The following is a 137,463-nucleotide window of genomic DNA, read 5'->3' as shown; positions in this document are numbered from 1 at the left end:
GCTCTTTTTCCCCCTTATGGGGTATCCAAGAGCCCGTACAGAGTCCTAAAGTGGGTTCCTTATCAATAGGAGAAAGTAACAAAGGCCAACCAGAGAATATTGAGAAGCAAAGCAGCTAGTAAGCCTGATCTTTATTAAACTGTTGCAATAGGGTCCTCACCACATGCGGGAGGGAGGAGGAACCCAGAACAATGGTGCGCAAGCCCTTATATAGACTTTTGAAATTGCCACCCTGTAAGCTTAAGGCCAGAGACATCACCTTGCCAACAAAGGTCCGTATAGTAAATGCTATGGTTTTCCCAGTAGTGATGTATGGAAGTGAGAGCTGGACCATAAAGAAGGCTGATCGTCGAAGAATTGATGCTTTTGAATTATGGTGCTCTTGAGAGTCCCACAGACTGCAAGAAGAACAAACCTATCCATTCTGAAGGAAATCAGCCCTGAGTGCTCACTGGAAGGACAGATCATGAAGCTGAGGCTCCAATACTTTGGCCACCTCATGAGAAGAGAAGACTCCCTGGAAAAGACCCTGATGTTGAGAAAGATTGAGGGCACAAGGAGAAGGGGACGACAGAGGACAAGATGGTTGGACAGTGTTTTCGAAGCTACCAACATGAGTCTGACCAAACTGCGGGAGGCAGTGGTAGACAGAAGTGCCTGGCGTGCTCTGGTCCATGGGGTCACGAAGAGTCCAACACGACTAAACGACTAAACAACAACAAGCTTATGGCCACCTCCCCAATACATCATACATACATCACAGAAGGGGCGGTCTACAGCAGAATCCTAAGGCCAGGATACCTGATAATGGTCATTGATTGCTTGATTGCATTACCTGGGCAGTCTGACTACTCTTTTGTGATGGTTGATACTTTAGTTCCTGAATCCAGGTCACAGGCTTACTCTATTCACACACAGATACAGGATTTGTGAGCAAAAAGACAATGGGGAGGTTTTCCCCATTGGCCTCCCTTACTGCAGACTTGAGGTCATTGGGAAAGTCAAAACGGCTTCAGGACTGCTTTCCTGTACTGTTTCAGACATGTGGTATATATACTTATGTATGTGTTTCCCTTGTAAATTTATGAACATTTAATTTATATATTTGAGACTTTAAATTCTTATAACATAACCAGGTCAAAACATTGCCCTCCTGGACAGCTGCAGGACACTGGGAGATGGAATATCTGCTGCTGTTTTCTCTACATTTTGCAAAATGATCAGCATTTATATCACAGTACCCTCAGAAACCAGAGGCAGTAGGTGGTCTAGGAGTAACTGAAGCTGCAACACTGATAAAGCTAAGGAAGATACAGTATTAGGTTGTTAAATGCAGAGTTAAAAAAGAAAAAAGGAGGAGAGTGTTGAAGAGGACACTCTGTGCATGATCAGGGATACTGTACCCAAGATTTGGAAGAACCATTATGGATTTGCTAAGCAAAACGAAGCTGATGACAAGACTCCACATGGCACGTAGGCCAGTGACCTGAACCTATCTTGAGCTTCTAATCCATGCACGTTGCATTTTTTCTGGATTAACATGGATCAGGGAAGCCGTGCTGAAGACTAGGTCTGGAAGCTGCTATCTTGTTTAAATATACATAAGATATTGTTTGGTTTAAGCCTGCTTCAGTGGGTTTTCCTAAGTCAGGGGTGAGTCGTAGGATGGCATGTAGCTCACATGCTCTTCCAAAGTCACTGTGGATTTCAGCCGGCTTTAAATGTCAAGCTTGCAGTCCTCATTGCAACAATTAAGTTGAAAAAGAGCTGAGGAAAGTGACACAGATCAGAAATAAGATGCTCCAGCCAAAACCCTGCACAACAGGGGATAAAAACCTGTGAGATGCAGTGGAATCTATGTCCAAGGAATTGAGCGTTAATGAAAGGAAACCTTGGAGACAGAGCTGCATTTGAGCTCAGCTTTTTATAAGTCTGGACTCAGCCGTGGAATGTAAGAAGAGTGGGTGGTCTCCAGCTAAGTTCTACTTAGAGTAGATCCCCTGAAATAAATGGACTGAAGTTAATCGTAGGCATTGATTTAAATGGGTCTGCTCTAAATATGACTAACATTGGATACAACCCTGGCTTTCTTGGTGGCTGTAGAATACATTTTCCTCTTCTTCAAGTAATCAGGTGAGAAGGACTTGTGGAAGACAACACTTCCAGGCAAATGCCAACCCTGGAAACGCTTTTTAGGAACTTTAACAGGAAAGTTCCTTTTATTGGGCCAGAAAGGTTAGACCTTGTACTTTGACTGGCAGCTGCTCCCCAGGATTTTGGGCATATGTCCTGCTAGCTGAGCCTTTCACTAAAGATGCTGGGACCTTCTACATGCAAAGCATCTTCTCTGCGACTGGTACATCAGTCTTCCTCATATTTCCGGGCTCCTTCCGTACTTTGTTGGAGGCAAGGAGATTCCAGCCTCTCCTGAACACAATCCCATTTTTATAGAAGCAGAACTGGAAAATGGCTGAGGTGTTAAACTTGGATGCCTAGCTTCAACGATTGTGGCATGTAGCCGCAGCAGAGAAATTGACTTTTAATAGAAGGTGAGCCAAGGGGAAATGAGCTGGTGGACTTTCTAGCAACTTGGGATATGTCTGTGATGTATATGAAGGAAACGCAACCTGCTGTAAAGATATCAGCTGCATTCCTTAAGCTCTGGGAGAGAACATAACCTATGAGAAGAGAGATGTGGAGAGGCAGAAGGCACAATGTTACATATGTGGTGGAAGTGTAGAAAAGTAAAGAAATTTTGGGAGATAATACATAATGAACTTTAAAAGATATTTAAGATCTCCTTTGCAAAAAAACCAACAACCTGGAAGGCTTCCTATTGGGGATAATGGGCAAAGACATCCCAAAAAACGTGAGGAAAATATTTTTATATGCCACAGTTGCAGCAAGAATGTTAATAGCCAGGGGGCTTCCGGGTTGGCGCCATCGCCGAATGGCGGGCTCCCTCCGTGCTCTGGAGGGAGCCGGCTCGGCAGGGGTTGGGTTCTACCGCGCCGGCGACGCGGGGACCCTCAAAAGCCATGGGCACGGAGCCCCATGGACATGGTGACTCGGCTGGCTCCTTTGCGCCCCTCCCCGGCCCGCGAAAGAGCCTTTTTAAAGGCTAAGGAACGGGCGCCTGGGGGGGGTGCTTTGAGTCCGCCGCTTCCCCTGCCGAGCGAAGCCGCATGCCATTCGGTGGAGAGCGCTAGCTTCTTCTATTGAAAATTTGGATCCAAAAGAAAAACCCGTGAGTAATTGGACTATGGACTAAAAAGAGGGATAAATTTTTAAAATTTGATGCGAACGGGGGAGGTGGAAAAAGGAAGTCAGCCCCCCCTTTATTGTAGAAAAGACAAATCAAAGGACTTGACAACTAAGATCGAGTGTAACCCTATCTTGATGAACTAACAACTTCGTGAGGGAAAATTATAAGTTTGAGCTGGAGGAGAAAAGGAGAATTTGCATTAAAAAGTAACCCCCCCCCCCCCGGAATCCCTGGAGCGATCTGCGAGAATACCTGGAGAAGAGTAATGGAGGTTTTGACAGCTGTCAAAGAGCTGTCAAAACGGAAGAACAAAATAGAGACGGTGTTCTGAGGACTTTGCCAGTTACATTTGGATATAAATTGGATACAAATTGTTTCAAATAAGGATTAACAAGCTATTTGGACTGGTGGATGTGATCTGGAAGGGAACTCAGTTACTGTAATCCATCTAGAGGAGCTGAGGGATATTGCATGTGTTTTTGCTAGGAAACTTGAACAGTTGAACAGAATTTTCAACCTCCTGGGAAACTGCAGAAATGGAACATTATTTTGTCTACAGAGGTCTACATACTACAAGAAACAATGGATTTATCTGTTGGTAAATGAAAGGGACATGACGTAATGTTTTGCTCCTGAATAACAAGCCTCTGCAGAGGAATTAGAAGCTTTTGGAAAAAGAACCTTTCTGCGGGAGAACAGGGAAACAAAAAGGAGGAGAGTGACCGACAAGAATAAGGAAACAACAAGAACTGGACAGAACTGGAAGTGGGGACATTTGGGATATCCAGATTTGACAAGCTTATGGAAATAAAATTGGAGTTTTTACTCCAGGATACAAAAATCTGGATAGAAGAAATGAGCCCCTTTTTGAGATAGACTCCTTCTAAGATTGGACACTTGTGATTAAAAATGACTGGTAAAGGATCAGAGAGATATGGGTTTAGTGAAATGTGGGAACACCAGGAAGATATTAGAATTGGAGGGATATAAGGAACGCAACAGGGAAAGAGGGGAGGGAAATTTGGAATCCAAAGGCTGTAAAATTATTCTTTCTTTCTTTTTGTATTTTTTTTTTCATCTGCACTATATCTGAAAGGGGGGAACTCATGGAAGGGAAGACAGATCTTAGGGGATGGGAATTTGAAGAAATTGGGTTATTGACAATGAGTGTAATTTGGGGATAAGAACTTGTTGAATTTAATTGTTTATTTAGAAGATTTGGAACACAAGAGGGGGGGAGGGGGAAGTCCTGGTTATTGGAAGAAGTGTATAAATTGGATTTAATTTGTTTTAATTTGGAAAATCTTAATAAAAATTATTTTAAAAAAAAAAAAAGAATGTTAATAGCCAGAAACTGGAAGGGAGACTCAATTCCAACCAAACTGGAGCGGCAAGCGAAACTGCTGAGTATGCAGAGTTGGCACAAATGAAGGGGAAACTTAGAGACCACACAGAACAAATATTTAGGAGAGAATGGGACATGTATAGAAAATATCTCATGGAGCATTGTGAAAATATGAATTCATTGGCATGTCTGGAATGGCTTCTGCAGAAATGTAGAGAATCCTAGGAAAATAAGATAATGGAGATTGATTTGGACTGATAAAGAAAAGTGTGACATGTTAAAAGTACTTAGGACCCATGATGGGGTAACGGGAAGTCGTTATAGAAACTATTTATAACGAAAAGAAGCTAATTTTGTGGAAATGTGTATTATTATTTTATTGACTGTTCGCTTTCCTTTGGAATTCAATAAAGCATTAAAAAAAAAGATAGATGTACATGATCAGATCCAAGCTAGAGGACTGTATCCAGTTTTGGGCAGGTCACCACAGTTTAGAAAGTATATTGACCAATCTGGGAGATGGGCAGAAGTGGGCGACCAGGATGAAAAAGGTCCTGGAAACCAAACTGGATGAGGAACAGTTGAAGGAGCTAGGGATGTTTACCCTGGGGAAGAGGAGAATGAGAGGGCATCCTCAGATTTCTTGCATTAATGCCTAGCGGAGCAGCTGAGCTCTTGCAAAGTGCTCCACTTTTTGTTCAGCAGCTCAGCTCTTGCAAAGCTCATCTTGCTCACCCTCCCTTGAAAACTCAATAGAAGGAATGGAAGACTCTTCTCTCTCCTGGAAAGGTAGAATCCGGAACGGCAACTGAAAATCATGATCATGCTTTTGGACTGCCTGTTTTCATTGCTTATTATTTTTGCAAGTGCTCGAGTGTGTGTCTGTGTGTGAAACTCGGCAAGTGCTGGGAAACTTGGCTCAGCTTCTGTTTTCCTTCTGCCCGCCTGTGCCTCTGATTCCATCACAACCAGCCAGTCGCCTCTGTTTCTCCTGCCAGGAAGTTTGATTTCCTTCCACCAGCAGCTGTTGACTTGCCAGCTCTGCCCATTTCACTGCGGTTTGCTAAGAGGAGGGCCCTGCCTATGTATCTCTCGTTTGGGCATTTCCTCAAATCCTTCCACAAACATTATCCGAGGGAACAGGCCGTGGTTCTTAACTACTTGTTGCATGCTATCTTCATTCTCTCCTGCTAATGGCAAACTTGCATTGCAGAGTCTCTTAGGCTTGCAGTTTACAATTGCTACTTCTTTACACGTGTGTGTGTGTGTGTGTGTGTGTGTGTGTGTGTGTGTGTGTTTGCTAGCACACACCAAGTGAGGATGAGGTGAGCTGTGGTCATGTGGCTCAATAAATCCTTATTGTAGTGCAAGATCCAACTTGTATTTGTAACCATGAACCTGGTTAGGGCCAGCTCCAGGGGCTGGCATCGCTGGACCACTGCTAAGGTCCAGGCCTCATCAAGGGGCCCACCACTGACCCCCAGAGACCCCCCTGGACCTGCTCCTCTTCCACCTGCTTTTGCTGTTGCTGTAAGCTCCCCTGCTCTGCCCCTGTGGAGAGGACCAGCAAGGAGAAAGGCTGTTGGAAGAAAAAAATATCTACAACTGTTTTCAGAAAGTGCAGGTAGCAGGTGCCTAATAAAAATGCACTGGTCCTCAGCTGGCTGAAATGCATTCTTTGGCATTCCATTACAGATGCAAACCAGCATGCAATGAAGTGTGAGCATTGAAACTGCCTCATTCTGACTTCCTTTGCATTGATCTGTAACAAGCAACAGTCAGACTTTGAAAGGCTCATTATCACCTCATTCCATTGCCTGAACAAGGACGATCAGTTAAATATACAGTACAGTGGTACTCAGGTTACATACACTTCAGGTTACATATGCTTCAGGTTACAGACTCCAATAACCCAGAAATAGTACCTTGGGTTAAGAACTTTGCCTCAGGATGAGAACAGAAATCATGCTCCGGCAGCTTAGCAACAGCAGGAAGCCCCATTAGCTAAAGTGGTGCTTCAGGTTAAGAACAGTTTCACGTTAAGAACAGACCTCCAGAACGAATTAAGTTCTTAACCTGAGGTACCACAGTACTGGCACTAATTATGTCATCAGTGCAGCCTGAAAAAAGTAAAAGTCCCAGAGCTCTGGTTCCCCACCCTGATTTAATGCTCCACCCTTTGGCACCAGCTAAATAGCATTTTTTAAAGACTTAAGGGGGGGGAGCAGACTTTAAAGCATTGCTGATGTTATCCTTTCGTTTCACACAAAGTTGCACACTCACTCTTTCCCATAAGAAAATAGCTACGTGCTTGTAGCACCTCTCATACAATGCAAGCCACCAATTGCACTTTATTTTGTGGATTTTCAGCTGCATCCATTCACTTTGCAACAGCCAGTCTCCCAGTGATTGACAGCACAACCCAATGCATGTTTACCCTAGAAGTAAGTGTTGCTGCAGAGCTACAAAGCCTGCAAACTCTCACCATCCCTGACCATTGACCGTGCCAGCTGGGGCTGATGGGAATTGGAGTCCAACAACCTCCAGAGGCTCCCAGCTTTCTCACCCTCGGTATATAATGCATCTGGCTTTCCAGGGGTTGGCTAGGCTGGTCCCTGCTGAGAGAGCAGTTCCAAGGATGGGTGCAAAAAACGCACCTCTCCGCTCTGGCTCAGCTCCTCTGGCAAGGGGGCAAGGGACAGGGGGAAACCAATATGTCTCCCTGCCAAGGGGACAAGGGAGCCTAGGTACGCCTCTGCTGGCCTCCCCTCAAAAAGCATATTGCAGTGCTGGAAAAGGTTCAGGAAAAGAGCAACCAAAATGACTCCAGCATGAGGGATGTTTTAATCTAGAGGAAAGGCAAGTAAGAGAGGCGACATAATAGACATGCATGCAGCCTGGAGACGGTGGATAGAGAAATGTTGCTCTCCCTCTCTCCTAACACGAGAACTTGTGGACACGCTAGGAAGCTGAATATTAGAAGATTCAGGACGAAAGAAAGTCCTTCTTCATGCAGTGTATAGCTAAGCTGAATGCTAGAAGATTCAGGATGGGAGGGAGTCATTCCTGCTTCAGCACCTAGTTAAACTATGGAACTCCCTAATGAAGGAGGCAGAGGTGACCACAAACCCAACTGGCTTTAAAAGAGACATTAGACAAATTCATTGAGAAGAGGCTACTAGCCACAATGGCTGTGCTCTGCCTGCACAGTTGAAGGCAGCAGAGCTTCTGAATACCAGTTGCTGGAAACCACAAGAGGGGAGAGGGCTCTTGAGCTTGAATCCGGCTGGTGAGTTTCCCAAAGGGGGCGTCTAGTTACCCACTGTGAGAACAGGATTCTGGACTAGTTGAGCCCTTCGCCTCATCCAGCAGGCTCGTCTTAAATTGGAGAGGGCTCCAGAGACAGCCAACCAAATACAACAGTCATCCTTGAGTGATCGTCTCCACCCATAAAAGAAAGATCATGTGCTCAGGCCGCAGGAGAAGTGGTTCCCCCCCCCCCCTTCGCTTGCTCTCTCATCTTGGCCTGGTAACATGCATTTCCGCTTCCTCGCCCTCTTCACGAGGTGCCTCCTGGTACGGAACATTGTCTCTTATTCTGCTGCTACCTACACCATGCAGAGAGTGTCAGGGATTTGACGGGGCCCCACCCCACCTTTTAATCATAGTCCCCTAGAAAACCCCACATTGTTTCCCAAACGTCTGACAGCTGACAGATGGCACTATTTAAAAAGAATAAAATTGGGAGGTTTTTCTCCACGCCTAGGGCAAAACCACACCATGTATAGAAGTGCATTCAACATACATTTAAAAAGAATGTAGTTTCCCTCTTACAGACCTACAATTCCCAGCACCAGTCGCAAACTACAATTGCCAGATTTCTTTGATGAAAATCATGTGCTTTAAATGAGCATTGGATGGGCTTCAAATGTACTGCCCTTTGGCTGTGTATACATTACTGGCTGCAAATGCAGCTGGCTCATTTTCCCTCCATTTGAATCAAAGCTGATTTGAGAGAAAATGCTTCAGACCGTTGTCTTTAATTAAAAACAAACAAGAAATATGTGGTTTGGGACTAATGTATTTGTAAAAACATTTGCAAGAACTTGATTTTTTAATATACGGTTCTCCTTCCCTCCTCACTTAATTCCCACAGTATCCCTATGAGGTAGGTTAGGCTTAGAGGCAATGACTGAGCTCAAGGTTAGACCCAGGGAGCTTCATGGTCAAGTGGGGATTAGAACCCTTGTCTCCCAGGTGCTAGTCCAGCAACCTAACCACTACACTACATGGGCTTCTCAGTTTTACTGATGTGAAGAAGTGTGACAAACACTGCTAGGAAGAAGAAGCAGTCCTGATATGACTGTACGTAACAATCTGTTGTGTGGTGTTTTACTGTTGTTGTGAAAGTGAGCACTGGAGAAACACTGCAAGCAAGAGAGCCTTGATGCAATCTTAGGCACTATCTCCCTGTGGTTGCCTTTGGTTGGAGTGGGGGGGAGAGCTGTAAATGTATGCTGATCCAACAGTCACGCAGTGGTTGGGGAGATGACACAAAGAAACTGACGGTGATGGCAAACTGCTCACTTTGTACAGCACTCTGCATGAAGCTGGGATTTCTTTGTTTTTTTCCCAATTTATTATTAAACAGGAACAGTGTGTATTCCCAGTGCATCAATCGCATTTGGCAATACAAGATTCAGAACTCCCAAAATCCAGCAAGGAATTTGGAGCATCCATAGCTCAGGGCATGAATCATGATTTTTAAACAAGGGACAGGCTGTGACTCAGTGGTAGAACCAGTGGTGGCTGATGCCCATTGGGAGTTGGTAGAACAGGAGGCGGAAAAACCCACAATGGGCAGAGGCAGAGTCAATGACAGGTGGAGCCAACTCATTCTGAAGGAGGAGGAAGCTGATAGACAGACACCAGGTTTACCTGGCCCTCTCCAGGTGTCAGGGGGAGGGCTTGAGTACCTTTAAAAATATCGTATTTTTCGCTCTATAAGGCGCACCAGACCACAAGACGCACCTAGTTTTTGGAGGAGGAAAACAAGAAAAAAAATATTCTGAATCTCAGAAGCCAGAACAGCAAGAGGGATCGCTGTGCATTGAAAGCAGCAATCCCTCTTGTTGTTCTGGCTTCTGGGATAGCTGCGCAGCCTACATTCGCTTCATAAGACACACACACATTTCCCCTTCCATTGTAGGAGGGGAAAAGTAAGTCTTATAGAGCAAAAAATACGGTAAATATTAAGAAGGCTGTGCATGCAGCTTGGAAGCTTCAGCCCAGCAGGTTATGGGTGACATGATTTCATCGATTCTTCAGTGGGGCTGGGGGTCCAGCCCTCTCCCTTTCTCCCAATAAGCCCCCTCTGCAAATCATTGCATAGACTGTTGGGGAGGGGGATATCTGCCTCTCTCCCCTCCCTCTCCCAATTAACCTCCATTTCTGCAAATTGTTGTGTAGGCTCTTGGTGTGAGGGGGATGCCAGCCCTCCTTCTCTCCCTCTTCCCCTCTCCCAATTAACCCGTGTCTCAGCAAATTATTGTAAAACTCTCCAGGCCCACCCCCTATGACATCGCCAAGGGCTACCCTTAGATCTCAGGTTTGGGCCCTGAAATCTTGAGCCTGGGATGCTCCTGGCCTGGCAACCCTAAAAAGAGGAGGCAGATTGGAAGGAGACATGCCCCAGGCTAGAGCAGAGCTATGACTCCTGCAAAGACGCAGTCAGGAGCCTTGTAACAAAGCCATGGTTTATTTCTTGAGCGCATTCCAACTCAGGGCTTGGAGATGGCCGATCTCCCTGTGCATACCAGACACTGCTAAGACCCCATGCACACTTAACTGAGGTCGCTCTGCTCTCCAAATTCTGCACAGATTCAGAGGCAACACAGGCAGTCAGAAAGCCAGAATAGCACCCTCTTGGCCAACTACTAGAGCAGGAGGGTGCTAAGCTGAGGAAGTGGCAGGGGGTGAGATTTGGTGTGGGTGGGTGCGCATGCGCTCTTGATGTTGGCACGGAATTGCTAAAGCTTTCATAAGGCATAATTCAGAGTACCATGACTCACACCAGCATATGCTAATTTCAAAAAAAATGTGCATAATTCCATCACACCAACTAGTCCTCATTGTTTTAGACACCCACACTGTTCTTCTTTTAGTCATTCATTTGCGGCTTGGAAAAGACAGAACAGTGGAGCAGTTTTTAGATTTATCTCCAACCAAAACAGTTACACCCCTGTTCTAAAGGTGGCACAGCAGGCTGTGCTTCATTTTTTCTTACAGCTTGGAGCCCCCACCCCCAAATCCCTCATGCTGGCTGGGGCTGATGGGAATTGTAGTCCAAAACATGAGGTTGGGAAAGGCTGCCCAGCAGTCTCTCTCTCTCTCTCTTTCTTTCTTTCTTTCTTTCTTTCTTTCTTTCTCTCTCTCTCTCTTTATCTTCTCTGCTTGCTCTGCCATTTCTTGGCCTCGGTCATACTAAAGCCTGCTCTGAGATGGCATATGAAACAAGTGGCCATTAAGAAATGGAACAATTTCATTTAAAACATAAAAAACAATTTTTTAAAAAATGTCTGTCTGTGTAGATGGTACTGTTTTGGCTACAGTCAGATGGGCATTCAGAAAAAAAATCCTATTCATATACATGATGCTTGCAGTCTGTTCAGACATGTCTGTGCAGGATGAAAATGTGTGCATTATAGCAACCTGAGGTCCAGGAGAAGGGGTTGTATTGTATCCCTTCACTTAGGAATAAGTTGTCCTGGTTGCATGCTTACTCTGAAGTAAGCACCGCCGAGGATGGCGGATGTCCTTCTCCAAATATGCAGATCTGGGGAAGACGTACAGCAGTGACTGTCCCTGGTAAAATAGGGGCTGCTGGAGCGATGCAGAAGCTGATTCCCTTAACAAGAGGGGGCAGAAATCCCTCTACACATGTTCAGAGGCTTCCCAACCAGGATGCCATACTCTGATTTCTTAAAAGCAAGGCATTTTTCCCCCCAGCAGGAACTCACTGGAACTCAATTCTGGCACCTCTCAGGTGGGTGCCATTATCAGAGAACAAGGGAGGTGTTCATGGTGAGTTGTAGCACCTATTTCTCTAGAAAAAAATAGGACTGCTTAGAAGTACAGAACACGTTGATGCAACATTAATTCGAGCTGTGGAATCTGGAAGCTCTGGGTTGCTTTTAAAAAACAACTCTGTGCACACAGGGTGTGTGTGATCCGCTCAAATAATGGCTGGCCTTTGTGTGCGATGTTTTCTCTCTTTTTATTTCTTTCCTGTGAGATATTAACAGTGGCAGGGCAGAGGGGGAGGGCCTGACCTCTCCTCCTGCTCTCCACCTCTTGATCAGACAAAAACCTGTTCTACAATCTTCCCCCCTCCCCTGTCTACTCTGTGCAGGCTCCGTCTTGCCTTCTCCCTCCTCTCCCCTGAAGATCTACCTGGATTTGTTGGGTGTGGATGAGAGAAATGGGGAGGAGAAGGAGGCTGATGGTTATAATTATAGGGCAACCAGGGGCAATGTATACACAGCCCCTCCTCTGAATTATGGGGCCTCCAAATGCCAGCAACTGGACCGGAAGAGGTTGTGGGTGAGATTGAGGATGATAGCCACCCATTCTTGACCTCACTTTTAAATATATACAAATAAATACTATGCAATGATCACAGAGTAAGCTTCTACATTTTGGTACATTTTGCCCTCTTTCCCAAACAAAGCCAAACAGATAAAAGAAAGGACTTTTTTCATGCAGCACGTAGTTAATCTATGGAACTCACTTCCACAGGAGGCAGTGACGGGCACAACAGGGATGACTTTAAAAGAGGATTAGACAAATGGAAGAGAGGGCTATTGATGGCTACTAGCCATGGTGGGTTTGCTCTGCCTCCGTGGTTGGAGGCAGTAATGCTTCTGAATGCCAGTTGCTGGGAAGGGGGGAGAGTACTCTGGTGCTGGGGTCCTGCTTGCGAGTTTAACCATTGTCCACTGTGAGGATGCTGACCATTGCTTAATCCGGCAGGGCATTTTGTATGTTCTTGTGCTATGTTCTAAAACCTTGAGACATAAACCTGTCATCACAGCAACCAGCATCTCAGCTCCGAGCCAATCCATGCACACCCCAGATCAGATGGAATGCCTGGACACAGAAATTAAAAACCAGCCAAGGACTGGTAGAAAAAAGGTGTTTAAATTAATAAATGGTTATTCTCTGTCTCCTTGGGAACATAGGGGAATCTGCCTTACACCAGGACCAGTCTGATATATTTTGATGGATGAGATGATGGCTTTGCAGACACACCCATTCAAGATACAGAATCTACTGGACCGCAATTGACACTGATGATGGGACAGCATCCTCCACAGTACCTGAGGGCACCAGGCTAGTTTAGGGGGCTCAAGAGTAATTGGGGGGGGGGCTGCTGTTGCCACCTTAGGCAGCTGATTCACTCTGTCTAATGGTTCCCTGCCTTATCAGGCACTTTGGGTCTTCTTGGAGCTTTTGGGGTCTTTTGGGTATCTGCTCTGCGCTGAGCGTTGCTCTCTGCCCCCAAAGCTAATCAGGAATCCTCTCATTATTACCCCATCTTTCTTCCAAGGAGCTCAGGGTGAAATACATAGTTCTTTTCCCTATACAGTACTGTAGTTCTTTATCTTTTTCACATATGTAGGATAAGTTGAGAGAGAGAGAGTATGAGAGAGAAAGAGTAGCTTCGGTTGTCCAGTGAGCTTTGTGGCTGAATGGGATTTGAAGCTAGATCTCCCCAGTTCTAGTCCAGTGCTCTAACCACTGCACCAGATGACCACTGCATGCCTGTTGTTTAGTCATTTAGTCGTGTCCGACTCTTCGTGACCCCATGGACCAGAGCACGCCAGGCACTCCTGTCTTCCACTGCCTCCCGCAGTTTGGTCAGACTCATGTTTGTAGCTTTGAGAACACTGTCCAACCATCTCGCCCTCTGTCGTCCCATGCCTAGGCCAGGGAAATCTGGCAGTGGTGGGGAGATACACACATCAAACATACCATTAACTCCGAAGTCTGCAAAGCAACCTGTATTAAGGAAACAAGGGCACCTGAAACTGATTTCCTGTGCCAGATAAAAATCTGCAGCATCAATACAGCAGGAGAGAGGAGTACCATGTGAATTTACAATGCCCTATTATTCAACAGGTTAAGTTGGAAGAGTGCTGTGAACCAGCCCTGAACCAACTGACCCCACCCTGCATGGCTGATTTTAACACAAACAATAAGGCATTTGGTGATCCAGGGGATTGCCTACTTCAAGTCTGAACCTGAGAGAAGTGGGGGCTGGATTTCTGAGGAAGACTTACGTTGCAAAGATTTTAAAAATCGATAGAATTGTAGAGTTGTTGGAGGAGACCCAGAGGATCATCTCCTCCAACCTCCTGCAACGCAGTCTTGTTCTCTACCACCACCACATTCTACCTTGTACATAATGAGATAATTATAGAAATACCTGAAGTTTTTTTCCCCCTGGTACTTCAGATATCCCTAGAAAGGCTGCCCAACCTTTTCCATTGCACTTCATGAGAAAATATAAACACTGTGTCTGACCTTCTGACTATCAAACTCTGCTGTTTAAAGAGGTACAGTGGAAGCAGACACTTAAGGACATTTTTGGGTACAGTGGGGTTTCTCTAGACGGCATTACCTTCTGCTCACAAGTTGTGGCAAGACTGCGGCTTGGGGAGGGGTGGGGCCCTTTTGATGAGCTTGCATTCATGCTCTTCAGATCACTTGATCCACATGTCTCTGACAAAGAGCCCTTGATTCCGGTCTTTTAAAAGGATGCATCATTCTTCTGTTCTCCTCTCCTTGCCCTTTAAATGTCACTGCATCCTCGAACCTGCTGAGGTTCTCCGAGTGAGTCTGCAGCTCCATCTGAAGACACAGGTGTTGAACACCTTTAGGCTTAATAATATCCAGCATGAACCATAGAATTGTCTACAATTGTCGGGAAGGATTCTAGGGGGTCATCTAGTCCAACCCTTTGCAATGCAGGAATATGCAGCTGTTCCATATGGGGATTGAACCCACAACCTTGTCGTTATCAGCACCACGCTCTAACCAACTGAGTTATACCAGACCGAGTTAATATTCACCACTGTAAACTTTTTTTAAAAAATGCCAATGGGACAAACTTTGCTTAATGCAGGGCTGCTCTTCACTACACAAAATGGTACCTCTTTCAAGGGGGTCCTGGGCAAGGTGTGCTGGGGGACAGAATATACAGTGGACGCTTGGGTTGCGAACATGATCCATGCACGACCGCCAAAACCAGGAAGTAACGTGTTCCGGTACTTCCGGGTTTTGGCAGTCTGTAACCCAAAAAAAAACCACAACCTGAAGCATCTGTAACCTGAGGTATGACTGTAATATTTATCACGTACCAACAGCATAGATATGGAACGTAGAATGTCATGTATACTCAGCTTCAAGCACCAGTGATGGGAGCACACTGGGGCCAGAGAAAACAGAAATGTGTACATAACCCAAGCCATAGTTTGTTTAAGCTATGGTTTGTAGCAAACAATGAGTTAACCACAGGTTGTCCCACAGTCGAGTAAACCATGGTTTGTTTCTCCAAAAGTTTAGTTTGTTCTCTAGCTGTCCTTTCCTTTGTAGCTTGGCAAGCATCTGGGGTGCGGTGGTCAGAGCAGCCATGAAATTCCAAGCCTTAGTTTAAAACAAACCACAGTCCACAAGGCAAGAAAACAGTGGTTTCTTAGCAGTAGCTAAGCTACTGGGCTGCATTCACACATAACACTAAATCAGGGGTTGTCAACCCTTTTGTGCAATGGGAAGCATTTGGAATTTTTAGGAAACACTGTGGGTAACAATCACAAAATGGCTGCTGTTGGGGGGCATGGCATGGCACAAAATGGCTGTCACATTTAAAAGTGCAAAGAGGAAGGGCCACCACTGCATAATTAGACAGGCCTATGCAGTTGTTTAAGATTTTCTTGAGTAATCAGTCCTTTTAATGTTTGTTCTGTACTGCTTTTAATGTTTTTATATTGCCGTTCACTGCCCTTATATTTTATGAGAGAGTGGTATATAAACACATTTATACTGTGGTTTTTTCCCTTTTAAAAATGAGCGGCCAGTACTCAAACCATGATGAAAGTGCTGTAGGTGCAAGAACAAAATGGTTGCCATGGGCAGCAAACAAAAAACAAACAAATAAAAACAATACTTCACACCAGAGCTTGCCATCACTAAAAAGTACCACTTTTATAAATAAAGAAAATCCCAATAGCCATCTCATCCGTAAGGGGGAAAGAGCCCTACAGCAGCCACTGACATACTCAATGAAAGAAACTCTTTGCCCTTCTCCCCTGTTTCAGGGCCAGCCCACAACATTTCAGCACCTGAGGTGAACCACAAAGGTGGCTGCCTCACCTTGCCTCATGAATGCAACAGTCCTGCCCTGTTCAGAACAGGAGGGCATCTAGTCTCGGCTCCCAATAAAATGTGGGCATGTTTAAAGGCACATATTCAATACAGGGGAGGTAAAAACAGAAGCAGTCTCTCCTGTTTTGTGAAATTTTGAGGGGGCATTTACCGAGACCTTTCACCTGTGCTTTAGGAGGTACTGACTGGCACACTGCTACCCATGGGTGTCATATGGGTGATGCCTGAAATAAGCTGTGGTGCAATAAACCATAGCTTACCATTTCGTGTGAACCATGCTGAGTATTTCATGAGCGGTAAAGTTTAAATAGGCAAGATTTCATGCATCTTTTCGTTTTAGCTGTATTTTAGTTGTCAATTAATTGCATTTCCTGATGACTGAGCTTAAGTTACAGGCTGCCCAGAAAACATGACGAGGTCGGATAGTATATAAATGCCAAAAATAAACAAATCAACCTCTCCCCACCGAGTACAAACGCTGGTATCGGATGCAGAACTCAGCCTCTCATCTTATTTAAAAGAACAAGTTCCTAGTCCTTCATGCTGCAAAGATAGCCTTCAAAATGTGTGAGATGTCTAGTGTGGCTCTTCCCCTGTGACTAGCAGATCGTTGCAAAAATAAAAATAAAATGCAACTACTCTTAATTTATGTTATGTTGTAGCATCCAGCTGTTGTGTGCATAGAAAAGAGAACAGGGCTGTGGAAATGGGGCTGAGTTGTGGTTTGTGGTTCCTTGCCGGGGAGCTGGGTTAGTTGAGTCAAAAGGGGAAGTCGGTGACTCGGTATAGCCGAGAATGAAGACTGGGGTGTGGGGGACAGAAAATGCCTCAAGCCATCTTAAGCCCACCCTCCTGATAAAAACACATCCTCGGAGTGGTGGGTGGGCAAAGCGAAGCAAGAGAAGAGGAGGCTCAGCTGCGGCTTAGTGGTGCCTGAAATGAGTCCCCTCCCTGAGTGACTCAGTCTGCTTCTTATCAAACTCCTCCTCTCGCCTGCCACGAAATTGCGAGTGGGAATGTGGCGCGCCCTCTTTCAGTCTCAGATTCACCAAGGAGAAGGCGGTGAAGGAGACTCACTGTAGGGGGAAGAGCCCCTGAGAAATGTTGGCCTGCAAGAAAGGAGGCCTGGGTCAGGGGACTCTCCCTGAGGGATAGAAACTGTGTCTTTTTGGTTTTATTGCTCCAAGGCAAAAGGGGATCCCCTCCTCCTCTACCTCCTCCTGCCAGCAGCACACGGTTGCTGCGGCGACTGGTGCACAATAAAGGCAAATATTGCAATGACTGGGCTGGGTTGTCAAGGGACTCGGGCAAATGACATCACAAGGCCCACAGCGGGCAGCAAGGGAATCCCCGTCTCCATCATTGCCTTGTGGCAATGACTGTGGGCACATTGGCCACAGAGACTGGCTATCACGTGGCAGCCAGAAGCCATTATTGAGACAGTTTCAGCATGACTCGGCCCTGGGCAGCCGCAGATGGTTGAATGTCCTTCGGCAGTACTGTTACTTCAGAGGCCTACCTACTGGAAGACTAGCCACAAGGCCTCATGCCCAAAGGCACTATTTTGGAAGGAGAGAGAGAGGTTTCTGAAGGGGAGCAAATGCCTCTTTATGGCTGTCTTCAAGATTAATTTGCAAGGAAATGGTTTTTTTAAAAATCCCAAAATAATTTGAAGCAATGCTATTTCTTACAATATTTCTGATCTGCATTTCCTTCATAATAAAAAGGCAGGGGACAACCCGAGTAAAATTCTGTTGTCAGAAGTGGGATTCGAACCCACGCCTCCAGGGGAGACTGCGACCTGAACGCAGCGCCTTAGACCGCTCGGCCATCCTGACAGCTGTTAACCCAAGTAAAATTAAGAATTAAACATCAGCCACTAAGTGAAGGGCGCTTGGCATTTGGTTAAAAGAAACCTGATGGTGTTAACAGGCAGCAAAGGTCTCTTGGGTCCGGCCGTGACTCAGTGGTAGAGCATCTGCTTTGCATGCAGAAGGTCCCAGGTTCGATCCCTGTCAAGCAGCACATACCGGTAATTTTGGGGGATTTTTATCTATTATACAATAAATCCAGTGGTACCTCGGGTTAAGTACTTAATTCGTTTCAGAGGTCCGTTCTTAACCTGAAACTGTTCTTAACCTGAAGCACCACTTTAGCTAATGGGACCTCCTGCTGCCACTGCGCTGCTGGAGCATGATTTCTGTTCTCATCCTGAAGCAAAGTTCTTAACCTGAAGCACTATTTCTGGGTTAGCGGAGTCTGTAACCTGAAGCGTATGTAACCCGAGGTACCACTGTACATAAAAATTTCATTGTGTGAAATTTTGTTTTCCTTTTGGTATTACCAAACCTAATGTTAAGTCTCTCCCAGATATACTGCACTGCTTTTTTGTACTTCTATTATTTTTACTCTATTGATTTGTTTGATTTACTTCCCAGTGGCATCTCCAGGTAGGATTGGGCAAAGATGCCTGGCTGAGACCCTGGAGAGCATCTGCTAGTCAGTGTAGGCAATGTTGAGCTGGGTTGACCAATGGTATAAGGCAGCTTCCAATGCCTTCTAAAGCAAACATGTTTTTAGGAAGCAAATTGCATTAATGTAGTCTTAGTTCAGAGGGGAGGCTGGTTCCACAGAAAGGACACTGCTACTGAAAAGGTCATTCCTCTGCTTGCCGATTAGCAGCATGGCTTGGAGGCCGCATCCAGCAGTCTTAATGACTGGTTAAGTTGATATAGGGGAAGAGCAGCCCTTTGGGTAGGTGGCTTGCCCCAGCAACATATTGGCAGCTAGAACAGTTCTTTTAAAAGTGGTGTCACCCTATAGGGTTGCCATATTTCAAAAAGCAAAAATCCGGACACAAAACCTGAGCATGGTAGGATGCCCCACTCAGCATCTTAACCGCTGGGTTTTTCAGTTCCCAAGCCAGCCGTACACTGAGGACACTGAAATTGTTCAACCTTAACGTTATCAATGAATGAGTCAGACTATTGAGGCTATCCCAGGAATGGTCATCACTGGTGTACCATCTGAAGCTGGCAAAAGTTACTCCTGACCACTACAGCCACCAGGGCCTCCAGTAACAGAAGCTAGGGATGTCAATTTGGCTCATTAATGTTGGAGAAAAATAGCAAATTGCAACTGTAATTTGATTCTCAAGGTATTTACAAAGCAAATTTTGCAGTGCCCAAACATCCGTGATTTTTTTGGTGAGATCATTCCACCAGCTGTGAAGGTGGAACAAAGAAACGGGCATAAGAATCATTGTTTACATTGTGCTCCAGCTAATGAATGCCTGTGGGCAAACCCACAAGCAGGACTCCAGCGCAAGAGCTCCTGCAGCTCCCAGCAACTGGTTTTCAGAGGTTTCAGAGTGCATGATCTGCAATGGCCTATGGGTAGAAGGTTTGCTTACTTATTTTAATAACTTACACCCCACTTTTACTTATCAAATAAACCCAAAGTGTCTTACACTTTACAACAGGCATCCCCAAACTCGGCCCTCCAGATGTTTTGGGACTACAACTCCCATCATCCCTAGCTAACAGGACCAATGGTCAGGGATGATGGGAATTGTAGTCCCAAAACATCTGGAGGGCCGAGTTTGGGATTGCCTGCTTTACAATCTTGCAGGTTTCTGCCAGCCCTCAATTGCATGCTATTTTTACATGCACTGGTATTTAGTGCAGGGAAGGAGGAGAGACTGGAGCTCAGTGGTGATAGCGCAGGTGATAATAGTGCAGGTAATAATGCAGAGGAATGAGGGTTTAATCCCCATCGACTCAGGTGAAAAGGATAGTGGGAAAGGCCTTGGAGAACTGCTGCCAGTCCGAGTAGGCATTACAGAGCTGGTTAGGCAAAGTGCCTGACCTGGTATAAGGTACAGCCAGCCCTTCCATAAGGCAGCTGCTTCAGGTGGCAGATGTCAGGGGCGGAAGCAGCCTACCCACCCTGTCCCTCCTGTCTTAGACCCTGGAGAGCTTCTGCCAGTCAGAGCTGACAATGCAGCACTGGAGGAACAAAATATTCCAACTTCGTATGGGACCGTTTCCTATGTTCCATGGGAAAAAATTATAGCTCAGCTGGTAGGTATGACCTGCCTTTCATACAGAAAGTCCCAGAATTTACTGTTATTTTGTTTAACCAGATTTAGATATCGCTTGATTGTAAGAAAACCACTAATAAAGCATTAATATTCTCGGTTTAAAAATAGTTAAACATGAGTATATTAAAATACTCAAATGGCAATTGAAATCAACAGCAGCAGCTAAAAATGAATAGGTAAAGGTAAAGGTACCCCTGCCCGTACGGGCCAGTCTTGACAGACTCTAGGGTTGTGCACTCATCTCACTCTAGAGGCTGGGAGCCAGAGCTGTCCGCAGACACTTCCGGGTCACGTGGCCAGCGTGACTAAGCTGCTCCGGCGAACCGGCACCAGAGCAGCACACAGAATGCCGTTTACCTTCCCGCTAGAAAGCGGTACCTATTTATCTACTTGCACTTAATTGTGCTTTCGAACTGCTAGGTGGGCTGGAGCTGGGACTGAACAACGGGAGCTCACCACGCCGCGGGGATTCGAAAATGAATAAAACATGTTGCTAATATTTCACGTCTTTAACAACATTTAGTTAGAACGATCAGGCAGTAGGGAGGTGATGGAAAAACATTTCTCTGTCCAAGATCCTGTGAAGCCACTGCTAGTCAGAGCAGGAGTTTTGGGCAAGAGGGACTAAAGGCCCAACTTTTAAAATCAGTTTCCTGATCATGGTTCCTCTGCCCTTGCACGGAGTTCCCCTCAGTTGTGTGTGCAATACAGGCTGCCGCTGGGCCATTTGGCTTAGCTCCAAGATTGTGGGTGGGGGACGCCCATTTCAAAAAAGCAACTTGATGGCTGATGCTCTTCCTTCCTTCATGCCTCCATGGAACTCTGGTTTAAAAGATTCCTCTCCTTTCTTTTACTCTGATCTTAAATTATTTCTTCACACATCGAGCCTTCTCAGCCACCTCACAGACTTCAAGGGGCTGTGCCGGTGATGCTTGCTAATTAAGCCTACCTGCGAGCCAGGTAATAATTAGAAGAACAAGTTCCACTTTCTGGCGCCTCTCTTCTGGGATCCTGAAGTGTTTTGCAAACAGTAATTAATTGTGCTTCACAGTCACGTGCTGGCAGGGCTATTTGCAAGGATGCCTGGGCAAAGAGGCATTTATCTTATTGATTGCATTTTTATCTGGCCCTTTTTCTCCAAGGAGCTCAGTGTGGGACATACATGGCTCTCCCCCCTCTTAATCTAACCCTCACAACAACCCTGTGAAGTAGTTTAGGCTGGGAGGCAGCAGCTGGCTTCTAAGGTCACCTAGTGAGCCTCACGATGGCTGTATGGGGATTTGAACCCTGGTCTCTCCCAGGTCCTAGTAGTCTGACACTCTATCCCAGGCTTTCTTAACCTCGGCCCTCCAGATGTTTTTGGCCTACAACTCCCATGATCCCTAGCTAGCAGGACCAGAGGTCACGGATGATGGGAATTGTAGTCTCAAAACATCTGGAGGACCGAGGTTGAGGAAGCCTGCTCTAACCACTGTACCATACTGGTAAAACCAGAGGGGGGCATGTGGGGTCAGGGGAGTTGGCTGCTTGCATCCCCATGGAGTGGAGCTGTAGAGAGCAAAGCCCACCCCCAAATTGGGAACTTTGGTTATACTGCAACTCCTTTGGAGCTGCAAGATTCGATAGAAGGGGGAAAGCAGGGGCCATCATTCGTTCTGAATTATCATCCGCTCCATAGTATAGTCGTGGCACTTGCTGGGGGGGGATCATAGCCAGGAGGGCTGCTGCTTCCATTCCCAACTCTCGTGGCTTGTGGATCCATCGATCCTAAGGATAGATGCTGTTTCCACCAGTACAAGGGTGCCAACTTGAATAAAATACTGTGGGGCGAGGCGGGGGGGGGGGAGTAGGTAAGCCCTGCCCTGCATAATCAATCACAAGACATGGTGCACACACACCATTTGAATGGCAATGCCCATAAACTTTGGGCAGGCCATTTCCCTTAAATATTTTATGGGGGGCCATTTTGGCCCCTAGGAGTTGGCTGCAATGCATCAGTAGCTAACCAGATGTTTCTTGGAAGCTCAGAAACGAGGCACAAAGGCCCTGGCACTCCTTCGATATTTGTCCCTCCAGCATCTCCTATTCAGAGGTAAATACACTCCCTTTGCACATACGGCTGTCCAATCCTAGTAAATATTTCTAAATTTGCATATATTAGCACATGTAGACATTACGCATGTCTGGATTATTTTTTGACTTTGTGTATGTGTGTGATGTATATCTCACCTGTTGCTGAGGTACGCAAGGCCACACCCTACACAGAAGCTGCTTTTAGCTATCGTGGTGACTAATAGGCCTCTCCCCTCCTCCACGAATTTGTCTGAGGCCCCACCCGCAGTATACATATCACAATTCTCAGCACCTTTAACAATCTACGGTTCTTAGCAGTCTCGTGGGTAAGCCACGGTTGTTTAAAGTGTACGATGCTATGTTAAATGCATAGTGCAGATGGAGTCCGGTTCTTTTTTAGTCGGAGACCATAAGCAGCACATCTTGTGGCAGGGAGTTCCACAAGTTAATTAAACACTTGGGGCAGTCCTTTTGGCCTCCAGCTACCTCCACTGCTCCTTGCAAATCAGTTTCTCCGAATTCTCAGCGCTGCATGTGGCTTCAGTTTGCCTCTTTGTAACTTATGAGAAGGAATCCCTTCCGCAAACATAATGATTAACATTATCTCCTCGACAGCTATTTTCTTCCTCCTCAGGCCGTAGTCTGCCTGCCTTAGCTATGTGTGAGGTGATGTCTGCCCAGCATTCCCACTCAGCATAAGCCTGGACTTTAATCCGCCTTTCTGTTATGACTACAGAGCAAGGTCCCGGCTGTAATTAGAGACTCTTGTCAGTGATGCTTCCCAGGCAACTTGGGAAGAGAAAAGTGATTACTGGGTGCATGGAGGGCAAGAGACAGAGAGATGTTTCTTCTCCTCCCATAATTCTAGGACCTCCACCCCACCCATTGATAAAATATGTCAGGTGGGCAGCACACCGGTGGTGGGCAGGGTAGGAAACAGCTGTGGATGAGAGCCAAGCCAGAAGTAGATGGGGCTAGAGTAAGGTTACCAGATTTTTTTTCAATGAATCGAGGGACACTTTTCAACTTCAATGGATTTTGTCAGGGGTCTGGTTTGAAATCTGGGGACTGTCCCCAGAAAACGGGGACGTCTGGTAACCTTAGGCTAGAGGCAACAGTTTTCTCTTTCCCTCTCCCCCCCCCACTCCTTTTTTCTCTTCCTCTCTCTATCTCTGCCACCCCTTCTCTCTCTTGTCTATTCCTGCTACCCCCTTTTGTCTCTCTCTGCTACCTCTTATTTCCCTCTCTTCAAACAGCTCAGTTGGTTAGAGCACGGTGCTGATAAAAACAAAGTCGCAGGTTTGATCCCCATAAGCTGCATATTCCTGCATTACAAGGGGGTCGGACTAGATGATCCTCAGGGTCCTTTTCAACTCTGATCTATACGGTACTTCTATTATTCTCTCTCCCTGTTTTCCCCAAGCTACCCAAATGAAATTAGGCTGAGGGCAGCAGTTTGCCCACCCTGTCCTAGGGGTGTAAGTGTCTGTGTTGTCCAGTAAAGTCCTTTGTTGGAGTCAAAATAGGTTTTAACTTGCTGTGCAAAATAAACTTGTGGGACTCATTGCCACAAGGTGCAATCATGTGTGTTTGTGTGTGTTTTTAAAGTGTCGGACGGATTTGCAGATAGACTTTTCAATTACTCTCCATCAGTCATGAAAGTTGAACTGGGTGGAAGGTTACAGTGCATAAGAAGCAGCTCTTCTGAACAAGGGTGGGTGGATGATGTGCCCCTGATTGACAGCTGTGAGGAGTCCAGTGTTCAATTGGAGAGGTTTTCATGGTGTCTATAACATATAAACAAGCTGCACTCTATATGGTGTATTTATAGCCTGTAAACAGAGCAGGTGTCGGGGGAAGGAGGGCTTGTTGCTCTGGGCCACGGAAGATGGTGAGTTTCCATCATACACGGGCAACCAACAGGAAGTTTGTGGCCCAGCCACCACCCCCATCTCCCTCAAGATCTACACTTCTGACTATTTAGTTTTGCCCCTAATCTCCTTTCTACAGCAGTGGCAGTGCCTTCTCTCATCCACGTGAGTAGTGGACCCTTTCCATAGGAGTTGAGGCAGCTGTGGAGGGTCACTTCAACTCTTCAATAAGTTCTTTTCATTCTAACTTCCTGGCTTCATTCTGTCCCCCCCCCAAAAAAAAACAATGTTTAAACTAGTAGTCATCACACATCTTCCGGCAGTGAGTCCCACCAGTTAATTTGGGCAATGTACGGTGGTACCTTGGGTTACAGATGCTTCAGGCTACAGACGCTTCAGGTTACAGACTCCAATAACCCAGAAATAGTACCTCAGGTTAAGAACTTTGCTTCAGGATGAGAACAGAAATCGCGCGGTGGCAGCAGGAGGCCTCATTAGCTAAAGTGCTGCTTCGGGTTAAGAACAGTTTCAGGTTAAGAACAGACCTCCAGAATGAATTAAGTTCTTAATCCGAGGTACCACTGTATGAGGAATGTTTACATCAGGGGTCAGCAAACTTTTTCAGCAGGGGGCTGGTCCACTGTTCCTCAGACCTTGTGGGGGGCCGGACTATATTTTGAAGGGGGGAAATGAACGAAATCCTATGCCCCACAAATAACCCAGAGATGCATTTTAAATAAAAACACACATTCTACTCATGTAAAAACACGCAAATTCCCGGACCGTCTGCAGGCCGGATTTAGAAGGCAATTGGGCCGTATCCGGCCCCCGGGCCTTAGTTTGCCTACCCAAGCGGGACAACTGCTCCAAAATGTTGAAGTGCTGAGTGCTCCTTTTTCCTGGCTCCAGCCAGTCAGTCAGTCAGTCAGCCAGCCAGCCAGTCAGTCAGTCAGTCAGGATGGCCCTTTCTTTCAGCACCCTCTATTCCATATCACACACAGAGAGACTGTCTTCTCATTGGGCTGGTCTGGGGCATTTTTTTAAGGTTTTTTTTTTTTGTGTGTGTGTGTGTGTTCCTGCAAATGTTGTGGTGTATTAGTCAGTCCTGTTTTGACCTTCTTTCCACTGTTGTTTAATATGTTTCAGTCTGTCTGAATGTCTCGTTTGTATTTTACCTAGGTATTTGCCTAAATCGGAAATATAAAATGTTGTTATAGTAGTTTTGCTTGCTTACCTCATGGTAGAATCCCAAAGTTGTTGCTTATTGGACCTGTGGGCTTCCAGTTATACTTGCTTGCCACAATGGCTATGCTCTTTGCATACCAGATGCTGGGAAACATCGCAGGTAGGGAGAGTGCTGTTGCTTGTGCTCTCCTCCCAAGAAGCATCTGGTTAGTCACTTAGGAGCAGGGGGCTCCTAGACTGTGGTCCCTGGACCACCAGCGGTCTGTGAGCTTAATTCAGGTGGTCTGCGGCATGTCTGCAGATTTGTGGTTGAAGATGGGAGTTGGCACATCCTTCACATGAAATATAACGATTTTCAATCACTTCTCTCTTACTTATTACATTGTATTTTACTGCATTACCATTTGAATTCCTTGGTATAAAATATAGAAGAAATAGAAGCAGCAGCAAAAACACACAGCGTCCAGCACAGTACATGTAGTTGCTACAAAAGGCAGATCAAATAATCAAGTGGTATGGATTGGGTCCAAGTTATCTGAAAGACCGTATTCCCTGGTACAAACATGCCCTGGTTTTGAGATCTGGGCGGGGGGGGGGGGGGCGCTGCTCTTGGTCTCGCCACCCTTGCAGACAAACTTGGTAGGGCTGTGTGTGGGAAGGGCCTTCTCGGGGACTGCTCCCAGACTTCCCTAGAGAATTTGGACTGGCTCCCTGCTTGTTTTCCTTCCACCGGCAGGTGAAAACTTTCTGGTTCCAACAGGCTTTTCGGAACTGACTACTTTCAATAGGGCTGGTGCTCTGCTGTTTTTATTGTAATTATCTTTGTGTTTTTAATTGAATGATAGACATAGTTTTAACTCTATCAATGTTTAAATTTTTTAATGATTTCACCCCTGTTTTAAGCCGTTATTATTTTTATCTGCAAGCTGCATTGAGTCGCTGTCAGGGGAAAAGGCAGTGTGTTAATTAATAATAAGCACCCACAGTAATATTCAAGAAGTATATGGAGGGATGTCTGTGAACTGCTGTCCTAGGGAACAGGATGTTGAACTAGATGGGTCATTGGCCTTATCCAGCAGGCTCTTGTGTTCTTATGGGGTGCTGAGGGTTTGCAGTGGGCCCTCCTGCTGGGTGTGGGGCTTGGAGCGCAAAGCTGCTCACCAGGTTTGGTGCCAGCCTGGTCTGGAATGTACCTAAACTCACTGCTGTTGAAGTGCTAAGCTAGATGTCTCCAGTGAAGCTTGCACTGCTTTACTTATATTCCCACTGAGAATACTCTGATGCTAAGGGATCCTAGGATTTGCCCCCCCCCCCCAACCCAGTGTGAAAAACATTGCTGTATGACCCATTCTTTTGAAAGGTTCATCTGGATGGATGGAAAGGTGGGGAGTTGGCTCCTTACAGTATATATATATAAAAAATACAGTATCATATATAAAAAATATTATTATAAAATATATAGGGACGCAGGTGGCACTGTGGTCTAAACCACTGAGCCTAGGGCTTGCCGATCGAAAGGTCAGCGGTTCGAATCCCCGTGATGGGGTGAGCTCCCGTTGCTCGGTCCCAGCTCCTGCAGTCCCAGAACCTAGCAGTTCGAAAGCACCCCAAAAGTGTAAGTAGATAAACAGGTACCGCTCTGACGGGAAGGTAAACAGCGTTTCCATGCGCTGCTCTGGTTTTGCCAGAAGCGGCTTAGTCATGCTGGCCACATGACCCGGAAAAACTGTCTGCGGACAAACTTCAGCTCTCTTGGCCAGTAAAGCGTGATGAGCGCCGCAACCCCAGAGTTGTTCACGACTGGACTTAACGGTCAGGGGTCCTTTACCTATATATTATAATAATAAATATTATATATAATAGCAATACACACACACACACACACACACACACACTTTACAGAATTTAGGAAGAGGCAACCTGAATATGGCAAGGTGGTCAGAGACAAATTTATGGAATAGATGGAGAAGAGCCATCAACGCTGGCTGCTAGTTGTCATATAGCTAAATGGAGCTTCCAGATTCAGAAGCAGTCTACCTTTGAACACCAGTTGCTGAGGGACATGAAGGGGAGATCTACTGCTTTGGGAGGTATCTGACTAACCTCTCTGGGAGGATGTGGGATGCTGACCTAGGTGCCTTTTTGTCCTCCTGATCCAGTAGGGCTCCCTTTTACAGAGGGGTTGGGGGTTGTTGCCTTTGCCACTCCCCTCATCCCTGACCATTTGGCATGCTGGTTGCTGGAAGTCCATCAAGACCTGGAGGCTGCCCCCACAGGTTGCCCCCACCTTCCGTCCTGGCACTGTCCTTTTGGAAAAGAATTGGATATTGCATCGTTGCAAAAGGCTGAGGAAAAAGGCAACCAAAATTATCTAGGGGTGGAGTGCTCCCCCATGAAGAAAGGTTGCAACGTTGGGGACTTTTTAGTAAAGAGGCGACATGATAGAAGTTTTCAAAATCTTGCATGGCAGGGAGAAAGCAGATAGAGGGGGAAAATTCTCCCTCCCTCCTAACACCAAAATTTGTGCACATCCCATGAAAGCTGAATGCTGGAAGAATCAGGACGGAGGGGCAGGGGAAGTAATTCACGCAGCACATAGTTAAACTATGGAACTCACTGCCACAGGAGGGCCACCAACTTGGACTGCTTTAAAAGAAGACTGGACAAATTAACGAAGGAGAGGGCTATCAATGGCTGCTAGCTGGGAACAACTGGGGCTCTTGCGCTCGGATCCTGCTTGGTTTCCCCCAGGCAGATCTGGTTGGCCACTGTGAGAACAGGATGCTGGACTAGGTGGGCCACTGGTCTGATCCAGTAGGCTCCTCTTCTGAGAGTGAGTGGGGTGGGGGGCAGAGCTTGCTCCGCTGCCTCTCTCTCTCTCTCTCTCTCTCTCTCTCTCTCTCCTCTGAGCCTGGCTTGGTCCCTCCCTCCCCAGCTCCGGGAAGGGGAGCGAGCGAGCGGAGAGAGAGAGTCACACCCATCCCGGGCTGAGAGTTACAAGAGCCCAGCCCTAGACTGGGTGCTGCCCACTCGGTGCGCTCCTGCGGCAGGGATACCACACGAGAGAGCCTGCTCGCCGGGGCTCAGCTACCGCCTCCAGGAATCCAGGACAGGATCGGGGTCTGGGCAGAAGCAGCCACCGGGACAAAGCCGGGCATGGCCGTGCCGGGCAGCTGAAGACCACGGACCCGCAGGTACCACCCGGGCGGGCAGGCAGTGGGGGGGGGAGGTGGTCAGCTTGGGCCGGGAAAGGGGGGGAGGTCTGGTAGCCCCATCGCACGGCCACAGCCTCACCAGGGCTGAAGGGACTCTATTTAATTTCTCCCCCCCCCCGCAATCCTCCTGCATACTTGAAAATAAACCTGGGCACATTTTTTCAGAGCACAAGTTAGTCTCCCTCAAGCGCCCCCCCCCCTCCTCAAAAAGTTTGTATGTTTTAAAAGCTGTGCTTTGTCGAAAAGGGTTCCCCTCTCTGTTTGCTTAGCCCCCCCCCCGTCCAGCCTTGGCACCTCTGGGCAACGCCCTTGGCACACGAGGCGGGAGGGTGGCGGAGCTTCCGCAGCACTCTTTTTTGCAGAGAAGTTGATGGAAAAGTTTGAAAGTTTTGGTGCGCGTGGAAACCGGATCGGTTTCGGGTGCGGAGAGGTGACCAAGCGAGGGGGAGATTCCGGGATCTGCGCCGATTCGTATTTATTGGAAACCGAAGTTATGGAAATGACTGGAGAAGAGCCACCCACTCACTCCCTCTCACTTCGAGAAAGTCCAGGGCTTTCCGCTGGGTGTGACCCCGCCCTATCGTACTTTGAGGGGAGGGGTGCCCATTGAGAAGTGGGGGTAGCAAGACCTGGTGTAGGAGCGGGGCTGGATCCACAACTGGGAGGCTATCCGCGTGTGGATAGGCGGTGTGTGTGTGTGTGTGTGAAAACCATCGGCTTGTTTACACGACGTTAGTTGGGCTAGTTGGCTGAGGGGGGGGGGGCTTGAAGGGCGATGCGAGGGGGTGGTGCTTTTGGAAGTATGGTTTTGTCCGGAGGCGAGTCTGATGGAGGGGAGCTCGGATGTCCCCCCTGGGTTGCTGCACGAGACGCTGGTGCGCATGCCCGTTAAGGCGTTGGCTTACTCCGGAGTGACTTCTTTTTGTGGCATCCAGTTTGCAGATCGGAAGGCGTGCAACCCTCAGGAGATCGGGCGGTTGCAATCAACGGGTGTGTGTGTTAGAGATCCCCTCCCAACCTCTTCGGACTTTTTGAATTTTGAGGGAATGACGCCGTTTTGCGTTCTTTCGGATTACGGGGGAGTAAGGTCTGCACAGTCTTTTGCAAAGCTCATCTCTGCCCCCCCCCCCGTCCCAAGGGTGTGTTTGTTTTTAGGGGCTGGATGGGCTTCGAAATTCCATTTCCCTCCCGAGAGTATTTTTTTCTCTTGGCTTAATTCGGAGTGGCTCCCTTTCGCATTGCTTGTCGAGAAAAGTCTGGCGATCTGTAGAATGGGGAATGTGCTGCACTTACGAATCCGCGTGCAAAAAAAGGGGGGGACGCTTTGCGTCTTGCGCTGGATGTCACTTCGGATCCAGCCTGCAACAGGCGCGGCGACTCTTCCTGGGCTCAAACTTTTGCGCGTCGTTTCGCCGGAGAGGGAGCGGCCGTCCGTCCCCGCGGCCGCCTCGCCTGGCTCAGTCCGGGGCTGGCCCTCTAGTAGGTGGGGAAGCTCCTCCCTGCCGCTCCCCCCCCCACTTGGCCCCCCTCCAGCTGCCTCTGGAATGCGGTGGTTGGAAAGACTGACTAATGCGAAGCAGGCTTTTTAGCTGGCAGAGGGAGGGAGGGGCTGAGCCCCGCTCCAAAACTTGGGATTGAGGGGGGGGGCGGGTGAGTCCAGGAAGGGATCTCTCTCAAGCAGGAGAGAGGGGCAAAAGAGCCAACACGTTGCATGCAAAGTGGGGGGGGGGGGTCTCGTCTGTGGAGGCGCCTTGAAGGAGGGGTAGTGAAGTTCCACAGAAACTGGCTGTGTGCATACTTTTCTGTGGGGTGAGGCTGGGGGAATCTGGGAGCTCTATGAGTCTGAGGGAAAGCACTTTGCACGTGGCTTCTTAGCAGGAGCTGTGTAGGTGTGGAGTAGGGCGAGATTTGAGGAGGTTTTCAATAAAGAAGACTATTTTCTGTCAGTGTATGGGGCATTCTGGAGGAGCCAGGAGCCTTTGCACAGCTATTGGTAAGCTATTCCATGATGCTTTGAAGAAGTGTCTACAAATCCATGGGACAGACTTGAAGACATGTGTTTCTTCTTGGGGGTAGAGTTACGAAAGTTTCTCTTCCCTCTGCAGCCAACTCTCCTCTTTAGGAACACAGATATTTTAATGGGACCATGTGGGGTGTCTGATCCAGTGGGCTGCAAATAATTTTGTGGGAGTTTATATAGCTGAGGGGAGTGCTTGTTCCATAAAACTGGTGAGTTTAATTTTTAGGGGCCCACTGGGGAGATTTATAGAAATGTGCATTTCTGAGGCTGTGCCCTCTGGGCTATGCGGTTGAGCAGCTCTGTGCCCCACCCTATAGGAATCCACAGTGGCAATAAGTTCCCCCACCTTTGTTCTGTGCACCCCACATCCTTGTCCTGTAGCACAGTGTTCCCCAACCTTGGGCCTCCATCTGTTTTTGGACTACAATTCCCATCATCCTTGACCACTGGTCTTGCTAGCGAAGGATGATGGGAGTTGTAGTCCAAAAACAGCTGGAGGCCCAAGGTTGGGGAACACTGCTGTAGCAGACATTGTTCCCCTAGCAGATTGTAGGGGCCAGTACAGAGCTCCATCTTGCTATAGAGTCCACTCTTGTCGGGTTGTTCCTCCACCTCTTCTCATCTAGGATTGTTGTTTTCCTCCTGGCTGGATCTCCAGAGCCACAGATGGGTCCACAATGACACCCAGCTTTGCTCTCAGTTCTGCTCTGTATCTCTGGGCAAGGCCGAGATTTGGTTAGGTGAAAAGGGTGTTGGCCTCTGCCCTGGCAGGTAGGGCAGGCCGGAGCATACTGGTTCTGTCGCTTCTGCCTCCTCCACCACCGTGGTTGCTGGATCATGGGTTTCCTTTGGGCGTGGCACCTCTGCAGCAAGCAAACTCTGGCCCGGTGCAGCACTAACCCCCAGACACTTTCTGGAGCAGTTCCTGGCCCCATGGCAGCTCGCTTGGAGCTCCCACGACAACCACAAAAGTTTATTTGAATTTAGTTGACACTGAACATTAACTCCCACCCCACTCCCTTTTTTTGTCCTGCGTGGCAGGCGTCCCAAAAGTTTTCCTAGCACAAAAGTTGCTGGGTTTCCCCTATAAGTCTCCACTGGAATGGACGTCTCTGAAAAGGCGCTTTGATGGGTCGGGAGTGGAGACACTTTCTCCACCCACCCCACTTTTCAAAGTGTTTTCGAGGAGAGGCCAAATGTGCCAAGTGAACCAAGTTGGGGGGGGGGAGGAAAAGTGACCCATACACAAAGCAAGGCCAAGGGCTGTCTTGGCCAGGCTAGCAGGCCGGACAAAGTTTTGTGTGTGTTGTCTCTTTTGAAATGGCAAGATTCATGGTTGGCGCCACAGGCACAGTCGGTCAGCTAGGGCTTTGGCCTGAGGACTTTGGGGGCTGTGGAGGGGGCCGCTCGCTTGGTTGGTAAGGGAGGGAGAGAACTTCAAGTTCAAAAACTCCCAACTCCTGACATGACGCTTTGTTGGGGTTGGCAGCCAGTGGGGGCCGTCCAGATATTGCTGGCATCTAACTCCCATCTGAACATTGGTCATCCTCGTTGGGAGTCCACCTGCATCAGGAGTGCCCCATGTTCCCCACTCTTGCCCTATTCTGAGGCCTAGTAGTCCTCAAGTAGCCAACCCTGTGCCTTTATTACTAGACTGCAAGTGAGGGCTCAGCTGACTGAATGCTCCCTGATCACTGGGTTTTATTTGTTGGCATGGGCGCATATTCAGTCACATAAATTGCAACCTGTAGCTGTATAGCCCTGACAGAAGTTTACCACCTCAGTGAGAAGCAGGACCTTGAAGCGCCCATTGAAAGACAGCAGATTTAAGAGATGGCTAGGACAGGACAAGAAGGCTTAAAAAGCAACCTGAAGACAGCCCTGGCTGAGTCCCCCGCAAACGTTTCCTTTTCCCCTCACTGGCATTTTCTTCCCCTCAGCTCTTGAAAGGGACTCTGTGTTTTCCAGCTTCCCTGCCTTGTCCACCTTGCACCTTCCTGGCTGGTAAGGCCTGTGTTGCATTCCTTCTTCCAGTTTGTTCATGAGGTGGTTCCTGGCCTGGTCTTCAAGGCACGGAGTCTTAATTTGCCTTTCACCATGTGTCCCTTTGCTGCAAGGGTTTGTTGAGGGCACAATTAAGCAATGGGAGAAGAGAGAGAGAGAGAGAGAGAGAGAGAGAAACCGCTTTGAAGGTTAACATTAGTTTAGGGTCCGAAAAAAGGTATTTTCCACTGGAGTCTTTAAAAAATAAATAAATGGGGTGTTTGCAGTTATTTCAGGTTGCTAGTGTACGTTTTGGGACGTGGTCTTCTCAATACCAAATTTAGCTGTTTGGGGACAAATCGACAACCAGAGGGAGGGTGGTTTTTGACCACCTGAAGTGAAGCTTTGCATTTTGAGGGTTGCATGCCTGCCAGCTGCTAGGTAATACAGTGATACCTCAGGTTACAAACACTTTGGGTTACAGACTCTGCTAAGCCGGAAGTAGTACCTCAGGTTAAGAACTTTACCTCAGGATGAGAACAGAAATCGCGCAGCAGCATCAGCAGGAGGCCCCATTAGCTAAAGTGGTACCTCAGGTTAAGAATGGTTTCAGGTTAAGAACAGACCTCCAGAACGAATTAAGTTCGTAACCAGAGGTACCACTGTACTACATAACTTGGCTTTGGTCGACTCTTTTAGCTAGTGCACCACCCAAAATTAATCTCTGGCTTTCCTAATGTAAAGGCTATTATGTTGCTCTCTTTTTCTACTTCTGCCTAACCAGGAACTTGGGCATTTCGTATATGGTGTGAGGCAGATCTGGGTAATAGCCTGGCTTTGCATTTTTGAAACAAAGAGAATCCTAGGTGTGTAACCTGATCCCTCCAAGCACCTAGCAGAAGGCTAAATCAGTCTGCAATCTCCATCTTCAGACTGAGTTCAAATGCAGATCTCAAAGTTTAAACCTCATCTGGACAACTCAAAAGTTTGCACACTGTTTTGTAACAGTTTGGCTGATTTTAATAGAGATGTGTTGCCCAGCTGTGGATTTTGGAGTGGGGTGCCTTCTCAGTTCTGGGAGAGAGTTGTAGGTGACTTTAAAAAACAAAGAAACCCAACCAAAAACCTCTTTTTGCGGGGGGGGGGGGGGAGAGAGAGAATTGAGTTCCTTTGGACATCCCTGCTCTGCAAGGGCGGCGGCAGCGTTTCTGCTCACGAGGTTGGCGCACGTGAGACGTGGAGTTAATTCATATGTTCCTAAAGGAAACGTAGCTCAGAATGTGCTGCAAAGGCCTGGTCCTACCAGGATTCCTGTCCAAGATTTTTTGCGGATGCTGCTTTGGAGAAAATCTGTTTCCTTGCCAGTTTGGTATTGTCTTTGAAAAGGGTGGAATAATCCTGAACGAGAAGGACAAATGGAAAGCAAAAGGCGCCTGGGATTTCAGCTTCAGAAATGGAGGAGAACATTGCCTTGGTGGGGCTAAGATATGGGGCGTGGAAGAGAGAAAGAGAGAGAGGGAGGTTGTACGTCGCTCTTGGGAAATCCAGAAAGCACAGGCTGGTCCCTGTTAGTAATTTCAGAAGCATGGTGGAGCCTTTAGCCGAGGCGGTGAGTAACCCATTAAAAATCATCTGAATTCAATCCATTTTCATAATTGCTTTGCATAACTTCGACTCTTGCATCATTCTGGTTTTGCTGGTACTAGGTGAGCGGGCAAGGGCACTGGCGTTTCAGAAAAAGTTTCAGTTAGCAGCCCCTCCGGCTTCTGGAGATTTCATCAGCTCGCACACTTTCAAGCATACGTTTCACAACTATAAGGACTAGAAACATGATTTTTTAAAAAAGAAAAAAAAAGAAAAAGCCAGGACTGTCAGGTGGTTGAATGCTGTTCTTAACAGTCCCCATTCTGTCCTCCATCCACAGTGCCCCTGTCGTCCTCCAACATCTCAGCATTCACACAAAGTCCTGCCTTTGAAAATGGCTCTGTACAATTTAGCCTCCCATACACCCATCCCTTCGTCCTCTTAATTAAAGTCAGTAACCTGTTTTTTGCAGTTCTGGGACACTTCGCATGTTTGTTGAGGGTGTGTAAGAGACCTGTGACCCTCATGTCCTTGCTCCTCTTTTGGTACACGAGAACGAAGGTGAAAAGGGGAGGGGAGGAAGCTTCCCTTGCCTAGTTAGAAAACCAACAGCTGCAAGACCAATTTGGCTTTTCGTTGACAGTGTGATAATTGACAAAGGGACGGACAAACTTAAGCCTAGTTCTTACTGAGGCGGTCTGCTTGTGTCTGGAGTGGCTTCTTCCAATTGCAAGTTGCAGCTGTATGGGGACAGGGGGTTGAGTCCTATGGTTCAAGGTGATCTCTCTCTCCCCCCCCCCCCAAAGTCTGGAGCGATACTGCCCAGACACATGTCATCCACCTTAATGGGAATTAAACTTTGAACTATCCATGAGGGCTGTTGTGGCTTTGCTCCACACTTTGGAGAGCAGCAAAATTAAGCCAGAGTGTGTTAGGCCACAATTCCATGAAATATTAGAGGACAAAAACCCCAAAAGTATTGGGTGCGGAATTAAGTTCCAGAAGAATCTTAGCTTTCCTTTAAAAAAAAGAAAAGAAAAAGAAACTCACCAAATTCCTAGCTTAATGGTTGCGCGTATCTGTGCTTGAAGATATCTGGGCTACGCCCACTGAAATATCAGAGGGGTTTTTGGGCAAAGATTTTGTGTGGTTAGGACATCCACATTACATGCATCCATATGTATTCATGGAAAAGGAAAGAGCATGCAAAATTATGCATGTTGCACAATCCTGCTTCTCTCAGTACAGAGTGCAGAGCGCAGACGGCCCTGGGCATAACTGGCTGGCAGAGCAAGAGCCTCCACCATGTTCTTTGAAGACTTGTGAGGTTCCAAGCTTCCTGACTGACAGCTGCCAACTCTCCTTTGTGCTATCTCCAAGCGCATCAGCGTCCCATAGAATGATCTCCTCCCGCCACCCCTGGCTCTTGTGCTTTTTTATGCTATCAGTTAAAACTTCCCCTTTCCTGGTTATTGGTACCCATATCTTTTCTATTACTGCTCTAATAGCTTGTGGGGCAGGGGGCAGAAATGGAAATTTAGAACAGGGAACTGGTGTAGGTGTAGGAATAAAACCGCCACTCCCCATTGCTGCCCTGCTCCAGTAACTTTTGGAGTCCCTGTCTCAGCCAGCTACTTTTAGATAAATATGATACATGCACATGCTAGTCTTCCAAGCTTCATCCGTTTAGGCCTTGAGCAGGCTCTTTTAAAATGCGAACCCTGTGGACAAGTCTCTGGTGTGTTGTGTGTGAGCATCATATACAGAAGAAATTGACACACTGGACTCGCGCATTCAGCATCCTTCAGGTCCTTAAAACACTAGCAACCAACTTTGAAGCCCTCATGGTTACAAAGGAGGAAAGTGCAGGGAGAGTTTTCAGAGGGTCAAGTGCTGGACCCAATCCCATGGCTTTCTGTGAGAACACAAATAAATTCTGTCAAATATATGTGGTTTTAAATTCCAGCAGATCGTAATTTTGGATTTATTCAGTATGGCGCCTAAGCAGCCTCGTGTTCGGAAGCGGATCATGCTCTTTATGCATTCTGGCTTGGACCAGGCTGCTATTGGGACAAAAAAAAAAGCAAGAGAAGCCAAAAGTGTGCCATTGTTTCCCACAGCTGTGAGTCATGCAGAGATGCAACGGGAAGCCTTGGCTGGGGTTGGGTAATTCGGCTAAATCTCTGGGTTGGAAGTGATTGTGTGAGATGTAATTATCTGGTTGTACCTGATGTGGAAATGTGTCTGCCGCTGGCAGGAGCCGATTGGATGGAGTTAAAAGTCCTGATCAGGCAGAGAAGCAGTGGGCAACCTCCTTTGTGGCTGGGTGGGTGTCATTATTTATGTGAGCATGCTCACAGCCCTCTCCTGGCACACGGTGTGGGGGCTACTGATTCTGTCAGGGCTTCTTTAGCCGTGATTCCTGCATTGCAGGGGGTTAGACACGATGACCCCTGGGAGTCCCTTCCAACTCTATGATTCTGTGATTCTGCTGCTCTGTGCAACTTCACCCCTTCTGCCTTCTGGAGTGGGAGAATGTCTTCTCATCTGCCTGAGGATGGGCAGCCTTTGGGGCTGTTTCCCTGGCGTCTCTATCGTTCTTTTCTTCTTTCCCTCCTCTGCACCCCATTTCTCCTGGGCTCCTTTGGAAGGAAGGGCGAGGTTTAAATCTAACATAAATAAATAAAAATTCATGGGCAGGGGATATCGTTTAAACAGGAAGGCAGACAGTACAGATCCTCTTCCGTGAACGTAGGTGATTGAGGGGCAGTTAGACTTTGGCAGGGGAAAGGCAAACACCACCCTCCTCCTCCTCCTCTTGAGATAAAAGATCTGCGCCTCTTTGCCCTAACCGGTGACTCTGGAATGAGACGCAGGGACCAGCCCATGCACTGTGGGAGCCTTGTGGGTGTGTTGCTCAGTCCTCCAAAGGCATCTTTCTCTTTGACATGTGGCAGGCTGGGTCGGTGGAACCTGCTGGAGTTTGACTGAACTTGGGAGGATAAAGGCAGCTAGCTGCTTTATTCCTGCTGCAAGTGCATATTGTTGAGAGCTGGACTGAAGACTCTGACTTCAGCAGAAGATAATGGCACTGTTCTCAACCTACATGGTCCTGAACAGAAGGATACTGGCAATCTGTAAGAAGAGCCTTGCTAGATGTGGCCAAAGGGCCATATATCCCAGCGACCTGTTTCAGGTAGTGGGAAGCTTTCAAAAGCTGGGGGGGGGGGGATCCAGAGGCACTCACCCACCTACTCCGCTTTGAGCTATTGTTGACTCCCAGCAACTGGCATTCAGTAGCTTTGCTGGAGCTTACAATAAAATAATGCAAAGTCAAAACAACAAATTGTTTTTGAAAGCAAAATCACAATAAAACAAGGCACCGAAGTGATCTATAATAAGATAAATTGGAGGAACGAAAACGTTTTTGTGTGGACCTTTCGGGGAAGGGACTTCTCCCTCCAAGATGGAGTGCCACAATCTAAAAGCCCCCATCTCTCTTTACCCATCTCTCCTGATCGTAGTAACTAGGTTGGTTTAGGCAGGAACAGTTAAGCACTGCAAAGTAGTGCTTCCTCTTATCTGTCCTGAATCTTAAGCCCGTCAGTTTTGTTGGATGACCTGAAGTTTAGTTTTGCATGTGGGAAACACCCCCCCCACACACACACAATACTTTCTCTGTACTGTGCAAAAAGAAGAAAACTATGGAACTCACTTCCACAGGAGGCAGTGATGACCACTGGTCTAGATGGCTTTAAAAGAGGATTAGACAAATTCACGGAGGAGGAAAGAGTTATTGATGGCTACTAGCCACGATGGCTATGCCATATAGCCAGAGGTGATAATGCAGGAGGGGAGAGGGCTCTTGTGCTTAGGTCCTGCTTGGGGTTTCTCCCCCCCCCCCCCAGGCATCTGGTTGGCCACTGTGAAAACAGGAGGCCGGTCTAGATGGGCCATGGGCCTCATCCTACGGGGATCTTCTTAGGTTCATAAAGAGATGTCCCTGCCTTACAATTAAATTTCAACACAAGACAAAAGGAGTTATTTGCTGCTTCCTTTGCCCAAGTGAGCTTAGAATTGGCTTAGGGAGGGTCTGGAATAGGACACAAGGAATCTGGAGGCCAGTCTGACCCAATTTCACAAAGACTGGAGCACACAGCACCATGTTTGCTTCATGTGAAGGTGATGCAAGGAGGAGACACAACCACAAGAATTCTAGGATTGGAGTGTCACAGGGTTGGGGCAGAGGCAGAATGCCAGATCCCAGCCTGCTGCAGCCCCCGGGGGCAACAGGAGTGGCAAAAGCTGCTCACTTCTCTTGCTCTGGCCTCCCCCCTCTTGTTTTTTAAATATCATTATCAGCCTGATCTCCCTTGCTTCTTTGGGGCTTGCCCTAACACAGTAGGTGTGAAGAGCTGGGTGGTGAGGAAGGTGCCAGTGGTTGGGCTTGTTCCCCCAGTACCTGAAAACAAGACAAAGGGGAACCAGCAAAAGGGCCTGTTCATGCCCTGGAGATCGCTCAGCAGCTTCAATAGGGGACAAGCCAGGGCAAGTCGGTGGAACCAAGGAGCCTGGGATGTGTCTGGCCAGGTTATTGTACAGTCAGCTATCGCAGAGGAGCTTGTGCGCACGGAAGGGCTGGGTATGTGTTCTTGGTCTCCACGATACCAATGGGATGTGTGGGTGTGTGAATTGATTGTGGGGTGTGTGTCTGTGTACTCTAGGCCTGCCAAGGTGGAACCCATGAGTGCAGCAGAGGATTCCAGGGGACACTTCTTTAAGGCGCACACTCAAATCTCAAACAAGTTGTTGGCCAGGGTCTTTATACCTTGCTGTTCTTGCCCCCCCCCCCCCAGGTCATTCCACTTTGCTGCTTCCCACACAATCCACATGTATGCAGGGTTTTGTTTCTCATTTCTTAAAGCCTGGCTAAAAAGGTCTTGCAGGGCTGTTTTCCCCCCCACATTGCATCCAAAACCTACTGAACCTGTTTGACTGCAGCGATTGAAGGAGGTGTGCCTGTACCAGAAGAAGTGAAAGCCTTTCTCAGACCCCTTTCAGTTTCCCTGAAAAATAATCCCCTGCCCACATAAGTCTTACAGTTGTAAGGTAGTTTAGGTTTTCAGGACTTGTTGTTGTTTAGTCATTCAGTTGTGTCCAACTCTTCGTGACCCTCTGGACCAGGGCACGCCAGGCACTCCTATCTTCCACTGCCTCCTGCAAGTTTGGTCAAACTCATGCTGGTAGTTTGGAGAACACTAGCCAACTATCTTGTCCTCTGTCGTCCCCTTCTCCTTGTGCCCTCCATCTTTCCCAACATGGAAAGGGTCTTTTCCAGGGAGTCTTCTCTTCTCATGAGGTGGCCAAAGTATTGGAGCCTCAGCTTCAGGATCTGTCCTTCCAGTGAGCACTCAGGGCTGATTTCCTTAACAATGGAGAGGTTTGATCTTCTTGCAGTCTGTGGGACTCTCAAGAGTCTCCTCCAGCACCATAATTCAAAAGCATCAGTTCTTTGGCGATCACTAGCCGTTTGCTAGTGACATGCATTTTATATTTGGGAAGCTGCTACACCCAAGTACAAAAATGGCAGCACAACCACAGCCCCAAGAGGATGGCAGGAAACATGGGCTTCTGAACACACTGTGCCTCCACCTCCCCGCTTTGAACAACATTTCTGCTTTCCTTTCCCGTCCATGCCCGTGTCCCAGCTTTGTGCAACTAGGACGGTCAGTGAGCCTTTCCTTTGTGCTACAAATGCTTTTTCTCTCACATGCATGCACACCCACTCCCTTTTGTCTCCTTTCTGGGTGCCCCCAAGCCAATGTATCTGGCAAGTTCTTTGCCTTCCTAATTGAATTTTCAATGCCGCTCATATGACTTTATGGTTTGGTGTTGCTCTGGATCACCAGTGGAACAAAGGCAGGATTTTCTTCCTCTTCTACACAATCCAACCCTTTCAATCCCTGCGTTGATTGGAGCAGAAGGGGCATGAAATTGAAAGGGGAAGAGAACAGGATCCTGCTTGTCCTAGGGAAGGTGGCACCCCAGGACAAGAGATTGTCCTTGCTTCAGAAGCAGCTCCCCCCCCCCCTGGCATTCTTGGAGCACTCCTAATACACCAGTGCAGATGCATGGAAAGCTTAAGTCTATGTGAGCTTTGTTTGCAGTGCTGGAGAACAGAGAAACTCTGATCTTGTGCAGTTTTCTGGAATCTAGAGAATCTAATCAGAACAGCCCTTGCATGAGACCAAAGATCCATCTAGTCTTGATGGTGTGTGTCCCTTCCTTCCTTCCTTCCTTCCTTCCTTCCTTCCTTCCTTCCTTCCAGAATGACTGACCCCAGCAAAACTATCCACTGAGCTTCATAGGTGAGTGAAATCTGAAAATAGATGAGGGATGGGGAGTCCATGGTCCTTCACATGGTGTTGGGATTCTCAGTTTACCAACATGGCCTGTGGGCAGGGACAACGGGAGTTCTAGATTAGCAACAACTTGAGAGCCAGAGGTTCTCCATCCCTGCTCAGGTAGAAGCAGATGATGTACCTAAGCAACTCAATATATGTGCATTGACTGAATTGTGCCTAATTTCGCTGGCAGAACTGGCCAGGTGTGCAAGTTCTCTCCCTCTCACCACTGTGTACAAAACTCTACCTGTGGAGTTCAGACTTTACATCAGCCTAACAAAGACCAACGTCCTGGATCAGGTTGTCACCAACACTCCACACATCAAGCGTTGATGACCACATGTTTTGGGTGGTAGATGGTTTTGTCTCCCTGGGCTCCATCGTAACCAGCAATCTCTCCATTGATGCTGAGCTGGATAAGCATATTGGCAAGGCAGCTATGGCAATGGCTTTCCTCTCTGAAAGGGTATGGAAGAATGTGATGCTAATGACCAACGCAAAGATGAAAAACCAGCTCTGCATTACAAAGATGTCTGCAATTGCAACATGAAGGCTGGCGACGATAACTCAGCTTGTGTGGGAATCCCTTGCAGACAAACCACAGTTCCTGGAGACAGTCATTCGGGTCATACATCCACAGCAGTGACCAGAGGAGGAATGACTGCTGGGAGGGCCACATGGTCCACCTGCATGAGCAGAACTGGATGCTTTCATCTGCCACAGCTGCAAAACATGTCTCTACAGTGACAGCAGGTGCTGTAACTCTCCAGTGGTTGACTTCACCCCCAAAGGCACACTCCTCCATTGTCTCCCAAGACAGACAGATGCCAATCAGCCTCTGATTACAGTGTTTGACCTTTTGGTCCTAGGTCAGAAGAGTCTGTCCTTGCTGACTGATTCTTCCCCCCCCCACTCATCTGTTTTATATGTCAAATAGCCATCACAACATATACATAAAACTCGTAAAACGGGCGTTATGCAACTTATTAAATCTCAGCCGCGAATAATAGTGAGACAAGAAGATTGCAGAGGAAACATACCAGGGCATAGTCACACCCTCTTAATGTTTGACATGTGAAAATTGGTACATGCCTATGTAAGCCTCCTGTTCTCAGTTCCGTGACCAGCACCTGACTCTTTCTCATCCTCCGTTTGTTACTCAGGGCTGATGTGCCTTCTCTGCCTCTTCTGTTCTTCTTGTAGTAGTTTAAAAGCAAAAGGGGCTTTATTGTCATGTTCCAGTATACACTGGAAATACATGATTGCCTATAATATTGTTAATGGCAGCTGGTTTGATTAGGCAGTTCGCTAGTGAATCATGCATGCTTTCACCAGTGAGAGCTAAGGGTTAGGAAATGGTCTCTTGACAGCTAGGAATCTCCCTGTGCTTTGGAATATGACACCGATCAGAGCTTGGAGATGGCCACATCCCTCCTGCTAAGGGTTTGTGGGGGTGTGTATCTGAAGTTAGCAGCTGGGAAGACTGGTTGGAGGGAAAGACAGGACATAAATCCTCAGTGAAAGGCAAGCAGTGTGTTACCAGCAGTTCAAAAGGAGCAGGGATGGGGAGAAGACTGTAGCCTTCCAGAAGTTGTTGGGCTACAACTCCCATCATCCCTGACCACTGGCCATGCTGGCTTCTGGAACCAATGGGATTTGGAGTCCAACAACATATGGAGGGTCACAGGTTCCTCACCACGGTGCTGGAGGCAAGGTATATGCACCCATCCTTCCCTCCCTCAGGGGTGGAATATGTGTGGAGCCAGGGGGATGGGGGGGCTGATGTTTCTCAGAGGCATCCTCAAGAGGTGAACTAGAGACAACTGCGACGTATCAGAAAATAAAGAGCTGTCCCTGATACACAGGGATCATTAGGCTGTAGGCATATCAGTCTCAGCCACCAACCTGCTGCCCCAGATATGCAGCTAGAAGCCAAGGGTTTCTCTTCGCTCCTAGTAGGTTTCGGATCAGGAGGTCAGTTTACAATGGGCCAGCATGACCACCAAAGGATGTAGCCCATTTGAGGGTTTCCTTTGGGAGACACTAAGGGCCAAGGCAGGAATTTCTGAATAATACACCTCAAGTTAAGTGGCATATGGATTTTAAGCTGCACTCGCTTAGTCCTATTCCGAACCCCAAAGTGCTTCTGAAAAGGGATGTTGATTACTTTTGGGGGGAGCATTTAACAACCAGACAGGATGGAGGCAGGGTGTGTGTGTGGTGGCTTCCTGCAGACTCTGCTTTATATCTGCAACCCAGAGAAGGGTACCTCTCTCTCCCCTCCAGCAATAGTAACATTTGGTCTGTGTTGCTGCCACTTACAATTAGTCCAACACAAAACAGCAGTGGTTGACATACCATACAGACCGGCACCCACTGCACCCAGAAGGTCAGGTCAGATTGTGCCTTGGAGAAAATGCTTTGAAAGGAACACTGTGTGTGTTGGGGATGCAAAATCTTGTTTACATGCAGATGAAAGGAGGATAGTCACCCTAACTATTGAGAAACCACACCCAAGCATAGTCTGATTTGGAGGCAGGTGGGAGGGAAACAGGCAAAACTTAATGACTGTGAAGATACCATGCCTGCCTTTCATCCACAGACATAAGGGACTAGATGCTTGTTTGTGTTTCAGCTAAGGATTCTCTGCGCATTCTCTTCAACCTCCTGATTTTGCAAATCTGTACAGATAAGTGCGGTGGCAGTTCCGAGTTCAGAATTCAGTTCCTGTTGCAAATCTGGCTCGGTGGTTTGTCCTAGACGTTGTTATAGGAATTTTAATTTGTTGCTCTCAGCCTCCATTATGCAATATCGATATTGATACTGATCTCCTTCGCAGGATTGGTGCAAAGGTTGCAACAAGGATAAATGTGTGTGAACCTCTTTGAACACTTGGCTTTATAAATATGTTAACATTAGGCTGGGAGATTCCTGCAGTGACTGGAGCTGGGATTGTTGTTAAGTTTCTAGCATGAGAGTGACCCTGGCGTAGAAGACATGTGAATGTAAGAAGGGTCTGCTGGATGAGACCAGTGGCCCATCTTGGCCAGCATCCTGTTCTCACAGTAGCCAAACAGATGCCCATTATGGGAAACCCCAAACACAAGAGCAGTTTCCAGTGAAGTGGTCCTCAGAAGCATATCTGTCTCCAACTTTGGAGACAGAGAACAGCTATCCTGGCTAGTAGCCATCAGTAGTCTTCTCCTGTTCCCTGAATTTGTCCAGTCCTCTTCTAAAGCCATTGCTGCCTCTCCTGATGGAAGGTAGGGTCTGCAGCTCAGTGGTCACTCCCAGATTCAGTCCCTGGCATCTCCAGCTAAAGAATATCAGGCAGCAGTGGGCGGGAAAAGCACCTTGCTTTCTGCCAGAGACCTGCCTCCAGCCAGACTTAACAATACTCTGATACGCCCCGAATAAGTTAACTTCACATGAACCAGGCCTGTGAAACCTCACTCTCAGCACCCTCTTATCTTTTCCATCTCCCGGTCCCGAGGAGATGCAAGGGCTGAGACTGAGGAGAAGGAATCTGCCTCTGCAAGTTTTGCAGCCTCAATTTGGAAGGCAGAAAGGGGCAGGCAGGCAGAACTTCGCCCATGCCCAGAAGTCTCTGTGGAGTGGATCCAGGGTGTTGAGACACAGCATAAAGGACTCCTTGTACAATGCCAAGGCGAGCTGTAGGGTGGCAGGACTGAGGGCTGAATGCAAGCGTATCTCAGCCCGAGGCTTTTTGCGACATGAATTGGGTCAAAGGGAAGAATTTGGGGCAATCAGGAGGAGACTGTGAGATAGCAAAGCTTTTGTGCCTGGAATTAAGTGGATAACTGGAGGGTCGCCATTCTCCTTCAAAAGGGAAGGTGTGCATTAGAGCAGGCGCGTCCAGCTCCCAAGAGACTGCGATCTACTCACACTATAAAACAACTGCCAGTAGTGATCTACTCAAAGTTGTTGAGCTTTTTTTTTTTAGGGAACCAAAGTTGTTGGGCTCTTCTTACGGAGCCAGAGTTCTTGAGCGTTTTGGGCAGTGGCGTAGCGTGGGTTGTCAGCACCCGGGGCAAGGCAAGTAATTTGCACACCCTAACCCATGGATTTGCGCCCCCTAACCCTAACCCCCAGACGTTGCGCCCAGTGCGGCCGGCCCCCCCTGCACCCCCCACGCTACGCCACTGACAGGGGGTCCAGGATCAACCAAGACTATCGCTCGTTCCATGTCTCTGATACACAAAATCGTAGTATGCTCGGCTGATGAAGCCTAGCAGGGTAAAACAAGGTATTATTCCAGGAATCCTTGTCACATTTAAGTTCTTTTGCATACAACTATATTTTGCAAAGGCACAAGTTAAGATCTTTCATATCCTTTGTATGATACCTGCACACAGCAGCTGTATACAACAACCATACTTTACAAAGGCAGATGTGGAACATTACAAAGAAAGTTCATCTTTTGCAGGTACTGCTCCTTAAAGTTGTTACGTTTGGCACTTGTATTCGCTAAGACATATGAGGAACACAGAAAGCTTTTATTTGAACATTACATTTACAAAACCTGATTCATTTGTACATACGTGGAACACAATAGCTTCTATTTGGACATTACGTATATAAGAACTGAGATATTTGTATTTCCTGTTCTAAATGTTGGTCCTTAATTGCTTCTACTCAATTAGATAATGTGAAAAGTGTTACCTGTTTATATGATGTATAAAGAATTTATATAGTTAAACACAGCCAGTTACGTTGTGGGTATATTTGCATTAGAGCAACAGCTGGAAAGTTTTGCCTGGGTTTGCTAGAGCAGCAATGAGGCACCTTTTCCTCCCAAGTCTGGGCTGTGAATTGGGGGACCCACCGAGGCAAAGGAGGCCGTGCGATAAGACCCAGACTTGTCATAGGGTCCCATTTTCTGAGGTCTGCCCTGATTCTGGCCAGGCCACCTCCCATAAATTTCGGCCATTCCCTGGCTTGGATTCCTGGCTTTCCATGTTTTGTTTCTTTTCGAAAGCACCAAGCTGACCACTAGTCCTTATAGAGCCAGAGATACTAAAGCAGATGTTCAGGTATTCCTCCTCCTAGCCATTTGGCCTTGCTAGATTTTAACCGCATTCTAAAACCTAATAGCTTCAGAGAAAAAGTTAATTGGGGTGTAGAAGCCACGCTTGCAGAAATGCCCTCTTCCGCCCAGAGCAGCCATTGTTTTCCATCTGGGCACCCTCTGTTTAACTTCCCCACCCACTTCATTTGCATAATTAGCAAATAATTTGCAGGTCCGCCTTGCTGAGCTCCTGTTCCAGGCTGCACTGTGGAGGGAGAGGCCATGGTGAGCAGAGGCTGCCCCTCTTCCTCTCCTCCCCCCCTCTCTTTCTCATCTCCTCACTAGTTTAGAGGCAGGAATGGCAAGGAGGGCTAGCAGAGGCCAGAGGCCAGAGGCTGGGATGTGACCCTAGGCAGGTGCCCTGTGATGCTGGCACCAGGCAGAGCTCCATGTCCCATGACAAGTTACGTGCCCTTCCTCCCTCACCCGCCCTTGCCGAAAATGTGGACGTTTCCTTAAGCTCCCGGTGTTGCAATTAAAATACGGTAAACGCAGCCCTGTTGATACCTTGCTTGCATTCTTCTCTAGGCAGAAATTGGATAGAAATATAACATAACCCCCTAGCTGTTATTGAAATGCAGAGCCAGTTGCATTTTAGCAGATGAGGTTCTCTTTTGCTTTGAAAGGAAGGGAGTTAAGAGCTGGGGGGTGGGGTGTCATCAGAAAGGCCTTGTTAGACCAGGTGAAAAGGCCCTTATTTTCCAGAGTGGCTTGTGAGATGTCTCTGGGGGAAGCCCAGAGAGAAGCTGTCTCCCCAACGTTACCCTCTCAGCCTCATTGGGAACACTCTGTCCCAAGGATGGGGAATCTCTGGGGCCCCTCCAGATGTTCCCATCAGCCCCAGTAGCCAGCCTGGCCAGTGGTTAAGAACAGTTAAGAGCCAGCAGCATCTGGAAGGTGTCAGGTTCTCCATCCCCAGTTTGGGACAAGATGGGTGCATTCTTGAGGAGCGCCATCTTGGTGACTCCCGACCCAATCCTCTCAGGCTAACCTGCAGGGGCGGAGAAGCAATATTTGAAGGCTAGGGAGTCACAGGGACAGAGAGGCCTATCCCCAGGGCACGATCTGGGGACTGCATCCACCAGTTGCCCTCCTTCTGCTCTCGTGTGGCCCCGAAAGGAGGAGATATTTTCCACTGCTTTTTCACCAGCGTTAATTATTTTTGCTGCCTTCACTCTCAGAAACAACCTTGCGTCTCCATGGGACTCTTTGAGCACATGGCAACCACGGAAGAAGCAACCACGGAAGAAGTCCCTTGTAAAGGGACTCTTGCCTAATTGGGAAGGAGAAATCCCCTCCAAATGAACAGACACCATGAAGGGTATATTTCCCTCGTCCAGGAGAAGCAAAAAGCATATGTACGACCTGCAGTGCTAGTGGTAGCTCCCCACCCTCCATGTGGCGCACTTGCTGACCCATAGTATGATCTTTGCTGCTGGTGCTTTTGAGTGTGTTGCCTCGCCTGGTGGTGGTGGCAGTGGTGTGGGGATTAGCTGGGGTGGGGGTGGGGAACAGCAGCCTTCATTTTGCACATCTCGTCTCCCCTTTTCATGTTCTGGAGCGTCAAGTCAGCCATTGCATCAGTCTGCCATCCCGGCAAACACAACAGCAACAATTAAAAAAATGCCCAGCCAGGATAAAGGGATTAGTGCTTCTGCCTAGAATGGTACCCACAGAGTGCAGCATGGACAATGTGCACACACACAAACACACACTTTGACATCCCAAATAGGAAGCTTTTTTACTCCTCCCAGGGAGTTTTGTAGGATGCACTAAATCGCCTTTTAAGCTTAATAGAATTATATTTAGGGTGTTTTTTTCCCCCCCTATTGCACTGACCTGCACAAGACTTCATCTTATATTACATTGACTTTTGTTCCATTGCATCTCCCCACCCCCACTCCATAACATCTCAGTCTCCACCCACGTAGCATTCCAGAGTCTGGGTGTGTTTATCGGTCGGGCCTCTCTCTTTTTTGAATAATCCTGTTGTGTGATATTGAGGGACACTTAAGACCAAAAGGCAACGAAAGATTGATTGGGGGCCAGAAGCAGCATGCAGATGTGGTGGAGTGGGGCAGGCAAAGAAGGTGGGGACCCCATTTGGGATCCTCCTGTGCCACCCAAAAGAGAATCAGGGAACTCTTGAAAGGGCATCTGTGTTGACCAGTTGCAACAAAAACAGCATAGAGACAGAAGCACAGTTGGAATCTGGAATTAATGGTCTTATTAGGGGAGGGGGAGCTTTTCAGATTGCAGTTATATGTATTATTATTCCACTTACTTACCACAGCTCATTCTGCTGTGTTGGGGGCCCTGGACTTAACCACGACGGACAGTCTTGTAGCAACTGCCAGGTATGCCATTGCACGTTGATTTCTTGGACCTAGAGTCCATGACAGCTTGTGCCATTTTAAATAAGGTGGTCTTTTAAGGTAGCAGGAGCAGGTTATCGTTTGGCAAACTAGGGTAATGCATTCGCCTGAGTGCAGAATCTTGGGGCGGAATCTGAAATCTGAGATTACTCCATGTGCTTCTGCTGGGCAGATAGCTGCTTTCCTGGCTCTGCTTCTTCCCCCATGTTGAATGGCACTCCCTTCCCCTCTCCTTTCAGAAAAGAATGAAAGCTGAAAATTCAGGGACCTGAAATACCGCTGAGGGATGTGTGAGTATCCCCCACCGATGGCCCTGCAGCTATCACCTTATTAAAGGGTTAGGGTTATCTCCATAGACTGATGAACAGTGAGCAAGGGCTTGGGCTGAGCTGCGAGCCTGAGTGGAAAAGCCTCCTCCCTGGGGTCTGAAGACATGCCTTTGTAAAGAATTGTTGAACTATGCGATATTGCAAAACACCCAGATCCTGCCAAGCCGTGGCCTTAGGAATCATTTTCATGGCCAAGGCTCAGCTTCTGCTGCGCGTGAAGTGAGGATAAAGAATCAAGGGCTGCCGAGCATGTGCAGAGTGCTTTTTGTAAGAGCTTGGTCTTTTAGTGTGGCAGCACTTGCACTTCGGAACTCCCTGCCTAATCTGTTCTTAGTCTATTGTTCTTTTTTGTTTTTCAAAAGTCTTAAATTATTGCTGATTCTTCTTATTGATAATTTTACTCTTTTATCTTTTTTATAAACCCCCTTTTGATAGTTCCCTCACCCCCCCAATCAAGCAATGTATAAATAAGCCTGGCAAATCTGGAACTATACTTGATAATCTGATCACGTTGATAGACTTTACTTGGATGTTGTTATTTTAAGCCATGTGTGCAGTTGTACTTCTTTTGCGTGACTTTTATAATTTTGTTTTTCATCTTTTAATTTTCATCTGTTTTAATTGCTCTCTCTGTTTTATATACATTATAAAACGGGGGGTTGGGGGGGTTACATTTTAATAAATAAACAATTTCAATGGGGTTTCTCGTGCCGGTCAGATCCATTCATCTCCTCCCTTGCCACCCTTAAAATCTAAGGCATTGGGTATTTGGGGCGAGCAGGTGCATTTATTTCGTACATCTTCAGCCCCACCTTTCTTTGAAGTTGCTCAGGGCGGCAGCATGCAATATTTCTCGCCTTGCCTTATCCTCACACAACAACCCTGTGAGGTAGGTCAGGCTGAGTGTCACATGGTGAGCTTTGTAGGATTTGAACACAGTCCTGGCCCAACATTCTAGCCACTGCCCATACCTCAGAGGTGCTAGGGCTCTGGGGAGCCCCTGGGTACGAGAGCACGGCTGACCGCTTGAAGACCACCACTCTCGGATTACCAGAGTGTCTCCCTTGCCTCCTGGAAGGGCTGCCTCTGGGCTTTCCCCGCAGAAACGCGGCCCCTGTTTTGACGACTTCCTATCTCGGGCCCAGTGAGATATTCTGCCGCAGAATACCCTCTCTCGTGACATTGTGGGAATGTCGTGCTGTGTTTTGCAACCTCCCCTTTTCCAGTAATAACCCCGGCGATCCCAAGAAAGCCTGACCGGCTCATAGCTCTCGAGGCCAAGCAGTTGGTTCTAAAAATACGGAGAATTCAAGCACGTGGCCCCCCTCCGAATAGAAGCAACTGGCGGGGCCCTCGTGGTTGGCATAGCTCCCTTGCGATGGCTGGTTTCTTCTTTCAAAGCTGGGGACAGGCAGGCATGATGAGCCAGGATCCTGCCTCACTCAATGGCCCTCCCTGCTGCCAAGGCCACGGAGCAGCTGGCACTGAACTCTGCGGGGGGGGGCAATAGAAGAAGGGAGGGCGGGGGCGTTCCTTGGGGCGTTATGGGGGTGGGACCCCTTGGCTTGCATAGCCAGTAGTTGTGTTTGTTGAGAGTTTCAGTCATAAAACATAGGAGTCCCTCTAGAAGGACTATTTCCTGTACTCCTGAAAAGGTGCGCAGTACATTTTCGTCTGAAAATGTGTGCGGTACTTTTTAAATCTGAAAACACGTGCCTTAATATTTGTATCTGAAAACGTGTCTGTTGCATTTTTATCTTGTTCTCCACTCAAGTGCAACATGTAGCCCTCTTAGGGATGTGTGGGTTTGGTTTGTTTTGTTTTTTTACAGTCAAGCAGTTATATAAATTTTATTACATGAAAGTAAGTGTTTCATCTCAGTTCGATCACTCAAGCAATCTCCCCCCTGCTCCCCAAGCCAAATTTTATCTGCAGAACAACCTTGTGTGGTAGGTTAGGCTGAGAGAGAGCAATTTTGCCCAGCATCACCCAATGAGCTTCATTGCCCAGATCTCTGTGATCAGAATCTTTTTTAGCATCCTACACCATACTGATTTTTAACAGTGTGCATTATCTAGATACACGTACAAAGGAGCTGGGACTGGATGCAGCCAGCCAGCAGGTGTGTGAAGCTAGGAGTGGTTCACAGTGATGTGGCAGTTTCAAGACTGGGGTCTGGTGGACAAGGTGTCTTGTGTGTGTACCCTGGATCAGTAGACACAGGAACCCCCCCCCCCCCCATGCCAGATGAAACTCTTTGTGCTTCCAGCCCAATTTTTTCTGCTCTGGCCTTGCTCTTGAGGGTGGTCTGGAAGCTGATGCAAAATGTGGCGACTCAACTGCTCACCGGTGCAGGATATCACTGAAACGTTACCCCACTGTTGGAAGAATGGCACTGGCTCTCAATTAGCAACTAGGATAAGTTCAAGGTGTTGGTTTTGGTGTATATGCAGCTTGAGACTACGACACCTGCAAGATCGTCTTACCCCTTATATATCCAGTTGATCACTGCTCTCTGCAGCTGATGGCCCCCTTCTGTCTTATCAGGAGATCCGTTCCATACGATGTATGAATTGGGCCTTTTGTGTGGTGGCACCCCTGCCCTCGGGAATCCCTTCCCCTGGAATATTAGACATGTGCTGTCTCTGCTGCTTTTCGATGCCGACCAAAGACTTTCCACTTCCAACAAGCCTTTTAACTGGAGAGCTTCATCCTAGTCTGCACCTGCATTCAGATTTGTTTTTGAGTTGCTGAGGAATACTTTGTCTGGGACTTCTCAGCAGAAAAAAGGCTTCTTTATTGTTGCTGCATACCTGAACGTTCGACCGCACACATCAACAGCAGCGATGGAACTTTTGCACACAGCGCGTGCTGTCCCACACAGCCTAGGGTCCTTCTCAGAGCCAAATAACCCCACGCAAGTATAAAGTCACCCACACCCTGAGATTTGCTCAATATTTCATGAGCATGATGTTCACTTGCTAGCATCTTGTTCTAATGTCTGTGATTCTTTCATTAGTTTGGCTGCTGTGTTCTAATGATTATAAATTATTGCAATTTATTGGTGTGTGTTTTCGTATTACAAACCTTGAAGCTAGTCAGTGTATAAATACCATGCAGCTCGGATTGCATTAGATATCTGGAAAACCCAGACTGATAGGAGGAAATGAATAGTGGCTTAGCTTCTGAGAGTCTTGTAATTATTTCTGATAATATCAGATGTGAAACATTCCACAAACCACCTTCTGAGCTGCAAGAAATATCTCCCAATGTTGGACGCAGTGGGTTATTTTTAAAAAGAAGGTTATACCTGTTAGCTGAAACTAATACTCTAGGCATTGCTATATTACAATTGTGTTTGTTTATTGATTAAAAATACTTGCATACTGCTGTATTATAAAATATATTGAGTGGTTTACAGCACTAAAAAACAAGAAACCATACAGCAGAATAATTAAAAAGATATTTTTTTAATTGGGGAAAAAACGTGTTAATTCATCACTAGGAATCTTGGCAATGGTGGTTTGCTGAAGGATGCTGTGAATCCTCTACTGAAATTCCATGCCCACTTTACAGAACTACAGTTCCCAGGATTCTGTAGGGGAAAGGAATAGTTCTTAGAGTAGACAGTTGTGGGCATTGTACCCAGAGATGCCACCTGAAATTTGTGAAGCCGTTTTGCTGATGTTCTTCGGGCAGCGAAAACCACTGCTGTGTTTGGAGGAAGGCAATCTACTTTGACCAGGACTGCTGGGTCATCTTCTTACTTCTTACTTTATTTTGCTGCTGTCTGTGGTGATGACTTCTGGCTATTGTTTTCATGACCTCAAAATTCCACACGCATAGCATTTTTTCTGAAAAGTGGTGGGCGCAAAAAACATGGTGCCTTCTGCCCAGATTTTATCCTCCACTCATTTCGGAGCAAGATTTCATCCCCGCCCCCCCGGTGAAAAACAGCAACATTTCAAATTTTGACTATCGCCATCCCTGCCTAGTAGAGGCCGTGTGCCAGACTTGCAGAATGCCTGTTTCAGTTGAAATTTTATGTGTGAATTCTTCTTCTCAGAAATCTATCCGGACGGATACTTTCCCCAAGCACTGTTGGGTGGAATCTAAACACATATTACAAAACGCTGTGAAAATGCTTCTTTAAAAACGTTTTGAAAAAATACATTGAATTGTCATAGTTCCCTGTCGCCATCTAGTGTCGCACATGCATATTGCACTTTACAACACACTTAAAATGTTTTATTTGCAGCTGTATAGCTGAGTCCCTGGTCACTTGTTTGAGGAACATAAACTATGAGACCAAAAACAACACCAGATGAGTGAAATATACTATTATTTATTTATTGTGACTAGGTTGATACTGAACTGTCTCGTTTTCCGTGTGATACCAAAGTTTGTTGGCAGTCCTTGTTTTCCTTAATGGAATTCAATTATTGCTGCTTGTTTGAAATTTTTTATGTATGCTTTGCAGGAAAATACAGATTTTTTAATAAAAAAATAAAATTAAAAGAAAAGAATTCTATGTGTGAGAGAAAAGATATTGGCAGCAAGATGCCCACAGCCCTGTGTGGGTGAGTTAAAACTGCAACAGACTCCGGACATCCTTCATTAGTCACTTACCGACTGACATGGCTGAGGGTTGTATCATTTGGCTTTGTAAGGTGTGGTTTGTTGACCATGGGCCGTGCATTTGGCAGGTGGGAGGCAAAACTTGAGTTTCTGCTCTTTAGATTTTTAACAGATATAAAACTGGAAACACAGTAACTTTTGTTGGCCCAAAGATCTGTTGCCACCCAGGAGGCAGGTAATTCTGCTCCTACACCAGTATAAATTACCTGCTCTTAAAGGAGGGTGCCCTGTTGCATCTCTGGATGAGTCCAGTCAGGAGGTTCGAGGGGCTCCTCTCGCTATGTGGCTAATCCTTGTGCAGCCTTCCAAAACAGGTCTTTTGGGGGGGGGTGCAAGTTGTGCTAACGGAAATCCAGAAAGGGCTTCTTTTACCCTATGGGTCAAAAGGCAGCAAGTTGTAGTGGTTTGGAATGCTGGACCAGGACTTGGAGAGACCCAGGTCTGAATCTTCATTCAGCCAGAAAGCTAACTTGGTGCAGATTTTTGTGAGGATAACGCAGAGGGCTTGGTACTGCTTGCACTTCACAAAGTGGAATATGCATGTAAGGTAAAGGGGACCCCTGACCATTAGGTCCAGGCGTGGCCGACTCTGGGGTTGCGGTGCTCATCTCGCTTTATTGGCCGAGGGAGCCGGCGTACAGCTTCCAGGTCATGTAGCCAGCATGACTTAGCCGCTTCTGGCGAACCAGAGCAGCACACGGAAACGCCGTTTACCTTCCCACCGGAGCAGTACCTATTTATCTACTTGCACTTTGACGTGCTTTCGAACTGCTAGGTTGGGAGGAGCTGGGACCAGGCAACGGGAGCTCACCCCGTCATGGAGATTCGAACCGCCGACCTTCTGATCGGCAAGTCCTAGGCTCTGTGGTTTAACCCACAGCGCCACCAGCGTCCCTGGAATATGCAAGTAGAAGCTTTAAAAAACGAGTTCCATTTTCAGTCGTTGGTTCTCTTAACTCCAGGCCTGCACGTCGCTAAAATGTCTGGGCTGGCTGGCTTGACTGCAAGACTCCACAAAGGTTGCCGAAGCCTCTCCCTTTGCTCTGATCCAGCCTGTTTGTGTGCATGAGTGTGCTGTGAGTCATCTCTGTGAGGCAATCACACCCAGCCTGCAGGCTTATGTCCAGAGGAACAAAGCTGGGTGTGGTCCTTTTGTCTCTGCTTTCCCCAAGAGATCAGTAACTGAACAATCTTGGCTCAGGGGGTCCTGTGTCTATGCCCCTCCCCAAAAACAGGGTTGTCGGTCAGTTGCAGGACGATGTGTGCCACTGGGTGAAAAGTGGCGGGGCGAAACCACTCTCTCAGCTGTGCCGTAAAGTCCTTGCCTGTGCAAAAGCAGACTTACCTGCTTGCCTGCATTTGATAGGAGCGTAGAAAGCCGTCAGGCTCTCCAGCTCAGCATTTTCTTCCCTGGGGGCTGCAGGTCTCCAGGGTTTCGGGTAGGGCCTGGAAATGTGCTCCTTCTGCATCCAAAGCAGATCCTCTCCGCTGAGTTGTTTCCTGCCCCTGAGAAGGATGCTGTGTCTGATTCTGTGAAGGACTAACGGGAAAAGATATTGGCAGCTGTAATGTGAGGATGGGGCAGGGAAAGTTGTCAGAAGGACTGTGCCAGAGGGTGCCCTTGCCAGGGCATTTCTGGTGTCTTGTGCCATAGAAGGCAGTGCAAAATAGCAGAGAAAGTTAAATTACAGCTTGTGTTTTTGGAGGCCCCACCGCTGAGTAGCAGAGCAGAAGGTTGCAGCATCTGCCCGCGTTTGGGAAAGGGATAGAGCTCACATCCGCCTTGCATGCAAAAGGGCCCAGGTTCAATCCCTGGCGTCTCCAGATAGGGCTTGGAGAGACTTTTGCCTGAAACTCTGGAAAGCCACTGCTTCCAATTGTCATACTGAGCCTAGATAGTTCAATGGACTGATTCAGTGAAAAAAAAAGACAGCTTGCTGCTCCTCTGCTCCACATCCATCTCTCATTACTGTTGTTTCCTCTTCCCCTCCCTCTGGCGTCTTCTTCATTCTTTCTCTCTCTTTACTGAAAAGCAGCAAAGAGTCCTGCCACACCTTTAAAGTCCAGCAGATTTTATTGCGACAGAAGCCTCTGTAGATTAAAGCCACAATCATCAAAGCCATAGAGCTTTGCACTTCATATTGGAAAAAGCTGGGCTCGGTTTATTGTAGCTTCTTGCATATGAAAGTTTGTGCCACAATAAATCTAGACACACACAAACACTTTTTTTTAGAAGGAAGCAGAAAAAGTCTGGGACAGAGGCTTTTTAGGAATGTAGGGAGAGCTGAGATTCCCACACAGGGAAACAGGATCCCAAGCTCGCTGGTACTAAACGAATGTTAAGCAGATTCCAGCGTCCCATCGGGGTTGCACATGCATAATAAAAATTGAGATAAATTTACTCCATAATAGGGAAGCTGCACTGTTTCAAGTTCTGCCCCTCCCAGAAAAGGAAGTTTGCTTCCTCCCCCCAGTTAAATCTGCTTAAAAAGTTTTTTTCTGCACCCAAAGGTGAACGGCTTCCTTTTTTCCATTTACCCTTCCTAATTCGCAACAACATAATTAAAAATAATAGTAAAAAACACCCTAGTTTTGCCAGAAATATCTAAATGCTTACTGATGCCACGTGTCACTTTGCAGACTTCCCTGTAGGTGCTCCTTTTGGTTGTGCATCATGCATTGCCTGGCATGCATGGAGTAAATTCCCTGAGAATCTGCTTTCATTGCAAAGGAAGTTTCTAGACCTCATGATTGTGGAGATATGTTTGAAAGCATGCAGATAGAAGCAGTGTCTGCTGCAGGGAGGTTGTGATTCATGGAGGAGATGCTAGTTACAAACCATGAGATTTAAATGGCACTTCACTATTCAGAGGAAGTCTGCTTCTGAATACTAGATGCCGGGAGACCTATAAATAGAGAGCTCTGTTGCCTTCATACCCAATCCAACAGAGGTATCTGGTCAATCACTGCTGGTAGCATGAGGCCAGACCTAGCAGTTCCCTTTTTATGAAATGTAAATTTCAATATATATTAAATAAATTGGGAATTTTCAACCAAAGAATTTGCTAGCTGGCTCAATTTTTAAAAAAACCCAATCACCCCGGATTCAACACGGCCTCCGGGTTCACTAACCCTGCTTTAGGGAACATCTTCCTGACTGCCTACCTCGCAAAGCTATCTCTGCCCCTAGGGCTAATGTGATCCATTTGCTCCCAGCCAGATTGCCAGTTCCCCTATCCCCCACAAAAGCAGAATTGCAGGCATTCCAACACCTATGTTCTCTAAGCAGCTGGAATGTCAGTGAACATTCTGTGCCATCTCAGTAGCGTCACTGCCACAAAAGGTGAGCACAGATAGCCTTAGCTGAGTCACAGAAATGCAGGAATGGTTGATTGCAAAATATTTCTGCAACCTTTGCCCTGGGGTCATCTTGGGGATAGATTAGCCAGCTGCTATTTTCCAGGGTGGGAATTAGCTGGAAATGATGAATCGGTTAAATCTGGGAGAGGCGAGCGAGCAAGAGATACATTTCAAAAAGGAAACGCTTTCTATTAAAACCAGTGAGCTTTTCTTGTCTAAACAAGCCTCTTAAATTAATTGTGTTTGCAAGCGGGAACCACAAGGAACTGGCAGTAGGGGAATACAAACGCTTTCTCGACTGCCAACATTACCTTTTGTGGTTTGCTGGGCGAGGCAGTGTGTGTGTGTGTGTGTGTGTGTTTCTGTGTGTGTAAAATAGCTGGTTCTGAGAGGCGAGAATTCATTGCAGGTGATGGGAAAACCGAACAACCGGTGTGTTCTATCCCTGGGATTTTAGGTCCTTGCTTTTGCAAAGAAGATACCGTTTAGTGTGCATCTGGCTCCTCACCCTAGGAAGCCCCAAGAACAGCTGCTACAGCAGCTGTTTACCCTGTGAGGGAAGCTTGCTGGAAGCATGGTATTTTCCCTCTATATTATTGTGCTATCTGCACCAGAGCAGCCAAAACACCTGAACAAAGCTTCAACAGTCCCCCGTCCCCCAAGCTAAGAGTAAACAGCACTTGAAACTCATCCAGGCACCTCGAAAGAGTCTGGAATCTTTGATAAAAGCATCAGCGCTTCACCTATCTGTTAGGTGGGGTCGTTTTAAATAATCCCGCCTAAAAATTGTCAAGGTCTAAGATGGCACCCAGAGAACTCATTTCATAAGTTAACGAACGCAGATATAAATAAAAGAAGGAACAAGATGTTGTGGAACCACTATTGATACAGAGAATAGGATGCCCAGATGTAGCTGAGGAACCGAGGCTAATAGCTCACTCACTGGTTTACTGGGAAGACAACCTCAGTGAAATTGAAAGGATTTACACTGTAGCAAGAGTGCATGCAAACATGCGTTAATTAATTTGAGCAGGTGAGCGCCTCTAGAAGTGTGCTCACTTCATTGTGGACAGGGTTAAATTGCAAGATTACGGATCCTGACACTGGGGGAAAGCATTTGTTAAATACCGTATTTTTTGCTCTATAAGACTCACTTTTTCCCTCCTAAAAAGTAAGGGGAAATGTGTGTGCATCTTATGGAACGAATGCAGGCTGCGCAGCTATCCCAGAAGCCAGAACAGCAAGAGGGATTGCTACTTTCACTGTGCAGCGATCCCTCTTGCTGTTCTGGCTTCTGAGATTCAGAATATTTTTTTCTCTTGTTTTCCTCCTCCAAAAACTAGGTGCGTCTTGTGGTCTAGTGCGTCTTATAGAGCGAAAAATATGGTAATTTCTGCCCTGCCTTCCAGGGAAAGTGCACAGGCAGTCTTAGAAACATACACAGCCAACAGTTTAAAATCTGCCTCATGTCCTTTTAAAAACAAGCAGCAAAACATGGTTAAGACACAGCAGTTAATAAAAAAGCAGAGGGAAATCTGTCTCAAGAGCTCTTTTAAAACTCTCCAGTGAAGGTGCGCTGTGAACCTCAAGAGGAAGCGTATTCCAGAAATAGGAGGCTGTCACTGACAGGGCCCAGCCAGCCTGACCTCTCTTATCTTTAGGGCCTCCAAAGACAGTCTTAGACTTTGGGCAGGGTCATATCACGTGTGCAGGCTGTCCTTTGGATAACCTGCTCCCAAAACTGTTTAGGGCTTGAAAATCCAAAGGGAGAAGTGTGTTTGTGGGATGATATTTCCATCCCTGACATGTGGGGTGGGGATTTTTGGCAAGTCTGCTTTCCTTGGTCTGCAGCTGGAACGTTTTCTAGAAAAACAGCACTTCTGGGGTCATCGTAATTATTTGGGAATTTCCGGATCTGAAAGGCGCACCAGCGAAGTGCATTCCTGAAGACATGACCACCCCCTAATGCCTTTAGAGATGGAGGTGAAATATCTTAAGTAGCAGCTCCGCCCCACCTCTGGCTGGCTTCTGTAGTCTGGAATCCTGCGGCGTTTCCTCCTCCATCTTGCCTGACTTCAGAGGTTGCACTCGCTGAAGATCCGTCTTCAACAACCTGATGCCCTTCAGATTTTGGGGGCCATGCTGGCTGGGACTGTGGGGAGCTGCAGTCCCAAAAATCTGGAGGGCAACATTGACTGCTGGAGATCATCACTGCATCGAATGGATAAATACATAAAGACATCCTATCTTATCTATCAGTGGTGTTGCAAAAGCATGGCAAGGAAGACATGAAATAGCATTGATTCTGGGATGGCCTAAATTGTAATGCAGGTTACCATGACCCATTGTCCATAATTTGATACCCCGCCCCCCCGGTTGATTGCCTTACAAATAATAATCCTGTAATGGGATATGGATTTTTTTTTTTTTTTACTTTGCCTTATGGAGGAACCCAACCCATAAAAGGCAAAGAGGAAAGAGCCGTGTGTACTTAGGAAACCAAGCAAGCTTGGTGCTTGACCAAGCACAGACAGCCCATTTCCACAACTTAATTGCAGTGTCTGTGCTTTTACAGAATTCCCTATGTTTTGTGGGAGGAAGGGATGGTGTACAATAAAGACCAAACATAGGCTGCTGGTGGTAGGGGGAACATTAAGGGCAGAGCATAGACAGTGTCTGCTGGGTGTCTGTTGAATTCTTCTAACCTTCTGGCTTCAGAGACATTTCCAGACATTGCAAACAGATTCCCTCTTTTAGTTATTGACTGATTGCATTCACATCCTAGCTTTTCCTCCAAGGAGCTCATGGGGGCATAGATGTTTCTGTCCCTCCCCAATTTAGCTCCATAACAACCCTGTGATCTTCATGGCTGGGGGGTGGGGTGGGGATTTTGAACCCTGGTCTCCACACTGGTTCCAGCAGCTTTCTTCAGCCTGTGTGTGGGCACACTTGGCCAGTGATGGTTGTTGTGAGAAGTTGTTTTCCTCTCTGTAGCTGGGGGCTCGTGGAGTCCACAAGACCACAGAGATTAAGGAAACAAGCCTGGATATGTCGTTTGCCGTCTTGTGAGGGGTGGGTGAGTTCTGGTGTCCTGTTCCCAGTTCAAATGCTGGCTTGTGAAGACTCTCCAGTTAGGGCCAGGAGCTGATGTCAGTGGGAGCCTCTTCTGCAGCCTCCCCTCCTCCTGTCTGGGCTGATCAGGTTTCATGCATGACCTGAGCATGCATGTCTGTAGCTGTTTGGAAGTGGAAAACTTTCCCCTCTTGTTGCTTCGCAGAAAGTTGGCACGGTCTCGGCGTGGAAGGTGGGGCGTTTGAGCTGGGATTGGGTATGGGAGTCAGAGCATTGCAAAGCATCGATCATGAAGGCATGGCCGCCCCCTGGCTGCACCCTTTAAAAACACTTATGCAACATGTCCAGTTGTGCTCTGTCCTTTCTTCTCCTTCTCCTTCATAACAAGTCCTTTCCACTCCGCTGATAAATGGTATTGCATCTTTTAAATGAAGGCCCAATTCCACCAAGGGGAAGTCTACCTGCGCAAGGAGGGACTATAGCTCATGCTTTTCATGGACAAAGTCCCAACTTCGAATCCCTGGTGGTGCGAAGGACTTGTCTCTGCCTGAGTTCTCTCTTTCAGAGTGGCTGCCAGTCAGAGCTGAGCCAGATGGACAAAGAGACAGACTTGGAATAAGGCAGCCTCCTATGCTTCAGGGGAGAGTCTGCGGAGAGTCTGCAGCATGAGAGCTCAGCATGCGGAAGGTCCCAGTGTCAGCACCCCCACCAAAAGGATTTCAGGTAGCTGGTGATGGGCAAGACCTTTCCCTGCCTGAAACCCTATAAGGCAGCAGCATATATTAATGAACCATTAAGAAAAGAGATTGTACTAGAGTAAGCAAATTGCAACTCATGAAGGATAAAAACAAAATACGTTTTAGGATTTTGACAGTGTGCAGAAATCAGGGCTACAGAAAAAACCTCAACAAACCCTTCATCTGATCTGGGAGCTTCTGGCACTCAGAGCTAGACTGTTCCTGAATGTGGAAGCCCCACTTTGATATACTGTTGAGCCGAGTATCTCCAGGGTCTTGGGCAGAGGAGAATGTTTCCACCATCTGCCACCTGGTCCTTTTGAGGAAGGATTGAACCCGGGACCTTCTGCAGGCAAGCCATGTTCTCTGCTGCTGAGCTACACCTGCTTGCCTATTAACTCCTTGGCTTCTACAGGTTTTGATGTTTCCCACTGCTTCCTTGTGTTGCAATGCCACTTATGCCCTGGAAGGTTCCTCCTTTTAGAGTCCAGGGGTAGGGAGAACACAGGCTTCGCATTCCTGCCGGCATATGTACCATGCCTTGCATGCTCAGGCTGTGGGAGGGGCTGTGGCTGGCATGTAGCATGCTCAGGCGGGGCAGAAGTGTGCACAGGCTCACAAGGAAGAAGAGCTGCCTGAGGAGAAGAGGACGGGAAGGGGGTAAGGGAAGGGAGCAGTTGTCTCTCTTCCCTTTCCAATACAGCGTTTTACACGTGCTTAAACGATGTGGTATTGCTGGCTCTGAAACAGGTCAGTGTTCTTGCGCCCAATCTCAGAGCATGGCGACTGTGCTCTGCCTCCACCAATGCTTCTGAATGCCACCTGCTGGAAACTGCAGGAGGGAAGAGTGCTCTTGCACTTGGGTCCTGCTTGTGGGGTGGGTGGCCCCTGCAAGAGGCAGGATGCTGGGTTAAGACAGGCCCTTGGCTCTTCTTACATTCTTCTTATAGTCAGCACCAGCCCTGCCATGCCCCAGGGTGAATCAAGGTGCCTCAGGCGGCAACACAAAGGGAGGCAGGGAAATAAATGAAAAGCAGGAATTAGTGTCTAAGGGTTGCAGCAAGACTTCTAAAACGGGGTGTGTGGGTGTGTGACGCCATTTGTAAGCTACTTGAGACAGTGAAATGTTTTGGTTCTGGTTATAATTTTGGAAAGGAATGAGTAAAGGGCAGCAAATGGATCAAGGGCTGGATTTTTAGTTCAGGGGGGAAATGACTTGAGTGTTTGTGGGAAAATATAGAGATAACATTGAATGATGCAGAGGGAGTACCTAAAAATATCCCCCCTCCACTGATTATATAATCATCTTAATAATTATTTTGCGTTGCTTTTATGGCACTTTATGTTTTAGCGTACTCACATATTCTGTTGTGAGCCGCCGTGATAATTTTATGCATGCTCTTATTGAGCTGGTTTTGAGGTTTTGTCCTGCTTGGGGGTTTCCATCCCTAAAGAATTCTGCAGGTTTCCCCGGAGTCTGCTGGGGTGATGCTCTTTTGCCTACATAAGCCTGAACATCACAGACAGAGGGAGTGATACATAAATGGAGCCTTCATGTTTAGAGGCAGTAGTTCTGAATGCCAGGGGGCAGGGACTCCTAGACACCTTCCCCACAGGCACCCAGATGCCACTTTCTGGACACAGATTACCGAACCAGCCAGACTGAGCAAGGCAGTTCTTAAGTGGGTATAAACATCAGCTGCGCCGAATACTCTCCGTATACCCTTCCTAGTATGTTTTATTTGGCAATTAAAGGGATATCTTTTTGTGATGGACGGCAGTTGGTGTAGAAATATGTACGCCACAGAGAACAATTTTGCCAAGTGGAACGCAAAAGCAGCATTCCTCGTTAGCTTTTGAAAATAGTTCTGATTCTTCCTCTCAACAAACCTACTTTCACCATCCTATAAACTTCGAAAGGCATTGCTGACATTCTTTGGAACCTGCTTTTGCAAACAGAGCAGGGGTGAGGGAACCTGTGGCTTTGCAGATGCCTCATGACTCCAGTTTGCACCAGCCACGAGGGATGGCAGTGATGCTGGGAATTGTGGTCTCACAATGTCTAGGAGGGTCACAGGTTCCCCAACCCTGAAATGGGGACTTCCTTAAAGGTGGGGGGGGGGATAGCTTATATTTTCAGGGACCCCAGTTCTTCTCCCAACAGAATTCAGATTCCCCATCCCCTGTGCTTGACGTGGATTCATCAAACACGACGCCTAGACATGGCAAGTTCTCTTTCACCAACAAGGCTTTGTTTTGTTTTCTCTTCTAGGTTGGGAAGTTGGAAGAAACATTACCAAAGGATTGGCAAGTGACGAGAAGGGAATTCCTGGGGCGGTTCCGGCCTGGACCAAAGTCCTAGAAAGGTGATTCAGTCTATTCTTTATTAGTAAAGCAGTGGTACTACTGTGCCATATTGATCCAGATCTCCTAGTCCTGGAGAGGAGCTATGTGCAGCACAGGGTAGACCACAGGATTTGGAACATAGCAATTAGCCCAGCAACTTGGTGGGTCATCTTGGGGCAAACGGCCATTGACGTAACCAACCTCACCAGGCTGTTGTGTGGATAATGGCATCTCAACTAAACATTTGGAGGCACCAGTGCTTCTGAATACCAATTGCTGGAAACCACAGGAGGGGAGAGGACTCTTGTGCTCGAATCCTGCTAACAGGTTTCCCACAAGACTCTGGTTGGCCACTGTGAGAGCAGGATTGTGGGCTTGATGGACCTGCAGGATCATCTTATGTCCTTATATAACTGCCCTGAGATTGTTGGAGCAAGATTGGGATGAAAATATAATAGAGCAAAATGGATTTTCTGAAATAGACTAAGCCTGTAGCATACTTTTGAGGTGCAGAATTTGAACAGGAGTTCTCCTCTTTAAGTGCAGCCTCTTGAGTTCCCCACAGCCTCCTATTTACACCCTTCCTTCCTTCCTTCCTTCCTTCCTTCCTTAAGATGGAGAAGGAGGAAGAAGAGACCCGGGAGATTCTGCTCCCTGACTGGGAAGGCATTGGCTCTCGCGGACTTACCATCGACCAGACGAACGAAGGCGTTTTCGTGAAACAGGTTCAACAGGACTCACCCGCTGCCAAAGCAGGCATTGTGAAAGAAGGTCAGTGAGGTGGTTTGTGGGGGGTGGTCTGGGCGGGGGCAGACATCATCATCAACTTTTAAAGCCACCAGAGGGCATCCTCTTTATGGTCACAAAGAGTCCCCCATGACATCTTGAAGACTCACGTGCGCCATATCCGCACCATACTTTTAAAGCACTACGATACTACTTTAAACAGTAATGGCTTCCTGCAGAGAGTCCTGGGGACTGCAGTCTGTTAATGGTGCTGAAGGGTGCTTAGAGACCCCTATTCCCCCACCCCAGAGCTACAGTTCCCAGAGTGGTTTAGCAGTCTACCCCTCTTCCCAGAAACCTCTGGGAGTTGTAGCTCTATGAAGGGAATGGGGTCTCCCAACAACTCTTGGCACCCTTAACATATTGAAGTTCCCAGGATTCCTTGACTGTTCTAAAGCAGTACGATGCTGCTTTAAAAGTGTCATGTAGATGGGACCTGTGACAAAGGACTGGCCTAATGTGCTATTTTTGGAGAGTGTGATCGAAATGGGGGAAAATAAATTAAAAACAGAAGGGTAAGGGCTGCAGAACTTTGCTCAGCCCATGTCAGCCAGCTATCCCCTCAGGACATTTTGCACTCAGCTGGGCTCTCTTAATACCAGATGTGTTAGGTTTAGGAGAGACAAAAATAATAATTAAAAAAAAATGAAGCAGCTCTACACACAGCACATCATGGACTAGTTCAATTGTCTTCTTAAAATGGGCTGGCTTTTCGCTAAATTCATGGAGGAGAATAGGTTTATCAACTGCTGCTAGCCATGACAGCTAACTGGAGCCTCCAAGTTTAGGGGCAGTTTGTCTCTGAATACCAGCTGCTGGGGGCAAACAACAGCTCCAGCCCTATGGTGCGGGATTCCCAGAGGCCTCTGGTTGGCCAGTGTGGATGCAGGGCTTTTTCTTATGTTCTTAATCCCACCCCCCACCCCCTCAGGGGATCAGATCGTGAGTGCCACAATCTACTTCGACAACCTGCAGTCCGGGGAAGTCACAGAGCTCCTGAAGAATGTGGGCCACCACACTGTTGGCCTTCGGCTGCAGAGGAAAGGCGACCGGTCTCCATTGCCAGGACAGTCTTGGTCCCATGATGTCTTTGCCTCAAGGAGTCCAGAGGTTGTTTTGGTGAGTGAGCATCGTGATGGAGAGGACCCCCTTTTGTAGATGATGGAGGAAGGATCTAAGGGTGGGCCTGGGGGAACTTGGGACCTGGCTCTTTCCATACACCTGTGGCGCCTTGGATATTCCAGGACACCAGAGGAAGACTTTTATCAAATTTACAAATGCAATCAGTTAAGGAGTTGAGGGCAGGTACCAAAAGGTGAGTTCAGGGACAGGTAACTTGTTGGACCCTCAACAGTTCCAGCCAGTATCATCAGGGATGATGGGAGTTGTAGTTCAACTGCACCCAGAGGGCCACTGATTGTTTATTTTAAAGTTATGTTTTTTATTATGACTTTTTTGGTATTGGATCAGATTGTTATTAGGTGTGTGATCTTTGCTGTCTATTTTGTTGTTTCTTCAGCTTATAAACCGCCTTGTGTATGGTAATATAAAAAAGCGGTATAAAAATTAAAAGTGAAATGAATATCCTCACATTAGTTATTTGAAGCAGAACAAATTATTTCAGAGTTGATCATACCATGTCTGGGCTGTATCACTTCAGGTTTTGTGGGTGAGGCCTTATGTTACTGGTTGGCACTACAAAATTATCTGCATGTGGAAAACAAATTATCAAGGAGAAAGGCAAGGCTACAGTGTTGTTGATTTTGCTGATATCTTGCTTTCTATGTGCAGGAATTTAAATTTTTTATTTGGGAAAAAAGCCCGGCAGAGAAGTAAGGCCTCTTCAACTGTCTACAAGCGACATCCACTCTCTGTATGTGCATCAATCCATACTGCACTTGTGGATTTAGATATGATAGAATGAGAGGTGTAGATATCGGTATTTTATGTTTAGACTACTGTTGACAGTAACAACTCATTCCTCTCTGTTCCAGAGCGGAGATGACGAAGAGTACAGACGGATTTACACCACAAAAATCAAGCCTCGCCTTAAATCGGAAGATGGCATGGAAGTTGAACACACAGGAACCCAAAGCAGAACCATCACAGTCACCAAGAGAGTTACTGCTTACACTGTCGACGTCACAGGTCATGAGGGAGCCAAAGAGATTGACATCAGCAGCCCGGAGTTTAAAATCAAGATTCCAAAACATGAACTCACCCACATTTCCAAAGCTGAGATTGAAACAGAACCTGGGAAAACTGTCATCAAGATCCCACACGTTGACTTGTCAGGGAGAACAACTACCCAGATAACAGACTCCCACGCTGGGGTGAGAGGAAGACCTGACATTACGTATACCGGACCAACTATTGAGTCACCCTCTCAGAGGTTGGAGTTTGGTGTTCCTGGCATCCACATGGAACAGCCTAAGGTTGGGAAGAGTGATATTCGAATATCTGGGCCTCATGTCACAGGTGTAGATCTGAGAACCCAGACTGACTTTATACCAGGAGGCCAGGAAGCTGGTTTCCATGTTACAACACCGGAAGTGAATGGGAAAGGAGGTCGGGGTAAAATCCAAGGTGATGTGGGAGGGCTGCAAGCTGATTTATCATTTCCCCACCTCAAGGGTCCTTCAGTTGGTATTTCGGGACCCCAAATTCAAGGTGATCTGAAAGGTCCAAAAGTGGACATCCCCAGTGCCAGCGTCGAAGGCAACATCAAATCTCCAGATATCAACACTGGAAGCACAGGAAAGGTGGCGTTTCCTGCAATGAAAATGCCCAAATTTGGTATATCAGTTTCTGATGTTGAGGTTTCTCAGCTTGATGCAGGGGCTCCATCGGCTTCAATAAAAGGCCCAGAAGTATCCTTGAAAGGCTCCAAATGGGCCATGGGACAACCTGGAATCCCACAAGCACAGATGGATGTGGGCCTGAAAGGTGTGGACTTGAAGGGTGGCCTGAAGACCACCTCTCCAACATTGGAAGGCCCCAAAGTGGATATCAAAGGGCCTTCAGTGGATCTTGGGGCTCCAGATGTCAGTCTTGAAGGGGGTGAAGGAAAACTTAAAATACCCCACATGAAACTTCCTAAATTTTCTGCACCAGATCCTACAGTGACTGTGACTGTTCCAAAAGGGGGACTTAACATCTCAGGACCTAAAGTGGATTTGCAAGCTCCTGACGTGACCCTTGAAACACACGTGAAAGGACCCAGATATGGCAAGCCTGAAATAGCTGGTCAGACACCCCAAATTTCTATGTCAGATGTTGACTTGAATCTCAGGGGCCCTAAAGGGAAAGGCGCCATGGACATTTCAGGGCCAAGGGTGGAAGGCCACTTAAAAGGGCCTGGAGTGAACATTAAGGGTCCCAAACTAGATATTGAAACTGCCAACGTTGACCTGAAAGGTCCAAAAGTCTCAATGCCGTCCATGCAAACATCACCAGTAAAAGTCACTGTGCCAGATGTGGACTTGAATGTCCAAGGGCCAAACCTAAAGGGCGATGTGGCTGTTTCTGTGCCAAAGATAGAAGGCGGCCTCAAGGGGCCCCAGATGGATCTAAAAGGCCCCAAAGTGGACATAGCTGCACCTGACATTGGTATCAAAGGCCCTGGAGGACAACTGAAGGGTCCTCATGTCAAGATGCCTGAAATGCATGTTAAGGCTCCTCAAATATCCATGCCAGACATTGACCTGAATATGAAAGGCCCCAAAGTCAAGGGAGGTGTCGATGTTTCCATTCCAAAAGTAGGAGGAGAATTAAAGGGCCCAGCTGTGGACATCACGGGCCCCAAATTGGACATTGGAACACCAGATGTCGAACTTCATGGACCTGAACTCAAAATGCCAAAGATGAAATTGCCCAAGTTTGGCGTGAAAGGTGAAGTGCCTGATGTGGACGTCAGTCTTCCAAAGGGAAGCATCGATGTTTCAGCTCCAAATGTAGACATTGAAGCTCCCAACTTCAACATCAAAGGTCCTGGAGGACAACTGAAGGGCCCCCATGTCAAGATGCCAGAAATGCATGTTAAGACCCCACAAATATCAATGCCAGACATTGACCTGAATCTGATAGGCCCCAAGGTCAAGGGGGGCCCCCAAATATCCATGCCAGACATTGACCTGAATGTGAAAGGCCCCAAAGTCAAGGGGGGTGTCGACGTTTCCATCCCAAAAGTGGAAGGAGAATTAAAGGGCCCAGCTGTGGACATCAAGGGCCCCAAATTGGACATTGGAACACCAGATGTCGAACTTCATGGACCTGAACTTAAAATGCCAAGGATGAAATTGCCCAAGTTTGGCGTGAAAGGTGAAATGCCTGATGTGGATGTCAGTCTTCCAAAGGGAAGCATCGATGTTTCAGCTCCAAATGTAGACATTGAAGCTCCCACCTTCAACATCAAAGGTCCTGGAGGACAGCTGAAGGGGCCTAATGTCAAGATGCCAGAAATGCATGTTAAGGCCCCTCAAATATCCATGCCTGACATTGACCTGAATATGAAAGGCCCCAAAGTCAAGGGAGGTGTCGACGTTTCCATCCCAAAAGTGGAAGGAGAATTAAAGGGCCCAGCTGTGGACATCACGGGCCCCAAATTGGACATTGGAACACCAGATGTCGAACTTCATGGACCTGAACTTAAAATGCCGAAGATGAAATTGCCCAAGTTTGGCGTGAAAGGTGAAATGCCTGATGTGGACGTCAGTCTTCCAAAGGGAAGCATCGATGTTTCAGCTCCAAATGTAGACATTGAAGCTCCCACCTTCAACATCAAAGGACCTGGAGGACAACTGAAGGGCCCCCATGTCAAGATGCCAGAAATGCATGTTAAGACCCCGCAAATATCCATGCCAGACATTGACCTGAATCTGAAAGGCCCCAAAGTCAAGGGGGCCCCCCAAATATCCATGCCAGACATTGACCTGAATGTGAAAGGCCCCAAAGTCAAGGGGGGTGTCGACGTTTCCATCCCAAAAGTGGAAGGAGAATTAAAGGGCCCAGCTGTGGACATCAAAGGCCCCAAATTGGACATTGGAACACCAGATGTCGAACTTCATGGACCTGAACTCAAAATGCCAAAGATGAAATTGCCCAAGTTTGGCGTGAAAGGTGAAATGCCTGATGTGGACGTCAGTCTTCCAAAGGGAAGCATCGATGTTTCAGCTCCAAATGTAGACATTGAAGCTCCCACCTTCAACATCAAAGGACCTGGAGGACAACTGAAGGGCCCCCATGTCAAGATGCCAGAAATGCATGTTAAGACCCCGCAAATATCCATGCCAGACATTGACCTGAATCTGAAAGGCCCCAAAGTCAAGGGGGCCCCCCAAATATCCATGCCAGACATTGACCTGAATGTGAAAGGCCCCAAAGTCAAGGGGGGTGTCGACGTTTCCATCCCAAAAGTGGAAGGAGAATTAAAGGGCCCAGCTGTGGACATCAAAGGCCCCAAATTGGACATTGGAACACCAGATGTCGAACTTCATGGACCTGAACTCAAAATGCCAAAGATGAAATTGCCCAAGTTTGGCGTGAAAGGTGAAATGCCTGATGTGGATGTCAGTCTTCCAAAGGGAAGCATCGATGTTTCAGCTCCAAAGGTGGACATTGAAGCTCCTGGATTAGATATTGAAGGACCAGAAGGTAGAATAAAAGGTCCTAAATTCAAGATGCCTGAAATGCATATTAAAACTCCTCAGATCTCCATGCCGGACATTGATTTGAACTTGAAAGGGCCTAAAGTGAAAGGGGACTTTGATGTTTCTGTGCCGAAATTAGAAGGTGGCTTAAAAGGTCCTGCAATTGATATCAAGGGGCCCCAAGTAGACATTGATGTGCCCGATGTTGACCTCCATGGTCCTGAAGGAAAATTGAAGATGCCCAAAATGAAGATGCCCAAATTTGGAATGCCAGGTTTCAAAGGGGAAAGCCCTGGTGTGGATGTCAGTCTTCCAAAAGGTGACATTAGTATTTCAGGTCCCAAAGTAGACGTTGAAGCTCCTGCACTGGACATCGAAGGACCCGAAGGCAAAATTAAAGGCCCCAAATTTAAGATGCCAGAGATGAACATCAAAGCACCCAAAATCTCCATGCCCGATGTGGATTTCAACCTCAAAGGCCCCAAACTGAAAGGAGATGTGGACGTTTCCCTGCCAAAGGTTGAAGGTGATTTGAATTTGAAGGGTCCAGAAATTGACATCAAAGGTCCCAAGCTGGATATTGATGCTCCAGATGTTGACCTCCATGGCCCAGAAGGAAAACTGAAAATGCCCAAATTCAAAATGCCCAAATTTGGAATGCCAAGCTTCAAAGCAGAAGGTCCAGAGGTGGATGTAAATCTTCCGAAAGCAGACGTTGACCTTTCTGCTCCCAAAGTAGACATTGAAGCACCAGGCCTGGACATTGAAGGCCCAGAAGGAAAACTGAAAGGGCCCAAGTTTAAGATGCCTGAACTGAATATCCATGCACCCAAGATATCAATGCCAGATGTAGATTTCAATCTGAAAGGGCCAAAACTGAAGGGAGATGTGGATATCTCTGGGCCAAAGATAGAAGGTGACCTGAAAGGACCCAAGGTCAACATTGAGGGTCCTACCTTGGACGTTGATGTCCCAGATGTGGAACTGGAGGGTCCTGAAGGAAAAATCAAAGGTTCCAGATTCAAGATGCCAAAACTCAATATTAAATCTCCTAAAATTTCCATGCCAGATGTCGACTTGAATCTCAAGGCCCCCAAAATGAAGGGTGAAATGGATGTGTCTGTCCCAAAGATTGAGGGTGATATGAAAGGACCCAGTATTGACATCAAAGGCCCCAAACTTGATGTGGATATCCCAGATGTTGACCTTGAAGGCCCAGATGCTAAAATTAAGATGCCCAAGATGAAGCTGCCCAAGTTTGGGGTGCCTGGCTTCAAAGGGGAAGGCCCTGATGTTGACATGAGCCTCCCTAAAGCAGACATTGATGTTTCGGGACCAAAACTGAATGCTGATATGCCGAGCATAGACATCGAAGGTCCAGAGGGAAAACTGAAAGGTCCCAAGTTCAAAATGCCTGAAATGCATTTCAAGACACCCAAAATCTCCATGCCGGATATTGACTTAAACTTGAAAGGTCCCAGAACGAGAGGGGAGATGGATGTAACTGTCCCAAATATTGAAGGCAATTTGAAAGGACCCCAAATGGATATCAAGGGCCCCAAAGTGGATATCGAAGCTCCAGATATTGACATTGAAGGCCCCGAAGGAAAATGGAAGAGTCCGAAGTTTAAGATGCCCGAAATGCACATCAAAGCTCCAAAAATCTCCATGCCAGATGTTGATTTGAATCTGAAAGGTCCCAAAATCAAGGGTGATGTGGATGTTTCAGTCCCCAAACTTGAAGGAGACTTGAAAGGCCCAGAATTTGATATCAAAGGACCCAAATTAGATATTGACATGCCAGATGTTGATCTCCATGGGCCAGAGGGAAAACTGAAGATGCCCAAATTCAAAATGCCCAAATTTGGAATGCCTGGCTTCAAAGGGGAAGGCCCAGATGTTGACGTGAGCCTCCCCAAAGCTGACATTGATGTTTCTGTTCCAAAAGTTGACATCGATGCTCCAAGCTTGGACATTGAAGGCCCAGAAGGAAAAGTGAAAGGGCCCAGATTTAAGATGCCTGACATGCACTTCAAAGCTCCGAAGATCTCTCTGCCAGATGTTGACTTGAACCTGAAAGGCCCTAAAGTGAAGGGAGAGTATGATGTTACAGTTCCAAAGCTGGAAGGTGACTTGAAAGGTCCAGACTTCAACATTAAGGGTCCTAAGCTAGACATAGATGCTCCTGATGTTGACATTGAAGGCCCTGAAGGAAAATGGAAGAGTCCGAAGTTTAAGATGCCCGAAATGCACATCAAGGCTCCAAAAATCTCCATGCCAGATGTTGATTTGAATCTGAAAGGTCCCAAAATCAAGGGCGATGTGGATGTTTCAGTCCCCAAACTTGAAGGAGACTTGAAAGGCCCAGAATTTGATATCAAAGGACCCAAATTGGACATTGACATGCCTGATGTTGATCTCCATGGACCTGAAGGCAAATTGAAGATGCCCAAATTCAAAATGCCCAAATTTGGATTCAAAGGAGAAGGCCCAGATGTTGACATGAGCCTCCCCAAAGCAGACCTTGATGTTTCTCTTCCAAAAGTTGATGTTGATGCACCAAGCCTGGACATTGAAGGCCCAGAAGGAAAAGTGAAAGGGCCCAGATTTAAGATGCCGGACATGCACTTCAAAGCACCCAAAATCTCCATGCCAGATGTTGATTTTAATTTGAAAGGCCCTAAACTGAAGGGAGATGTTGACGTTTCGGTTCCAAAGCTGGAAGGTGACCTGAAAGGCCCAGATGTGGATATCAAGGGTCCGAAACTAGATGTTGACCTTCCTGATGTTGAGCTTGAAGGTCCTGAAGGAAAACTCAGAGGTCCCAAGTTTAAGATGCCTGACATGCATTTTAAGACCCCCAAAATCTCCATGCCAGATTTTGACTTGAACTTGAAAGGTCCGAAAGTGAAGGGGGATGTGGATGTTTCAGTGCCGAAGTTGGAAAGTGATCTGAAAGGCCCCAATATTGACATTAAAGGGCCAGGATTGGACATTGATGCTCCTGATGTTAACATTGAAGGTCCAGAAGGAAAGTGGAAGAGCCCCAAATTTAGGATGCCAGAAGTGCACATTAAGGCACCTAAGATCTCCATGCCTGACATTGATTTGAACCTAAGGGGTCCCAAAGTAAAAGGCGATCTGGATGTGTCTGTGCCAAAGTTGGAAGGGGACTTGAAAGGCCCGGAGGTGGATCTCAAAGGGCCCAAATTGGACATTGACGTTCCTGATGTTGACCTAGAAGGACCTGAAGGGAAGCTAAAGGGCCCCAAATTCAAAATGCCTGAAATGCATATCAAAGCTCCCAAAATCTCCATGCCAGATTTAGACCTGGGTTTGAAGGGACCCAAAGTGAAGGGGGATGTGGATGTTTCAGTGCCAAAGTTGGAAGGTGATCTGAAAGGCCCTGATGTCAACATCAAAGGTCCTAAAGTTGGCGTAGATATTCCTGATGTTGAGATTGAAGGACCTGAAGGAAAACTGAAAGGGCCCAAATTCAAGATGCCAGAAATGCATTTTAATGTTCCTAAGATCTCCATGCCGGACATTGATTTGAACTGGAGGGGTCCCAAAATAAAAGGAGATGCTGATGTTTCTGTTCCTAAATTGGAGGGTGACTTGAAGGGCCCAAATGTTGACATCAAGGGTCCCAAACTAGATGTTGACATCCCTGATGTTGAGCTTGAAGGCCCTGAAGGAAAACTCAAAGGGCCCAAATTTAAGATGCCTGAAATGAACATCAAAGCACCCAAAATCTCCATGCCAGATTTTGACCTGAACCTGAAGGGTCCCAAACTGAAGGGGGATGTTGATGTTTCTTTGCCAAAGGTAGAGGGGGATCTGAAAGGACCAGATGTTGATATCAAAGGTCCCAAATTAGATATTGATGCTCCTGACTTCAGTATAGATGGTCCAGAGGGAAAAGTGAAAGGTCCCAAGTTTAAGATGCCTGACATGCACTTCAAAGCACCCAAAATCTCCATGCCAGATGTTGATTTCAATTTGAAAGGCCCTAAACTGAAGGGAGATGTTGACGTTTCAGTTCCAAAGCTGGAAGGTGACCTGAAAGGCCCAGATGTGGATATCAAGGGTCCGAAACTAGATGTTGACCTTCCTGATGTTGAGCTTGAAGGTCCTGAAGGAAAACTCAAAGGTCCCAAGTTTAAGATGCCTGATATGCATTTTAAGACCCCCAAAATCTCCATGCCAGATTTTGACTTGAACTTGAAAGGTCCGAAAGTGAAGGGGGATGTAGATGTTTCGGTGCCAAAGTTGGAAGGTGATCTGAAGGGCCCTGAAATTGATATCAAAGGACCCAAACTTGACGTAGATGTTCCTGATGTTGAACTCGAAGGCCCAGATGGAAAGTGGAAAAGCCCTAAATTCAAGATGCCTGAAATGAACATCAAAGCACCCAAAATCTCCATGCCTGATGTGGATTTCAACCTCAAAGGCCCCAAACTGAAAGGAGATGTGGATGTTTCCCTACCAAAGGTTGAAGGTGATTTGAAGGGTCCAGAAATTGACATCAAAGGTCCCAAGCTGGATATTGATGCTCCAGATGTTGACCTCCATGGCCCAGAAGGAAAACTGAAAATGCCCAAATTTAAAATGCCCAAATTTGGAATGCCTGGCTTCAAGGGAGAAGGCCCTGAACTGGATGTAAATCTCCCAAAGGGAGACATTGATATATCTGCTCCCAAGGTGGACATTGAAGGCCCTGAGTTAGATATTGAAGGTCCAGATGGTAAAATTAAAGGCCCCAAGTTTAAGATGCCAGAAATGCACATCAAAGCACCAAAGCTTTCCATGCCAGATGTGGATCTTAATTTGAAGGGTCCAAAACTGAAAGGAGATGTGGATGTTTCTCTGCCAAAGGTCGAAGGTGGATTGAAAGGGCCTGACATTGACATCAAAGGCCCCAAATTGGACATTGAAGCACCAGATGTTGACTTGCATGGTCCGGAGGGCAAACTCAAAATGCCCAAGTTTAAAATGCCCAAATTTGGAATGTCTGGCTTCAAGGGAGAAGGCCCTTCCATGGATGTGAGCTTACCTAAGGGAGAAGTGGATATATCTGGCCCCAGCCTAGACATTGAAACACCCGATTTGGAAATCGAAGGCCCTGAAGGAAAATTAAGGGGTCCAAAGTTTAAGAAGCCTGAAATTAATTTTAATGTTCCAAAGATCTCAATGCCAGACATTGACTTGAATTTGAAAGGTCCTAAATTAAAGGGAGACTTGGAAGGCGACATCAAAGGTCCTAATGTTGAATTGAAAGGACCTGAAGTTGACTTAGAAGCACCAAAAATAGATATTGAAGGGAAAGCAAAGAAATCAAGATTTAAGCTTCCAAAGTTCAGTTTTTCTGGTCCAAAGGTTCACACTCCAGAGGTTGACGTGAAGCTTAAGAAACCAGATGTTAATATCTCAGGGCCCAAAGTTGATGTCCAAGGCCCAGATGTTGATGTTCATGGAAAAGTGAAAGGCCCTAAATTTAAAATGCCTTCCCTGAATATTTCATCACCTAAAGTTTCAAAGCCTGATGTGGAATTGAATTTGAAAGGTCCTAAATTAAAAGGTGACCTTGATGTTTCTGCACCAAGCCTGGAAGGGGATTTGAAAGGTCCTGATATAGATATCAAAGGCCCCAAGTTGGACATTGATGTTCCAGATGTTGATCTCCATGGACCAGAAGGCAAACTCAAAATGCCCAAATTCAAAATGCCCAAATTTGGAATGCCAGGCTTCAAAGGGGAGGGTCCTGAGGTGGATATAAACCTCCCCAAAGCAGACATTGATGTATCAGGACCCAAAGTGGACATTGAAACTCCCGACTTGGATATAGAGGGCCCAGAGGGCAATATCAAAGGTCCCAAATTAAAGATGCCTGAAATGCATTTTAATGTGCCCAAGATTTCAATGCCGGACATAAATCTGAAAGGCCCTAAACTGAAGGGAGATGTTGATGTTTCGGTTCCAAAGCTGGAAGGCATAGATGTGGATATCAAGGGTCCCAAACTAGATGTTGACCTTCCTGATGTTGAGCTTGAAGGTCCTGAAGGAAAACTCAAAGGTCCCAAGTTTAAGATGCCTGATATGCATTTTAAGACCCCCAAAATCTCCATGCCAGATTTTGACTTGAACTTGAAAGGTCCCAAAGTGAAGGGGGATGTCGATGTTTCGGTGCCGAAGTTGGAAGGTGATCTGAAGGGCCCTGAAATTGATATCAAAGGACCCAAACTTGATGTAGATGTTCCTGATGTTGAACTTGAAGGCCCAGATGGAAAGTGGAAAGGCCCTAAATTCAAAATGCCTGAAATGAATATCAAAGCACCCAAAATCTCCATGCCTGATGTGGATTTCAACCTCAAAGGCCCAAAACTGAAAGGAGATGTGGATGTTTCCCTGCCAAAGGTTGAAGGTGATTTCAAAGGTCCAGAAATAGACATCAAAGGTCCCAAGCTGGATATTGATGCTCCAGATGTTGACCTCCATGGCCCAGAAGGAAAACTGAAAATGCCCAAATTCAAAATGCCCAAATTTGGAATGCCTAGCTTCAAGGCAGAGGGCCCAGATGTGGATGTGAGCCTCCCAAAAGCAGACCTTGATGTTTCTCTTCCAAAAGTGGACATTGATGCACCAGGCCTGGACATCGAAGGCCCAGAAGGAAAAGTGAAAGGTCCCAAGTTTAAGATGCCGGACATGCACTTCAAAGCACCCAAAATCTCCATGCCAGATGTTGATTTCAATTTGAAAGGCCCTAAACTGAAGGGAGATGTTGACGTTTCGGTTCCAAAGCTGGAAGGTGACCTGAAAGGCCCAGATGTGGATATCCAGGGTCCCAAACTAGAAGTTGACCTTCCTGATGTTGAGCTTGAAGGTCCTGAAGGAAAACTCAGAGGTCCCAAGTTTAAGATGCCTGACATGCACTTTAAGGCACCCAAAATCTCCATGCCAGATTTCGATCTAAATCTCAAAGGGCCGAAAGTGAAGGGTGACGTGGATGTGTCTGTACCGAAGTTGGAAGGTGATCTGAAGGGGCCTGAAATTGATATCAAAGGGCCGAAATTAGACGTAGATGTTCCTGATGTTGAACTTGAAGGCCCAGATGGAAAATGGAAAAGCCCTAAATTCAAGATGCCTGAAATGAACATCAAAGCACCCAAAATCTCCATGCCTGATGTGGATTTCAACCTCAAAGGCCCCAAACTGAAAGGAGATGTGGACGTTTCCCTGCCAAAGGTTGAAGGTGATTTCAAAGGTCCAGAAATAGACATCAAAGGTCCCAAGCTGGATATTGATGCTCCAGATGTTGACCTCCATGGCCCAGAAGGAAAACTGAAAATGCCAAAATTCAAAATGCCCAAATTTGGAATGCCTGGCTTCAAGGCAGAGGGCCCAGATGTAGACGTGAGCCTCCCAAAAGCAGACCTTGATGTTTCTCTTCCAAAAGTGGACATTGATGCACCAAGCCTGGACATTGAAGGTCCAGAAGGAAAAGTGAAAGGTCCCAAGTTTAAAATGCCTGACATGCACTTCAAAGCACCCAAAATCTCCATGCCAGATGTTGATTTCAATTTGAAAGGCCCTAAACTGAAGGGAGATGTTGACGTTTTGGTTCCAAAGCTGGAAGGTGACCTGAAAGGCCCAGATGTGGATATCCAGGGTCCCAAACTAGATGTTGACCTTCCTGATGTTGAGCTTGAAGGTCCTGAAGGAAAACTCAAAGGTCCCAAGTTTAAGATGCCTGATATGCATTTTAAGACCCCCAAAATCTCCATGCCAGATTTTGACTTGAACTTGAAAGGTCCCAAAGTGAAGGGTGACGTGGATGTGTCTGTACCGAAGTTGGAAGGTGATCTGAAGGGGCCTGAAATTGATATCAAAGGGCCGAAATTAGACGTAGATGTTCCTGATGTTGAACTTGAAGGCCCAGATGGAAAATGGAAAAGCCCTAAATTCAAGATGCCTGAAATGAACATCAAAGCACCCAAAATCTCCATGCCTGATGTGGATTTCAACCTCAAAGGCCCCAAACTGAAAGGAGATGTGGATGTTTCCCTACCAAAGGTTGAAGGTGATTTGAAGGGTCCAGAAATAGACATCAAAGGTCCCAAGCTGGATATTGATGCTCCAGATGTTGACCTCCATGGCCCAGAAGGAAAACTAAAAATGCCCAAATTCAAAATGCCCAAATTTGGAATGCCTAGCTTCAAGGCAGAGGGCCCAGATGTGGATGTGAGCCTCCCAAAAGCAGACCTTGATGTTTCTCTTCCGAAGGTGGACATTGATGCACCAAGCCTGGACATCGAAGGCCCAGAAGGAAAAGTGAAAGGTCCCAAGTTTAAAATGCCTGACATGCACTTCAAAGCACCCAAAATCTCCATGCCAGATGTTGATTTCAATTTGAAAGGCCCTAAACTGAAGGGAGATGTTGATGTTTCAGTTCCAAAGCTGGAAGGTGACCTGAAAGGCCCAGAGGTGGATATCCAGGGTCCCAAACTAGATGTTGACCTTCCTGATGTTGAGCTTGAAGGTCCTGAAGGAAAACTCAGAGGTCCCAAGTTTAAGATGCCTGACATGCACTTTAAGGCACCCAAAATCTCCATGCCAGATTTCGATCTAAATCTCAAAGGGCCGAAAGTGAAGGGTGACGTGGATGTGTCTGTACCGAAGTTGGAAGGTGATCTGAAGGGGCCTGAAATTGATATCAAAGGGCCGAAATTAGACGTAGATGTTCCTGATGTTGAACTCGAAGGCCCAGAAGGAAAATGGAAAAGTCCTAAATTCAAGATGCCGGACATGCATTTCAAGGCACCTAAAATCTCCATGCCAGACATGAATCTAAACTTGAAAGGGCCTAAACTTAAAGGTGATGTGGATGTTTCCGTTCCAGAATTTGAAGGGGATCTAAGAGGGCCTGAAATAGATATCAAAGGTCCTAAGATAGATGCTCCTGACATTGACATTGAGGGACCTGATGGAAAACTGAAAGGACCTAAATTTAAGATGCCTGAAATGAACATCAAAGCACCAAAATTATCCATGCCAGATGTTGACCTCAACTTGAAGGGCCCAAAACTGAAGGGAGATGTGGATGTATCTCTTCCCAAGATTGGAGGTGATTTGAAAGCACCAGATGTGGATATACATGGCCCTAAACTAGATGTTTCTGTTCCTGATGTTGAGCTTGAATGCCCTGAAGGAAAACTCAAAGGTCCCAAGTTTAAGATGCCTGATATGCATTTTAAGACCCCCAAAATCTCCATGCCAGATTTTGACTTGAACTTGAAAGGTCCCAAAGTGAAGGGGGATGTGGATGTTTCAGTGCCAAAGTTGGAAGGTGATCTGAAGGGCCCCGAAATTGATATCAAAGGACCCAAACTTGACGTAGATGTTCCTGATGTTGAACTTGAAGGCCCAGAAGGAAAATGGAAAAGCCCTAAATTCAAGATGCCTGAAATGAACATCAAAGGACCTAAAATCTCCATGCCTGATGTGGATTTCAACCTCAAAGGCCCCAAACTGAAAGGAGATGTGGACGTTTCCCTACCAAAGGTTGAAGGTGATTTCAAGGGTCCAGAAATTGACATCAAAGGCCCTCAATTGGACATTGATGCTCCCAATGTTGATATTCATGGTCCAGATGGAAAGGTGAAATTCCCCAAGATGAAGCTGCCGAAATTTGGCATGCCTGAGTTCAAAGGGGAAGGACCTCATATCGATGTAAATGTACCCAAGGGTGAATTGGAATTATCAGGCCCCAGCTTGAACATAGAAGGACCAGAAGGAAAACTGAAGGGTCCCAAAATCAAGACACCTCAAATATCCATGCCAGAGATTGACTTAAATCTGAAAGGACCTAAAATGAAGGGTGATGTTGATGTCGCTCTTCCCAAGGTTGAAGGCAGCTTAAAAGGTCCAGGAATTGATATTCAAGGGCCAGGAATTGAAGCTAAGGGCCCTGAGATTGACTTGGAGTGTCCAGATGTAAACCTTGAAGGGCCAGAGGGAAACGTTAAACTCCCTAAATTTAAAATGCCAAAGTTTGGATTTGGAGCAAAAAGCCCCAAGGCAGACATCTCCCTCCCAGAAGGCGAGCTGAATGTTGAATCGCCTGACATCTCCATTTCTGGAAAAGGGAAGAAAAGCAAATTCAAAATGCCTAAAATCCACATGAGCGGGCCTAAAGTCAAAGGCAAGAAGGCTGGCTTTGCCGTGAGTGGAGATATGGATGCAAGCATGAAATCGCCAGATTTGGAAGGAAGCATTTCTGTCCCTGAAGCATCCCTGAAAGGAGACATGAACATCAAGTCACCCAAAGGAAAGAAGTCTATGTTTGGGAAACTCTCTTTTCCTGACGTTGAGTTTGATATCAAATCACCTATGTTCAAGGCTGATGCTTCTTTGCCAAAGGTGGAAGGCGAAATCAAGTCACCAGGAATAGATGTCTCATCACCATCTCTGAAATCTCCAGATCTTGACATCACAGTTCCCAGCGGAAGTGCCAGCCTCCCCGATGTCAATATTGGAGGTCCTGACATCCATCTCAAGAAGCCAAAGTTCAAATTCTCAGGTGGAAATGTCGATCTGGCTGGTCCCAAACTGGAAGGAGACCTTCGAGGCCCTAGTGTTGATGCCAACCTCAGCGCGCCTGACATCAGCCTGAAAGGTCCATCAGTGAACCTGCCATCCATGGGTGTTTCTGCTCCTTCCATGTCAGCCCCTGACATTAACTTGAAAGGACCAAAGCTGAAAGGTGATATTGACCTTCCCCAGATGGAAGGACAAGGCCTAGAAGGGAAATTGAAAATGCCAAAATTTGGCTTGCCAAAGATCGGGAAGCCAGGTGTGAAAGTGGAGGGGCCCGAGGTGGACCTTCAAGGAAAACTGCCCTCAGCAAGTGTTGATGTTTCGGCCCCAAGCATCGGAGGAAGTATGAGTGCTCCTGCAGTGGATGTAAGCTTGAAAGGACCAAAATTTGGAGGAGACGTGGGCCTTTCTGGTGACATTAAAGGTCCAAAGATCGGATTTGGCACACCAGATGTTGACGTCAGTGGTTTTGAAGGAAAGCTTAAAATGCCAAAGGCCCCAGGCCTAGATGTCAATGTGAGTGCTCCAGACCTGGACGTGAAAGCGCCAACAGTAAAAATGGCCTCTGGAGGAGGCATTTCAGCGCCTGACTTTGATGTGAATCTGAAAGGACCAAAGATCAAAGGAGACTTCGGCATTTCTGGCGGCATTACATCTCCCAAGGTGGCTGTCGAGGCACCTGATGTTAACGTAGAAGGCTCTGGAGTTGGAATTAAGATTCCCTGCATGAAGCTGCCCCAGTTTGGCATCGCCAGTGAAGGAGGAAGTATTTCAGGACCACAGATCAAAGGGCCTGAAGTAGATCTCAAAGGACATAACATTTCTGCCCCAGGCTTTGACTTGAATGTGAAAGGACCAAGTTTGAAAGGTGACGTTAACGTATCTGGTGGCATGAAAGGTCAACAGATCGGCGTGGGGGCACCAGGTGTGAAGATTTCTGGCATGGGCTTGGACGCTGGCGCTCCTGATGTCAGCTTGAGAGGACCTTCGCTCAATGTGTCAGCTCCCAAAGTTTCTGGGCCAGAGCTAAACATGGGCATGCAGGGGTCTGGAGGCCTTCAGTTTTCTGGACCAAAGGCAGGGGTTGATCTCAAAGGTCCCAAATTAGAGGTCAAAGGTCCTTCTGTTGGGGTGAATGTTCCACATGGCCATTTAGAAAGCCCATCTGGACAAGTGTCGTTCCCCAAAATGAAAATGCCAAAATTTGTGGTTGCGGGGCAAGAGCTAACAGGAAGGGAGGTTGGAGTTGATGTTGAGTTCCCTCAGGCGCCAGAGGCAAGTTTCCATGTCGGGGCGGTGAATGTTGAACTGGAAGAGCCTGACATTAAGCTTAAGAAATCCAAAATCAAAATGCCAAAGTTCCCTTTCTCAAAATCTAAGGTCAAAGGCAGCGTTGGCTCCCCAGAGATCTCAGTGTCTGCCTCAGGGTGCGAAGGGGAGTTACAGGCCAGCCTGGGTTCCTTAGAGGGCGATGTGGAAGTGGAAGGGTCTGCTTCTCCGAAAGGGAAGTTCTCCTTCTTTAAGGGCAAAAAGTCCCGGCACCGGTCGTCGTCTTTCAGCGACGAGCATTCCTCGCATTCGACGCCAACAGGCACACTGGAGCATGACAAAGGCAAACAGGCCAAGCTGAAATTTGGTACGTTTGGGGGGATAGGGGCAAAAACTAAAGGTTCTTATGAGGTATCAGGAAGTGATGACGAAATGAAATGAGTGAAGTGGGGGGGTTCTCGTGTACATATTGTCTCTGTGTGTATATATCTTATCTATCTCCCTTATATGTGTGTATATACAAATTTCCTAGCTTGAAATGCTCAGCAATAAAAACAGGGTGCCCAGTGAAATGGTAAGCCTTAACTGAGAAATAACCGTGTTTTTACTGTGGTCAGGGAGTCGTCCCAACATGATTATCTTTTCCATAGATTATATGTATAAAAATCTCACAGAAACTGATACAGCGGCTTTTTTTTTTTTTTTGCAAAGTTCTTAAAGCAGTGATATGGCAGGTAAACCTGCATCCCAGAATGCATTGCCGTGCTTCCCACAATGCACTGTGGCTGTAATAACGGTTAAGTAGTGCCAATTTTTTTAAAAAAGCGGCAACACACACATAACACAGAATGCTGCTTGGTGAATCAGCTGTATCAGTTTGAATTAAACAGTATCATTTGTGCCATGGGTAATAATGCCGATTGTGTGATGGGCACTTCTTCCGGCTACCAATTTGAAAAGAGGTAGAACCTGGATTTATGTGATATTTAAAGCTGTGCCATTAGGAAGGTGGGGTGTACAGTTCCTCAGATGTATTTTGGAAGTTCTCTCTTGTGTTTTAGGGTTGGGGGTTTGCGCTTCGTACGCTGAGAGCTTTACGTTTACTTAAGCAAGCTTTTAAAAACATATAAATATATATACTTTTCGACTTGCTAAATATCTTCAGTGTTGATCTATGGCAATTGCTTTCCATTTCAATGACTCCCCTCCCCCTCCTGCTTTTATCTGTGGAAGGGGGCAGCTAAAAATGTTCTATTGTTTAAAAATTGGATGTGTTAAAAGAAAAAGAAAAAAAAACTGTAAAAATATATAGATGCAACTAAGATGTGTCAAATTTGGAGCCTCACAAACAGTCTTACATTGCTACAGAAAGGTCAGGTTTTTTGTATTCATTTGATACAGGACAGATGTAATAAAACACCCATGGTATAATTTTCCATTTTTGTCTGGTTAAAAAAGTCACGATAAAATAAATTAACCAAAGATTTTGTGTACATTCTGACACCATCTTAGTCATCTCTATATATTTGTTATTTTTGTATAATGAAATGAAAGTTTTCTGAGATATGGAGCAAAATTCTTCAAGGCCTTCTATATTCCCTCCCAACCTTACAGATGCTATTTGTTATCTATTTCATCCTTTTGTTTAACAAATGTATCTCGATTTTAAAACAAAACAGTAAAAGGAAAATCTTTTCAGCACTTTAAAAGCAAATTAATTGAGAATAACTGATATTGTAAAATGGAAATAAAGTGTTTATTAACCTTTTGACCTCCTGAACCTTTTATTCCCCAGTATCCCAGCTGCTGCACTCTTCTTTTTCAGGAGAAGCTAATAACCCCTTTCACCTCGCCACATTTCCAAGCAACACATAAGTGTGAACCCAGACTAAAAGCCACCCCAACCTTCCATCATTGTGTGGGGAGGTCTGAAGGGGGCTTTGAAGATTACTTGCCCGACTTTCATCCTAAGGTGCCAGGGCGGGTTGCAACAATTAAAAAATACTATATTAAAACCAGTGAAAAGAAACTTTGATCAAGAGAACAGGGTAGATCCTTAAATAAATTTATCAAAGCTGTCAAAGTCGAGGGGTAAAATCTGCTCCATACCAGGAATTGTAATTCTCAGCAAGAGGCAGTGGGAGGCAGGTTGTACATTTCAGGTACAACTGAGCCCTAGCAAACCTTTAGGGTGTTATATTTTTAAGGCCAGGGATTAAATAATTATGCAGAATGGGTCACAGTAATTAAAGAATTAAAGAATGCCATATACCTGCCTCACAATGTAGGCCCATCCCAGAATCCATGCTATGTCACAGTCTATTATTATGTCTTTGCATCTTACGTTTTGCAACACCACCACTGATAGATGGAATGTGCTTATGTTATGCATTCACTGGTTTCAATGCAGTCTGATCTACAGCAACCAAAGTTGGGCCTCAGTAGACTTGCCATAGCTACATAGCTGATTGTGGGGGGACTTGGAAAAGCATTCAGCCTAATGCAGTGAAAAGCCCCCTTAGGATCTTCCCACTCTGAGCAGGAGAAGTCGGACGTGCCGCAGCTTGTGCCTTCACAATTTGAGGCTGAACACCTGGAAGAGGTGAACCTGGAGGAAGAGCCAAAACTCAGCAAAGTGAAAATTACCAGAGAGAAGCGTGTGTTGATTTAGGAGAGGAGCAAAATTGGAACACTCCGTGCTCATAGTATAAAAGAACCTCATGCACATTATATACCTTCGAGTATATAAAGCTGCCATGTCCCCTTTGCCCAATAGTCTACTGACTGACCAGCAATGGTCCTTCAGGGTCTCAGGCAAAGAGGAGATTGAACATGGGAACTTCCGTATGCCAAGCAGATGACCTACTGCCAAGTTATGGCTCCTTCCAAAACTGACCCTGGTCTCTTTCTACCATGCACTGCAATCCTATGCGTGTTTATTCAGATGTATGTCTCAGTAGGGCTTGCTCCCAAGTAGGCATGCATAGAACCGCAGCAGACTTAAATACTGTACTGCAGCCACAATTTCCTGGGCCGATCTCACCAGGGCTTCTCTTACATTCAAGTCTGTTAGCGCATAATGTAAAAGGGTGGCCTGAGGGGTTAAGGCAGACACAAGTAAGGGAAAGCAATTCCACTTAACATCTCCAGATAAACTTTTTCATACAGGAGCCTCCTAAAAGAGCAAACCTCACACACACTACATAAACATTAGGAAACCCAACCACAGACTTTGACAGGTCGGAAAATCCCCGAAGGAAAGCTTAGAACAGACATAATTGTCAGGTTTTCCTGCATTTGCCTGGGCAGGAATAGGTGATCTATTGAGCATTCTTCAGGTCTACAATCCGGTGTTCTACATGGGGCCTACAAAGTCTTTTCTGATGAATGTCTGGATCAACAAGATTCTCTTTATAAAGCGACAGCATCTAAAGGAGCCGCATGTTTGTGTGTTAAGAGTGCAACGTGTTGCATGCCCAAGCAGTGGCGTAGCATGGGTTGTCAGCACCCGGGGCAAGGCAAGTAATTTGCGCCCCCTAACCCTAACCCCCATATGTTGCGGCCGGCCCCCCCTGCACCCCCCACGCTACGCCACTGTGCCCAACAGGAAAAGGGCCTGCATAAAAAGGTAAAGGTACCCCTGCCCGTACGGGCCAGTCTTGCCAGACTCTGGGGTTGTGCGCCCATCTCACTCAAGAGGCCAGGGGCCAGCGCTGTCCGGAGACACTTCCGGGTCACGTGGCCAGCGTGACATCGCTGCTCTGGCGAGCCAGAGCTGCACACGGAAACGCCGTTTACCTTCCCGCTGGTAAGCGGTCCCTATTTATCTACTTGCACCCGGAGGTGCTTTCGAACTGCTAGGTTGGCAGGCGCTGGGACCGAGCAGCGGGAGCGCACCCCGCCGCAGGGATTCGAACCGCCGACCTTTCGATCGGCAAGTCCTAGGCGCTGAGGCTTTAACCCACAGTTTTTGCAAGCACATATGATGTGAGAAGAGATTCTGCATTACTCCCACAGGCACCCACGTTTCCCCTAGGAAGTCCGGTGTTGGGGTGGGGTGTAAGGATTTAATTTTTAGGGAAGCTCCCTCACTTAAGGCAATGTCAGTTCAAGACGAGTGGCACTCTAGAGTGAAAGTGGGGGGGGGGGCGGGAAATGCCATATCTCAAATGCTGACCATTTGGGGGGGAAATGAAACATTTTAATACCATAAAGAAAATCAAAGCTCCTTCTACAGCCTTCTGGGTTTCTTGCTTCAATTGTGCACAATTCTCTTAGAGGAGCTTCTCAAGTGAAGCAAGTCCTCCCCCCCCCCCCCAGGTTCTGGCCCCTCAGGTTCATATATTTATCAGTACCTTCCCAGGAGAAGGCATTTTTGGCTCAGACTTTTTACAGTGGTTCTCTGCAACAAAAAGCAGTTTCTTGTCATCCATTCCCCAGGGTTGGCAGGTGGGGTTACACTTTAAAGTTGTCCAAGCATTGAATATTTGCAGACCCGGGTTTTTTTAGGAAACACTCTCACACTGTTCACTCACAGCTTCTCAGACGCAGCATCACTTCGGCATATAAACTTTATACAAAACAACTACCATCACCGCAATCTCTTCTGACAGCTGACATTACTGTAGTAACATTCCAGTAACATTCAGTTCAGTTTTCCAAACAATAACTAAATGCTCCACACATAAGACTAGCATTCATGAGGGTGTCCAGAGAACTCTGGGGAACGGGATGGTGGAAAGGACTGGTTTGATCCAGCAGGGCTCTTACATTAATTCAGGGAGGGTGTAAAACTTCCTTCTAAGGTAAAGGGACCCCTGACCATTAGTTCCAGTCGTGGACGACTCTGGTGTTGCGGCGCTCATCTCGCTTTATTGGCCGAGGGACTCTGGCAAACCAGAGCAGCGCACGGGAATGCTGTTTACCTTCCCGCTGGAGCAGTACCTATTTATCTACTTGCACTTTGACGTGCTTTCGAACTGCTAGGTTGGCAGGAGCAGGGACCGAGCAATGGGAGCTCACCCCGTCGCGGGGATTCAAACCGCCGACCTTCTGATCAGCAAGTCCTAGGCTCTGTGGTTTAACCCACAGCGCCACCCATGTCCTTCTAGCCTTGCATAAAGTCCTCCAAACCTGCAGGGGGCAGCACATGTCAATATGTGGACTCTATGTGCCAGCAGCAAAATGTGGTGGTAGAATGGACTCTACGACATCAAGGCCACTGGGGTGGGAGCGATAATTAAACTTTTTATTATCGTACATTAAGGGAACCAGCACAGTGGAGGTAAGGGCCTTGCTGGAACCTCTAGCCCAGATGTACTAACTTTCTAATGGCAGAGGGATGGAACCTTAAGCTGCCGTAAAAGCTTTTTTTTTTTTTTTTTTTTTTTGCATCATGGCCTATCCTTCCTGAAACAGATGTTCTCCAGGTGTTCCTGGACTCTCAGCTCCCATCACCTTGAGCCAGCATGGTAAATGAAATGGGCTGACAGAAGCTGTAGTCCAACTATTTATTCAGGGCCACAGCTTCCCTGCCCCTGATCTACAGGGAACATTTTTCTTTTTCCTGGAAGGATGCATTTAAAGGTCAGACCTGTATGGAAATTGTGCTGTCCCATTTCCCCATCTTCTGTTGCCCCCAAGGAGAGTCAGAGCCCATACTTCACTCAACTCTGCCTTCAGGAGCAATAATATGGCTATTATTTAATATTTTCTACCCCACCTTCCTCCCAAGGTGAGACTCAAGGCACATTTAAAAACAACATTGACTTATTTATTGCATTCATATCCCAACCTTTTTCCTCCAAGGAGCTCAAGGTAATGAAGGGAATGAAGACATGTATTGGGAAGTTTTTAAACATAGGATGTCTCACTGTGTTTTTATATTACGGAAGCTGCCTAGAGTGGCTGGGGCAACAAAGTCGGATGGGTGGATGACAACAACAATGCTTCATGGAGGAAAAGTGGGGTGTAAATGAAATAAAAATGCAGCAGAACGCTCTTAGAACCAGCAATTAAAATACAGTGGTACCTCGGGTTACATACGCTTCAGGTTACAGACTCCGCTAACCCAGAAATAGTTCTTCAGGTTACGAACTTTGCTTCAGAACGAGAACAGAAATTGTGCTCTGGCGGCGCGGCAGCAGCAAGAGGCCCCATTAGCTAAAGTGGTGCTTCAGGTTAAGAACAGATTCAGGTTAAGTACGGACCTCCGGAACGAATTAAGAACTTCACCCAAGGTACCACTGTACACTGTCTGCACCTGAAGCCTACTGCCAGGCAGACGACAATGAGGGAGCCTGTCTAACTTCTCTTGGGGTAAAACCCTGAGCTGCAAACCCCTTTCCAGTCTCAGCTCACGCACACAGAGTCATTCCAAAGGGGGTCAGCTGCAGACCCTCTCCGAGAACTCCAGCAGAGTAGACTCCCCCCATTTGCCATCCACAAGCAGGCGGGAAGGCTTATGCACCAAAGGCACACCGTCCTTGAAGGAGCCCTTCTGGAAGACCACGTCCCCCTCCAACACGGTCAAGCCGTGGGCCTGACACAAGTCCGCCGCCTCTTCCACACTGTCCATGGCCAGCAGCCGTGCCAGCCGTGCCAGAGGGTAGCGGGAGTTCCTGGCGCTGAAGCCGTGGCTGAAGGTCATCAAGGCCAGGCGGTGGGCCCCAGCCAGGTGGGGGTGAAGGGCGCAGCTGGGCAGATAAGGCAGCTCCCGGGCCAGGCGAAAGAAGCGGGCGAAATTCCGCTCCAGGAAGGCCCAATTGATGGTCAGTGCTGTGGAGACGTCTGGGGAGGTTCGGATGGCATCGGGGAGCTGCAGGGTCTCCCAGAGAGCAACTGGAGAGCCTGTTTGAGGTGGGAGGAGAAAGAAGCAAAAGGTCAGGATGACCAGGCTTTAAAGAAGGACCAGGGAAGAAAATTCATTTATTGCTATATTTATATCCCAAGCTTTTAGGCGTAGGAGCCAACTCCTAGGGGACGAGGGGGCTTCGGCCCCTCCATAAAATATTTGAGGGGGCTGGGGCCCCCCAAAGTTGATGGGCATTGCCATTCAAATGGTGTGCATGCACGTCATGTGATTATGTGAAACCCCCCCCCCAGTGGGCACCCCTGTTTTCAGGGATGGAATTTATTTCTTACTGCATTGATACCTTTTCATGGAAGCATATTTATTTATTTCTTACTGCTTTTATATCCCAGCTTCCCCCCCCCCCCAAGATGCTCAAGGTGGCTTGTATGGTCCTCCCCCTCCTTATTTAATCCCCACAACCATAGCTGTCAACCTTCCCTTTTTTTGTGGGAAATTCCCTTATTCCAGTGCCCGTTTCCCGCTGCTATCCTGGATTGTTAGATATCCCGTAGACTGTCCCCAGGACAGGTGAGGCTGCTGATCCCTTATTTGCAAATCTGAAAGTTGACAGCTATGCCCACAACAACCCTGCCAGGCATGCAAGGCTGAGCTAAAGCATCCAACCAAATTCCCGGGATGAATAAAGCTTTGACCACCACCCCTCTTCCAGCCCGTCCCTGGATCCCTCACCCAGGTTGTAGAGAAGGAAGAGGGCTTGGAAGCGGGGCTGGGCGGCGGGCCGGGCTCCGTCCTCGTGCTCCCGGTAGGCGCGCCGGAGGGCGGCGAAGGTCTCCTGCAGGTGGGCGCGGTGCAGATGGGCGTCGAAGCGGGCGGGCGGCTGGGTGCAAAGGCGCGTCCCGGCGCGGAGCAGCCAGATCAGGGCGCGCTCGTGGAGGGCGGCGCAGGGCGCGCCGGGGAGCCGCTGCAGTGCCGCGTCCAGGCGCACCGCGCGCAGCCGGTCGGTTATGAAGGCGCCGCGCTCCGCAGCCTCGGCGGAGTCCCCGGCGTCCGATCCCCGGTCCTCCCGCTCCAGCAGGTGCCGGACGGTGGCCAGCAGCACGTCGGGCGGGCGCAGCTCCTCGGGCCGCGGGGGCGCCTTGCCGGCGGCCGGGCGCGAGTACTCCTTGACGGCCAGCGCCGGGTCCGCCTCACTCCCCGCGCCCAGCTCCAGCCGGTGCAGGCGGCCTTCCCGGCGCCGCCGCGCGAACTCCTCGGCCGGGCACATCCCCGGGCACGTGCCCCGGAGAGGGGCGGCCTCCGAGCTCGGCATCGACGGCAGAAGCAGCAGCTGGAGGAGGAGAGGCTGGCCCGGGCGGGGAGGAGGCGCCAAAGGACCCGGCCCGGGACAAAGAGGAGGAGCTGGGGCGGGAGGCCTTCGGTTGATAGACTTGTACAGTTGGAAGGCACGCCGAGGGACATCTAGTCCAATCCGCTGCAATGCAGGAATCTTGCGGCCGCTGCTGCTGCAACTCCCTTCCGGAACTCGGCTTTTCTTTCCTGTGTAATTTGCATTGGGGATGTTACTGAGTTTTGGAGTGAGGGATAGGCCGTACACATGTTGTTTAGTTGTGTCCGACTCTTCGTGACCTCCTGGACCAGAGCACGCCAGGCACTCCTGTCTTACACTGTCTCCCGCAGTTTGGTCAAACTCATGCTGGTAGCTTCGAGAACACTGTCGAACCATCTCGTCCTCTGCCGTCCCCTTCTCCTTGTGCCCTCCATCTTTCCCAACATCAGGGTCTTTTCCAGGGAGTCTTCTCCTTCATGGATCACTGCCTTGCCGTGGTGAAGGGGCTTGAATAACTCAGAGAAGCGATGAGCTATGCCGTGCAGGGCCACGCAAGATGGACAGGTCATAGCGGAGAGTTTTGGCCAAACATGATCCACCTGGAGCAGGAACCGGCAAGCCACTCCAGTATCCCTGCCAAGAAAACTCCATGGACAAAGACAACAGGCTGTACACATGAGCCGCCTTCGAATTCCTGGATCTAGCACGGATTCAGTTCCTGGAATAGGCAGGCTAGCTTCCGTGCTGGATCCAGGAATTCGAAGAGGGCTCAAGCATACAGGCTACCCCTCAATGGGTTTAGGATTGCAGCATAATAAACTTTTTTAAAATTGCATCTTTCACACGAAGTAACACACGGGTTAGAGACAGAAAAAGGCTCATTTCTCTTTGCTGCTTCATTTTCTTTGTTGGTGACGCCCAATTATATCTGGTCTAAAATCCCGCATTTCATTTGAGCTCCAAGGGGAGATTTTTAAAATGGCTTTGTATTCTCGAAAACCCAGAGATTGAGTATACAAACTAATGAGGTGCAGCTCTATATGTTCTTATTTCCGTGGAATGGAGCTTCCCCGGAAGTGCTTCTGGCCTTGTGGCTGTTTATTGGCTAGAGGAAAGATCGGTCAAGAAGGCCACATGACATCAAGAACGGCACTTGAAAACTATGCCTTCCTTAGACATACCAGTAGATTCATACACTGCGACCAGCTTCCGGATCAACTTTTTTGCCTCAAGGGCGGAGAGTTCTCCCCAACATAGTTTTCAACATTGTTGAAAAGAAAGGAAAAAAAACTCTGCCAATTCCAACACGGATGCAGTCTCATCTTCTCCCCTTAGTGTAGGTTCAGGCGAGGGGGTAGGGGTCAGCCTGAAAGTGAGGGACTCGGTTACAACAACCATGCAATGTAGTCCTCTGCGGTGCTTCATGGATGACCGGTAGAGTTACAACAGCCCTGCAGTGCAGTCCAGGTCAGAAATGGGGTCGAGGCTGGTGTGGATTTCCAGCCAACCTCTCAACAGAAAATACCTCTCAGGTTGCAGTAAAAATTAATAAACATTTTGCCATTTCGACTCCCTCGGCCCACATCCAGCGCTCAGCCGCTGATTTGCCACGTTGCTCTTCTAAAATAGCCAGAAGCGTTTTTTTTAAAATACATCACATTGTTCATTCATTCCACTCATTCATTCATTTATTCATTCATTCATAAAATGGTGCTTATATGCCTCTTTCTGTTATCCCGTCTTTCCTTCAGAAGGACCCTTCAGTTTAGGACCTGAATTTAGGGGGTGGGGGAAACCATGACTTTTTTCTTTCCATGGCCAGCTTTCCAAAGTGGGTGGGTGGGGGGGAGAGAGAGAGAGAGAGAGAGAGAGAGAGAGAGAGAGAGAGAGAGAGAAATTATATTGAATCCGTTTTCCGGCCCTGCATGTCAGTCTTCAAGTTACGAGTCTGTTTTTTCGCCATCGACCAGGCAGCAGGTCTTCCTTTCCATTGGGCAGGATAGGGAAGGGGCGTGTCCTGGCGAATAATAAGCAATGGAGAGGGAAGTGGCGCAGCGCAGTCGGAGAATCTTCCACTATCTCGACTTCGGGTTCCCGTTTGCACGAGAAGATCAACGAATAGGGACTTTTCGCGGAATCTTAACACATGGTCTGCTCAGAAGTAACTCCTAGACCAGCAAAGTGTCCGAAGGCTGCAATGCAGTGATGCTAATATACGCACTTACCTGGGAGGACGCCCCACTGAACTCTATTGGGCTTTTCTGAGCAGACATTCATAAGTTCAAAGAAATCTCTTTCATAATCCCCGCCCAAAAGTCAAATGGGGAAGCGGACAAGTTCATTGAGCAAAAGTATTTTCTTCGGATTATTTCAAAGCGCTGTATCGAAGCGCATTGCGGGCTGGGGGTTGGATTAGATGACTCCTTGGGTTCCTCCCGACTTTACCATTCAAACCTCTAGCAGCTGTGCTTCCTTATTGCAATATTTCTTATTCCAATAGATTAAAAAAGATAGGAGATGGTTGGGAGAAGACCCCTCTAGGATGCCCCACATATGGAGGTCTTGATAGAGCGGCGGTCGGAAGCCCGAATTGCACAAAAGCCTCTTTTCTGTTTGTACCTCTTTGGTCCCAAAAGCCCCCGGCATTCCTGCGTGGGCGGGGCGGCTCCTTCCGCCGGCGCGAGAGGGAGATGGGGCTGCTCAGCATCCTGAAGAAGATGAAGCAGAAGGAACGGGAGCTGCGGCTGCTGATGCTGTATCCTTCCGCGCGGGGCAGAGGGGCGAAGGGAGAGGGGAAGGGGTGGCGGGGCTGGGCGAGGGTCCACGCGGGGCTTCGCGTTCCTCCTCCACCTCCTTTTGCTCCGAAGCGTCGAGCAGGGCCAGGGCTGGGGACCGGGCAGCATTTCTAAGCTGCATCCTCAGGGTCTTCTGAACCTAAGTGGCAAAGGGCCTCTGTGCGTGTGCAGAGTGCCTTTGCCTCTCAGAGCAACCCGTGCAAGCCGAACCCGCGCGTCCACGCATCCCGCAGGGTATATGGCGAGAGCCAGCAGTTTCCTAGCAGACTGCATAGGAACACGGGAAGCTGCGTTATACCAAGTCAGACCATTGGCACATCTATCTCAGTATTGCCTACACTGGCTGGCAGCAGCGGCTCTCTAGAGTTCCAGGCCCTACCTGGAGGTGCCAGCAAGGACTAAACCTGGGATGTTTTGCATGCAAAGCACACTCTCTCTGCCACTGAGCAGCAGGCTTTCCCCTTGCTTTGAGGTTCCCTGAAGAAACCTGCAGGAAATTGAGGGAGTGAGTGCAGCAGGCCTCCTCCTCCTCCTCCTCCTCTCTTGCAATTGTGTCCCTATAACTCACCTCCCTATGTCAGGGGCCTGGACAATGCCGGAAAGACTACGATCCTGAAGAAGTTCAATGGGGATGAGATCGACACCATCTCTCCCACGCTGGGCTTCAACATCAAGACCTTGGAGCACCGCGGGTGAGGGGCTCCATCCCGTCCCCTTTCCCCAAAGCTGCCAGGGGGCTGCTGTGACAGGAGGAAGGGGCTCCTCTCTGCATTCCTCCTTCCCTTTCTCCTTCATTGCTGCCCCCCCATTTCCTCCACCCCTTTGTCACCTGCCTGTGGGTCTCCTCTTTGCAGGTTCAAGCTGAACATCTGGGACGTTGGGGGGCAGAAATCCCTGCGCTCCTATTGGCGGAACTACTTTGAGAGCACCGATGGCCTCATTTGGGTGGTGGACAGCGCTGACCGCCAGCGCCTAGATGACTGCAAGAGGGAACTCCAGAGCCTTCTGGTGGAGGAGGTAGGAGCCCAGGGGGGCTGGGAGCGTCTACTTGCTCTGCAGCAGAGGACAGAGTGGACCTTGCGCTCTGCCTGTCCTTCGTGCTGCAAGGGTTAACCGGGCAGGGGGATTTGACACTCGGTGGTAGGACACTTGCTTGGCATGCAAGAGCTCTCCGCTTCAGTCTCCAGGTGGAAACCCCTACTTAAAAGGCCTGTTTGTTACTGGGTCTGATTCAAGGTGCCTAAGTTGTTATTAGGCCCCAAAGATCTGAAAGGTTGCCTCCTTCCCCACAGATCCTCTCGGGTGCTGATATTGGCAGAGGGGGGTCCCATTGGTAGCTCCTCAACCCCCAGAGCCTCAGTTGGGGGTGGCAGCCTGGAGGAGGGCCTTCTTTGTGGCAGCCCCTAAGCTGTGGAACTCCCTCCCCACAGAGGTGCACCTGCCACCTTCATTATACAGCTTTGGAGAATGTCAAAGACACATTTCTTTACTCTGGCCTTTGACACCTGAGGTGTATATTTTTAGGATACACCTTTTTCTTACGCTTGCAGTCTGCTTTAAATTGTATTTAAGGTTGCGTTTTAATGTTGCGACCTGCTCAGGAATTTTAAGATGAAGGGTAGGGCTGGGCGATACTTGGTTTTCAACATTGCAATATATCACCAGCTAAACATCGCGATACTACCAATATATCACAATGCCTGAAATAAGGATGGAGCTATGGAGAAGCATTGGCTGGCTTCGCGGTTTTTCCCGCATTGTGTTTTTTGCAGAACACACACACGTATCATGATTTGTGATATATTGCCAGGTCAAAAATTATGAAATCCGATATGACAATATGGACTTAAACCGGTTTTGGACAGTATTTTGCCCAGCCCTAATGAAAGGTGGTTAATAAAATAATAACAGTAAAGCTCTGGAGACCCACTTCCAGTGCTTTTTTTTTCCTTAAAAAAATGTTTAGGGGTACTCTCATTTTTCTACTCATATTGAAATACTGCCCCTCAATGAGGCCAAACTTAGATTCACAAAATGTTTAGGAGTACAGTGGTACCTCAGGTTAAGTACTTAATTCGTTCCGGAGGTCCGTTCTTAACCTGAAACTGTTCTTAACCTGAAGCACCACTTTAGCTAATGGGGCCTCCTGCTGCTGCCGCGCCGCCGGAGCACGATTTCTGTTCTCATCCTGAAGCAAAGTTCTTAACCACTATTTATGGGTTAGTGGAGTCTGTAACCTGAAGTGTATGTAACCTGAGGTACCACTGTATGCGTACCCCTGCATCCCCCCAGGAAAAAGCACTGTCCGCTTCCTGTCATGGTGGGCCAATCTTCCCCAAGCCCTCCCATCAGCCCCAGTCAGCACTGGGAGTTGTAGTTGAAAATGGCTGGCATAGTGGCTAGCTGGCCCACTGGCCTGACCTGGAGTAAGGCCCCTTCCTGTGTCCCTCTTTAAATCATCCCTTTATTCAGAATCACGAGGACCATAGCCCATGGTAGGCAATGCACACTCTGCTTGCAGAAGATCCCGGTACCATGAGGACTAGAATCTTAGTTTGTTTTTAGGGTCATAGGTCAGTGGCAGAGCACTTGCCTTGTACGCAGAAGGCCCCGAGTTTGTTTCCCACTGGCATCTCCAAGAAGGACCCTGGAGAGCCTCTGCCAGCAAGTGTGGACCATTCTGAGCTTGGTGGACCAATTGGACGACTTGGGATAAGCCTCCCTCCTTCCTAGGTCACATCTTTGTTTCTGTCTCAACAGCGCCTGGCGGGGGCCACCTTGCTCATCTTTGCCAACAAGCAGGACCTGCCTGGGGCCCTGAGCTCCAGCGCCATCCAGGAGGTGAGGATCACTGGCTTTGGGTACCAGGCAAACCAAGGACAGCAGGGTGTCTCACATGGCTTTGAGGAAGTTAATTTCAGCTCAGTTTATTTGGCCAGCAGACCATAAACATTGGATATGGCATAGCATTATCTAAACCAGGCATCCCCAACCTTCGGCCCTCCAGATGTTTTGGACTACAATTCCCATCATCCCTGACCACTGGTCCTGTTAGCTAGGGATCGTGGGAGTTGTAGGCCAAAACATCTGGAGGGCCGCAGGTTGGGGATGCCTGGTCTAGACGACCATAGCATGGACACAACACAATTTTCATCCACACAAATTGTGCCTTTTAAAATAAGAGAGTAAAAGAAGCCATGGTGAGTCAAGAATGCTTAAAATTACGGACGACTGTATTTTTTGGAGTTGGAGAAGTCGGGAAGCACATCAGCCCTAGCCAGCGCAGGGCTGATGGGATTTGTAGTCCCAAACATCTGGAAGGAGCCTGCTTTACAGAGGCTGTCCTGCCCGGCCTGTAGCCTTTCTGGGTGCTACCCACCACCTCTTCAGGTGGGCCTGGTTTCAAGGCCCACCTTCAGGCTTTCCCTTTGAGCTCGCCAGATGCGTGGCCCTCACCCCCCCCAATCTTTCTGCCTCTTTCCAGGCTCTCGACCTCGACAGCATCCACAGCCACCACTGGTGCATTCAAGGCTGCAGCGCCTACACTGGGGAGAACCTCCTTGTGGGTATCGATTGGCTGCTGGATGATATATCCAGCCGGATATTCACCGCGGACTGAGAGGAGAAGGGGGAAACAGGCGCAAACACCTCCAGCTCACCTGCTTTGCGTGGCTTTATAACCTGGAACTGTTTTCCCCTGCTGGGCGTTTTAAGGGCCTTTCCTGGGCGCGGCCCTCATCGAGAAAGCTGCTCAGCTATGTTGGGCAAGAGTGGGGCGCCCCTCTTGTTTCTGTCCTAGGCCATGAGCCAGGCCCCGCCTGCGGAAGGACAATGAAGGTGTATGTTCGGGGTCTCCCCAACACCCCAGTTCTCTGTACGGGATCGTGTCATATTAAGAACATGCCAATAAAGCTGTTGTTGTGGCTCTCAGGACTGGCACACTGGATGGGTTTCTAGGCCCTAGAGCAGCCTGGCTGGTTGTCTTCGTCCCAGCATGGATGGCTGGGGATTCCTCTGCCTTGGACTTGTTCTGGGGAAAATCTAACTGCCAAGGTTGTCTTCTCACGGGTCGCCAGTGTGGTGCCCTCCAGACGTTCAGTATTATTAATTTATTATCCAAGAAGCCCAAGGTGGCAAATGCACGGTTCTCCCCAAACTCATTTAACCTGTGCAACAACCCTGTGAGGAACCTTAAATATTTTCCCCCAAATACTAAAAAACAAATGCATAATTTTACCTCCACAAAAGGCAAAGGGCATTTCTCACAAAGATGTCAGGCAGAGCAAGAGTAGATTGGTACCAGTAGCAGTAAGCTGCCTTTTCACTCTATGGTTGCCAAAGACTGTTGTGAGTTTTCCCCCTCTACCTGAAAGCACTGCTGCACCCTGGAACATTTTCTAACAACAGCAACAGCAAAAATGATTGCAAACTATGAGACTTAGTGTGGCAGCTTACATTTTCCTGCCTACTGACATCAGGCAAGTAAGCGTCTTCACTGTCCTCCTTTTGGGTGCAGGCTGAAAACGTTTTAATTTAGGCAAGCCTATCTCAGATTCTCCCACCTTTGCCCACACCCTACTCCCTATTTTAGGGGCCAATCCAGATATCTAGATGCTGACATGTTGCTTTTGATTATTTTTAAGTGTATTAAACTACTATTATTGATAATTTTAATATTTATTGTATACTGTTTAGAGAGGTTTACTATGAGGGGTATATGACATTTTGTTAAATAGCAAGTAAATAAAAATAAGAGAGTAAATGACAGGGCAGGAACAAGGGAGATGAATGTGAGAAGAGAGGGAGGGATGGTCTGGAAATCCAGGGGAATGACAAAAAATGCAAAGGAAAGAATAGAGGGGGGGACACACACCTCTGCTAGCTCATATTTCATTGATGATACTATTTGTCTAAGAGGAAGAAAAAGTATTTTTAATATTCAAATTTTTGCAGGAAAAAAATCCCTGCTCCTCTATTTCTCATTAAAGAAGCAACTTAAGCTGGTCCTCCTTAAATCTCAGGCGCCTCAGCCTCCTGCAAACGTGGTCCCCTTGGAAAGACAGATGGAGCTTTCTTCTCGCCAGATTGACTGCCCACTCCAGGCTTACTATGCAAAAAGTGTCCAGCATAAACTCTGCAGGCCCAGTGAGCCCCACCCTATTCTGCTCCCTTAGTCTTGCAGCAGGACGCAATGCGCGTCGGGCACTTTGCAGAGGAGCCCTGACGCGTGCTGTCCGGGCTTGCACTTGGAAGACGCTCCCTCGTCCCTGGAGTATTAGGCAATGGGAGCGGCCAACAGGCCGCGCATGCGCACTACGGGGGGAGTCCGGGCGCCAGAGGAAAACGAGGGCAGGAGCCGCCCAGCCCGGCGGTCCTGGATTTAAAGGGGCCGCAGCGCCCGGAGGGGCGGCAGGATGTCCCGCCGGGTGAAGGAGGAGTACCAGCGGCACTACACGGTGACCGAGCACCGCAGCCACCCCAAGGGCTACACCGAGTACAAAGTGACTGCCAAGGTGAGGAAGGGGCTGCTGCAGGGAGGGGGAGCCGCCGTACCTGGGGAGCCGCCTAGATGCTCACCTGGAGGGATTTGAATCCGCTGCACCTGTTCGCTGGACGTCGAGCCTCTGTGCATGTGCGGAGTGCAAGCTCAGAGCAGGCTCGGGCAAAGGGGCAGTGGCTTCCAGCTTAGGGTGGGCTTGCTCTCCTTGCAGAGGGCTTCTGGTTCTCCCCTCTTGCTTTTACCTGGAAGTAAACCCAACTGAGCTCAGTGGGACTTACGTCTGAGTAGACACACAGGAAGGGCCGTAGCGCGGTGAAAAAGCGGCCGCCTTGCAAGCAGAGCATCCCAGGTTAGATCTGCAGGGGCACCTCCAGGTAGGTCTGGGAGAGAGCCCTGCCTGCTGGCCTGAAATCCCAAAGAGGAGCTGCTGCTGCTGCTGCTGCTGCTGCTGCTGCTGCTGCTGCTGCTGCCAGTCAGTGTCGGCAGTACTGAGTTGGTCTGACCTGGTATAAGGTAGCACTATTGCAGGCTACATGGCTGCAATCCTGTATGCATCCTTGTAAGTTTCATAGAACTCTTGACTACATCCCAGTAGGGTAACAGCTCCCATCCTCTCTCCTTAACCTGGAAATAATAAGGACTGCCTTCTGGCTCAGAGTGGGCCTCAGCTCTGGCATTTGTGCCCACACCCTGCTCTCTGCTCCGCCCTTGGGGGTTCAGCTGTGTCTAAGGAATGGCAGAGATCTTTTCTTTGGATACCAGGGCCCCCTAAAACAGGAGTAGGGGGAGTCTGTTGGGAGCACCTGAGAAGAGCTTTCTGGGTCAGGCCATGGTGGGCCCACCTGGTCCAGCATCCTGTTCTCACAGTGGCCAGCCAGTTGCCCCAGAGAGAAACCTGCAAGGAGGATTCGAGCCTCTTATTCCTTGACTGCTAAGCTTACTCAGGAGTCTTTGGTGAGGTACCTTATCAGAACCTTTTCGAAAGTCCCAAATACACTATGTCAAAAACAGATGAATCGAGATGCTGCTTGTCCCTCTCAAAGAACTCCCAATAGGTGTGTGAAACAGGTCTTCAGCGAGGCTTTTTCTTCCCTATATGCCTGGTTTGTTTATCTTTTAAAAATATTTCCTGCCAGTTTTCTGGAGTGCATAGAAATCGCAGTTCACACGCCACCCCAAGGAAGATGCCCCAAGGAAACCCACCTTCCTTGGTGCAGGAGGAAAAGAATGTGCCCCCTCCAACACACACACACACACACACACACACACACACACACACACACGTACCCCTTGCTGGCTGCAAATCCCTTGCTCATGCTCAAAATCTCACTTTTTGTCCCCTTTCCAGTTTGTCTCAAAGGTGAACCCAGAAGATGTCAAAGAGGTAGGTCCTTGCTGGGTGACCCAGGCGGGGTGGGAGGGTGGGACTTGCCAGCCGCTTCAGAAATGTCATCCATTTTGTTTCTGCCCTGTCATGCCTCCAAGGAGCTCAAGACAAAGTTTCACAAAGCAGGTGGTACCAGGGGGCAATGGGATTACCTAGGGTGATTCTAGGACGCCAGAGTGCTGGTGGTGCACATATCTCCCAGACTTGGGTCAGGTTCCTCGGTTCTGTTGAGTTAATTAAACAAAGTGGTGTTTAACTGGATTTCGAACAAATGTGAATTAACGGTTGCTGTTTGGGATTTTGTCCTCAGTGGTTCATGCAAAGTGCTATTCTGAGCAGTGCTTTCTGATGGATAGAGTAGCGAGCGCCAGGGAGGAATTTGTGGGACCCATAATATTTGGGAACTACTGGTGTAGGCAGTATTTAGCTGCAGTAGGTGGGCCACTGGTCGGACTCAGAGACAGCTTTGTAGATCTTCCACAGGAGAGAGGGCACTCCAAGCACGGTCCTCATGCCTCTTCCTTCCTACAGATCGTGGTCTGGAAACGGTACAGTGACTTCAAGAAGCTGCACGGGGACCTGGCGTACACGCATCGCAACCTCTTCCGTCGACTGGAGGATTTCCCCCCCTTCCCCAAGGCTCACGTCTTTGGTGAGGGTCTCCGGCTGGGTGGGAGATGGGCAGCTGCTGGGTTGAGCCAAAAGGGGGGGGCACATCTGATCTGACATCCCATCCCCATAGGGGCCAGCCAGACGCCCCTTCTGGGAAGCCCCTGAGCAGGAGCCGAGCAAAATATGGAATTGGAAACATGGAATTGGAAGGCACCCCCCCCCCCGTGTCATCTTGTCCAACTCTCTGCAATGCAGGAATCCCAGCTAAAGAATCTTTGACAAATAGTTGTCCGACCTCACTTTAAAAACCTCCATTGAAGGAGAACTCACCACCTTCTGAGGGCATCCGTTCCACTGTCAAAACAGCTCCTACCCTCGGAAAGTTCTTCCTAATGTTTAATTTAGCTGGGGTCTCCTTTTTTCTTGCCATTTTAATCCGTTGGTTCGCGTCCTCCGCTCTGGAGAAGCAGAAAACAAGCTTGCTCCATCTTCCATGTGCCAGCCTTTCAGATATTCGAAGGTGGCTAAATGGCTGTAACATGGAAGCTTTCTTCCTGCTGCTCCAGAGGCTAATATAATAATGATGAGGATAATAATAAATTACTTGTACTTTACCCTTCTGACTGGGTTGCCCCAGTCTAGGACCTGAACTTGTGATTCCCAGCAATCTGCTTTTAAAAACCATTTAAATTGGGGGGGGGGGTCACAACACCTTGTGGTAGCAAATTCCACAGCTAAACTACGTGAAGGTGTGCCTAATTTTGTCTGCCCCAAATCTCCCATCGTTCAGCCCCACCAGATTCCATTTTTGAGGGTCTGCAGCTGAAAGTTTTAGGTTCTGGTGATTTTTTGCTAGGCCAGAAAAACAGAGGCCTCTTGTGCATTGCTTCAGGGTCGTTGTCGCTGGTACATGAGAGCAGAGGGGTGTGTGTGTGTGTGTGTGTGTGTGTGTGTGTGTGTGTTTTCTGATCCCCTCACACACATGATTTGAATCTGTTCCTCTTCTTTGCAGGCCGATTTGAGCCTGAGGTGATTGAGGAGCGGCGGAAAGCGGCTGAGGTCATGCTACGCTTCACTGTGGACATTCCAGCCTTGAACAACAGCCCTCAGCTGAAGGAGTTCTTTCGGGTATTTTTGGCCGGGCAGGTTTTATTTATTTATTGCATCTATTTATTTACCGTATTTTTCGCCCTATAGGACACACCGTCCCATAAGGCGCACCTAGTTTTTTTGGGGGGAAATAAAGGGAAAAAATTATTCCCCCCCCCAGGTGCGGGGCTGGGGCGGGGGAGGCCCGAGCTTCCCCCGCCGCAGCCCCCAAACAGGTAGCTCTCTGCAAGCCATGGGAGCCCAGCACTGGCTCCCGCTGCTTGCGGAGAGGTCCGCGAAGCCTGGACGCGCTGAGCTCAGCGCGGCAGGCTTCGGCATGCAGGCAACTCTCCGCAAGCAGCGGGAGCGCTCCCACTGCTTGCGGAGAGGTCCGCGAAGCCTGCAGAGCGAGAGGGGTCGGTGCGCACCAACCCCTCTCGCTCTCCAGGCTTCAGCGAAAGCCTGCATTCGCCCCATAGGACGCACACACATTTTCCCTTCATTTTTGGAGGGGAAAAAGTGCGTCCTATAGGGCGAAAAATATGGTATATCCCACCTTTTTCTCCAAAGGTGCTTCAGGTTGGTGGCCATCCCTGCCTCCTGTGGGAGGGAGTTCCGTAGTTTAACTTTGTGCTGTGTGAATAAGGAAACACATAGTTAATGGGCCCACCAAGAAACCCCCCCACAGCAGTTTCCAAGTGGTCTCCCTGCCCACTGCCACTACCACTCCAAAAATGCTAAAGCCATCTTTGGAGTTGTTTTTCTGGGTCCCTCTTTGGTTGCAAAAGTGGCACTGGGTCCTTGCCTGAAGTTTTGCCCCGATCCTCAAATAAAGGAACCCTCGTCTCCCCCGCCCGGCCGACATTTGGACCCACTCTCTGCTGCTTCTGTCTTGCAGGGTGGGGAAGGGAGGAGACCTCTGGAGACCCGCGACCTGCCCTCTCTGCCTCCCCCTCTGATCCCAGTGCCGCCATCCTCGGAAGGAGTGGAGCCAGCGGAAGATGCTCTGGGATCTGTGGATGAGCAGGTGCTCCTGGACTCTAAACAGGGGGGCCGCCTGGATTTGGAGCAGCAGAACCCTGATGTTGCTCCGGAGGCAGCGAGCGAGGAGTGTGGTGCCCTGCAGCCCCGAACGGAGGAGGAAGGTACAGCCTTCTAGAGCTTCGGGCATAAAACGAGACAAGTTGTGGATCTGGTTTGCGTTTTGTTTTCCTCATGGAGAGAAAGGCACTCTGCACATGCTCAGGCGCGGTATTTAATTTTTTTCCTTACTTGAACAGAGACCATGATAAGGATATTTTTGGAGAGAAGAGATGGGTAGGACAACTAGGAGACATTTCTTCTTCTTTTCCTGTTCCTTCTCCCTCTCCTCACCCGTAGAGGGAGCAGTGGGAGCCCTTCCAGGGGCCACATTTCAACGGTGGCAAAAGTGGGTCTGGCTGGAGATTTGAGTAAGATTTTTAACGTAAGGAAGGCAGGGGACGTGTGGCCCTGGTGGTCCTCCTTGACCTCTCAGTGGCTTTTGACACCACTGGTTTGGATTTGATATCCCGCTTTATCACTACCCGAAGGAGTCTCAAAGCAGCTAACATTCTCCTTTCCCTTCCTGCCCCACAACAAACACGCTGTGAGGTGAGTGGGGCTGAGAGACTTCAAAGAAGTGTGACTAGCCCAAGGTCACCCAGCAGCTGCATGTGGAGGAGCGGAGACGTGAACCCGGTTCCCCAGATTACGAATCTACTGCTCTTAACCACTACACCACACCGGCTCACACTGGTGTCCTTCTGGAGTGACCTGGGCAGGTGGGAGATGGAGGGTGCTCCCTTGCATAGAGGTTCTGTCCCTACCTACAGGGCCACTGCCAGAAAGTAGGAGAGGGTGACCCAGCTCCATGGCCTGTCTCCCACACTATTTAACACCTGTATGAAACTCTTGGGAGCTGTCACCTGGGGATTGGGAGCAGGTATGCTGGTGGCAAACACCTGTATCTCTCCATACCATCAGAAGGAGGAGAGGCTGGGCAGGTGTCTGCTGGCAGTGATGGGGACCAATAAACCGAGGCTGAAACCTGTAAGGATAGAAACGTCATGGCTGGGCTGTTCCGGTGTCCAGGAATTAGGAGTATTTCCTGGGAGGGGTTGTACTCCGTCTGAAGGGCCAGGTTGGTCACCCAGGGGATACTCCTAGATTCCAAATTGTTCCTGGACTCCCAAGTGGCTTTTGCAACCAGGAGCGCCTATACCTGTCAAGGCTTCGGAAAAGCTATTCCTCCCCCTGTTGCAGCAAGAGCAGAAGGAACAAGGTAGAGTCCTTTTTAATGATTTTATTCAGTCATAATACAGTGGTACCTCGGGTTACATACGCTTCAGGTTACAGACTCCGCTAATCCAGAAATAGTACCTCGGGTTAAGAAATTTGCTTCAGGATGAGAACAGAAATTGAGCTCCGGCGGCGCGGCAGCAGCAGGAGGCCCCATTAGCTAAAGTGGTGCTTCAGGTTAAGAACAGTTTCAGATTAAGAACGGACCTCCGGAACGAATTAAGTACTTAACCCGAGGTACCACTGTAAAAAGGTAAAGGGACCCCTGACCATTAGGTCCAGTCGTGACCGACTCTGGAGTTGCGGCGCTCATCTTGCTTTATTAGCCAAGTGAGCCGGCGTACAGCTTCCGGGTCATGTGGCCAGCACGACTAAGCCACTTCTGGTGAACCAGAGCGGCGCACGGAAACGCTGTTTACCTTCCCGGCAGAGCGGTACCTATTTATCTACTTGCACTTTGATGCGCTTTCAAACTGCTAGGTTGGGAGGAGCAGGGACCGAGCAGCGGGAGCTCACCCTGTTGCGGGGATTCGAACCGCCAACCTTCTGATCGGCAAGTCCTAGGCCACCCGCATTCCATGGTACCACTGTAGTGAGAGACAAAAGAACGCAGCAAGCCTTAGCAATGGTGTTGCTCCAAACTGGGCTGCTCCTCCCTCCTCCCTAGCAACAGCATCTCCCTTTACGGTGTCCACTTGTGGTCAAACGTCTTTGATTCCTTTGTTCCTGCACTCTTAACGAACCCTGACGAGTTCTGGGAGAAGGGAAATCAGAAATACCCTCCGATGACAACGCGTCACCTGGCTGCCCTGCCACAATTCCCACCCCCCTTCTTCTAGCCCTTCCCAACTCTTCTGTTCATCTGAGCTGTGACTTTCCTCAAACCCCTGCTATAAATCAATGCTACAGCCCTCTTCTCCTGCAGCGTCATAAAGGGGGTGGGGGGGGGGGAATGATCCATCTCGCCCTCTTGAGTCCATTCCCTGACGATACCCAGCTGAGCCAGATTTGTGGCCAGTCCTAGATCAGGGCATCCTGGCCCCAGCTGTCCACACTCTAGTGACCTCCTGCCTGGACTGCTGTAATGCAGCCAATATGGGAATTATCTCAGCAGTTTCCAGATTGGATATGAGCCGCTGCAGGCTGTGCCTGTTAATGGTGTTCACCTGCCAAAGGAAGCCTCTGCTAAGGCTTAGCTTGTAAGGACTCATGAAGGTGAGTCGTTACAATGATGCGGGGGGGGGGGGGCTTGAGCCTCTTGGAACTGGATAGGAGGGGAAACAATCTGACCTCTGGCTGGCGCACTTTCTCTGTGCACCTGTGGAAGATCCTTAAGGCCCTGCGCACGTCCAGGACCACCTCTGTAGCCCATTTGAGTCCGAGTGCTGATTGGGCCATTGCAAAGCCTTGTCACTCTAGGCCAGGGGTCTGCAACCTTTAAGACAAAAAGAGCCACTTGGACCCGTTTCCGAAGGAAAAAAAAAGGGGGAGCCGCAAAACCACTGCAACATTTAAAGCATGCGCGCCGCTGCCCTCCGATCTGACAGCGGGCGGGAAGGTGACGTCGGGACGGTGCGTGACTAGCGCACACACCGCCCCCATGCGACGTCACAGCCAGTACAGCGCCCGCCACAGTGGGGAGTGTCGGGGCGCACAATGCGTCTCCTCCCCTCGCTAGTATCTGCCCCGGAGCCGCGGCAAAGGTGTGGCTCCAGAGCCGCAGGTTGCAGACCCCTGCTCTAGGCCATGGGTAGGCAAACTAAGGCCTGGGGCCTGGATCTGGCCCAATCACCTTCTAAATCAGGAATCAGTGTGTTTTTACATGAGTCCTTTTATTTAAAATGCATCTCTGGGTTATTGTGGAGCATAGGAATTGGTTCTTTTTAAAAATATATATATAATCCAGTCCCCCACAAGGTCTGAGGGACAGGGGACCGGCCCCCTGCTGAAAACTTTTGGTGACCCCTGCTCTAGGCATTTTCTGGGTTGGGACTTATCGATGTCTTGCACTGATCATGTCCCCTCCACAGGGAGGCCCTCCTCGCCCGAGAAGTGTGACGACGAGGCCTTGGATGCTCTCTTTGCCTTTGGCGGCGACGAAGAGGAGGAGGAAGGCGAGAAGGGTCTGGGGTCGCCCTCCCGCGGCCCCTTGTCACTCCAGGAGTTAGCCCTGTTTGATCCCTTCTCAAAGGAAGGTAGGTGGGCTCAAATGCCAAGTGGCGGGGAGGGGGGCCCCTGGACCATGTAGGATATAGGTAGCCAAGTTGCAGAGTCCCTCCCCACCTCTGAACACTGACCGGTTCCAGGAAGATGAACAGCAAGCTGAATTGCATTGTTGGGATTTTACTTTTAGTTTTTCTGTACTGTTGCCACAATGCTTGGCAGTGGAAAGTATTCTGGATGGAGTAAGCATATGGCTTGCAGGGTACTCCTGGTTACATCTTAGGGGCCAAATCCTCCTCCTTGGTTTGCTAGCTATGGCCGTTCCTGGTCAGAGATAGCCTGACCACTGTAGTCTGTGAAGCTGGACTACTGCAATGTGCTTTGTGTGGGGCTGCCCTTGGGCCTAGTTCAAACGCTCCAGCTGGTGCAGAATGCAGCAACTAGACTGCTGATGGGAGCATCTGACCAAGAACATGTGACAGCCTTGTTAAAACAGCTGAGCCAGGTTCAAGGCCCTTTTATTAATTTACAAAACAACTTTGGTCCAGGGTATTTCACTTTGACCACTGAGGTCATCTGCAGGAATGTCGCTGGTCATTCCCAGAGCTGCCAAGGCTTATTTGACAACAAGAAGAACCTGAAGCCTTCAGTGTTGTTGGCCTGGTCCTGTGGAACTCTCTGCCCCTACAGATTCAGCAGGCGCCTTTTGTGCCAACTTTTAAATGCCTGCTGGAGACTTTTCTATTCTGCCATATCTGTGTAGGCAATTAAAAGTGCATCGTTCTGCAATGGTTCATTGAGGTCTGTTTTTAACCTTTTAATAGTTTCATTGTACGGTTTTGTTTTTATTGCCATAAGCTGTTATAATTTTTTCTTTGTTTAAAAAACTGCAGTGGTGTGCAAATATTTTTGTACGTTAATAGATAAATAACATTTTTCTTTGTTCTGTCCAGACCCCGGTGCAGCCAGCCTCTCCCACGAGGAAGAGCTGGCCGCTCTCGCTGCCTCAGGACATGGACCAGCGCTTTCTGCCCCCAGCGCAGGAGCGGGCCAGGTAGCCCAGGAAGGAGCTGCTGCATCGGACCCAGGCAGTTACCTGCCGTTGGCCACAGAGCGCATCAGGCAGGCCTTGGAGAGTGAAGCTGCCAAGGACTACAAGGCGGCTTTCTGTGGCTACCGCAGCGGTGTTGACCTCTTGCTGCAGGGACTGCAAGGTAACGGGCGATGCCTGGTCCCCAAACTATATTCCAGCTCCCCTCCCCTGGGGAGGGCCTGGGAATTGGTCTCCGAGAGTCAGAGCCACAAGTCCATGTGGCTTCTAGGAAGTTAGCCCGTTTCAACTCGCTGAGGCTTGCTTCCAAGTAAACGTGGCTGTAAACTTTGCCTTTTCAAGGTCTCTGAGGGGACCCTGCCCCCCTCACTTTAATCTCCTTTATTTATTTATTTCAAAAGATTTAAATGCTGGTTGATTGCAAGAAGAAACCTCAAAATGTGGGGGGGGGGGGGAGAGAATGGTTTCATAATTTTTGACCTGCCAATTTATCGTGAATCACGCGTGGGCACGCGATGCAAATATCACAATGCGGTAAAAACACCCAATGCCTCTACATAGCTCCAACCTTATTTCAGACATCGTGATATATTGGTATATTGCGATGCTTAGCCAGTGATATATTGCGATGAAAACCAGATGTCGCCCAGCCCTAGCCATCACTGCTTGCTAAAGGCATGAGTTCCAGAGGTTTAACCACATACTTAATTTCATCTGTCCCGTTACTCGTCTTTGTTGGGCTTTGGGCCTTCTGCATGCAAGGCAGATTGCTCTAACTGCTAAGCCACTGCCCTGCCACCCTTTAGTTGCCAGGAGGGTAGTAGCCATCAGCCAAGACCTGCTCCTCCCTTCTTTCAGGGGACCCTGACGCAGCTCGCAGGGAGGCCGTGAAGAAGAAGACAGCAGAGTACCTACAGAGGGCCGAGGAAATCTTCCAGCTGCACCTGAAGCATCTACAGCTGTGAGTGGGGCTTCCAAACCCCACACTCCACCCGCAGTGGCCGTGCATCAGCTTGGGAGCAGAATGGCCATTTGCTTCCTCACTGACCCACAGCCTCACTCTGGCATAAGCTGCCCGGAACAGATCCAGCCCCTTGACTTCACCCGAACCCTGTCTCACTTTTGTTGGGAACTCAGGCCGCACTGTAAAAACAATACATGTTTGTAAATCTCCTTTCCACCCGTGTGTCTTGGTTTATTCCCACTGCGCCTGGACGACCGTAGAACCTGCTGGATCAGGCCGAGGGCCTCCCTTGTCCATCATTCTTTTCTCAGAGTGGCTAACCTGGTGCCTCTTCTAGGAAACCTCCATCAAACTCAGGAACTGCATGTGTCAGTTTGGGGGGAAAGAGAAAACAACCCATGCAGACAGCAGCTTATAAATTGCAGCAATAAGATTTGTTCCAACAAAATTTAATCCCTCAGGAGCTTTCCACATTGTAAAACTTGCTTCTCAATGAATAAAAGTTTTCCTTGTCATTTTCACAGGGAGAGTCCTTTAAAAGAGGCCCTGTGGATACAGAGTACACATGTTCCACAGGGCCTCTTTGAAAAGACACCCTGTACAAAACTCGCTTCTCCAATAAATTATAGAGATTTCCAGTATTTATCTGTTTCACATCGTTTGCTTTTTCAGTTATGCATCCTTTTTTTCTGTCAGCAACTGACCAAGCCTCCCCACTGATGCCCAAACAATTGGTTTTTATCGCAAACAATGTCATTGGAACAAATCTTATTGCAGTGATTTCTAAGCTATTACCTGCACGGGTGGTTTTCTTTGAGGAAACCTGCAAGCAGGACTTGAGCACCAGAGCCCTCTCTCCTCCCGGAGCCAGAACAGAGCCATCCTGGCTAGTAGCCATCAATAGCCTTTTCCTCCATAAATCTGTCTCATCTTCTTTTAAAGCCATCCAAGTTGGTAGCCATCACTGCCTCCTTTATCTCAGATATGTGCTGCATGAGTATGTTCTTTTTTTTAATCTGTCCTGAAGCCTGAATCTGCCCAGGAACTCGGTCAGCTTTTGATTCTCTTCCCACCTAGGGAACTTTAACGCAAGAGAGGAAAAAGTGCATTTTAACTATTCTGCATTTTGTAAAATGCATAGCTGAAATTGGGGGAAGGGGCCCTTGTGTTCCAGGGCCCAGCCTGCTCCTGCAATTGCCATCTGTTTTAACTGTTTTTAATTCAGAATATTCGCTTGTAACCTGCCCTGGGACTTGCTAGTGAAGAGTGGGCCATACATGTTAACATTAATCATAGTAATTAACAACAGTAACAATCTGTAGGTAAGAGGGGCAACAGAGACTGATAGGATCCGTGTTTACTTAGAAACAAGGTCCACAGAGTTCGTCAGTAGACTCCAAAGTCAAAATGTGCAGAGGGTCACATCCTTAAAATATCTTTACGGTAAGCTATTTCTTACAAATGTTCAAGAAGAGAGCAGCAATTAGCCTATCGAAAGGACGGATCTGTTTAATCCAAGCCAAGAGGTAGTTCTTCCAGTAATTTTCCCTGGCATCACATTATAAAATTCACTCTTCCAAATTTCAGACATATCGAGTGAAAAATGCTCTATAAATTATAGCTCTTTTAAAATATTAGGAGGCAGTTTTTCCCCACCTCTTCACATACCGAAGAAGGGTTATTTCGGGGGTGGGGGAGAAGTGTTGCGAGGCTTTGGGACTCCCCCTGCCCACCCAAACACACCATGCTGGGCTCTTGTCCCATGGTAGGGAACCTGGAATTTGGTAGGGTTCCTGCATTTGACAACGGGAAGGCTAGATAAGGGCGAGGGGCTGATCTTTTTGGCCTCAGGTCTGCATTCATCTTTGGGTCCAACCCTGCAGGAGCTGGCCGGGGGTGGGGGTGGGGAGGGAGGCCACAAAAACACAGACCAAACTGACATTTCCTCCTTCTCAGTTTCAAGGCAGAAGGCTTGATAGGCCTTCTGCGTCACTAGAGTGATGCTCCAGTGATTTAACTCATTCCATGCTGTACTTGGGGTGCTTCCTTTCTGGCACACCTCAAATCTGGCACACGTATGATGGTGGGGTGAGGGGCATGCGCTAGGGCAGCCTGTTATCTCCCCCCAGATGTCCTCAGACTACAATTCCCATCAGCCCCAGCCAGCAGGTACTGCCCGCCCCTGAAAACATACACACAGCTATTCCCCCCCCCCCAAAGAGCCAGTGGTGGTGGTGGTGTTGTGATTAAAGAGGGTCAGACCAGGACCTGGGAGACTAGGGTTCAAATCCGCCACTCAGCCACTCAGCTCACTGCCTCTCAGCCGAACCTCCCTCACAGGGTTGTTGTGGGGATTAAATGAGGAAAGGGAGAACCATGTATGCCATCTTGATGAGCTCCTTGGAGGAAAAGGTGAACACAATACAGTGGTACCTCAGGTTAAGTACTTAATTCATTCTGGAGGTCTGTTCTTAACCTGAAACTGTTCTTAGCCGGAAGCACCACTTTAGCTAATGGGGCCTCCTGCTGCTGCTGCTGCGCCACCAGAGCCCAATTTCTGTTCTTATCCTGAAGCAAAGTTCTTAACCTGAAGCACTATTTCTGGGTTAGCGGAGTCTGTAACCTGAAGCGTCTGTAACCTGAGGTACCACTGTAATAATAAAGAACACGATTTAGGGAAGAGTGCAGATAATTCTCAGCCGCCAGGCTTCGAAAACGGGAGAGTTGTTTCAGGCCAAAGAAGCATGGGGCACGGCAGGTGGTGGGGGTGTCCCCTCTCACGGCCAGCAGTCAACAGAAGCAGGGGATGGGGGACAGGGAAGCAAAACACACAGTCACCATTTTTAAAAGCTGTTTTAATTTCGCAGGCACTCGGGATGTTCCTTGGTGCTCCATGAGGTCTCAAGCCCCCCTCCCCAGGGCCTACAAATAGCTCAGGAGTCAAAAGTGGCCCCCCAGGCCCCAATCTAACCCTCAAGGTTATCCCTAAGCCCTGCTCCAACGTTTCATTTCTTGGCTGGAATGCATCCCTGAACTCTGGTGATGTCTGGAGGATGGAGAAGACCAGCTGTGGAAGCACCTCACTTTTCACATAGCCAGCAGGGAGCTCACTTGCTCTACCCAATCCCTGCTTACCTGCCTCCTCCGCTCTGCCCCTCCCCCTGGCAGGTTGGGTTTTCACGCTGCAGCAGCTTCCTTTTAGCAATCCCTGGGAGCTACGCATTAAAAGCATTTTCTCCTAAGGAATGGAGTAAGAGCCTGCTGAATCAGGCCGAAGAGGGCCCATCTAGTCCAGCATCCTGTTCTCACAGTGGCCAGCCAGGTGCCTCCACTGGGAAACTCTCAAGCAGGACATGAGTTCAAGAGCAATTCTCCCCTCCTGTGGTTTCCAGCAACTGATATTCAGAAGCATTGCTGCCTCCCAGGAGGCAGAGTCATGGCCATCATGGCTTATTGCAGCCTCCTCCTCCTCTATGAATTTGTCCAGTTCCCTTTTAAAGCCATCCAAGTTGGTGGTCATCACTGCCTCCTGTGGAAGGGAGTTCCACAGTTTAACTGTGTGCTACGTGAAGGACCTTGCCCTCAATCTTCCAACATCCAGCTGCTGTGGATGCCCATGACTTCCAAGGGAGGGATAAAAACTTTTCTCTATCCGCTTTATTCCCCTACGCTGCTGCTACGTGTGGGAAGACCGTGCGGCAGCAGAGGCAGCAACAACTAGGGAAAACTCCTGCTTCTTTCCCTCTCGGGTCACCCCCTTCATCCACTGCTTCCTCTTCCTTCCCTCAAAGCACCTGTGGGAGCTCTCCGTACCTGGTCAACTCCAAGGATCTCTGACCATTAGGCCGCGCTGCCGGCTGGTGTCCAACTCCAGCATGATCCTGTGCCAAGTGGCCAGAGCTGGGGAGCGAGGGCCACATGGATGAAAAGCTGTCTCTTTGGGGGTCCTTGTGCCAACCTGCTTTCATTGTCGCCCAGACAGGAGTTCATGCCAGGATGTGAAACCCACACAATCATGGCAGGTTGTGATTCTGCGTCCTACAAGCCCCAACCAAGCCAGGGTGGTGCAAACTCACCTCTTGCCGTACCACAGCTCAAAGGGTGAAGCTCACTTGGAGGATAAGGGAGAACCCAGGGAGGAGGGAAAGCAGGGGTCGGGGGCACAAGTACAGTCAGCATTGTTGAATGCTCTGGAACTCGGACGTTTTGGCTCCTGAACGCCGCAAACCCAGAAAGTGGTTGTTCTGGTTTGCGTACGTTCTTCTGGAACCTGAATGTCCGGCAGCTCCTGCAGCCAATCAGAAGCCGTGATTTGGTTTCTGAACGTTTTGGAAGTTGAATGGACCTCCCGGAACGGATTCTGTTCAACTTCCGAGAGACAACTATTGCTTTATGAGGAGGAGATGGGGATGGAGGTGTCCTCCCAAGGACTCCACAGACATCTGTCTCTTGCCTCAGCTTCTGATGATTGAGGGTCCCCAGAAGCCACACCCGGAGGGCACCGAAGAAAGGTCACGTACAAGCGAGTGGAGAGTTTGGAGCTGAAGGCTTCTCCTGCAAGAGCTTCTCCCCCCCCCCCTTGGCTCCGCAAAGGACCACCCCTCCCTCAGCCCCAGCCTGGGGGTGGGGGGGGGTGGGGAGAAAGAGCTTGCTTACCTCACAGGCTTCCCCACATCATGAGGTCCCGAGTTCAGATCTGGCTCTGCTGCCAGGGGATCCGTCAGCTGACAGAAGGACAAAGAGGGGTCTAAAACAAACGAGTGGGACCAGGCAGCAAGGGGACTATTTTCTTTACAACTCGGAGGCTCCGTCCTTCTGCTTACCTTTCAGAGAGACAAAACCAACCCTTTTGGGCAGAGCAAATGGGAACACAAGGACAGGAAGGCTCTGTCTCCTAACCCAGACAACCCCAGCTGTCCCTCCGCAGAAAGAACCAGACTGGGCACCCCAGCCCAGGGGCAGATCACGCCCGTACCCTCCTCTTGAGTGGTCTTTCCGCCTGGGGGGTGGAAGGCGAGGGGAAAGCATCTTACGGTAGTACCCTAACCCAGACAACCCCCCCCTTTCCAGGCCCCTCGCTCACCCCTGCCCAAACACCCCATTCCTTCCCAGTGCCTACGCTACGAGTGCAAGAGGCCGAAGGTTCGCTTGCAGGAGTTTCGCCTTCTTCTCGGCTGGCTGGTGGCGCTGAGTCGCTTCGGGTCAGCTCTGCCTGCCCGAGGTCGCCTTCCAGAAGCAGCTGTCCACAGAAAGAGAAAGTCAATGGAGGGAGAAAAAACAGGGTTAAAAAACCGCTAGATGCCCAGCCCAGGCTGCGTTAGTCAGCCCCACAGACGGGAGCCAGAATTTGCTGTGGATTTGACAATGGTTCCCTAACTCTCCGGGCGAGACGGACGGACGGATGGAGTTAGTGGCGGCAAAGAGAGAGGCAGAGCCCAAAGAGAGGATCACTCTGGAGGAAAAGCAGAGGGAGGGAAGGCAGGAAGTAAACTTGGGGACGGGGGGATGCGGTAGAGATCAGCAAGAATGGCAAATTCCCTCCTGCCCCATGCAGAAAGTGGGGTGGAGGAAATCGAAGGCAGAGGCGAAGTCGGGCGGCGGGGGGGATTGGGGTGGGTGTAATTTCACGACGAGACGCGAGAGGTTCTGTAAAAGCCATTTAATGATCGACATTTAAAAAAATAAGGTAAAAAAGCAAACGAGTTGCCACGACAGGAACAAGCTCCATTAACCGATTGTACAAAGGCAACAAACAGAACAGAACAGAACGGCACCCAGGAATACTGCAGAAGCAAAAGGAGGCCTCTCTCCCCGGCTCAGGAGCCCGGCAGAGACCTGGGCGACAAGGGGGTCAGAGGTTCGGCAGGCAGCAACACCACGGGGCAAGCAAAGAATTAGCCGGCAGAGAGTTCGGAAGGTTGGCAAACACCCGCTGCTCCGGGCACGAGGAGAGTTCAAAAAAGCGGGCACGTTTCTACGAGCAAAACCGTCTTCGGCTCACGGCGGGTTCGAAAGGCGGGGGTTGGCGAGGCAGGCGGCGGGTCTTCGAAGCAGGTTTTTTTTTTTAAAACAAAAAGGTAACGGCCGGATCAAAAAAAAAAAAAAATGAAGGAAAGAGGGTGAAGGAAGAAAAAGGCGAGAGGGCAGGAAGGACGGAGGGTAGGGGGTAAAAAAAATGCAGCGTCACCAACCTTGGAAGGAAGCTGGAGTAAAAAGTCAGCGTGTGATCAGCAAAGGGCCTCACAGACACTGCGGTGGCGATGCCTGCAAAGAGATCTACACAATTCAGGTGCATGCATGCATGTGTGTGTCTGTATATACACAGACGTAATAAGTGTGCATCATATATACACAGAGGTTTGCATCCTATGTACTGTATTTTGCACAGGCAAACAAAGAGATATGGGGGGTGGACACAATCTCGGACCCCGTGCACACACACACACACACCAGCTGGCCAACCAGCCTGCCAGCTAGCTTGCTGGGCTGATCCTACAACATCCCAAGCTTTCCCTTCCCTCTAACATCTGGAGGGCAACAGCTTGGCGAAGCCTGCCTTAAACAGCAGCTGCCGGCCAGGACAGACAATACTGTGCTCGTGTCAACTGTGGGCCCCCAGGGCTTGATCTGGCCCTCAATATCTTCCCCAGGCCCTGCCCCTCATTGAACCCTCCACAAATTATTTCCTTCCTGGCTAGAAGGTGTCCCTGCATACCCTCGATTGCCGGGAGAAGGCAGGGTGCAGAAATCAAATGCCCACATGCAGGGAACGCACAGTAATAATAATATAATAATAATATTATTTATACCCCACCCATCTGGCTGGGTTTCCCCAGCACTGTAGAGCTGAAGCCCCAGAAGTGGGGTGTTTCTGAGCCAATCCCTTCTCCTGCCCACGACCCCCTGCTCCCTCCCACCCCGCCGCCACCCCCACCCCAAGCAACCAAGGACCTCCAGACACTTACTGCCGGAAAAGGCACACCGTGCTCAGAAGGTCTGTGCATACTGGGCGGCGTATGCACTGGCGTACCTCTCGTAGTACTCCGCCACGTTGTAGGCGGTTCCTATGCTGTACTGGGAGTATGTGGCGGCAGCAGCAGCAGCGGCTGCATACCCTGGCTGGCTGTAGGCCGGGTTGTAGGTCTGGTTGGCGGCGGCGGTGGCGGCAGCGGCGGCAGCCGCAGCAGCTGCAGCCGCGTAGGGGTCTGCGTACTGGGCCACGACGGCGGTGGAGGCAGCTGTCCGCCTGCCCACGGGGCTCCTTTCCCTATAGGCGGCAGGGGGAGGAGGCAAGGCCCGGTCGTAGGCGGCCCGGGCCCGGTCGTAGAGCTCGTACGAGTAGCGGTCGCAGTACTCCCTGTCGTACCAGGCCCGGGGGCAGTAGGGGGTGTAGGCCGGGGGCGGGGGTGGCAGCCGCCCCCTGGAGAAGTAGTAGCTTGGGGACAGGGGAGGCGGGGTGGGCACCGCTGCTGCTGCTGCCGCCGCCCCCTTGGCAGCCCGCAGGGAGCTGTTGCTCTTGGAAAGGGTGACGAAGATTTTCTGGTCCTCCAAAGGGGTGTCGTTGAGGTTCAAGATGGCGTCCATGGCCTCCCTCTCCTTGGCCATATGGACGAAGGCGTAGTTCTTGACAATGTCGCACTCCACCACTTTGCCGAACCTCTCAAAGAGCTGGCGGATCTGGGAGGTGGTGGCCTTGGCGGAGACGTTCCCCACGTAGATCTTGGTGGCGTTTCGGATCTTGGAGGTGGCGTATTCCACCGTCAGGTGGGCCCCGTAGAACTCGCTCTTATGCAGGGCGCTGATGGCCTGGTGGGCCTCATCCTCCTTCTCCATGTGCACAAAGGCAAAGTTCTTGAGGATGTCGCACTCGTTCACCTGCCCGTACTGCTCAAAGAGCTTCCTCAGCTCCTCGGCCGTCACCACGGGAGACAGGCCCCCCACAAAGATCTTCACCATGGCGGGTGAATTGCGCTGAGGGCAAGAAGGAGGGAAAGGGGTCACAGCAGAAGGGAAAGGCGCTGCCTTCTCCCTCTCTCATGCAGAGGCATCCATTTCCCACCCTTCCCAACAGGCGTCCAACAAATAAACAACCTGAAGGCAGCCCTGTTCAGGGAAAATTTTAATGGTTGATGTTTTACTGTGTTTTTAATATTTTGTTGGAAGCTGCCCCGAGGGGCTGGGGCAACCCAGTCAGATGTGTGGCATATAAATACTATCATCATCATCATCATCTCCACATCTGCAGATATCTGGTTTTTCCTCCAAGCTCAACACCAGCCTTGCCCAACCTGGTGCCCTCCAGATGTTTTGGGCTACAACTCCCCCTCCTGATGTTCAGCCCAACTGAGCACATCTAGATGGCACCATGCTGGAAGAGGCTGGTCAACACTGGCAGGCAGCAGCTCATCAGGGCTTCAGACATTTCTAGCCCGACCTGAAGATGCTGGTGGGGATTCAACCTGATGCCTTCTACATACCAAGCAGGGGCACTGCCCACTGACTTACAGCCCCCTTCCAACTTACTGGCTGGGTTATTGAGATCGGTCATTGTTTCATAGCAGTTTTTGCATTGTTTAGAGAGTTGTTACATCTTGTTTTCGTATATTGTTGTTTTAACTCTTTGAATTTCTTACATTACTTTTTTTACTTACTGCTAATTTTATTGTTTTATTCTTTTTGTAAACTGCTTTGAAGTGCCTTTTTTAAAAGAAACAATCAAGTGGTGTATACATTTTATGAAATAAATAAATTGTTCTACTTGTTCAAAAGATTTATTCAACAGTTCTTGGATAAGGATATTGAATGTTGATAGTTGTAGGGGTTAGATTGTGCAGAGGTCAGCAAACTTTTTCAGCAGGGGGCCGGTCCACTGTCCCTCAGACCTTGTAGGGGGCCAGACTATATTGGGGGAGGATGAATAAATTCCTATGCCCCACAAATAACCCAGAGATGCATTTTAAATAAAAGCACACATTCTACTCATGTAAAAACATGCTGATTCCTGGACCGTCCGAGGGCCGGATTTGGTAGGCAATTGGGCCGGATTTGGTAGGCGATTGGGCCTGATCCGGCCCCTGGGGCCTTAGTTTGCCTACCCATGGCACTAGGACCTGGGAATCCAGGATCAAATCTGCTCAGCCATCAAACTCACTGGGTGACCTTGGGGCCAGTCACTGCCTCTCTCATCCCAACCTACCTCACAGGGTTGTTGTGAGGATAGGATGGGGAGCAGGAGAATCATGCATGCCCCCTTTAGCTTCTTTGAGCAAATGCAGTACAATAGTAGCAATAATAATAAAAATTTGCATTGTTCTGCTTATCTCTGCTAAACAGATATATTCAACAGTGATTGACTATTTTGATCTTGGTCACCGGTTCATGAGCTATTTTGCAATGTTCTATATCTGGTTCTTCCAAGAGATCTACCCTAAGCTGCTAGGACCACAATCTGGTGGAGAAGCACATGGGGTGAGATCAGTGAGGTGCCCCAATTTCCTCCCCTCGCCCCTGAGAAGCCCACTCTCCCCCACCAGCCCAGCACCCCAGGAGGTTTGCAGGGCTGGTGGAACCCAGGCAGACCCCTCCCCACCTTCTGAACAGCAGAGCAGAGATGGTGGGGAAACACCCCGCCCCCCAATGTCACCCTACAGATGTGCTGCTGCCCTCCAATGCCCTACAGCCCCAGCCGGGGTGCAAAGATGTAGGTGATGGGAGCCGCATCTGGATGAACACAACGTCCTCCATCCTCGCCTTGCCGCCTGGATGCAAGGCTCCCGCTTCTCCTCGACGGGGTGGGGTAGGTTGTCCCCGTCTCTCGGGTCCTTCTCTGGAGGGGGAGGGCACAAGAAGGCGACCCCCACCCACCCCACCCGGCACGTGGCTCCATCCCAGCCAAGGACCTGGGGGGGGGGGATAGGGGCGGGAAAGGCAGTTTGGGGAACCGTGCAAGGCGTGGGGTTTTGCACGGGGGGGAGGGACTCTGGTGCGCCCCCTCCACCAACACCCCCCACCCCCGACCTCACTTACCTGCCGGTCTCCGGGATGCTCTGCAAGGCCAGATGGCCTCCCCGCCGGGCTGGGATGGAGCGGCCTAGGAGGACTGCGCCATGTTGGGCTGCTGCTCCATCACGTGGCTGGTGTGGGTGGGGGGGGGACACACACAGACACAGAACGAGCGATCCGCCCCCGAAGCTATTCTTTGGGGAGGGAGCGCGGCTGCTCCTCCCTAAGGCAGGCTTTGCACGTGAGAATGCGCCCAGGCTTTGCACGAAGGGCGCACCAAGGTCCTGCAAACTGCAAGGCGAGGCTGCTCTCTGCAGCTGCTGGGGGGGGGGGAGCCCGGCGTCTTGAGTGGGGCTGAGGCAGTGATACGTAGTGGTTAGAGCGCTGACCTACTAGGACCTGGCAGACGCGGGTTCAAATTCCCACTCAGCCCTGCTTCTCCGCTTAACCTACCTCACAGGGTTGTGCGCATCACACCCGGAGCTCCTTGGAGAAAAAAAGGTGGTGCTAGAAATGGGATTAATAAGGTGCCTTTCCTCCCTGAATATGGCCTGCTTCTCCCACTGTTGATGTGACCTATACTCCTAAAGTGCATTCACACGTTTAAGGCCACCTTTGATTTGATGGCTAGCTTTTGATCTAGCCATCAAATCAAAGGTGGCCTTAAACGCAGGTGGCGCTGTGGGTAAAAGCCTCAGCGCCTAGGGCTTGCCGATCGAAAGGTCGGCGGTTCGAATCCCTGCGGCGGGGTGCGCTCCCGTCGTTCGGTCCCAGCGCCTGCCAACCTAGCAGTTCGAAAGCACCCCCGAGTACAAGTAGATAAATAGGAACCGCTTACTAGCGGGAAGGTAAACGGCGTTTCCTTGTGCGGCTCTGGCTCTGGCTCTGGCCAGAGCAGCGATGTCACGCTGGCCACGTGACCCGGAAGTGTCTGCGGACAGCCCCTGGCCTCTTGAGTGAGATGGGCGCACAACCCCAGAGTCTGTCAAGACTGGCCCGTACGGGCAGGGGTACCTTTACCTTTACCTTTTTGATCTGAAGGCCGCTCAGGCAAAGACCACCACACAGGACCCTTTTGTGCAAGCGAGGGGTGTGAGCGGGAGTCAGGCCCTGGGGTAGACTACTGTGGAGCATTGTTTGCAGGACTGCCCTTGAAGGTGGCCCCAAAATCGCAGCTTGGATGGGCTACAGCTTCCAGGGTACTAACTGGGTCCGGTCACTTGGAGTATGTCTCAATGCCTGCTCCTAAGAACCTAAGAAGAGCCTGTGGGATCAGGCCCATGGCCCATCTAGGCCAGCATCCTGTTCTCACAGCGGCCAACCAGGTGCCCATTTTGTGAAACCCGCAACCAGGATTTGAGCACCAGAGTTTCTCTCCCCTCCAGCCAGTATTTATTGGAATTCTAAGTAAGGGAAAAATAAAAGTAGAACATTTACATTGCTGAAATATATTCTTTATTTATTTAAAAATGCTTCTCCCGCTTTTCACCCTGAAGGCCTCAGGGCAGCTTACAGCAATGAAATATGCAATAGTAAAACATTAAATTAAAACGCAAATCGAGCCTCCGATATCTATAACCTTCAGCATTTAATATTAATATTAATAATAATAATAATAATAATAATAATAATTGGTTTTTTAAATTAAAAAAATTATATATAAAATAAGAGAGAGAAAGAGAAAGGAAAGAAAGCAAGGAACATTCAGGGTACAAAGGCTTGCTGAAATAGAACAGCTTTGACCAGGTGCCAGAAACTCTGAAGGGACAGTGCCTGTCTAACTTCTTGCGGAAGGGAGTTCCTCACAGTTGGGCCCACATCATTTATTTATTTATTTGTTGAGTATATGTGTGCCACATGTGGGAGGAAAGAAGGGGGGATTAAAAGGTAGCAAATAAATGAGCAATTGGCCAGCTGACGGAACCCTCTCCCGATGTCACCCACACGACTGGCCAATGGGGCTGGCGCATCTGTGACATCACAGACCAGGGCCTGCTTTGCCCCAGGGACTCCGCCACCATTTGTATTCACCATGCACAGCCTGCTGTGGGTGCTGTGGCTCTGCCAGGGAAGCTCTGCCGTACGCCGTGCTGCAGTGGAAGAGCAGAAGGAAGCCGTCTCCCCTGGGGCTTGGGACAGCTTGGCATTTGGCTCCATCGTGGTTCTGGTGCTGGCCCTGGGAGCGAAATGGCTGCACACAAAGCCCAAGGCAGAAGATGCACGGGTAAGAAAGGGAAGGGAGGTGGAGGGGGGGGCGTTCCAAGAGACAAACAGAAGGAGATTAGAAGAGCCAAAGGGGGCTCATCCTGCCCTCACAGTGACCAGCCAGGTGCTCCAAAGGGAAACCCGCAAGCAGGACCCGAGCACAAAGGCAACTCTCCAGTCATCGTTCCCCATCAGCTGGTATTCAGAGGTAGACAGTCCCTGAGCGTGGAGGTTCTGTTATCACAATACAGTGGTCCCTCTGGTTACATACGCTTCAGTTTACATACGCTTCAGGTTACAGACTCCACTAACCCAGAAATAGTACCCCAGGTTAAGAACTTTGCTTCAGGATGAGAACAGAAATCGCGCGGCGGCAGCAGGAGGAGGAGGCCCCATTAGCTAAAGTGGTGCTTCAGGTTAAGAACAGTTTCAGGTTAAGAACGGACCTCCGGAACGAATTAACTACTTAACCCGAGGTACCACTAGACTTCTGCAAGGAGAGGCCTGTAGCTGGGTCAGATCATAGGGGGCCTGTCTAATCCAGTGTCCTGAGATGCCGCCAGCAAGCAGGACCTGGGTGCAACAGCAATGCTCTCTTCCCCACTCGGGATTCTGAGCAACTGTTATTCAGAGGCATACTGGAAGAGATTGGCCACTTGGGGAGGTAGCTCATCTAGGAGAAAGAAAACTCAAGTCCTAAATCTCTGCTGGGAGAAGAACAGGCTAAGGCCTCGGCCCAGTATGCCTGAAGGAGCATCTCCACTCCCATCGTTCAGCCTGGACACTGAGGTCCAGCTCCGAGGGCCTTCACTGCGAGAAGCGAAGTTACAGGGAAACAGGCAGAGGGCCTTCTCAGTAGTGGCACCCGCCCTGTGGAACGCCCTCCCATCAGATGTCAAAGAAATAAACAACTATCTGACGTTTCGAAGACATCTGAAGGCAGCCCTGTTTAGGGAAGTTTTTAATGACTGATATTGTAATGTATTTTTAATCTTTTGTTGGAAGCCGCCCAGAGTGGCTGAGGAAACCCAACCAGATGGGTGGGGTATAAATAACAAATTTATTATTATTATTATTATTATTAGCAAACCCTACACAAATCTGGAGTGGAGTCCCTAAGACAGTTGGATGGTGCCTTGGACTCCTCCTTCGATAAAAAGTATTGCTCAGGTTTCCTTTCGACCCCATTAGCAATTTGGCAACCATTGCTCTGGCTGCTAGGGGCACCCTTGGCCTGTTTTATCTCAAGCATCTTCCTGTAATGTTCACAGCCCCTGGCGCTGCCTGACCAACATCCTCCTCCTCCTCCTCCGCAGGAAGAAGCCCAGCTGGCCCACGAACAGGATCTGGAGCGGCACCTTTTGCACGCCTTCTTCCAGATGGAGCTGGAGCTCGTGAAGCTGGTGACGCTTGTGCGGAACCACAAGGCCACCCTCACCCTGCGCCACCGCGGCTGCCGGGCACCCGAGTGCCAGCTGGCCAGGGAAAGCGCCAAGGCCTTCAACTTGGTGGTGTTTGACATCGAAGAGGAGGACTGAGCCTGGGGACCAGGGAGGGTTTGGAAAGCAATACTCAAAATAGTAATAATAAATCTATGGCAGAGGAGGCCGCAGGGCACCTTCATGGGGGCAGAAACTGCGCCGGTTCTGCAGCCAAAGGAATTGGGAAATGCAGGCAGAAGTGCCACAGGGAAGGCACAGGGAAGAGGGAGAAGTCGGGGTGGGGGAATAATGCTGGAGAGCAGGGCTGGGCGATATATCTCAATATATTATCCCAAACTGGTTTGAAGTCCATATCATAATTTTTGACCTGGCAGTATATTGCAAATCATGATGTGTGTGGGTTTTTGTGTGTGTGTGTGTACACGCGTGTGCGCACTAGGCAAAAATCACAATGTGGGGGGAAACGTTAAGCCAGCCTATGCTTCTCTTGATTCCTGCAGCGAATGAGAAGAGTAGGCGCCAGCAAAAATCTCAATGCGGGAAAAACCATGAAGCCAAGCAATGCATCTCTATAGCTCCATCCTCATTTCAGACATTGTGATATATCACTATATCTCAATGTTTAGTTGGTGAGCCATCACGATCTTGAAAACCACATATCGCCCAGCCCTACTAGAGAGGGGCATTGATAGCAGTATGATTGCATTTTAAGCAGGGGTTCAGTTCTAAGGGTTCTGCATGTACATGAACACTGTGTGTACCCAGACCCTTGCACCATTGTGTGTACCCTCCCCCTGTGGCTAGCTGCCAAGTGGACTTTGCCCGTCCCACCCAAGCCAAATTACCTGTTGGAGAAGGAGACGGCTTTTGGTTGGAGAGTAGACCTTACTTTTTGCAATTATACACAGAGAGATGCTTGCAGAGTAAGCAAATAATAAAGTAGTTTGTTATATGTACATAACTTGGATAGGTTTCTCGTCGTAAGCTAACTTAACTGATCTAGAGAAGGCAAAGGCAACCATACTTGCTCCTTTGTTGTCAGAGGATAGATCCAATGTTACCTCTCATCACTGCATGTGTGTGTGTGTGTGTGTGTTTGCTTTAACTCTTTGATTTCCTTGCCTGAATTCAGTCCTTTGAAGCTGCTATTTGCATGGGGAGGAAAGATCACATTCAACGCCAGCGAGGGCTGTCCCCATCATGCCAAATAGCACTTTCAGAAGCTTATTGCAGTTCTGATAATTATCAGCTTCCTCCCCACTACACAGCTGTTGCTATTTGCATTTTTTAAAAAGAATGAAACCAATCCTGCATATTCAAATAATTGGGGCCCCAAGATGGTGCAAACCACCACCTGGTTGTTATCCCCAAGCTCCAGAAGTGGCCACTTAGTACATTGCTCCCCTCCCCGCCTCCAAAAAAGAGGGCAAGATATCATTTATTTATTTCTTCCATTCATATCCTTCCCTTCCTCTTGAAGGAGCCTGGTGGGGTACCAATTTGCATATCATTTGCATATGCTAATTATCCAGTTCAGAAACCATTGGCTACGTTTTAAATAAGAGTTAAAATACATCTCACCATTGCGGGTGTGCCTGCTCAGTCTGCTGCTTCTGCCCTTGCTCTGCTCCCCTTGGATGGCTCCCCCACACCCCCCCCCCGATAGAGAGGACTGTCCTCTGAGACAAGGCCACCCATCAAAGAGGACATCTGTCCCTGCTGGGCCTCTTGGCTCAGCTCTCCCTGCCAGGAGAGGGCAAGAGGCCACCTCACCTGCCCAGGGGTTTGTGATGTCACTGCTGCTGGTGGCTCAGTGCCGTGGTAAGGCTCAGAGGAAGGCAGGAAATGGCCATGGATGTGGTCCTGGGTGGGTGGATCTGCTGCTTGCTAGGGTGGCTGGCCCCCGCCTGGGCCCTGAGCAACCAGGACAACAGCCTCTCGGAGGACCAGGAGAACTACCAGGTGCATGGGCAGATTCTGCTGTGGCTCGTCAGCCTGGCGTGTTTCTACAGCCTGGTCTGGCTCCTGGGAGGTTTCTCCATGGAGCAGTGCCCAGTGGCTCAGCGGGAAACGGAGGTGAGTGCCTGGGGGCAGCAGAGAACTGGTGCCAAACTCAGCCTCTGGCATGTGAGGCAGAGGGCAGAAGTCTACATAGGGTGGGCAGACCTCCAGGGCTCTCCAGGTTTGCCTGGCCCCTCAAAGTAGCAGGGGGAGGGCTTGAATTTCCAGGTGGGTGAGAGTGTCCTCCTCCTCCTCCTCCTCTTCTTCTTCTTCTTCTTCTTCTTCTTCTTCTTCTTCTTCTTCTTCTTCTTCTTCTTCTTCTTCTTCTTCTTCCTGTACATGCAGCTTGCAAGCTTCAGCCAGGAAGGAGTCGGCTGCAAATTATTGCACAGACACTCCTCTCCCAATTAACCTCCATCTCCAGGGCTCAGTGGTGGGAAACAGAAGGAAGAGGACGAATCACCAGGGCTGAGGAGGGTCATTAGGAAAGGAGGCGTGTTTCAGGTCTTTGGGGCCTGTGTTTGTCAGGGTTTTAAACACTATTGCAAGCACCTTGGGTTAAGCCCGGAAATGAACCGGCAGCAAATGCCAGAGGCGGGTGGGAGAAAACACACGAGGAAAAGGCAGCCTACCTGGTTGTGGCTCCCCAGACCCCTCCAAGGGAATGTGGCCTTCCCCAGCCCCTGTCTCAACAACTGCTCACTGCTGCCTTTTTCTGATCAGGTCACGGACTGCCGCATGCCCCCACCGCACACGCCTTGTGGGCCCCGGCGCGGCTGCTCTGTCCGGTCTGGCCTGAAGTCGCTGGGGTACATGGAGCAGGAGCTGGTGAGCTTGATGTACAGGCTGCGCAAGCTCAAGATGGCCCTGGCCACGGGCTGGCTCACCGCGAACAGGCAGAGCAGGAGCACCCAGGCTGATCTTCCCGACGACTTTGTGATCTACGCAGTCCAGGACGAGACATAGGCAGTGCCCCAGACAGAGCAGAGGAACCTGGGAGGATGCTGCGGGATGAGAAATAAACAGTGAATTCTGCACGATGATCTTGTTGGCACAGTGCCATGTATTTAAGCCAGGAAACAAGTTTGCCTTCCAGGTAGAAAAACTGGAGTCCTCCCTCTTGGCCATAACAGACTCCAGGCTTCTTTTCAGTGGAAGAAAAACTAAGCCTTTGCACTGCGATTAGGGTATAGGTTTACTCATCCACACTTCTGTTTGTCCTGTGCTTTTCTGCAGAAAACCTGACTGACATTTGTTACAATTCAGCGGACGCGGGTGGCACTGTGGGTTAAACCACAGAGCCTAGGACTTGCCGATCAGAAGGTCGGCGGTTCGAATCCCTGCAAGCTTCCGTTGCTCGGTCCCTGCTCCAGCCAACCTAGCAGTTCGAAAGCACAAAGTGCAAGTAGATAAATAGGTACCACTCCGGCAGGAAGGTAAATGGCGTTTCCGTGCACTGCTCTGGTTCGCCAGAAGCAGCTTAGTTATGCTGGCCACATGACCCAGAAGCTATACGCCGGCTCCCTCGGCCAGTAAAGCGAGATGAGTGCCGCAACCCCAGAGACATCCACAACTGGACCTAATGGTCAGGGGTACCTTTACCTTTACAATTACAATTCAGAGCTAAATTGCAGGTTTTTCTGAGAAAAGCAGCAGGGCAAATGAAACACCTCTTGGACTCATGTTTATAAAGCAAAGGAAATGGATGAGCCCTAAGACAAGACAACTGTGTTGGAGAAAACCCCGCTCCTTGAGTTGATCAACAGGGTGTTCTCTGCTATTATAGGGATGACAAAGCTGTTGCAAGCTGCATACTCTCCAACATTCTTGGGACCAAATTCGGGATTCTCCTTTTTTGGTCCTGAGCAAAAGACAAGCGAGAGCAAAAGATGAGCTGCTTTTGTTCCGGTGCTCAGGCACCACCCAGCTGATTTGTGCCAGAGAGCCAGACTGGAAATGAAGCATCTTCTGGTCTGACACTCTGGTGTGACCCACAGAGCATCTTTTGGTTCCAGGGCATTCCTGAAAGCATGTGAGTTGTAAGCTGAGCTCTGTTGCAATCATCCTAAACATAAAACTGGGAATGCAAAAGACTAGCCAAGCCCGCACCCTCCAGATGTTTTGAACCATTTTTTTATGCCGCAGAGTGGCAGCCTGCAGTGTCAGGTGAAATCCTTTATCTGATTGCTCTGGGAAAGCAAGATTATATACCTCCTCATATCTTAAAATCCCTCCCAGAACAGTGGGATATCTTTACTCTCATTCCTTCATATTTTATTAACAGAACTGGAAAGACTCCCAGTATATGCAGTAAAGCCAGTGCTTTTTTCAGGGGTACTCAAGGGAAAGCGTACTGGCACCTCTTTTTTGTTGTTGTTAAAAAGTGTGGGACTTAACTAACAGCCATGGGGAGTACTGGCACCTATTTTTCGGGGTGGGGGGGAGCACTGAGTAAAGCTTTCCTAGCTCATCACATTAAGAAAAGGTGATGGGACCAATCCAGATCATTATTGCCCCATTAGCCTTCTTGGAAGGCAGTTATTGGAAAACTTTATGCCAGGTTTTTAAAACATAAGCTTTAACTTTGTATGAAGGAGGATAATAGTATTATTTGGAAGGCAGAGATTAGATTTAAAGCCGGTCGCTCAACCATCCCTGTGTATTAGCTCACCTGGCAGAGAGATGTATACTTCAGTTCCTGGCACTAATCCTTCAAGGCCCTCCCACCTTTATTGATCTTAAGTCTGCTTTTGACTTGGTTCCAGGAAAATTGCTATGGTCTAAATCTGGGACGGGGAATCAGCGGCCCTGCAGATGTTGCTGGACTCCGGGCTCCCATCAGCACCAGCCAGGATGGTCTGTGGTCAGGGATGTTGGGGTTTGTGGTCCGGCAACAGCAGTGTTGCCACAGGTTCCCCCATCCCTGGCTTGAAATGCAAAGAACCTTCCTGGGTCTCTCCAGGCTGGGCGTTAAAATGGCATAAAAACCATTTCAGTGTAATCCAGTGTAAAGTGATGCATAGCGGGACAGAAACATCCTAACTCCACACATAAGCTCATGGGGGTTGATCTGGAGGTGGCTGGCCAGAAACAAGGCCTTAGGGCTGAAATGGACCGCTCAGCAAAGATGCTGTGCAAAAAGGTGAATTCACAGAACTGTAGAGTTGGAAGGGACACCAAAGGTCATCTAGTCCAACCCCCTGCAAGGCAGATGTTAGAGATTGCCAGAAAAGGGATCGAAAATAAAACTATTAAAATGGTATTATATAAATCCATAGTGCAACCAGTGGTGGGAGCAAACAGAAAGCTGGCGGGAGTACACCTAAAGAAGAGCAGATTCCCTTTGGGGATTTTCCAGGGATAGGGAAACACCAGATTTGGCAGGGACAACGTTCGGGACAGCTGCTATTTCTGGTCAACACTGTATGGACGGGGGAAATTAAAGAACACACATGGGGTACATACTCTGCTTTATTCTGTGCTGTGGATGGGCCCTCACATGCATTTTCAAATTGGATGAGAGTTGGTTTGAGGGAAAACTCATCCAACGGCAGGATTTTGTCTATAAACTGCAGGATACCTATGCACTGTGGCTAACAGAGGGAGCACATTGGAGCCAGAGCATAGAGTCATGTTCACAAAGCCTGAGTCTCAGCCCCAAACACTGCAAGGGCCACGGGCTCCTCGGACTTGATGTATGTTGTGTGATAAGCCCCGTTTGTCAGGCGAGAGCCCCAAACAGGGTGCTGAGCTCTTAACCTGGACTGAAGTCTCCATTATTATGTTTCATTATTACTCAAGGCCTTACGCAAATTAAAACCACACAGATAAAATACAACCCCCCCCTAAAAACATGTATGTTCATTGTTTAAAGGTAATTCAATTCTAACAGAATAAAAAGAATGCAAAAAACAAATCTATTAAAATACAATAGCAAAGCACTATTGACAAAGCCTTTCCTTTAAAAAACAGTCAGTTCAGAAAGGCCTGTCAAAAGAAAAGAGTTTTCACCTGCCAGCTGAAGGACAACAAGGAGGGAGCCTGTCTGACTCCTCCAGGGAGGGAGTTCCAGAGTCTGGGAGCAGCCACGGAGAAGGCCCTTTCCTTCGTCTCCTCCAAGCGTGCGTACCTGTGGAGGTAGCAGGACTGAGAGACCGGTCTTTCCTGAAGATCTCAGAGCCCAGGCAGGTTCATAGGGGAGAATGCGGTCCTTCAGATAGGCTGATGCTAAGCCATATAGGGCTTTACAGGTCATCCATGAAATTCACAGGGTAGCCCTGGAGAAAGTCTCTGCTTTCTCCTTTGGGAATGTTTCCATCTCACCATCCTGGTGGTCTCCCCCCCCCCCCCTCCTCAGTCTCTATGGTTATGGGCAGAAGAAAACACAGGATGAAAGCCACCCCACCTCTGAACAAGCCCTCCTTTCTTCTCTTTCTTTTGAATCGCACCTCATCTTTGTTTCCAAGTTAGATCATTTCTCTGAAAAGCACACAGGCAAGCTATTAGCCGGGGCAAGATCAGGCAGGAAGATTCTGCTGTCAGCAGAGAGTGCCAGGGCACTTCAGACTTCATTCAAACAGTGTCATCCACAGGGGTCTGTCTAGAGACCCGCTGTTCCCACCTCCCACTCCTCATGCTCTCTTGAGTTTTGGCATTCAACGTCCCAATTTTCCTTCAGTTTTATTTGGCAGGATGCAGAGGAATTTGTGGGGGGGATTCCCAAGCTGAGCACGGACATGGGCAGCTGCTTTCTGCAGAGCATATCTCACAATTCCTAGGGACATTGGGGGCCCAAAACAACTTGGGACTATGAGATCACCTCACTCCTACCTGGCCACTTCTGTTGGCAGAAATGGCCCTGTTACAAGTGCCACATAATACCCATTCCACATTTGTAAGAACTTGCTATTTTTGCGTGTGGCAGGACCTACACTTTGGAACTCCCTGCCTATTGATATCAGGCAGGCGCCTTCGCTGTACTTATTTCGTTCCTGCGAAAAAAAATTTTTGTTTAGGCAAGCCGACCCAGATGTTTGGAAAGTTGGTGCGAGCCTTGATCTGCTTTTAGTTTCTTGTTATATCAACTTCTTTAAAATCCAAAGCTACTGTTAATTTTTCTTATTAAGAACTGTATTGTTTCATCTTTTTTGTAATTAGCTGTGGTGGGTTTTTTTGACCACCAAGCGGTATATAAATTTTATGAAACAAATAATAAATTCAGAGTATTATATTATTGCAGCAAGTTTTGTTGTTGTTGTTTAGTCGTTTAGTCGTGTCCGACTCTGTGACCCCATGGACCAGAGCACACCAGGCACTCCTGTGTTCCACTGCCTCCCGCAGTTTGGTCAAACTCATGCTGGTAGCTTCGAGAACACTGTCCAACCATCTCGTCCTCTGTCGTCCCCTTCTCCTTGTGCCCTCCATCTTTCCCAACACCAGGGTCTTTTCCAAGGAGTCTTCTCTTCTCATGAGGTGGCCAAAGTATTGGAACTCTCAGGAGTCTCCTCCAGCACCATAATTCAAAAGCATCAATTCTTTGGCAATCAGCCTTCTTCATGGTCCAGCTCTCACTTCCATACATCACTACTGGGAAAACCATAGCTTTAACTATACGGACCTTTGTTGGCAAGGTGATGTCGCTGCTTTTTAAGATGCTGTCTAGGTTTGTCATTGCTTTTCTCCCAAGAAGCAGGTGTCTTTTAATTTTGCGGCTGCTGTCACCAGTTTTGGGGTGGGGGGCTTTTCCTATGTGAAACAACCAGTGCTTCCCCCCTGGGGGGTACTCAATGGCACACAGTACTGGCACCTTTTCCTCAACATGTTTAAAATGTGGCACTTACTGTAACAGCTTCATGGTGAATACCAGCACCTTTTTTCTTAAAAAGGGCACTGCAAACTACACATTATGTTAAATGCATTTCCTTAAAAGTCTGCTCAGGATCACCCAGCTTTCTTTCTTATGAGGAAAAAGCAGCTGTGCTGGGCCTCCAATCCAGATCAGGACCAGGGTGGAAGGAGGTGGTTTTTAAAACCTGTTGTTTCCCCACAAACACATACTGCATACCCTCCAACATTTCTCCAATGAAAATAGGGACGTCCCATTCCATAATAATAAGTTTATTATTTATACCCCACACATCTTACTGGGTTGCCCCAGCCCAGTGCTTTTTTTTCTTTAAAAAAATGTTTAGGGGTACTCTCATTTTGACTCAAGAAAATCAAAAATTTATCGTTCAAATCAGGAAAAATAAATACAGTAAATGGACAAAAGTACAAAGATTCACAAAATGTTTAGGGGTATGCGTGCCCCCAGGAAAAAAGCACTGCCCCTATCACTCTGGGCGGCTTCCAACATACAGTATATAAAAGCATAATAAAACATTACACATTTTTTAAAAAAACTTCCCTATATAGGATTGCCTTCAGACAGCTCAGGGGTTGGATAACTCCATACTCTCCAACGTTTCTCCAATGTAAATAGGGACTTCTTAAGGAAAAGCAGGACATTCTGGGATCAAATCAGAAACTGGGACGGCTTCTCTAAATCAGGGATGTCCCTGGAAAATACGGACACTTGGAGGGTCTGACACTGTACTCCCTTCCCCTCCCCACAATATTTTAGTCCAAAACATCTGGTTGACCAAGGCTGAACTTGCAGGAGGGGGGTTCCCTCTTTCAATGGGAACAGGATTTATCCCACCTGAGATTATATGCCAAGCCGCCATCCTCTGCTGCTGCACTGGGAATCCCTTCTACTCATTCCCTGGACTTCTGCCCCAAAGTCCTGTCCTGGCAGCACCGCAGATTGCTTGCAGCCCGTATTCCCCAAGGACTGCATCCAACCCCCCCCCCCACTTGCCATGAAATATTGATGGCAAGAGCTTTATCCTGCGTTATTGCTTCCAGTAACTCCTCCTGGCCCCTGCCCCTGGGCACAAGGCAGATGTACAACCCAAAGGCTAATGGGCCATTTCCTATTTTAAGCTCTGCCAGGCCAGCTCTGCCAGGGGGGAGGGGAGGGGTGCACACAGCTGAGTGGGAGAGATGAGTCTGGGTGGGACTTAAGAGCAGCTCATTGGGGCTTCACTGGACAGTATTTGTCCCTGGCGTGGCAGAATCAGAGAACTGGCAAGTTGGATGGGATCCCAAGGGTCTTTTAGTTCAACCCACCGCAATGCAGGAGTCGCAGCTGGTGGTGGTCTGCTAAACAGCTGGCATTCTCAGTTGCAGAAACATCTGCTCAGGAAAGAGGGGTGGGTGAATCTAGCCATTTCAGTTTTACTGCGTTTCTCATTTTTCAAAGCCTTAAGCTCAGCCCCACAGATTTCCACATAAATGCATTATTATTATTAATATTAATAATAATAATTTGAATTTTCTGTTTTACAATTTAGAATAATCATTTAAACATCCTTATTTAAACATCTTTTCATGGTTCATTTTGTGTTTCATAAATCCCTGCATATTTTACAAAAACGAAGCCATTCAGTCTTCCATTATTACATCCATCAAAACTTATTTACACATTTGAATTTATCTTTATGCTGCCAACATTTTCAAATGTACACAATTCCCACCCCCCATATAGTCAATAAACATTTTTCAATCTTCTCTAAACGTATGTTCTTCTTGATCTGACTTTCAGGGTTGGTGTGTTGTGTGACAAGCACACAGGGTGCAATGAGATTGAGTGTTTGTGGAGGGTTGGGAGGCTCAGTTAATTTCATGGTACACAGGTTGTACATTAACAATAAAGGTATTATTATTATTATTATTATTATTATTATTATTATTATTATTTTCTTATTCTATATGTCAAGTCTGCAAACTGTGCATATTCTGTCAGCTTAAGTTGCCATTTTTCTTTAGTTGGGACCTCACTCATTTTCCATTTTTGAGCTAACAAAACACAGGCCACAATAGTGGCATATTATTATTATTATTATTATTATTATTATTCTGATGAAAATTCATTGGCATTTTTAGTCTCCATTTCTCATATTTCCCATTTTGGTATGCAATTTTATCACATATGTACATTTGGTGCAGAACTCTCCCCTCAATATACACCCCTAATATACATAAGATATGGTTTTATTAACACACACACACATATATATGCCACCTGAGCCTAGGATAGAGATGCTCACAGAATCAACATCCCAACAGATCTTGCTTCCTTCTTAGGGTTCCAGGGGAGCCTCAAAGTCTAGCACAGAGCAGAGATGCCTCTGTGTCTCCAACTTCCAGCATCAGCCCAACATGCAGGTACAACACTTCCCTACACAGAATCATTGCTTGGCCTATTGTTCCCCACCCTAGGAGGATGGTGGCTTCCAGCCAGTTGAGGTGGGAAAAGGCCCACCCATTTGTCTCTATGGCAACAGGGCAACCTCATTTAGATGCTGTGAGAAGCACTTAACTGACCAGCAGCTATGGCCATTTTCTTACAAAGAAACATTTCTAATCATTGCCTCTCCTACTACAGACCCTCCAAGTGTCCCTATTTTCCAGGGGCAGTCCCGGATTTACAGAAGCTATTCGTGTTTCTTATTTGATCCTGAAACGTCCCGCATTTCCTTAGGACATTCCTATTTTCATTGGAGAAACGTTGGAGGGTATGGAGTTATGCAACCCCCAAGCCAAGCAGATAAGTAACTATACAACCTTTAGAAGACGTCTGAAGGCAACCCTGTACAGTGGTACCTCAGTTTAAGAACAGTCCGGTTTAAGAACAATTTGGTTTACAAACTCCTCAAAACTGGAAATAGTGTCTTGATTTGAGAACTTTACCTCAGTCTAAGAACGGAATCCGAATCGTGGAAAGGCACTGTTGGTGGGAGGCCTCATTAGAGAAAGTGCACCTCGGTTTAAGAACGGTTTCGGTTTAAGAATGGACTTCCGGAACAGATTAAGTCTGTAAACTGAGGTACCACTGTATAGTTCTTTTAATGTTTTATTGTGTGTGTGTGTGTGTGTGTGTGTGTGTGTGTGTGTGTGTGTGTTTTGAAAGCTGCCCAGAGTGGCTGGGGCAACCCAGTCAGATTGATAGGGTAATAATAATAATAATAATAATGGAATAGAACATCACCATTTTCATCTGAGAAATATTGGAGGGCATGCTACTGGATCCAATGAAGTGGAATGTCAGAAGAATCAGGACAGTTTTTCAAAGTCTGATAGTCATTTATACTTCCAGACCCCCCTCCTGCCACCCCCTTGCGCCCCCAGGTAATCCCCCCATGGGACAGTAGCACCCACTTTTAAAGTGCCGTGGTTGAGCACTCTCCTGGCCTTTGGAAGAGAGAGAGAGAGAGAGAGAGAGAGAGAGAGATGCATGCATGTAATTGAGATGTTCTGATGTTCTTGCAGCACTCTGCCCTTTCTTCCCTTCAGGCAGTTTTGGAACCAGCGGATTTGTGGATTTGACACCCTTCAGCTTTTCTGACTGAGCAATTCCATCAGAGGCGCTCAAGGAACCAAACAATGGGTGACTTATCTTTTGCTCTGGAGGCACTGTGGAAAAAGCGGGGCAAGCCTCTCTGGCACACAAAGGCCCTTCAGTCTCCCGTTCTTCAGCTGGATAGAGCAAGTCTTCTCTCGCCCAGGGCAGGTGAGTGGAAACTCCCAAGAAGAGAAGGAGGAGGAACTGCCTTGTCTGGCTGAAGAGCCCAGCCTCCACCAAGGCCGAAAAGGCAAGCCACTGGACCTAGATGGCTGGTGCGCAGCACTGATTTTCTGCCCCACCAAGGGAAGCCAGTTACTGGGCAAAGCAGAGTTGGACTTGAAATCTGGATGCATGAATGCAATTCACCGCTGCAGTGCTTGTTAAAGCATGTATAAAAAGGTAAAGGGACCCCTGACCATTAGGTCCAGTCGTGGCTGACTCTGGAGCTGTGGCGCTCATCTCGCTTTATTGGCCGAGGGAGCCGGCATACAGCTTCCAGGTCATGTGGCCAGCATGACTAAGCCGCTTCTGGCGAAGCAGAGCAGCGCACGGAAACAACGTTTACCTTCCCATCAGAGCGGTACTTATTTATCTACTTGCACTTTGACGTGCTTTCGAACTGCTAGGTTGGCAGGAGCAGGGACCGAGCAACGGGAGCTCACCCCGTCATGGCGGGGATTCGAAACGCCATCCTTCTGATCGGCAAGTCCTAGGCTCTGTGGTTTAACCCACAGCGCCACCCACGTCCCTATACATGTATACTTAGCATGTATACTTAGCAGTAAAGTCTCATGCCAATGACAGAGCACAATCTCTGCATACAGACTTTTTCCCTGCCCGAATATTAGATAAATGCTGCCAGTCAGAGCAGGCAATACAGAGGTAGGGGGACCAACATGGTCCATGAAGGCAGCTTCTCTTGGCAGTTAAAGGATTCCAGTTTGACTCCAGTTATGCTTGCGATACCCTTAACATGTCCCTGAAATGCCCCAGCAAGATACAAAAAGAAGATTGAATGGGCTACAAATTTTATTTATTTATTAAATTTATAAATGAACAAAGAGACAATTCATTTAGGGAAGGTCATAGCTCAATGGCAGAAGAACACAGACTCGGCATGCATAAGGTCACTGGTTCAAGTCCCAGTATCTCCAGTTCAAAAGATCTGGTAGGAATTGATGGGAATGGCCTCTGCCTGATCTGCTGCCTGTCAGTTCAGACAATATTGGAGTTGGCTAGACCAAGTGAAAGCTGGACCATAAAGAAGGCTGATCACCGAAGAACTGATGCTTTTGAATTCTGGTGCTGGAGGAGACTCTTGAGAGTCCCATGGACTGCAAGAAGATCAAACCTCCCCATTCTTAAGGAAATCAGCCCTGACTGCTCACTGGAAGGACAGATCGTGAAGCTGAGGCTCCAATACTTTGGCCTCCTCATGAGAAGAGAAGACTCCCTGGAAAAGACCCTGATGTTGGGAAAGATTGAGAGCACAAGGAGAAGGGGATGACAGAGGACGGGATGGTTGGACAGTGTTCTCGAAGCTACCAGCATAAGTTTGACCAAACTGCGGGAGGCAGTGGAAGACAGGAGTGCCCGGCGTGCTCTGGTCCATGGGGTCACAAAGAGTCGGACACGACTAAACGACTAAACAACAACAACAACAGACCAAGCGTCTGACCTAGTAGAAGGCGACTTCCTAGAGCAGTGGATTCCAAACTTTTTCCAGCCGCTGCCCCTCGGTTTCATAGACTCATCCCCCGTGCCCCCTTACCCTACCCTATAAAAAGCATGATTTGGAATAGTATCTTGCATGAACCACCTAGGAAGACAATAACTCAATAACATTCAAATCAGGAACAATTTAATTGCACATTTGTACAAAATCCAAGTAAATTCCACCAAACGGATTAACCTGATGCACTGATAATACCAGCTTTTCAAAGCCTTATAGTCATTCATACTTCTAGGCAGGAGTTGGAAAGGTTGACACCCCCCCCCACAAGGGCGCAGGCCCAGAACTGGGGGCGGGGGCACAAAATTGTGCCTCTCCACTCTGGCTGGGAGTAGCTAGGAGCCCACCTGCTTTGCCATGTGCTCCTTCGCTTCTCCAAATGACCAACATCTCCTTGCCAAGGGTGCAAGGGAGCCTACATATGTTCCTGCTTCTAGCACCTCTTGCTGCCCCCTTGCTTCTTAGAGAGCCCCCCACCCACCCACCCAGGGAATTTCACTGCCGCCCAGGGTGTGGTACCCTCGCTTTGGGAACTATTCACTGTCTTAGGCACCATCTTTGTCATTTTTTCCAGCACCTACTGAAGACCTTCCTCTCCCAACGAGCCTTTTAAGTGTGGATCTCGACTCTCGTCTGCACCTGTACTGGGATTGTTTTTATTAGTATTATTTCATCACTTCTTGTTTGATGCCCTCTGCCCCTTAGGAGAGAAGGAGGGCATATATATTCAATAAATAAATGTGGCTGCAGACCTGGTAGTCACAATCCAGTGGCATCTCTGCAAGGGTCCTCCTGGGTGGAGCAAGAGCCTTGTGTCCTGGAATAACCTCCGCGCCAAACTGGATAAAGCACCGCTTGAAAGGGCGATTGCATCTTTGCCGAAGCAACAGAATTACCCACTTAGCACACATAAGAGCCAGAAGACTGTCAGGCCCCTTGGCAAGGAAACGGGCTGCCTTGGCGCCTACCCGCTAGCTCAGATCACAGAGCTTGGCCCGCAGCGGTTTCCCTTTCTGGTCACTTGAACACCTTCAGCCCAATCTCCTTTCTGATTCCCAGCACAAGAACAGGAGGAAGCTGCCATGCCCTGTGCCAAACCATTGGTCCATCTAGTTCTGTATTGCCTACTCTGACTGGCAGCAGCTCTTCTCTCTCCCAGCCCTCCCTGGATATGCCAGTGAGGATTGAACCTGGTGCCTTCAAAGCACTTCCACTGAGCTATGAGCCTTTGCCTACTGTCCCCATTGGGCAGTTTCCCTAGAAGGAGGTGGGCCGGTTGGGCGACAGCCACTGATGCCCCTTGGCCCAATCTCAGCCAATCCACCCACCTATCTCCTTACGCTCACATATCCTAGAATCGTAGAATTGGAAGGGACCCTGAGGATCATCTAGTCCAACCCCCTGCAATGCAGGAATATGCAGCTGTCCCATACAGGGATTCGAACTTGCAACCTTGGCATTATCAGCACCATGCTCTAACCAAGTGAGCTATCCAGGTCAGAGCATGATGAACAAAGGGAAGATTTGCCTCTATCCAAGGCTGAGAGAATTCCAGCTTTCCAGCCCTGATCCCCTGCCTTAAAGTCCTCTACCTTCCTGGGTTCCGGGGCCACATTTGAGAGTTGTGGTGGGCATGGCAAAATGCTTATTCTGCAGCAGAAAAAAGACTGGCTGTGCTCAGAACCTCTCTGCAATACACCTAAACACACCCCAACATAAATGAAAGAAAGGAAGGAATAGGCAACACCCTCCCCGGGACAGCCACCCCCCATAAAAACTTGATTTAAATTTGAAGGGGGGGAGAACAAGGCCTTGACGAGTGCCAAGGGGGCTGTCAGAGAATGTCATATTGCCAGGAGGAGATAATACTGGAGTTAGTGGACCTCCAATGAAACTCACTCATTACATTGCTAAACTATGGAACTCACTGCCACAGGAGGCAGTGAATGGCCACCAACGTCATGGTCAGAGGCAGGAAATGCTTCTGAATACCAGTTGCTGGAAGCTGCAGGAGAGGGGAGGGCTCTTGTGCTCAAATCCTGCTGGTGGTATGTTTCCCTTGTGGGTGGGCCACTGTGAGAATAGGATGCTGGACTAAATGGGCCACACCTCAGCCAAGGCTCCCCCCACATTCTGTGCTTTTTCTTGGGCAGATATTCTATGTTGGGGGCAGATTGCAGGTGTTTGGGGAAGTCTAGCTAGCCAGCTGTGGGCTCGGTTACTGCAAGGCAGCAGGGCCCAGAACAGCACAATCATCCCAGGAACTTTGAAGGGCAGACAAGTTGTGGCGCTTGGGTTTCAGCGGGGCTTCGGTTTTGGCAGACGGGCGGGCTGCTGCGTGAGTGGCACCGCTTTACTTCTCCCTGTCAAGATGAAGTGGGTGGGGAGACAAGGGAGGTGGGAGCTTAAAAAGGAAAGAGCTCAGGTGAAGAGGAGAGGCAGCCACCTGAGATACAGACACCTCTTGGGACTAGAGACAAGTCAAAGTCTGCTTTGTTGGCCTGCTGGAATAATTCCATCAAGCTCTGCAGGTAAGTGCATGCGCACATGGGGGCTGGTTCGGACTCAGAGGACAGTTTGCAAGGATAGAAGAGATCTGGGTGATGCAAACTGACCCGCAGGCAGAAGCTGGGATTTTGGGCAAGTCACAGTCAGCCTTGGAGTGATGCTGCAAGGGATAAAGGTTGCAAAATAAAGCTTAACTTTATCCACTACAGTGGTACCTCGGGTTATATACGCTTCAGGTCACAGACACTTCAGGTTACAGACTCCACTAACCCAGAAATAGTACCTCAGGTTAAGAACTTTGTTTTTTTTTTAATAAAATATTTATTTAAAAAATTTAAAAATAAAACATAAGCAATAAACAACATTACTTGTGTCGTAACAAAGTTTCATAACTTCTTGGACTCCCTCACGTCTCCCGCTCCCACTTACATCGTTAAAGAGAAATTTTTTCAAACAAATTATCACTTTGCTTCAGGATGAGAACAGAAATTGTGTGGTGGCAGCGGGAGGCCCCATTAGCTAAAGTGGTACCTCAGGTTAAGAACAGTTTCAGGTTAAGAATGGACCTCCAGAATGAATTAAGTTCTTAGCCCCAGGTACCACTGTACTTTCAATGTAGTTTAACTATGGAACTCCCTGCCACAGGAGTCAGTGAAGGCCAGCAACCTAGACAGCTTTAAAAGAGGATTAGACAGATTCATGGGGGTATCGATGGCTACTAGCTACATTGGCTATGCTCTGCCTCCACAGCAAAAAATGCTTCTGAATACCAGTTGAGAGTTGCTGGTTTCCCACAGGCATCTGGTTGGCCACTCTAAGAACAGGATACTGGACTAGGTGGGCCACTGGCCTGATCCAGCAAACAAGTTCTTTTGTTCAAAACCACTTTGCACACTCAACACGATCTGCAAATGGCACGTCCCAATTGATTGGTGCGCAAATAGAGCTGGAGAGGGTGGGGCAGGGGACTTGATGCTGCAAATAGGTTGCTGAGACATCTCAAGCAGGTCATTGCCAGCAGCTGTTGCAGTTTTTAAAAACTTTAGTCCGAAACATCTGGGAGAAATCTACAACTCCCATCAGCCTTGGCCAAGACGACTGGGAGTTGTAGTTCAAAATGGCCATGTTGGCTGGGGGTGGTGGGAGTTTGCAGTCCAAAGCATTTGGAGGGAGGCAGGTGGCTTCGATGATGCCACAACCAGAGAAGACGGAGGGGGATAGGATAGACGTCTTCAGATATCTGAAGGGCTGTTCCATGGAGGATGGAGCAAGCTTGTTTTCTGCTGCTCCAAGGGAGCAACAGATTCAAATGGCAAGGAAGGAAATTCCATGTAAACATTAGGAAGAGCCTTCCGAGCTGTTTGACA

At 48.4% G+C, this 137,463-nt stretch overlaps 7 protein-coding genes across 21 annotated transcripts in view; 5 read left to right on the top strand and 2 right to left on the bottom strand.

The window, feature by feature from the left end:
* The first annotated feature begins 28,219 nt into the window (after positions 1-28,219).
* On the top strand, positions 28,220-82,508 carry AHNAK (AHNAK nucleoprotein). 5 transcript variants are annotated; one of them, XM_083716380.1, is made up of 6 exons: positions 28,220-28,480; positions 62,365-62,458; positions 63,053-63,209; positions 64,156-64,343; positions 65,219-71,693; positions 72,804-82,508. In XM_083716380.1, the coding sequence occupies exons 3-6, from the start codon at positions 63,053-63,055 to the stop codon at positions 81,176-81,178; spliced, it is 15,195 nt and encodes a 5,064-aa protein (XP_083572506.1). In that variant the 5' UTR covers positions 28,220-28,480; positions 62,365-62,458; the 3' UTR covers positions 81,179-82,508. The 5 variants fall into 5 exon arrangements, with proteins under 5 accessions (XP_083572506.1, XP_083572505.1, XP_083572504.1 ...); XM_083716379.1 differs by having other exon boundaries at positions 65,219-74,744; positions 75,555-82,508; XM_083716378.1 differs by having other exon boundaries at positions 65,219-74,948; positions 75,555-82,508.
* Positions 82,509-86,488: 3,980 nt separating this feature from the next.
* Positions 86,489-89,147, bottom strand: SAC3D1 (SAC3 domain containing 1). The gene is made up of 2 exons (XM_083716536.1): positions 88,281-89,147; positions 86,489-87,586 (listed from the first exon to the last, which is right to left on the bottom strand). Exons 1-2 carry the CDS (start codon positions 88,858-88,860, stop codon positions 87,123-87,125), a joined length of 1,044 nt encoding a protein of 347 aa, XP_083572662.1. The 5' UTR covers positions 88,861-89,147; the 3' UTR covers positions 86,489-87,122.
* A 501-nt stretch (positions 89,148-89,648) lies between these two features.
* On the top strand, positions 89,649-95,603 carry ARL2 (ARF like GTPase 2). Its single transcript, XM_083716571.1, has 5 exons — positions 89,649-91,633; positions 92,255-92,365; positions 92,528-92,690; positions 94,434-94,514; positions 95,158-95,603. The coding sequence occupies exons 1-5, from the start codon at positions 91,569-91,571 to the stop codon at positions 95,290-95,292; spliced, it is 555 nt and encodes a 184-aa protein (XP_083572697.1). The 5' UTR covers positions 89,649-91,568; the 3' UTR covers positions 95,293-95,603.
* A 1,377-nt stretch (positions 95,604-96,980) lies between these two features.
* On the top strand, positions 96,981-106,974 carry SNX15 (sorting nexin 15). Its single transcript, XM_083716531.1, has 8 exons — positions 96,981-97,186; positions 98,522-98,557; positions 99,092-99,212; positions 100,185-100,300; positions 101,160-101,406; positions 104,611-104,775; positions 105,697-105,957; positions 106,653-106,974. The coding sequence occupies exons 1-8, from the start codon at positions 97,088-97,090 to the stop codon at positions 106,757-106,759; spliced, it is 1,152 nt and encodes a 383-aa protein (XP_083572657.1). The 5' UTR covers positions 96,981-97,087; the 3' UTR covers positions 106,760-106,974.
* Positions 106,975-111,040: 4,066 nt separating this feature from the next.
* LOC310833753 (uncharacterized protein) lies at positions 111,041-117,189 on the bottom strand. Of its 8 annotated transcripts, none has more exons than XR_014558911.1 (4): positions 116,785-117,189; positions 113,724-114,729; positions 112,950-113,034; positions 111,041-111,997 (listed from the first exon to the last, which is right to left on the bottom strand). XR_014558911.1 is itself a non-coding variant. In XM_083716543.1 (4 exons), the coding sequence occupies exons 2-3, from the start codon at positions 114,712-114,714 to the stop codon at positions 112,986-112,988; spliced, it is 975 nt and encodes a 324-aa protein (XP_083572669.1). In that variant the 5' UTR covers positions 114,715-114,729; positions 116,785-117,189; the 3' UTR covers positions 111,041-111,997; positions 112,950-112,985. The 8 variants fall into 8 exon arrangements, 6 of the variants coding, with proteins under 6 accessions (XP_083572669.1, XP_083572673.1, XP_083572670.1 ...); XR_014558912.1 differs by having other exon boundaries at positions 112,950-113,022; XM_083716543.1 differs by having other exon boundaries at positions 113,789-114,729.
* LOC310833775 (uncharacterized protein) lies at positions 116,334-123,448 on the top strand. Of its 3 annotated transcripts, none has more exons than XR_014558919.1 (3): positions 118,612-118,984; positions 120,282-122,483; positions 123,132-123,448. XR_014558919.1 is itself a non-coding variant. In XM_083716573.1 (3 exons), the coding sequence occupies exons 2-3, from the start codon at positions 122,253-122,255 to the stop codon at positions 123,372-123,374; spliced, it is 474 nt and encodes a 157-aa protein (XP_083572699.1). In that variant the 5' UTR covers positions 118,642-118,984; positions 120,282-122,252; the 3' UTR covers positions 123,375-123,448. The 3 variants fall into 3 exon arrangements, 2 of the variants coding, with proteins under 2 accessions (XP_083572700.1, XP_083572699.1); XM_083716573.1 differs by having other exon boundaries at positions 118,642-118,984; XM_083716574.1 differs by lacking the exons at positions 118,612-118,984; positions 123,132-123,448 and adding an exon at positions 116,334-116,554 and having other exon boundaries at positions 120,282-120,570.
* Positions 123,449-131,806: 8,358 nt separating this feature from the next.
* The window catches only part of GPHA2 (glycoprotein hormone subunit alpha 2), a 10,333-nt gene continuing 4,676 nt past the window's right edge, over positions 131,807-137,463 (top strand). The window contains exon 1 of one of the 2 annotated variants that reach the window (XM_083716569.1): positions 131,807-132,021. In XM_083716569.1, coding sequence (XP_083572695.1) covers positions 131,895-132,021 — 127 coding nt within the window. In that variant the 5' untranslated portion in view covers positions 131,807-131,894. Of the gene's footprint in view, positions 132,022-135,852; positions 136,120-137,463 lie in introns of those variants that run through there. The other variant, XM_083716568.1, reaches the window with a different exon arrangement.

Source organism: Podarcis gaigeae (genome assembly GCF_964106915.1).
Source record: "Podarcis gaigeae genome assembly, chromosome: 16".
Classification (NCBI taxonomy): Eukaryota; Metazoa; Chordata; class Lepidosauria; order Squamata; family Lacertidae; genus Podarcis; species Podarcis gaigeae.
This window is presented reverse-complemented; position numbering and strand designations above follow the sequence as displayed.

Bases quoted from the DNA above. Each gene is read 5' to 3' on its own strand.
- SAC3D1 (XM_083716536.1), bottom strand. From the start codon at position 88,860: ATGCCGAGCTCGGAGGCCGCCCCTCTCCGGGGCACGTGCCCGGGGATG. The intron at 87,587-88,280 runs GTGAGGGATCCA...CACCTCAAACAG, and splicing joins CTTCCTTCTCTACAACCTGG to GCTCTCCAGTTGCTCTCTGG.
- SNX15 (XM_083716531.1), top strand. From the start codon at position 97,088: ATGTCCCGCCGGGTGAAGGAGGAGTACCAGCGGCACTACACGGTGACC. The intron at 98,558-99,091 runs GTAGGTCCTTGC...TCCTTCCTACAG, and splicing joins ACCCAGAAGATGTCAAAGAG to ATCGTGGTCTGGAAACGGTA. The intron at 104,776-105,696 runs GTAGGTGGGCTC...TGTTCTGTCCAG, and splicing joins TGATCCCTTCTCAAAGGAAG to ACCCCGGTGCAGCCAGCCTC.
- AHNAK (XM_083716376.1), top strand. From the start codon at position 63,053: ATGGAGAAGGAGGAAGAAGAGACCCGGGAGATTCTGCTCCCTGACTGG. The intron at 63,210-64,155 runs GTCAGTGAGGTG...CCACCCCCTCAG, and splicing joins AGCAGGCATTGTGAAAGAAG to GGGATCAGATCGTGAGTGCC. The intron at 64,344-65,218 runs GTGAGTGAGCAT...TCTCTGTTCCAG, and splicing joins GGAGTCCAGAGGTTGTTTTG to AGCGGAGATGACGAAGAGTA.
- ARL2 (XM_083716571.1), top strand. From the start codon at position 91,569: ATGGGGCTGCTCAGCATCCTGAAGAAGATGAAGCAGAAGGAACGGGAG. The intron at 91,634-92,254 runs GTATCCTTCCGC...TCCCTATGTCAG, and splicing joins GAGCTGCGGCTGCTGATGCT to GGGCCTGGACAATGCCGGAA. The intron at 94,515-95,157 runs GTGAGGATCACT...GCCTCTTTCCAG, and splicing joins GCTCCAGCGCCATCCAGGAG to GCTCTCGACCTCGACAGCAT.
- LOC310833753 (XM_083716543.1), bottom strand. From the start codon at position 114,714: ATGGTGAAGATCTTTGTGGGGGGCCTGTCTCCCGTGGTGACGGCCGAG. The intron at 113,035-113,788 runs GTACGCCAGTGC...TGAATTGTGTAG, and splicing joins GTGGCGGAGTACTACGAGAG to ATCTCTTTGCAGGCATCGCC.
- LOC310833775 (XM_083716573.1), top strand. From the start codon at position 122,253: ATGGCCATGGATGTGGTCCTGGGTGGGTGGATCTGCTGCTTGCTAGGG. The intron at 122,484-123,131 runs GTGAGTGCCTGG...TTTTCTGATCAG, and splicing joins TGGCTCAGCGGGAAACGGAG to GTCACGGACTGCCGCATGCC.